The sequence below is a fragment of the Telmatherina bonti genome, assembly GCF_933228915.1.
Source record: "Telmatherina bonti genome assembly, chromosome: 13".
Taxonomy (NCBI): domain Eukaryota; kingdom Metazoa; phylum Chordata; class Actinopteri; order Atheriniformes; family Telmatherinidae; genus Telmatherina; species Telmatherina bonti.
The window spans coordinates 33,318,340-33,462,518 of record NC_136611.1 but is presented as its reverse complement, the minus strand read 5'-3'; the positions used below and the strand labels follow the sequence as shown (position 1 = coordinate 33,462,518).

General features: G+C 40.2%; 5 protein-coding genes across 6 annotated transcripts; 2 read left to right on the top strand and 3 right to left on the bottom strand.

Annotated features, from left to right (window-relative positions):
- The first annotated feature begins 37,139 nt into the window (after window positions 1-37,139).
- LOC306763766 (leukocyte surface antigen CD53) lies at window positions 37,140-47,511 on the top strand. The gene is made up of 8 exons (XM_079250663.1): window positions 37,140-37,232; window positions 37,904-37,988; window positions 40,671-40,859; window positions 45,261-45,335; window positions 45,415-45,516; window positions 45,591-45,695; window positions 45,775-45,858; window positions 47,221-47,511. The coding sequence occupies exons 2-8, from the start codon at window positions 37,926-37,928 to the stop codon at window positions 47,290-47,292; spliced, it is 690 nt and encodes a 229-aa protein (XP_079106789.1). The 5' UTR covers window positions 37,140-37,232; window positions 37,904-37,925; the 3' UTR covers window positions 47,293-47,511.
- A 361-nt stretch (window positions 47,512-47,872) lies between these two features.
- Window positions 47,873-64,504, bottom strand: araf (A-Raf proto-oncogene, serine/threonine kinase). The gene is made up of 15 exons (XM_079252125.1): window positions 64,306-64,504; window positions 62,414-62,517; window positions 59,582-59,684; window positions 59,308-59,462; window positions 57,189-57,287; window positions 56,958-57,102; window positions 56,852-56,876; window positions 56,639-56,769; window positions 56,320-56,522; window positions 55,987-56,163; window positions 55,589-55,635; window positions 55,011-55,129; window positions 54,160-54,291; window positions 52,673-52,807; window positions 47,873-52,573 (listed from the first exon to the last, which is right to left on the bottom strand). Exons 1-15 carry the CDS (start codon window positions 64,414-64,416, stop codon window positions 52,433-52,435), a joined length of 1,827 nt encoding a protein of 608 aa, XP_079108251.1. The 5' UTR covers window positions 64,417-64,504; the 3' UTR covers window positions 47,873-52,432.
- Window positions 64,505-68,626: 4,122 nt separating this feature from the next.
- Window positions 68,627-73,730, bottom strand: imp4 (IMP U3 small nucleolar ribonucleoprotein 4). The gene is made up of 9 exons (XM_079251124.1): window positions 73,671-73,730; window positions 72,868-72,976; window positions 72,707-72,790; window positions 72,518-72,627; window positions 71,420-71,552; window positions 71,062-71,216; window positions 70,894-70,988; window positions 70,001-70,074; window positions 68,627-68,971 (listed from the first exon to the last, which is right to left on the bottom strand). The coding sequence occupies exons 1-9, from the start codon at window positions 73,671-73,673 to the stop codon at window positions 68,859-68,861; spliced, it is 876 nt and encodes a 291-aa protein (XP_079107250.1). The 5' UTR covers window positions 73,674-73,730; the 3' UTR covers window positions 68,627-68,858.
- An 11,683-nt stretch (window positions 73,731-85,413) lies between these two features.
- On the bottom strand, window positions 85,414-111,070 carry rabl6b (RAB, member RAS oncogene family-like 6b). 2 transcript variants are annotated; one of them, XM_079250868.1, is made up of 17 exons: window positions 110,961-111,070; window positions 108,035-108,401; window positions 107,815-107,949; window positions 107,496-107,543; window positions 107,292-107,321; window positions 106,878-106,930; window positions 106,659-106,747; window positions 103,165-103,305; window positions 100,067-100,172; window positions 99,845-99,948; window positions 99,116-99,501; window positions 96,692-96,845; window positions 96,054-96,257; window positions 95,327-95,588; window positions 95,026-95,212; window positions 92,691-92,749; window positions 85,414-86,827 (listed from the first exon to the last, which is right to left on the bottom strand). In XM_079250868.1, the coding sequence occupies exons 2-17, from the start codon at window positions 108,162-108,164 to the stop codon at window positions 86,630-86,632; spliced, it is 2,286 nt and encodes a 761-aa protein (XP_079106994.1). In that variant the 5' UTR covers window positions 108,165-108,401; window positions 110,961-111,070; the 3' UTR covers window positions 85,414-86,629. The 2 variants fall into 2 exon arrangements, with proteins under 2 accessions (XP_079106994.1, XP_079106995.1); XM_079250869.1 differs by having other exon boundaries at window positions 108,035-108,284; window positions 110,961-111,017.
- A 6,978-nt stretch (window positions 111,071-118,048) lies between these two features.
- Window positions 118,049-140,278, top strand: traf2a (Tnf receptor-associated factor 2a). The gene is made up of 10 exons (XM_079251828.1): window positions 118,049-118,239; window positions 119,567-119,645; window positions 120,537-120,635; window positions 122,739-122,900; window positions 125,779-125,853; window positions 125,988-126,062; window positions 129,275-129,757; window positions 138,974-139,151; window positions 139,236-139,384; window positions 140,014-140,278. The coding sequence occupies exons 1-10, from the start codon at window positions 118,052-118,054 to the stop codon at window positions 140,230-140,232; spliced, it is 1,707 nt and encodes a 568-aa protein (XP_079107954.1). The 5' UTR covers window positions 118,049-118,051; the 3' UTR covers window positions 140,233-140,278.
- The last annotated feature ends 3,901 nt before the right edge of the window (window positions 140,279-144,179 follow it).

Sequence of the window (144,179 nt, the reverse complement as noted above, 5' to 3'; positions counted from 1 at the left end):
CCAATGGAGGTCTGGATTTTTACTTTAATTTATTTATTTAACAATTTGTTTATTTATTTATTCAGTTAGTTAGTTAGTTAGTTAGTGTTTTCTGCTATTGAATGGCTCTTGCCTATAAATATTTCTGCTAAAACTGGACTGTATTTCTGTGCCCGTAGTAAATTTACAGATAATACTTTTTCTTTTAATCTGAGCTTCATTCTTCATTATAGCAGCACTTTTAAACAAACATCTCAGGCTCCATTTGAAGCCTTTTGAACCGTCACAGAAAGCATCTTGCAGGAAGTTCAGGAAATACCCAGCAAGTATCAAAGAGCCTTGAATCATTTCCTCGCCTGAAGAGAAAAGCAGTGCATCAAAGACAGACGTGAAGTTCTGACCTCCTGGGCAAAACTTTACAACTATTTATATTTTTGCTTTTGCCAAGAACGCACACATTTATGACGCTGTTGTGCTTTTCAATATACTGCATGTTGTCTAATAATAATAATTATATCAGGACTTTCTTTATTTCACACTTTCTAAGCAAAGACTGCAAAGTGTTAAACACAGAAACAGATTCAATTCTGATCAAGTAAAACAACAAAATGAACCGAGTGAAATCTATAACAGTAATAGTGATATCAACAATAATAAAATGACAATTAAATGGTAAATTACTTTATTAATCAATGAAGCGAGGCAATCACTATAATCACAATTGTTTCCATGCCAGCCGCTCCAACAGAGTGACAAAGTACAACACAAGAAGGGTCAAAGTGTTCAGATCAGCAGGACGTTGACGATGAAATGTGGAGAGATTTTACCAAACGCCTCTGAGGAATGAAGGATTTAAGGAGATTTAAACGTAGCTTCACTTGTGTGTCTCTACAGGATTAAGTAAAGATGTGAGTAATAAAAGCCGTCACACAGATCCTGGTTTCCAGCTCAGAGACAGTTCTTTATCATTCCCTGCTGGCTCCAGGTTAGATGAGACCTTCATGATCTCATCATTAAAAAGAGCAAACCAAACCGTTGTCCAGGATTGTTTAGCATGAGAGCCACTGCAATTTTGTTTTAATTTGCAGATCTTTGTCTTCTTATCAGAGCTAAAGTAGAAGCAGAGTAGAAGTCCTGTTCCAGCTCCTCTTTCCATCCAGTCACTAAACCAGCTCAGCTCCACTGCAGGTAGATGACTCTGTTAGTGGAAACACCTGTTCTAAATGCACAGGTAGATCCAAAAACATGGCAGGACTTTTACTTTATGTTTACTTCTACTTCTTCTTCATGCACCTCTGCATATAATGACATGACTTTTCTACGAACAGATAAAATGATTCGACTATGGACACAGGTGTCATGTTTTTGCCACCCTGATCTCCTGGCGCTCATCATTGATTACTCGATCCACCTGCTGGCTTCCTAATTGCCTCTGCTACCTCATTCAGTTCACCTGGTTTCCTTTTCTCTCACTGCCTACTTAAGCTCCCTCCAATCCCTCCTTCTCTGCCAGATAATAATCAGACCTATGTCTAGTTTTGTTCCAGCGTTCTACGGATTGTTCCTCAGTTGCCGACCCTCTGCTTCATGCCCCTGGATTACCCTCCTTGCCTTGCCCTCGACGGATACCGCTACCTTTCGGATCTTCTGGTTACCGACCCTGCCTGTCTTTGGATCTCTGAGCCTTGTCTTTTCCTGGATGAGTATTTTGCCACCCTGTTTACCTCCCAGCTGTTGCCTGGTTTCTTCTGCAGACCACTCCCCTGGACTGATCTTCTGTTCATACTCCTCCACCAATAAACTGGTCATTTGTCCAGAACTCCCTGTGTGTGGCTGAATTACGGATCCTCAGGGTAACTCATTACAACAGTCTCCTTTTTAGGTTTAACCCAATTTGATGAAAGGTTAAAAGGTAGGCTCTTGAAACAAAGCAAAATGCTTGGATGGATGGCGTGATTATGATGTAATTTATACAGGACATCTTGTCTCGATGTCCTGTGGACGTTGAAATTGGGTTGATCAGGTGTTCAATACGTCAAGTGGACGTATTGAACGGACGTGCAGACCACGTCAGAAAAAGACATAATAAAAACCATTCTGCACCTCCAGAAGACCTGATTCTGATGTACAATTTTGACAGAAATTGCATGTCATATGAACGTCCGAATTGGAGGTCGGCAAGACATCATAAACAGATCTCCATATGAGACTTGATTTTGACGTCAAAGTTACGTTGAATAGATGTCATTTAAACGTTTCATTGCTCAGTGGGATGAAAAGCCCATTTTTTCTTAAGCATCCATGCTCCACCCACAGCTAACTAGATGTGAACTACGTACAATAACAAAAAAATAAATAAAAAAAACCCCTGTTAGATCACATTAATTTACAACATAATTTTAAAAAGGTCTGTCACCTACAGGTACACCACACAAGCTGTTTGTTGCACCGTTTGTAAACACAGCGTTTAAGTTCGACTGTAGCCGTGCGAACAGAGCTAATGGAGCTAACAGAGCTAACAACACCGGTGTAACTAACAGTTCAACATCGTTGGTACAGACTCTGGATTTCTGTCAATATAGGCACAACTTCACTAAACAGTTATTGCTTTATATAGTAGTGATATTAAAAAGATGTTTACTTACCTCTGTTTTGAGGGTGGCTGTGGATTTACTTACCACATGTTGGCTCACTTGGGATAAAATAGAAACCGCGGGATCTACGGCAACTTCCAAGGGACAAACTTCTTTGTTAATGAAGTGCTTTCTGATTAAGTTTGCTTTACTTTACAAAATGGAGTTGGGTTAACTAACATAGCTAAGTACACTCAACATTGCATATTTATACTTTGAAACAACACAATTGACTCAAGTTGATGTAAAAAACGTGTTGTTTTTGAGTAATTATATTATAATATATTTTATATCCAACAACAGTGACATTACTTTTTTTTTAGTGTACTTGGGAAGATGGGTATGTTGAGGATGGGAATTTGGCTTTTGATGCATTTTTGTTCACATTCACCAAGCTATCCCACCCAGCAAAATTTGGTTGAAAATACGTTAAGAAGACGGCACTCCAATACATTTAAACGTCTAAATATGGTTGAAAAGTAAAAGGTGAAAAGTCGTCATTTTCAAGTTGTTGAAATAACGTTCCCATCAAGACGTCCCTTTTCCGTCTAAATATGGTTAAAAAGTGATAGGTGAAAAGCCGTTATTTTCAGGTCGTTAAACAGATGCCCCCATAAAGACGTCCCTTTTCCGTTTAAATATGGTTGAAAAGTGATGGGTGAAAAGCCGTTATTTTCAGGTCGTTAAACAGATGCCCCCATAAAGACGTCCCTTTTCCGTTTAAATATGGTTGAAAAGTGATGGGTGAAAAGCCGTTATTTTCAGGTCGTTAAACAGATGTCCCCATAAAGACGTCCCTTTTCCATTTAAATATGGTTGAAAAGTGATGGGTGAAAAGTCGTTATTTTCAAGTCGTTGAAAAGAAGTCCCTTTTCCGTCTAAATATGGTTAAAAAGTGATAGGTGAAAAGCCGTCATTTTCAGGTCGTTAAAAAGATGTCCCCATAAAGACGTCCCTTTTCCGTTTAAATATGGTTGAAAAGTGATGGGTGAAAAGCCGTTATTTACAGGTTGTTGAAAAGACGTCCCTTTTCCGTCTAAATATGGTTAAAAAGTGATAGGTGAAAAGCCGTCATTTTCAGGCCATTAATAAGATGTCCCCATAAAGACGTCCCTTTTCCGTTTAAATATGGTTGAAAAGTGATGGGTGAAAAGCTGTCATTTACAGGTTGTTGAAAAGACGTCCCTTTTCCGTCTAAATATGGTTAAAGAGTGATAGGTGAAAAGCCGTCATTTTCAGGCCGTTAAAAAGATGTCCCCATAAAGACGTCCCTTTTCCGTTTAAATATGGTTGAAAAGTGATGGGTGAAAAGTCGTTATTTTCAGGTCGTTGAAAAAAAGTCCCTTTTCCGTCTAAATATGGTTAAAAAGTGATAGGTGAAAAGCCGTTATTTTCAGGTCGTTAAAAAGATGTCCCCATAAAGACGTCCCTTTTCCGTCTAAATATGGTTGAAAAGTGATAGGTGAAAAGCCGTTATTTTCAGGTCATTAAAAAGATGCCCCCATAAAGACGTCCCTTTTCCGTTTAAATATGGTTGAAAAGTGATGGGTGAAAAGCCGTCATTTACAGGTTGTTGAAAAGACGTCCCTTTTCCATCTAAATATGGTTAAAAAGTGATAGGTGAAAAGCCGTCATTTTCAGGCCATTAATAAGATGTCCCCATGAAGACGTCCCTTTTCCGTTTAAATATGGTTGAAAAGTGATGGGTGAAAAGCCGTTATTTTCAGGTCGTTAAACAGATGCCCCCATAAAGACGTCCCTTTTCCGTTTAAATATGGTTGAAAAGTGATGGGTGAAAAGCCGTCATTTTCAGGCCGTTAAAAAGATGTCCCCATAAAGACGTCCCTTTTCCGTTTAAATATGGTTGAAAAGTGATGGGTGAAAAGTCGTTATTTTCAGGTCGTTGAAAAGAAGTCCCTTTTCCGTCTAAATATGGTTAAAAAGTGATAGGTGAAAAGCCGTCATTTTCAGGTCGTTAAAAAGATGTCCCCATAAAGACGTCCCTTTTCCGTTTAAATATGGTTGAAAAGTGATGGGTGAAAAGCCGTTATTTTCAGGTCGTTAAACAGATGCCCCCATAAAGACGTCCCTTTTCCGTTTAAATATGGTTGAAAAGTGATGGGTGAAAAGCCGTCATTTTCAGGTCGTTAAAAAGATGTCCCCATAAAGACGTCCCTTTTCCGTTTAAATATGGTTGAAAAGTGATGGGTGAAAAGCCGTCATTTACAGGTTGTTGAAAAGACGTCCCTTTTCCGTCTAAATATGGTTAAAAAGTGATAGGTGAAAACCCGTCATTTTCAGGCCATTAATAAGATGTCCCCATAAAGACGTCCCTTTTCCGTTTAAATATGGTTGAAAAGTGATGGGTGAAAAGCTGTCATTTACAGGTTGTTGAAAAGACGTCCCTTTTCCGTCTAAATATGGTTAAAAAGTGATAGGTGAAAAGCTGTTATTTTCAGGCCGTTAAAAAGATGTCCCCATAAAGACGTCCCTTTTCCGTTTAAATATGGTTGAAAAGTGATGGGTGAAAAGTCGTTATTTTCAGGTCGTTGAAAAGACGTCCCTTTTCCGTTTAAATATGGTTGAAAAGTGATGGGTGAAAAGCCGTTATTTTCAGGTCGTTAAACAGATGCCCCCATAAAGACGTCCCTTTTCCGTTTAAATATGGTTGAAAAGTGATAGGTGAAAAGCCGTTATTTTCAGGCCGTTAAAAAGATGCCCCCATAAAGACGTCCCTTTTCCGTTTAAATATGGTTGAAAAGTGATGGGTGAAAAGTCGTTATTTTCAGGTCGTTGAAAAGAAGTCCCTTTTCCGTCTAAATATGGTTAAAAAGTGATAGGTGAAAAGCCGTCATTTTCAGGTCGTTAAAAAGATGTCCCCATAAAGACGTCCCTTTTCCGTTTAAATATGGTTGAAAAGTGATGGGTGAAAAGCCGTCATTTACAGGTTGTTGAAAAGACGTCCCTTTTCCGTCTAAATATGGTTAAAAAGTGATAGGTGAAAAGCCGTCATTTTCAGGCCATTAATAAGATGTCCCCATAAAGACGTCCCTTTTCCGTTTAAATATGGTTGAAAAGTGATGGGTAAAAAGCTGTCATTTACAGGTTGTTGAAAAGACGTCCCTTTTCCGTCTAAATATGGTTAAAAAGTGATAGGTGAAAAGCCGTCATTTTCAGGCCGTTAAAAAGATGTCCCCATAAAGACGTCCCTTTTCCGTTTAAATATGGTTGAAAAGTGATGGGTGAAAAGTTGTTATTTTCAGGTCGTTGAAAAGATGTCCCTTTTCCGTCTAAATATGGTTAAAAAGTGATAGGTGAAAAGCCGTTATTTTCAGGTCGTTAAAAAGATGTCCCCATAAAGACGTCCCTTTTCCGTCTAAATATGGTTGAAAAGTGATAGGTGAAAAGCCGTTATTTTCAGGTCATTAAAAAGATGCCCCCATAAAGACGTCCCTTTTCCGTTTAAATATGGTTGAAAAGTGATGGGTGAAAAGCCGTCATTTACAGGTTGTTGAAAAGACGTCCCTTTTCCGTCTAAATATGGTTAAAAAGTGATAGGTGAAAAGCCGTCATTTTCAGGCCATTAATAAGATGTCCCCATAAAGACGTCCCTTTTCCGTTTAAATATGGTTGAAAAGTGATGGGTGAAAAGCCGTCATTTTCAGGCCGTTAAAAAGATGTCCCCATAAAGACGTCCCTTTTCCGTTTAAATATGGTTGAAAAGTGATGGGTGAAAAGTCGTTATTTTCAGGTCGTTGAAAAGAAGTCCCTTTTCCGTCTAAATATGGTTAAAAAGTGATAGGTGAAAAGCCGTCATTTTCAGGTCGTTAAAAAGATGTCCCCATAAAGACGTCCCTTTTCCGTTTAAATATGGTTGAAAAGTGATGGGTGAAAAGCCGTCATTTACAGGTTGTTGAAAAGACGTCCCTTTTCCGTCTAAATATGGTTAAAAAGTGATAGGTGAAAAGCCGTCATTTTCAGGCCATTAATAAGATGTCCCCATAAAGACGTCCCTTTTCCGTTTAAATATGGTTGAAAAGTGATGGGTGAAAAGTCGTTATTTTCAGGTCGTTGAAAAGAAGTCCCTTTTCCGTCTAAATATGGTTAAAAAGTGATGGGTGAAAAGTCGTTATTTTCAGGTCGTTGAAAAGAAGTCCCTTTGCCGTCTAAATATGGTTAAAAAGTGATAGGTGAAAAGCCGTTATTTTCAGGTCGTTAAAAAGATGTCCCCATAAAGACGTCCCTTTTCCGTCTAAATATGGTTGAAAAGTGATAGGTGAAAAGCCGTTATTTTCAGGTCATTAAAAAGATGCCCCCATAAAGACGTCCCTTTTCCGTCTAAATATGGTTGAAAAGTGATAGGTGAAAAGCCGTTATTTTCAGGTCATTAAAAAGATGCCCCCATAAAGACGTCCCTTTTCCGTTTAAATATGGTTGAAAAGTGATGGGTGAAAAGCCGTCATTTACAGGTTGTTGAAAAGACGTCCCTTTTCCGTCTAAATATGGTTAAAAAGTCATAGGTGAAAAGCCGTCATTTTCAGGTCGTTAAAAAGATGTCCCCATAAAGACGTCCCTTTTCCGTTTAAATATGGTTGAAAAGTGATGGGTGAAAAGCTGTCATTTACAGGTTGTTGAAAAGACGTCCCTTTTCCGTCTAAATATGGTTAAAAAGTGATAGGTGAAAAGCCGTCATTTTCAGGCCGTTAAAAAGATGTCCCCATAAAGACGTCCCTTTTCCGTTTAAATATGGTTGAAAAGTGATGGGTGAAAAGTCGTTATTTTCAGGTCGTTGAAAAGAAGTCCCTTTTCCGTCTAAATATGGTTAAAAAGTGATAGGTGAAAAGCCGTTATTTTCAGGTCGTTAAAAAGATGTCCCCATAAAGACGTCCCTTTTCCGTCTAAATATGGTTGAAAAGTGATAGGTGAAAAGCCGTTATTTTCAGGTCATTAAAAAGATGCCCCCATAAAGACGTCCCTTTTCCGTTTAAATATGGTTGAAAAGTGATGGGTGAAAAGCCGTCATTTACAGGTTGTTGAAAAGACGTCCCTTTTCCGTCTAAATATGGTTAAAAAGTGATAGGTGAAAACCCGTCATTTTCAGGCCATTAATAAGATGTCCCCATAAAGACGTCCCTTTTCCGTTTAAATATGGTTGAAAAGTGATGGGTGAAAAGCTGTCATTTACAGGTTGTTGAAAAGACGTCCCTTTTCCGTCTAAATATGGTTAAAAAGTGATAGGTGAAAAGCCGTCATTTTCAGGCCGTTAAAAAGATGTCCCCATAAAGACGTCCCTTTTCCGTCTAAATATGGTTGAAAAGTGATAGGTGAAAAGCCGTTATTTTCAGGTCATTAAAAAGATGCCCCCATAAAGACGTCCCTTTTCCGTCTAAATATGGTTGAAAAGTGATAGGTGAAAAGCCGTTATTTTCAGGTCATTAAAAAGATTCCCCCATAAAGACGTCCCTTTTCCGTTTAAATATGGTTGAAAAGTGATGGGTGAAAAGCCGTCATTTACAGGTTGTTGAAAAGACGTCCCTTTTCCGTCTAAATATGGTTAAAAAGTCATAGGTGAAAAGCCGTCATTTTCAGGCCATTAAAAAGATGTCCCCATAAAGACGTCCCTTTTCCGTTTAAATATGGTTGAAAAGTGATGGGTGAAAAGCTGTCATTTACAGGTTGTTGAAAAGACGTCCCTTTTCCGTCTAAATATGGTTAAAAAGTGATAGGTGAAAAGCCGTTATTTTCAGGTCGTTAAAAAGATGTCCCCATAAAGACGTCCCTTTTGCATCTAAATATGGTTAAAAAGTGATAGGTTAAAAGCCGTCATTTACACGTCGTTGAAAAGACGTCCCTTTTCCGTCTAAATATGGTTAAAAGATGATAGGTGAAAAGCCGTCATTTACAGGTCGTTGAAAAGACGTCCCTTTTCCGTCTAAATATGGTTAAAAAGTGATAGGTGAAAAGCCGTCATTTTCAGGCCGTTAATAAGATGTCCCCATAAAGACGTCCCTTTTCCGTTTAAATATGGTTGAAAAGTGATGGGTGAAAAGCCGTCATTTACAGGTTGTTGTAAAGACGTCCCTTTTCCGTTTAAATATGGTTGAAAAGTGATGGGTGAAAAGCCGTCATTTTCAGGCCATTAAAAAGATGTCCCCATAAAGACGTCCCTTTTCCGTTTAAATATGGTTGAAAAGTGATGGGTGAAAAGTCGTTATTTTCAGGTCGTTGAAAAGAAGAGTTTGAGTTCAAGCACGCTCTCTGTTTGGTTTCCATGGTGACGAAAAACATGTTGTTTTAGAAAGTTTTTTCTACTTGGAAATCCTTGTGACGTCCCGGGGGATAAGGTTCGGTGATTGGTTACCTTCTACTGGTTAACAAGGGCATGTACAAATACATCAGGCGGGTGGAAAACGTGGGATAAAGTTATTTCCAACGATGGCTGGTGAGTTTACCAAAGAGAGACATCCTGCTGCATTCGTTGCTGTGGGTTGCTGTTTTCCACTTCGTTTTCAGGCTCTGATTCAGGTTCCAACATGTAGGGCTGTATGCTATGTGCTGACATTGTATTTTGTTTTTTTATAGAGTTCATATTAGCCTAATCCTTCTGTTTATGAGATGTTACAATGACGGCGAAAGCAGGTGCGATGCGCTGTAGTGCAGTGGTGGGAGGCGGGGCTTAATGCGGAAGAGTCTCAATCCACTCGTTTTGCCCGCAGGCTGATCTGACAGCCTACGGAGAGGGTCGGTCTGAAGTAAATAAAGCGATTTGTGACAATAACTCGAACAATCCCAGCCCTCTGGGCTCAGAAATAAAAATAAATTGGCCTCAAATGCACATAATAGTTCCACTTTAAAGTCTTATTAATCAACATAGTATTGATCCATATTTTTATATTAATAAGAATGTGTCAATTCTACCTATCTGGGATAACAAGCTGGACTTTGAGCACTGATAACATGAAAAATGAAAATAAAAGGGACCTTTGCGATGGGAGTTTTTTATTAGACCCTCCTGTATAGGTCCTTTTTAAAAATAAAATTGTGGCAACTTATTTTTGAGATTTAAGTTGGTGTGCTTGAGTTTGATTTCTTGAGTGACAAAAAGAGAGATATCGTTGTCTGGGTTTTCCAGCTGATCCACATAACTACTCAGACCCCATTTAACAATTAGTGGTAGATGGAAAAACATGGTGTCACACGTGTGGAATAGCAGATTTCCATCAGAAATTACTGTTTCATGAAATTATATCTTACCAGAAGATGTCTTGCTTCCGTATTTTCAAGTTCATCCTCCAACTTATCAACCTGCTCCATGTTCTCCATTCTTTGTACATGGTAAGTTGAAGTACTGGGTTCTGCACACCCAATGCCCTTTACATCCTCTGTAAGCTCCACAAGCTTCTTGAGGACACATTTCTGGAATTCTTCAATGGTATGAAGACATTTAATAAGAATATTAATTCTATTGTATGAAACTACCAGGCTCATGCACCAAAAATGCATTTAAAAAAATATAAATATAGCAGTAAAAAAGACGAATTAAATACTTACTGGTCATGGGCATTGGAAATATATCAACGTTGTTGTCAGTTGGAGCTCTTGACATTTCTAAAACAAACATTTTGCACTTAATATTCTAGCTGCAAATACTGCACGTTATGAGGCAGAAATGGACGATTTCAACCAACTGGACCACATTAAATTGTTTCATACCATGTCCAATAAATAAGGTTATGAGACCAGTTCATTTGGATTAGTTTAAAATATTGGCTAAAACACTAGGTGGTAATCATCACAACAGAAAGTCAGATTCATAATATTCAGTTAGATTACTAACTATTGTATGTTCATTCTCTAATGGGGAATGTGAGCTGGGTTTAGATGGTCGTGAGATCATTTTACATTTTATTTAAAACTACGACAAAACAGAAGACAAATCAAGTGATTTTCTAGTTTCCTTTAACCTGTGTGTGAATGTGGAGAAACGCCACTGTGATGCAGCACCGCAGTGAAAGTTGCCTGCAGGCTTACTGGACTCTGTCAGTCCAGAAAACAACAGAATCAGTTGTCCCGCAACGTCCTGACCAGCACTGGTCAGGGAGGGTCCTCGTTCTTGAGATGGCACAGGGGAGAGCTGTCTCAGTGTTGCCAATTTAGCAAATTTTTTACTCTATTTAGGGAGTTTTTAGACCCCACAATAAATCTAACGACTTTCTGGAATTACTAGAGACTGCTGAGATTTCTGGTGACCCACAAAAGGATATATGATCTGCTTTTTCTTCGTGAGCAGCGGGTTCTCCCCCTACCCCTCTTTCACAAGCGCTAACTCGCTCACTAACCAGTCCGGACTGACACACACCCACTCTTTTCTCTCTCGATCTCATTCACCTGACGTCACGTCATGTGCACACTCACTCATGTTCATAACACTGAGCTCCCTGGATCACACACAAGAGTGAGAAACATTTCACTATTATATTTACCATCAATGGCCATTTGCTGCAATAATATAACAACAGCTGCGGCCGACCGAGATGTAGGGGCTGTGCTAGAGCCAGTTAACTTGGCAATGCCCCATAATGAGAGACATTAAATGGCCCTCTTCTTTGAAAGATTCAAAATTTTAAATGGTAAAAACAACATGAATGTATTCATAATTAATCCAACATTTATTTCCTTTGTGAGTGACCATGGTACAAGTGAGATATTGCTCTCTGAGGTGTCCATTATCAGAACTTAATGGACTTTGCGTCGGACGGTTCATGCCTCTGCATTGTCCATTAATGGACACCTTAGGAGGGCATTGTCTCTTACTTAAAATTTGATTTACTTTCTGAACTGAATGGCATTAAATTTTGTGGTGGGGAAGTGATTTGAGTGATGAAATATTTTCAGTGTTGGGATAAACTTGCTGCTGGCGTCTCTGATGTCCACGTGGCATGTTGGCTGCTTGTGTAGATGAAAGGTGCTGCTATATTGATTTGCCCTAGTTATGAGTTTAGAACTGGTTAATCTTACCATGTCCTGATGTTGAGTGTCGTGGGGATGCATGTTTAGCACTTCCATGACTTGAGCGGTGATTTGAAGGTTTGAGACGCTCGCTTCTAGAGCTGGACTGCCCTGTATTACCAATATGGCACAAGAGGGACAGGAAAATGCTTTAATGATAGAGGACTCAAATAGGGAAAAGCCATGCATGAAATCAATTTCCCAGACATTTTCAAGGCCTGAAAATGACAATTTTCCAATTCCATGACTATTCCAAGTTTTTTGAATATGTAGGACTTTGTTTCTACCCACTTTCCAAAAATTAGGTTGCCAACAATGTTTTCAAAGTTGATTCTTACCATATCTTGAAGGTGAACGTCTAGGATTTGAGCCCACTGGTGAATGATAAATGGACCGCCCTCCATCACTTCCATGACTCGAGTGGTGATCAGGTGAATTGAAGCGCTCCCTCAAGCTCAACTGCCCTGTAACACATTGAAATGTATTTAACGAATAGCTACTTGAGATGCAACATTTTGTTTTTGAAGGGGGTCCATAAATGACATATGTGTAACAGGAAGACCAGAAAATGCTTTGATCAATTAAGCACTGAACTGTGAAGAAAGTGTTGTGCATTGAAGGAAATAATTTTTCTGTAATAATAATTAAAAACGTTCCCATGTGGTGCCTGCGATAGAGGGAATATTCCAGATGAACAATCACTTATCTATCAAGAGGGCCTTTGTCCAGCTTTTCTCCTTTTAAAATAAAAGTCTGACAGAACAGCTTTGGTGAGCTGTGTAGCTACCAATAAAGCCTTTTAGGGAAAAAAAACAAAAAACAAATGCACATTGTCTAATTCTTAGATTTTTGTGACTGTTGGAACTCTGTCATAATGCATTTTGTTTCTACCACAAAAACCATCATAAACATCCATTTTGAAAACTTGAAACTCACAGTAGTCAGTTATACACTAAAGTTGTCAACCCCCCCCAAAGAAATGTTTGCCAACAACATTTTCTAACAAGCTGCTGTCTTACCACTTCTGGGAAAGAAATTTCCTGGAGGTGAGCCCACTAGTGATGGAGAAGTGGAGCACCCTCCATCACTTCCACAACTTGAGTGGTGAAGTGATGGAGTTGGAGTGCTCCCTCCTAAAATTTGACTGCTCTGTAACACCAACATGGCATTTAATTTTACATGTGTCTACAAGCACGGTTGCAATCAACTTTGGGAGCTATGGTCACATTGTAACCATGCTGGCAGTCAGTATAACAGCAAGCACCACCACTGCTTTTAAAAATTCTATTCACTGATTAAATCAGTTTTAATGTAGGGAAACACTGGTACATTTACATGTTTGACAGAAGCCTAATGATTGCCCCTGGAACACATCCTACCATGTCCAATGTCATGTTCACTTTGAGAAAACGTCCTGCAGTCCTGCAGTCTCAGCTTTGTGCTGCTGAGACTGAAGCTGCAAACCTGGTAGAAATCCGCCCGGAGGACTCCGCAACCGTGGGACACGGGGACGTGCTTATTCACCTTAACACGTTGACTGAGTGGCTGTGGCAACTCTAATGGAGGATCCTGGAAGTCATTGCTGAAGTTAAAGGATCAGGCTTCTCCCTGAAACTCTGCAGGAGACCTCAGGCTCGGCTGAAGCTGCGCTCTCTTCATCATCATCACAAAGATAAAAGACAGCAAAAGCCGGTCAGGAAACCTGGAGAAGGAAGATCTACTATCTGCATTTCACGCATCATCAGCTCAGATTTTAACATTAACTTAGATAATGTACATGAACCGAGAGCTACAGACTTTTTCAAATTCAGTACAGCATAGGCCTCTTTCTGTTAATACCAACAAGAATAACAACTTAAAGTGCTACTACTATAGACAATGTCTTTACCAATATAGAAGATATAGTTATGAGTGGGATTCTGACTATCGACATTAGTGATCATCTCCCCATTTTCACAGTAATTAAGTAAAACTATAAAAACAGTGCGCAACAGCACTATAAAGACAAGAAGAAACAGATCATTCAAAGCTCTAGAAGCACTAAATGAAGATCTCAATAAACAGAAGTGGGAAATAGTGTATGTAAATGATGTTAACATGGCATATAATTCATTTATAGAAATTGTGACAAGACTTTACAATAAAAACTGCAAGATCATACATTATAAAGATAACAAGAAAGATCAGCCATGGATCACAAAAGGGATAAAAAAAAAAATGCATGTAAGAAGAAAGATAATCTATACAGACGTTTCTTAAAAACTAAAACAAAAGAGGCAGAGAATCGCTATAAGAAATATAAAAAATTATTATGAATCATAAGAACACAAAAAAAATAATATTACGGTGAAAAGTTAAAAGCGAACAAGAACAATACAAAGGCAACATAGGGAATAATAAATAGTGTAATTAAAAATAATTCAATTAAAAATGTTTACATTAATTATTTTGTTAAGGAGAATCTTGAAATATCAGATGAAAGAAGGATTACAAATGAGTTCAGTAAATATTTCGCAAGTGTTGGGCCTACGATTGCAAACAAAATTCCAAAAACAACAAGTCTAATAGAAAATACACTGTCAAACAATGTAAATAGCAATTTTTCTTGTTCATGTAGAGAAAGATGAAGTTAGGAAAGTTGTGGAAGGTTGTGGAAGCAAAAGATCAACAGACTGTGAGGGATTATATATGATGATTGTAAAGAGTATTATGGAATCAGTTTGTGAACCATTTACCTACATTTGTAATTTGTCTCTAGCAACAGGTATCTTTCCTGAAAAATTAAATTAAATAAAGTCATTCTGCAATTTTCAAAAAACTTTAGAAATATTTGCTAGTAGACTAAACAAATTCATACACAAGGAAAATATTTTAACCAACTGTCAGTATGGTTTTAGGTTAAACCTCTCAACAGCATTAACAGAATTATAATGAAATAATAATAAACTGAATAATAATGGAATTAAGCGAAAAAATAGCAAGAGAAATCGATAATAAAAATGTCTTTGTATGTATTTTTATTGATTTGCAAAAAGCATTTGATGTAATAAATCACCAACGGCTATTGTGAACTCAATAAATATGGAACAAGAGGGATCGCCCATAAATGGATCACCAGTTATTTAGAAAATAGAAAACATTATGTTCAAATTAATGATACAGAATCAGATTTGTGTAACATAAATTGGGGGGTACCTCAAGGTTCAATTTTGGGTCTGATTTTGTTTACATTATATATGAATGATTTTCCAAATGCATCAAAACTATTACAGAGTTTATGGTTTGCGGATGATACCACACTATTCTATTCAGGGCAAAACATGCAGGAAATAATGAAAGTCATAAATGAAGAACTCAAAAAAAGAAAGGTTTGGTTTGATCAAAATAAATTAGTTTTAAATGTAATTAAAACTAATTTTATTCTGTTCAATGACAAAAAGAAAAATATAGATATATCTATAATAATCGATGGGATGGAAATTCAAAGGGTGCAGGAAACAAAGTTTTTAGGAATTATTATTGATGAGGATCTCAGTTGGAAGCCACATATAAATTTTACAAAAGGAAAAATAGCTAAATCCATAGCAGTGTTACATAAAGATAAACCATTTCTAAATCATTCAGCATTACTCTCTTTATATAATACACTGATTATACCATATCTAACTTATTGCGCAGAAATTTGGGGGACAACCTGTAAAACGTAAACACAGACTCTGTTCATCCTACAAAAAAGGGCTTTGAGAGCTATTAACAATAGTATATATTGAGATCCATCAAACCCACTGTTTATAAAAAGTAATTTAATAAAATTCTATGATATAGTAAATTATAATATTCTTCAGGTATTGTATAAAGCAAACAGGAACATGTTGCCATTAAACATACAAGAAAGATTTGAAAAAAGAGAAAGTCGTTATGATTTGAAAGAAACTGACATATTTAAAAAACCCAGGTTCAGAACAAAAATAATGGAACGAACCGTTACCGTGAAAGGAATTAATTTATGGAATGAGCTTCAAAAAGAAGTTAAAGAATTAGGAACAATCAATATGTTTAAGAAAAGTATAAAAAGAACAATGTTAAAGACTTATGAAGAGTTAGAGGCATAATGTGAATTTGAGTAATTACGATGGTGTTACATTTTGAATATCTGTAAATGCTTTCAAAACTATTAAAAGAAAGGAATGTAATAGGTATTTAATGCAAATTTTGGGACAACTGGATGTTGCATGTGAATATTGTTAAATGAATGATCATGAAATTAAGGGGCAGATATCATAAGATTGGTCTTCTTTCTGCTCCTTTTCATTCAATCCACATTTAATTAGCTGTCTTATTTTATATTCATTTTTATGTTGTTTTGAATGACATAAATAAAAATGAAATGAAATGAGAATCCTCTGAAGATGAATTTGGCAGCAAACTATTCCAGGTCAACTTATCATTATCCATGGTGGATTCTGTTATCAAATATCAAATGCAGTGTTTGACATCTACATTTCACACCAATTAAAATCACCCAACACCCACCCAATGGTGGCCCACTTGCTACATGGGGCTCAGAGCCAATACCTCAGTGGTCCAGCCCATGACCCAACCAAAAAAGCAGAGAAAAACTTGCTCCACAAGACCACAAATAATCCAACAGAAACTGTGGCAGTCGCCCGGGTTACACGCAATTGCTTGCCTGTGAAGTAGCCTTAGGGGAATAGTTTAAAAGGTAAGCAGTTTTACTTTCCAAAATACAAATAAGGCTCTTTGTTTGGGTTTTTAAAGCATTCGTTAAGGTCATGTTAATGCTGGTAATAGTCATTTTGTTAATTTAGCTACAATTTGCACAATAGTTGAAGAGATAATTATATTTTTTTTACTCTTTTTTTTTTTGTGACTGGTAATTTCTCTCCTGTCCCCAGTTGTTTGGAGGATGGAATTTTCAGATGGAGTAAGAATGTGGAATAAATCTGTATGAAGAAGCCAGTGAAGCCTAACCACAATAATCTATACACTTTGTAGACAAAATATGACTATATATCACAATTACTGTCAATAGCAGTATATTTTGACACACTAAATTCATACCAGCAATATCATGCCCAATAGTTTTTGATACGCATTTCTGCTGGACACTGGTCTATTGTGGTAGCCCCCTTGAACTCACCTTTAGGAGTAGTTTAATCAAGAGCAGCAGGAGTTTTCTTTCTTCTGGATTTTACAAGGCTTAAGATATGCGTGCAAATCTGTATTATCTAGATATGAAATAGTCAAAATAGTGAGTACAAAACTGTTTGGAATATCTTCTGATAAAAATAATTATTTTGAAAAAAAGACAAAAAAGAAAACAGATTTCCACAAGATTCAAGCAATGTATAAGCACTCACTTGTCTTGTTTGCAGCTGCTGAGACTTCATCTTCTGACAGAAATCTTTCTGAAATTGTTATATAAATTAGCCTACTTTTTGCAAGTGAAACAATATATATATATATATAACATTTTAAACTGAGAAGACTTATACACTTACCATCAACAAAATTATTATATATATATATATATATACATATATATATATATATATATATATATATATATATATATATATGTATATGCAAGTACGAGTCTGCTTTCATTTCCCAAATGTCATACATCTAAATGATTTACCAAATGCCAAAACAACCTTTGACTCAGAATTGGCTGTTTTTCAGCCGTAGTTTATTTATGCTTCACAAAAAACTAAAATGACATACCTGATATTATCTTTATTTTCCACAAGTGGGAAAGTTTTCCATTCAGCCTCTGGGTCCATCTTCTTTTTGTGGGCCGAATCTTCTTTGTTTGGCCATCGCACAACATTTCTTTCTTCCTATATCCAGTTTTTTGGGATGACACCTTCAAACTCTCTATCACCCTCAAGCCAAACAGCCTTTGCATAATTTCATGCAAACAAAGGGAAGATGGCATATCTTCCATTGTGTGGTAGAGTAAAGTACCTGCATCTGCTCTATAAGATAATTTACTAAGTTGTTAAATTAACCTTGGAAGCTGGTTAAACTTTTGACTGATTTAGGTGTTTCGTCAATACTGTTTTTTTCTTACTGTGTTGAATCTCTTGCAGTTTTCTCAGTTAAGGTTGCAAATGGCTTATTATTTGCCTCAGAGAGCGGTTCTTCAAGTGTAAAAATTCTATTGATTTCTTGCCTTGGCGTGATCTGATTTTCTGGATTCTTTTGAAGAACATTTTCAATACTGTTAAATATTTTATTTAACAATACTGTTAAATAAAATATTCATGCTCAACTTGAGTCTCTTGTCTTTCTGAGTTGGAGTTGCAGAAGGCTGATTATTTTCCTCAGATAAGGGAGTTTGAAGTATGAAAGGGCGAACAAGTGCTTCAGCAGGGGTGATCCGTTTGTCTGGATCCACCTGTAATATCTCTTTGAGAAAACTGATTAATCCATCTGTGTCTTCAGGTTCTGTGGACTCGTCAGGCACTTTATGCAGTCTTGGCAGATCTTCCAGAATAAAGATGTTCTCGTAAATATTTGTCAAATTACTTGATCCTCTTGCAGGTCTTTCATATTCATCCGTTGTTTTCCATTTCCATTTTGAACCATCATCCGTCTTCACACGGTTAAAATAGGTTTCTGTTTTGAGTCCTTTATCCAGTATTTAAATCTTTGAAATGGCTCTCATGACCTGATAATTATTTTTGGCTCAAAACAGGTGGTCACCAAGATACAAGAACACCAGTGTGCATCCCAAAGACCACATGTCAATTGCTTCATTGACTGGAAGGCCCAAAAAAAATCTCATGGGCCTTGTAAGAACGTTTTTTTAAAGGTACAATTATAACACAAATCCCTTGACTTAGTGGTTAGTCCAAAATCAATTAGCTTCACTTTGAAAGGCTGCGATTTCTGGTTTACCAACAATACATTGTCTGGCTTAATATCATTATGTGACAAACCGATACTACTGAGTGCGTTTATGGCCTCCAGTAACTGCTTTGCAATTGTTCTGATTTCAGAAACACGCAGCGGCTTCCTCTTCCGTTGTATCATCAAGTCATATAAGCTAATGTCCAGCTTCTCAAAAACCAGGCAATTTATGTCCCTGTACTAAAAGCGCCTGTGGAATTTGATCAAATTGTTTTTGTCAGGATCTAATTTTTGGATATGGTGTAAGATCTGAGCTTCTCTTGATCCTAGTTTGTAAAACTTTTGCATTTGGCCACTTTTCCGAAAGACCCTTTTCCAATAAGCTTTTTAACAATATATGCTTTACTCCTATATTGCACAATATTACCCTTTTGTACCGCGATAGGAGAATCCATACTGAAACTGTTTCCCATTGTAAACTGTGACGTATCTCCAAAAAAATCCTGTAAGTTTGCTGGATACTAAAACTACTTGTCTTCTCTGAAGCTATTCTTTAGAACTGAAGGTGTTTCTAACGACACCTGCTATTAAAGTGTAGTGGGTCTGACGTTATATTCGATTGCCTTTGACTGACATAACAAAGGATCAAACGGGAGACTTATCTCTGACGATGACGTCAGATTCCATCCTCTTGCTTCGATCTCAAAGACCTTTTGAAAATAAATAATAGTAAATAATAAATCAATAACAACAATAATAATAATAATTGCTTTATTTATTTAACTACTTTACACAGTACCATGGCGCCTAGATTAGATAAATATGCGGAGAATGCTAAACAGTGTAAATATGTGCCAGAAAATGTCCTCAAGGTAAACTAAACATTTGATAGATATGTTAACTAAAGATGTATTATAATTATAATATGAAATGTGTTTGCTCACACATTTCATATTATATATGTATATATATATATATATATATATATATATATATATATATATATATATATATATATATATACATATATATATATACAATTCAATTAAGCTTTGGTTAATTGAATTGTGTATTGGCTTATTGTGTTGTGTTGGTGCTAACAGGGTTCTGATGTGGCTAATCGTGTTGTGTTGTGCTTTTGTATTGTTGTGACACTTCTGGGCCACTGTTGACCATGGTAATAGTGGATTAAACATTAGGTGAAAATAAAGCTCTTCCTGTCTCCATGAACCTATGGGTAAAAGTATTTGGGCCCTGCACCTAATAACTGGTTCTGCCACCAGCAGCAGCAATAACTGCAACCAAGAGTTTGTGATAAATGGCAACAATCTTCCTCATTGCTGTGAGAAGTTTGGCCGACTCATCTTCATGAGACTATTTTTTACCTCAGCCTCATTGGAGGGTGGTTTTTCTTCACAATGTCAACTGGATTCATGTCTGGACTTCGACTCGGCCGCTCCAAAATCTTTTTTTTTTTTTTTTTTTTTAAGCCATTCAGGTGGACTTGCTGGTTTGTTTAAGGTTGTCTTCCTGTTGCATGACCTTTTTCTTGCAGGGTCATGTAGGTTTGGCCAGGTGGGCCTTTTGGGGTTCTTCTCAGGTGAGTTTGGTAGTCTGTGCTTGTAGTTATTACTGTAATGTGTATTAACCCGCTACAGGGCACTCAATGAAATATCTTGAAATTAGAAATTTTAAACTAAAATTGTCCTTCTGGTATGCACCCAGACCTCCATTCTGTTGTTAAATTAACAACAGAAAATAGTTTCATGCTTAACATGAAAAAAAAACCGAAGTGATCAAAAATTGTCACTTGCCCCATAAGGGGGTTAAGTTGTGGGTTCAGGACATGTTGAGTTGTTTGAAACGTTTTGTGGCTCTATTTAATTTTTTCCGATGCAGCACATGAATAACCTGGAAAAGAATTTACCAATCCTTTTTAATAACGTCTTGCGGGTTTTCACCTCAACAAAACATTGTTGCTCTTTTTTACGTTTACTGGCTGCAGCTGTGTTGAACCTTTTCGAGGATCCCCTGTTTGTGGTGTTTTGGATGGGTGCTGCTGGTTTGTTTGCATTGTCAGCAGGAGTGGGTCCTGACATATGTTCAGAGGACTTTCTATCTTTCACTTGCTTGTTTCCAACAGTGGCTTTAGCATAAGTTATAAAAGGAACTCTAGTAGCGCTGACTGGTGCTGGTCTTTTGTCAGCACAGGATGTAACAATGGTTTCTTCTATCTTACTGGGTTGATTGTCTGTCATATTTTTCTGGCTTAAGGTCTCGAAAGCCTTCTTACAGGCCACAGAGAAGTTTTGCTGATTTTTCAGATGATTAAATGCTTCCATCAACTCGACCTGTCCTTGATTAAGAACCTGCATCTGCTCTATAAGATAGTTCCCTAAGTTGTTGTCAAATTCATCTTTAACTTGTTTGTTGCTGGGAGAGACTTCTGCAGAAGTTCCAGCAGTAACTCTGCTAGCTCTGGTCACATCGTCTGTGAACCTGGTTAAATTGTTGACTGATTTAGTTGTTTTGTCAGCTCTGGATGTAAAAATCATATCTTTTCCTATCTCACTGTGCTGAATGTCTGCTAAATTTATCTGTCTTAAGGTCTTAGAAGGCTGATTACTGGTACCAGAAAAGTGTTCCTTATTTTTCAGGTGATTAATTTCTTCAATCAATTCGACCTGTCCTTGTTTAATAACACTAAGCTGCTCGATAAGATAGTTTACAAGGCTGTCATGTTCACCTTTAACTTGTATGTTGCTGGAAGAGACTTCTGCAGAAGTTACAGCCGTAACTCTGCTAGTATTGTTCACCTTGCCTGTGAAGCTGGTTAAATTGTTGACTGATTCAGTTGTTTCGTCAGCTCCAGGTGCAACAACTTTCTCAGTTTGTTTCTTGCTGTGTTGTATTATGGTTGTATTTTTCTGAGTTAAGGTCGCAGAAGGCCCGTTATTTGCTCCAGCATGTGGTTTCTGAACTTCGAAAGTTTTATTGATGTTTTGCTTCTGCTTGATCTGTTCTTTTAGATCCTCATGAAGAAAGTTTACAATACTATTGAATTTGTCTGAGTCAACATGCTCATCTTTACCTTGAGTCTCTGACATGTCTTTCTGAGTTTGAGATGCAGAAGGCTGATTATTTTCCTCAGATGAGGGAGTTTGAAGTATGAAAGGGTGCTTGAGTGCTTCAGCAGGGGTGATCCGTTTGTCTGGATCCACTTGCAACATCTCTTTGAGAAAACTGATAAATCCATCTGTGTCTTCAGGTTCTGTGGGCTTTTTAGGCACTTTATGCAGTTTTGGCAGATCTTCCAGTGTCAAGATATGCTGGTAAATATGCGAAAAATGACAGGATCCTCCTGTATTTCCTTTATATTCACTCTTTTTTTTCCATTTCCATTCTAAACCGTCGTCCGTCTTCACATGGTTAAAATAGGTTTCTGTTTTGAATCCTTTATCCAGTATGTAATTAGGAATACCTATAATCTTTAAAATGGCTCTCATGACCTGATAGTTAGTATCTTCTGGAAACAGGCTGTTACCAAGATACAAAAATGCCAGTGTGCATCCCAAAGACCACATGTCAACTGCTTCATTGACTTTAAGGCCCAAAAAAATCTCAGGGGCCCTGTAACTGGGGTTTTGAAAGGTACCATAACAGCGCAAATGACTTGATTTAGTGGTTAGTCCAAAATCAACTAGCTTCACTTTAAAAGGTTGTGACTGTTGGTTTACCAGCAATATATTGTCTGCCTTGATATCCGCATGTGTCAAACCGATGCTATTGATTGCATTCAAAGCCTCCAGTAACTGCTTTGCAATTGTTCTGATTTCAGAAACATACAGCGGCATCCAGTTCCTTTCTATCATCAAGTCAAATAAACTAATGTCCAGCATCTCAAAAACCAGGCATTTATGGCCGTTGTAGTTGAAGCTCTCATAGAACTTCATTAAATTGTTTTGCTCAGGATCCAATATTTGGAGTTTGTTTAAGATCCTAACTTCTTTATTGCCTAGTTTGTAATAATCACTTTTCAAAAATTTGATTGCGACTTCCGTTTGTTTGTCCATGTCGATGCATTTGGCCACTTTCCCAAAACATCCTTCTCCAATAAACTCTTTAACGAGGTATGCTTTTTTCTTGCTTCGCAAAACATCATTTTCTTGTATCCCGAAAGGAACATCTTTAGTTAATTCGCTTTCTGTTGACATCTTCCCAAAAAAAAAAAAAAAATCCTCTTGCTGTATGCTAAACGTGTGCCTTTTTCAAAACTCTCCTGGTAACAGAAGGTGTATGCAGAGATATGTGAGTCTGAAATGAGTTTACCTTTGATTTACGTCACAAAGACAGCCAAACGACTCTTTGATGATGACGTCAGATTCTAGCTTCTTGCTTTGATCCTGACGACCCTTTCAGAATAAATTACACTTTACTTCACTTTAAAATAAAATATATTTCATAATAAAATAAAATGTATTCATAATAAAATAAAATATATTTAATAATAAAATAAAAGCCGGTTGTTACCGGAAGTGGCGCAACAGCTATCCCCAGTACAATGGCGCCTCTAGATTTGGATAAATATGCGGAGATTGCTAAACAGTGTAAATATCTGCCAGAAAATGACCTCAAGGTAAACGTGACATTTGACACACATTTTAGCTCTGGAGGCATTATTAGGTTATAATGGCAAGACTGTCTCTGTGCTGGTTTGTGTTGTAGCAGCGAAACATTAGCTTCTGCTAGCTAATGATGCTAACTTGCTTCAGATCGGAAGTCAAAATAATCAAGCAAATAGTTTATTTTAGTTTCCATAAAAACAGTCCTAACATGATATACGCAAAGATCTGTGAACGCAAGAATAAGACTGATCTGTTTGGCTGTGTTATTGTTCAATGATAATCTTAATAGTCATAAGAAAACTTGCAGGTAGCGTTAATAGTAAGTTAAAGATGCTAACTGTTTTGGTTTCATGTGTTTATTAATAAGCTATGAAACCTGAAGCTCACGAGGAGCACACCCAGCAGTTGCTTATAGTTTCATAACTTGTAATGCTACAACTTTATCTTAAGCTTTAAACAGCTGAGTTTATGGACATTTAATAAAACTACAAGACAGAAGGCCTGAATCTGCAGGAAAGTTAACAATTGTGAGGCTTTCTGCACATCAGGGTGTGTGTGTTTTTTTTTCCTCACAAGAAACTTTGTAAACTAGTAAAGACCTCTCAAGTTATATTCCTACTTTTATTTTATGTGTAAACGTTACTCAGACATGAATCTAGATGCCTACATACATTGCAAATGAATCAACAGTGTCTTGGCTATTTTGTGGTGTTTGTTGCTTGTTTAAATCGTCATTTGTTCTCCTGCAGTGATCAAAATGCCAAAGATTGCCTATTTTTTCCCCCCTGTTTTGGATCATAGTATTCACAATTTAGCTGGGATCAAGATTTATCTTTGATATATTGTAGAATCTGTTGGGAACTTCTGCATTTTTTGGCCAAGCACCCTCACCAGTTATTGTGGATTTACGCATATATACAGAAAATGGCCCTATCTTGAAACAATAAAGTATCTTTTAAAAAAATTCCTGGATCCAGATGGGGATCCTAATGACTTCTATAATTTAAAGCAATCTAAGTTAGACCAAGACCCATTCTAAGAAGAAACATGTAAACTTCTTCCCAGTAGTTTTTGCATTAAGTTGCTAATAGACAGATAAATGCTGGCAAAATTGTAAACAGAGGGAATCATTTAGACAGTGATGTAGTCACTGTTACTGTTACTTTGTTACTAATCAAAGTGCAGATCACTGTGGCTCTGGTGCTGTCCTTCTCTAGTATCTCTGTATTTGTCATATGAAAAGGTTAGCAAAGTGTAGAATCTGTGAATGTTAAAGCTTTGCTGTTCTCCATTTTAGAGATTTTACAGCTTTTTATAGCCTTGATCTTAAACTTTTCATTAGAGGCATTCCTGTACACTGGTCAGATGTGCTCCACCCTTGACATTAGATATAGGGTTATATAGTGAATATACACATTAGGATGTGTATGATATATTTAATTCTGTAGAAAAGTGTCTTCTACTGTTAAAATGGAATATTTTTAGTTTATTCATCCAAAACACTACTTGACTGAGTATTGTCCCAAAACAAGCTAAATTGATTTTTTTTTTCTTTTTATTCTGAAATAAAAATAAATTCATGTTATTATTATTTAAAAGTTTATTTCTTTCAGAAATCTGTCCTGAACCCTTCCTGTTTACGTCTTATTGACACTTGTTTGCTATACAGAGGTTGTGTGACTACGTATGCGATCTTCTGCTGGAGGAATCCAACGTTCAGCCTGTTTTTACTCCTGTAACGGTGTGTGGAGACATTCATGGACAGGTAAAATGTCTTAAATGTCCTCTTTTAATAGGATGGGTTTTACATTGTACAGTATTTTACCTGCTTCTGTGTTGTTTACTGTATTGTGTAAATTAAATATATTTTCCAGACTGAATTGTGATGTGTTTTGTCACAGTTCTATGATCTGTGTGAACTCTTCCGAACTGGCGGCCAGGTCCCCGACACAAATTACATCTTTATAGTTTGTTTTTTTCTGTCAGTTTGACTTGACTTTCCAGTGTCGTATTGTGACACAGCATCTTGAACAGGCCTCTGCTGTCTGCAGGGTGACTTTGTAGACCGAGGATATTACAGCCTGGAGACTTTCACTTATCTGCTGGTCCTGAAAGCCAAATGGCCTGACCGCATCACTCTCCTACGTGGAAACCATGAGAGCCAGCAGATCACCCAAGTTTACGGTTTTTACGGTGAGGTTTGGTCTGTTAAGATGAAGATTTGCAACTTCAGAAATCCTCATCTTATTTGTCTGTTTTCTTTTTTTTTTTCTTTTTTTTTTACAGATGAGTGTCAGACCAAGTATGTGAATGGGAATGCCTGGCATTATTGTACCAAACTGTTTGATATGTGAACAGTTGCACCTGTGAGTAAAATTTAAACACTATGCTCTTGATATGGTTTTATTTAAACTGTTGTTTCCTGATAAATAACCACTGCTGATGCAATGAAATAGAAGCATGCCTTGTTATTTATTGGTGGGCTTTCATGATGTTTTATTATCATCCAGATGTTTTAATTCAACGAAGCAGAACCTTATGTGGAATTGTGCAGATAGGAAATGTATTTCAGGTTGTCAAATTAATATTATTATTGATTAAAAGTGAAAACTGCAGAGAATTCAGTGTCTTTAGTTGGCCTTTTTTTTGAGTTGTGCAAACACTGAGTTACTTCTGAACAAAGCAGTGGTAGAGCTCCACATCTGTCCTGTCAGCTCTGGTGGGATCCTGGTTGTCTTCTGTGGGGTTCAGTGCTGTTTTTCAGGTACCACCAGAGGGTGCCATTGGGCCAGTACCTGGAGCCTGATTTCCACAGGTGTGCTTTTCTGTACACCTGCAGAGCATCTGTGATCATCACCTGGAGTATATCTGGAGCCAGCTGACAGTCTCTTGTTGCTTGAGTGTCCCTGTGAAAGCACTTGAACTGGATCCCCCTGAGCTCCCTGTAGATGTCACTGATAACCACGCTGTAATAACCTTCTATAGTCAGCTAGCCACGGCTGGCAGCCATCCAGCATCCCTCACAGAATTTCCCTCCCAGATCCTTCGTCATCACCCTGGCTATCTTCCAAACAAGTAGGAAATCCCATACATTCCAAGATCTCATAATCCAACCCCAGCTCTCATTTATATCTGTCTCTAGGATTTTTCCACATCGTATAAAGCTTAATTTTTTCCAATAAACCTTCTCATAGTTAAGTTCTTTTTATAGCTTCCATTTGCATGTGGGTCAAACACCTTGGCATCATGACATTAATAGGAATTTCCAGCAAGCTGCACATTTATTCCTTTTCCCAAGAAAATGGTGGTTGCATGTAACAAAACAGAAATGAATGAATGATGAAATGAATGCAACGTTTCAGAGCAAGCAGAGGGAAAATGTCGTGTTTGAATTATAAAGTGCATACAAACAATCTCACCAGGGCAAGATGGGAAAACAGTGTCTGAGATGTTTTAGCTTCACTTTGGCCCAGCTGGAGGATGTAATGGTGCAGCAGTAATCTTTAGCAGCTGTGCTACATGCTAATTTCAGATGTGCTGCATGCTAATGTTACTGTATTCAGTGGGATTTATATTACATTATTGTATGATAAAAACCATAAAAACAAAAACATGCGAGGGGAACTTTGCTGACAATAACATGTCCATCATGAAAGAGTGGGGATATTTCTTTTTTTCTGTTTTATTTCTACTGATGTCTCACTGACGTTATCAGATATCCATCTCTGTGTCTTGTAAATTTTTACATTAGAATTATCACTGATCATGCAGTGAATTAATGTGACATAAAATTGATTGTCAATCAATGAGAATTGATTAATTATTACTAATAAAGTGGAGTGCACCTGGAGCTTTATAGCAGAAAACAAGAGCCTGAACTGTTTCCACCTACTTGACCATGGCAAGTGATGCTGGTACAGAGCAGTAAATATAGTTTTATGTATTCATCCATCCATCCATCGCTGATCATTCAAATATAAATCAATAAAAATGACAATGACAAACCTTCTTATTATTTTAATACTAATGTTACTGAAGCATAACGGGCAATGCATCTCTCAAACTGAGGTTTGGCTACGCCATCTGCTATCGAGTAGTTTTGTCTTATGTAGGGTCCCGGATGGGAAGCACAAAAGTTTAAATTTCCCATCTGAATTTGTATTTTAGATCTGAATCTGAAAGGAGAGAACTGGAACTGAACTAGGAAAATGAATTAGAGAAAAAAATGTTTCAAATACAAAAGTTTCAATTTTGTTAAAATACACATTAAAAAAAAAACAAAGATTCAATATCAAATAGTCATTCAAATCAAATTTTTTGAAGGAAGTATTCAAACAGGCATGTTCAAGTACAAACTGAACAATTTATATTGAAATATAAAGAATTCAGATTTGCTCCCGAGTGGCACAAAGTTTATCCCATAGTGCTGTAATGTGAAATTTTGCTGCAAAGCAACGTGTCGGATGAAAGAAAAGGTGTGTCGTGTGGTTCCTCATACTTAAGATGCTGCAGGCTAACAAAACATAAGTCTTGGATAATCAGATCTGTTGTTTCCATGAAGTTAAAGCGCTGAACCTGCAGGGGAAGCTGCCTGTGGAGGAAAGTAAAACACTGAAGAGCTGTTCAGAGATAAAGCTTCTGTCCTCTTACAACGTGAAATAAAAAAATACCGATCTATACTATTTACATCCTCATTGTATCCTTGGATGTGTTCATGTCATTAATTGTATTGTACTGCATGTTAAACTGCTGAAATCATGTCCTTACTGTCAACATACATGGAGTGTGTTGCAGCCATCATCTGGGCTCTCACTGGCATCATCCTGGCATGTGACGTTGTTTCTCTGCAGGATGGTACTGATGCTGCGGTGAAGGACGTGCTTCACAGTTTGCTCAGTATCCTGGATGTAATCACTGTATGTCTGTGGTCCGTCTCTTCCTCTTCATGGTTTCTTTTCTTTTTAATTACCAGCTCCATGTAGCACCTTTCACAATCCACAGTGTCCTCCCTAAAACACACACACACACACACACACACACTGTATTCTCTGTATTTCAGGGTTACCCAGCTCCCACTTACACTCTATAAGCAACATGATGTCAGAAAATAACTTAGTGTTGTTTTTCTCCACATAGTTTTCTGTATCAGTGATTTTGGCTTTTCTGAGCTTCACTTCTGAAACAAATAAAATGAGAAGATGTTAAATGTACTTCAAGATTGCAGGCCAAACTCTTGCAATAGCATGTTGAACTTAGTCACACAGGCCATTCCAAGGGTCAAAATCAGAATATCACAATGTTTCCTGGTGCAGGTAGATCACTGCTTCAAGACTCTGCTGAAACCTACCAGTGAAAACATGATGTTTTCTGGCTTTGCTTCATCATTTAACCAGTATAGTGGTGCTGAAAGCCAGTGCATGCAGGCATAAAGTGGTTTTTTTTTCAGATACAATAATAATAATAATTGCACATTTAAAAGTCACCTCTACCTGAAAAGAGCTTAGCAGTTTTATTGCATACTGCAGTGCATACATACATACATGTATACGTACATACATACTGCAGTGCATGCATACATACATGTATACATACGTACATACACACTGCAGATCACACTGTGTTTTGCTCGCGTTTGCAGCTGCTGACTTTCACAGATCAGGGTGGGGTTCAGTTTCACACTGAAACCAGAGTTCAGTGATCACGGAAAACCTCTATCTTCTACACCACACCTCATGCTCGCTCTTCTGGTAGAGTCATGTGCACACACACATGTTTCTCCCTCTACGTATCGCATTGTAAGATTCTCCAGAGAGTAAATCTTTTTGACTCCTAGGCAGTAAGAAGTAAAACTGTATTAACCTCAGTGTTGCTTTGTTGTCTAATAAATTGAAGATGAAATTAATATTTTTCAGACTTAGGAGCTGAATTTGAGCCTTTTAGGAGGCTTTTGCTGCTCCAATCACATGACTTAAAAAGATTCACTCAGGGATTTTTCTGCGTCATCACCCAACTTTTCCTGTAATGGCCGCCTTTTTCTGTTCAGTTCAAACTTAAACAAACCGTTTTGGTTCACATCATCCTAAAACTTTCAGTATGTTGAGGTGAACTTTGTGTGAGGGACTTATTGATCATGTGGCAGCTAAACAGGGTGAACCTGTCCTGACTGGACTCTCTCTCTCTGCAAAGAGGGGAGATGTTGCCTTTGTACAAAATAGGTGAAACAGGAAGATGCCTGCACCTGCTAGACAAAAAGAACCACAGCAGCGTGACTTGTGATCATGTGACCTGTTAAGATGATACAGAAACTGTGCTGAGGAGACTGCTCCCTGAGCTTCACTTTAACTCATGTATTTCCTTGTAGGAGCTTTTATTTAACCAATAACTCAACCAGTTGGTTGTAATTAAAGAAACATGTTGAGTTCATGTCCCCTGGGACGTTACAGTGTTGCTGACTAATGACCTTCTTCAGCGCAGACAGTCCTTAAGGTGCTGGAAGGGGATTTTTCTCATATGTTTCTCAGAAACAACTCCTGGATAGGTGGCACAGTGGAGTAGTGGTTAGCACTGTGACCTCACAGCAAGAAAGGTTGTTGGTTTGAGCCTTGGCCGTGGAGAGGTTTAAACCTAGCCTTCAGTTTGCATGTTCTCCTCGTGTATGTGTGGGTTCCACCCGCTGTCCAAAGACATGATGCTAGGTTGTTCAGTTACTCTAGATTTTCCCCGAGCATGACTGGTTTTTTGTCTATGTGTTGGACTGGGAACCTGTCCAGGTGTACCTGCCTCTCACCTAGTGATTGCTGGGATAGGCTCCAGCTCCCTGTGACCATGAACTGGACTAAGTGGTTTGGAAATGGATGGATGTTCACTGGTTCACTGTTCACATATAAAAGCTGCTCCAATCACATGACTTAAAAAGATTCACTCAGGGATTTTTCTGCGTCATCACCCAACTTTTCCTGTAATGGCCGCCTTTTTCTGTTCAGTTCAAACTTAAACAAACCGTTTTGGTTCACATCATCCTAAAACTTTCAGTATGTTAGCTTCTTTAAAATAACAGGAGCTGGTTCAATTGAAGTTCCATGAACAGATCTAACCAACACCTCAGCAGGATAATAATCCCAGTAAGACAACTTGCTTACTGGGATTCTGTGAAAGACACCAACCTAGATAAGGATTTAGCCAGAGTCTCGTGGTCGTCCTGGCTCAACTCATCCTTGATCTGGTGTGATATATGTTACCATGGAGACTTATTCTGCACCAGACCAGGATAAGTTCCGGTTTCTATTTAATCTTATCCCTTGTCACAGTCAGCCATCCCCACAAACTGAAACGATATTCAGCTAGAGCATTCAGCTAGACCCGCTGACGTTTAAATCCTTGTGATTGTTAATTGCAATTGTTACAGCTACCCCCAATTTCTCATCAACCCATTTTCATTCAGCCTGGAGACCATTATCTGGCCTCCCCTTGACTGGGATTGGCTCCTCCTCGTCACCTGGTCTCATCAGCGTCTCTGAGTGGCTGACCTCTGCTCCAATGAGGATACGACACCTCTCCAATCCAGGATAAAAGAGCACCAAGTTCTTTATTCAGGGGCAGCTGTGTGGTGGCTACAGCTTGCCCCCTCTGAGACTGGTTTTTGGTGATTGGTTTTGAAGAGTCTTGTACGGCCTTGTCTGGAGTATTGTTGGTTTTTGTGTAGCCTTTGATCATTTCTGTTTGTTTTGACTGTTTAGTGACTTGGGTTAATGGTGCTTGATTGTGTTTGTGTTTAGAATTACTTCTGTTCTAGTATTTGGTTGTGCTGTACCACCTGGCCTTCCAATTGGGCCTATATTGATTCTTTTATTTTGCTGTGGGACAATAAAGTTTCACAATACTCAGTCTGGCACACATTTGTTTTATGTAGTGGCTCTTACCCCTGGACGGCTGGGTCGTAACAGCAATCATTTTAATCTTTAAACGATTGAACATTTTCCCATTAGCTACAGGTGTCAAATTGGTCCTCAAGAGCCGCTACCCTGTATGTTATTTTTGGTAGTTTATATTCATTCCACAGCAAAAAAGGAAAATGTTGCCACCAAAACAAAAGTCCATAGTCTCGTACTGGTTAGACCGTCTCCAGCTTTGTTTAGAGGATATGTTCTGCCTGGCGTTGTCTTCACGAGCTTCTGCAGTGTCACAGGAATTATTTTCATCCAGTTTCCTTCTTTTACCGACATCTTGTACTGATGACGGAGAGTCCAAGCACTGCGCAAAGCCTTCTCCTGCACATCCCAAAGACTCTTACAGGGGTTCAGGTCTGGACTCAGTCCGGGTATGTCTTCTGCTCCCTGAACCACTCTTTCCCAGTCAGAGCCCCGTGATTGCTGTCATCTGGGAACATGGCCACCCCATCAGGGAAGATGGAATAACCTGCTCATTCAGTGTATTCAGGTATCGGCTGACCTCATTCTTTATGAACCTAGACCTGAAGTCCTGAACCTAGACCTGAAGTCCTGAACCTAGACCTGAAGTCCTGAACCTAGGCCTGACGTCCTAAACCTACACCTGAACCTAGACCTGAAGTCTTAAACCCAGACCTAAAGTTATCAATCTAGGCCTGAAGTCCAAAACCTTAAGCTGAAGTCCTAAACCTTGACCTGAAGCTAGATTTGACATCCTTAACCTACACCTGAACCTAGACCTGACGTCATGAACCTAGCCCTGAAGTTATGAACCTAGACCTGAAGTTATAAACCTAGACCTGAAGTCTTAAACCTACACCTTAAGTTATGAACCTAGACCTGAAGTCCTGAACCTAGAACTAAACCTAGACCTGAACTCCTGAACCTGGACTTGAACATAGACCTGAAGTCTTGAACCTGACCTTATGTCCTGAACCTAGACATGAAGTCTTAAACCTAGACGTAAAGTTATGAACCTTGACCTGAACCTAGACCTGACGTCCTAAACATTACACCTGAACCTAGACCTGAAGTCTTAAACCTAGACCTGAAGTCCTAAATCTACACCTGAACCTAGACCGGAAGTTATGAACCTAGACCTGAAGTCCTAAACCTACACCTTAAGTTAGGAACCAAGACCTGAAGTCCTGAACCTAGAACTAAACCTATACCTGAACCTGGACCTGCAGTCCTGAACATGACCTTATGTCCTGAACCTAGACATGAAGTCCTAAACCTAGACGTAAAGTTTTGAACCTTGACCTGAACCTAGACCTGAAGTCTTAAACCTAGACCTGACGTCCTAAACCTACACCTGAACCTAGACCTGAAGTCTTAAACCTAGACCTGACGTCCTAAACCTACACCTGAACCTAGACCTGAAGTCTTAAACCTAGACCTGAAGTCCTACATCTGGACCTGAAGCTAGACCTGAAGTTATGAACCAAGACCTGAAGTTCCAAACATGGACCTGAAGCTAGACCTGAAGTCCTGAGCTGAGACATGAAGTTATAAACCTAGATCTGAATCTAGACCTGAAGTCCTGAATGTAGACCTGAACCTGATCTTCTGACCAACAGCAGCAACCCCAGATCACAGACCTCCCCTCTCAGGCTTGTACAGTAGACACTAAGCATGATGTCTGCCTCTCTTCTTACTGATGCTCCCTCTCACTCTGGAACAGGTATGTGGACTCACCAGACCACATGACCTTCTTCAAGCGCCAGAGTCCAGTCTTTATGCAAACTGAAGCCTTTTTTTCCCAGTCAGCCTCAGTGGTTTTCTTCTGACTGCTCAGCTGTTCAGTGCCTTGAGTTCCTTCACACGTTCACGTGGAAACGTTTTACTTTCACTTTTAAACACAATCCTAAGTTTTACTGCTGTTTTACTGTCATTTAAGTTCACCCAACATTTAAGTGATCTCCTATCATGATCTTTCAGAATAATTTTCTGACCACATTACTTCCTGGAAGACTATGGTTACCCGCTATCCTTCAATTTTTAACCCTTTAAAGTCCTGGTTTGGTAGAGGTAAATTAGCAGCGACTGATGAATTTCTTTTAAAAACCGTGGAAGTGAACCTGTCTGCGCATCTCTACCAACTGGTTTTGGTACATAAAACCAAAACTGTTTCACATTTCAACTATTTCACTGTTGTTACATTCTTAGGAAATTCTTATATAACATCTCAGCCATTAACTAAAAGCATTTATTCTGTATGTTATTGTCCAAAACAAACGGGAAAACACAGAGAAACATTTTTCTGGTCTTTTTGTTCCTTATGAAAGTTAACACATTGGACAGTTCTTTACCCAGTTTTAGGATCTGCTTCTCCTTAGATATTTTTTCTGCATAATGCCAATGATTTGGTCCTTCTTAGACAGACTAACATCATTTCCATGACCATGGGATGTCTTTCCCCATGCTTGTTTAGGAAATGACAAGCTGCTCATTACATCGTTGGGGTAAAATAACTTGTTGCAACTGGAGGACGATCGCCCATGCAGTAACCAACAGGAGGTGCCGACCTGTTGGCTTACTTAACCCAGTGTAACATGTATGATGTATGCAGTTTCTGAGATATTTAGCGTCACTTTATGGGAAGAAGTTTGCAGAAAATCCTTCTTTTCTGCCCCTTAATGGACATCAGAAAGCAGAAGATTACATTACAAAAAGTTTGACACATCACATGGTAATAAATGGTAAATATCACTAAAAATGTAGGTACTTTTTTTTACATTTGGTTAAATGAACAAATAAAAACCTCTTATTCAAAGAAGTGAACTTATCTGATCATTATTTCATGAGTTGAGTCTTTAATGGTTAAATCCAGGTAGCAACTTTGTTTGTGGCCAGGTAGGGAGTAAATATAGAAAATCATATTGTACACATGAATCTGATTAAGAAGACAAAATTAAAAAGTGCAAAAAGCAGAAAAATCTTAATATAAGTGTTGGAGAATCTGAATCAGTCTTTCATCACCAGAACATGTGAACAGAAACCACTACAGATCTGTTCTGGGCTCTGATGCACCAGGAGGTTTTTTTCTCCCCACAATCACCACAATGAAACTGGACAGGAATGGCTTACATGTTGTGAGACAACACACACACACCCTTCCCCACCAGGAAATTCTTTGCAGCTAATACTTCCTTTCCTGTTGATTTACTTCTTTAATATCTTTAGTTTGAGGAAGCAGCCTCTTTAAACGGGTATGAAATCCTTATTTCATTTGAAACTAAATGAGTCATTCTAATTATAACCCCGCCAAACCAGAGAAGACCAAAAACCACGTCCAGGTTTAAACAGCGAGGAGGGCAAGAGCAAGCAGCGAGAGCAAGCAGCGAGGAGGCACACAACTCAGAAAGTGGAAATGAAATGAAAGTGAACTGGAGTTTGATATGAGACAAAGTGGGCATTATTTTTAAAGGTGGTTTCATCATACATTATGTGGTGGAGCAGGACCTCACCCTTCCACCCTATATCTCCAAGGTGTGGTGTATTTATCAGTGGGCAGAGCAGGGTGCCTTCATGTCTAAGCAGGTGTTCCTCACTGGGTGTGTGTCTTCTCCAGACTGACAGTAGCCTGAGCTTCTGCCCAACCCCTCTGCATGTAAGTCCCACCATCTCTTTTCCTTGCCAACTGGGGGTCTCTGGGTGTTATACCTGCTGTTTCTCCACAGCGTAGCGGTCCGCTGGCTGTTTCAGCCGTGTTGACAGCAGAGTTGGGCAGCTTCAGGCAGGCAGACAGACAGACATGTGCTTTATAAAAAAATGCTCACTCAATAAATTAAAAAGGGAAAATAGCAATTACTAAACTCAATCAATAAATAAACGTATTTAAAAAGTGTTACTAAAAATAAAACCTACAATCAAAATCTGTCTGAGCATCCAGGGAAGCTCCTTGAATTCATTCAATTCAATTCGATTCAGTTCAATTCAATTCAATTCAATTCAAACTTTATTCATGAAGTGCTTTTCCAACATTAAAAATGTGACTCAAAGCACTTCCCAGTTTAAAATCATTCCCGCCCAGCCAACCTTCCAATCTCAATTACAGACAGAACAGAAACACACACACACACACACCAGGACGCAGCTGAATAAATAAAAAAGAAGAGAGTGTGGACTGCAAGTGGAAACCCCATCGGGAGAGCCATCTGCACCGGGGCGGCACAATTCACAGCAACTGCAGACACCTGGAGGAGGCGTTGCAGGAACACCAGCCCTACCAGTGCACCAACAGCATCGCACCCAGTCTGCCACCCCACCCCAGTTACAGACAGCCCCCACAAAGGAAACACTGGAGGAGCCCAAAGACCATGAATCAATTAAGAAAAAATTACTGTCTCTGAACACAATTTACCTTGAAAATGATAAAAGCAGGTTAAAAAAAAAGAGACCTCATGTTGAGAAGATCCAGTGAAGCTGCCTTCCTCTTTGGTCCAGATCCCATTTATATGGTTCAAGGCAACTACAATGATTCTGTCATATAACTTGTACTAATATCATAAAGAAAAGTACTTTTGCTTATTATCTTGTTGTTGTATTGTTAAAATATCAAGAAAAAACATCTGCATGCTTTCCATGTTGCATCAGGGCAGTGTTGGCTGGTAAGAACAGGGGTGTCAAGCTCATTTTAGTTCGGACGCTACATACAGCAGAATTTTATCACCAGTGGGCTGGACATGACATAGTAACCTATTAATGTTTCCCTTTATTTTAATGACAGTCATTCCAAATCAGGAAATTAATGTACAATGTTCTGTTTATCAACAACTTTCTGCAGTTTAGACATCAATATGCCTCAGTTTATTATTTACATTTTGTATTTTAAGTATCCATGTAACAGTGTGGAACCAGGACAGTAGAAGTATTTTCCATTACACGGTACTGTGTAATAAAATACTTTTACTGTCCTGGTTCCACACTGTTACACACTTAGTCACACCATGACGTCATCCCCCACACGGTCAGTTCGCACCACAACCTATTGCCTCTTAGAGCTTCTTCCGTGATGCCTTTTCTTCACAGGTTGCAGCTGCAGGGTGGTCCTACCTTTTACTTAATATTTCTGTTTTTCTTCCTTTTGTAGAACAGCTGACAAACTTTTAGGAAGTTGGAAGTATCAGAGAGAGATGTAGCTGCAACCTCCAGAGATCACCATGAATACATGTGAGTGTGGTGTTTGTTGCCTGGCAACAGCTGAGTTGACACACAACATCCGCCGTAGCTGAAGGTGAGATAAATAAAGAGGTTTTTCCACACCAACATTTCACACCAGCGAAGTCCCATGAGGGCCCTGCAGGTTTTCAATGTGTCCCTGCTTCACCTGACCCAAATGGATCCTGCCAAGTTCTGCACAGTGACTCGTTCATTTGAATCAGGTCGCGGTAGTTCAGGAAGACACTGAAAAGATGATGCTGACTGGAGTAACAACAAAACAATTGAACTCATTTTAAATTTTAAAAAAAAAGATTTAGTGCTTTAAACTCAGAATTGACCTTCGATGAAACAAAAACCATCAAGAAGATCTGATTTTACCTCTTCAGCCATATTTGCTGTGATATTCAGAGGTGTAACATATGCATACCCCCAAATCTACATCCCATAATATGTTACCAGTGTTCCCCTCCATACACCACTACTCCCCTTCCTCCATACTGCACAGCACTCACCGCACATGTAGGCCACAATTCACCTGCTCTGCATCTAACAAAGCCCTCCGCAGCTTTAATGGTAGAATTAAAATACAAAACCAGCCCAGTTTCCTTGTTTTTCTAGCATCATATGTAATATCCAAGCATTTTGTTTTGAGTAATAACAAAGGGGATCCCAAACTGATGAATACTTCCTGCTCACAGCCTGACAAAGAGCATGAGAGTATCTTTTAAAGTGAACATTGCGTCTAAATAAAAGTTTCCTGTCACAGACTCATGACTTCTCTGTTTGTCATTTGCTGCACTCGGCTGCACCGTATCAGTCACAGACTTTTCCATGTTGCTCACTGTTCGAAAAGAGGAAGTAAGAACGGCTGCTAAAAGCCCCATGAGCCATTTTGCTTGGTCTGAAGCACGATGAGAAGGGGAAGTGTGAACTGTACCAACCTCACGTAACACAAGCCCGAAAAACAAAGAACAGCGGATTCAAATTCTCCTGAAAAGGTAAGAACTCAACTTAAATTCTCCGCTTGTATTGGCTGGTTATTCATATTTATGAGAGATAAAGTGATGATGTTGTGAGGATTGTGTTTATTGGTGTTGTGATGTGATCATGTGTTAACTTGTAACCAAAAAAAAGCATTCTTTTTAAGTTTATATGGTCACTTATCTAATTAAAAATATGCAAAAAAAGAAATATTTAACTGAAATAAAACGCTTGAAAGTAGCTTAGAATACATACATAATCAACTTGAATGATAAATTATGAACAACTGTAAGAACAAGTCTTATGAGCCGTTTCAAACCAAAGAGTTAAAAAAGATGATTTTCACGCTGTCACGGTGGATTTTATGTCAAAACTTTTGCTGTATATTTTGGGGAAGTCGTGGTATTTCCAAATGATCTAAACCCCCTGTGATGTAATTATCACAACCCCAGCAAACAGTAATAATTCACAACATTTTTATAAAAAAGAAAACAAACAAAAAAGAAAGAAAGAAATCACAGGAAGTAAAAGAACGTCAGTATGCCACTGACCTCGATGACACACACACACGCACTAACATGCAACATAAATCATATAAATGATGAAAAAGAAACTCATCCGATTTTCATTTATTCAATCTGGTTGATTTAAGAGAAAATATTAACATGTTTATCTGTTTCCTGAACAGGTCGGGTCAGCAGCGTGACGCCATGGCTCAAGGTTGCCTCAAGTGTTTAAAGTACACAATGTGTGTCGCCAACTTCCTTTGTTTTGTACGTATGACTCGATCACACAGCATCACACAGAGTTACTCTGACGTATGTCACAATCATGAAGGAAGCCGGAATGATTAATTGGAATAAAATCATAGCACAGCAGTGCGTGAATAACGAAATCCCATTTCAGACAAAATGATGCTTAGATTGATTAAAATGTTCTGATCGTATTTTTTTTATTATTAACTGGAGTTAATGCAAACTATAATCAGGAATATCACATGTTGCCTTCATAAAACTCTGCATTCGGGGGCAGAAAAGTGTTTAGAAAGTGTTTTATTTCTTGTTACTCTGTCACACCTATAATAGACATAACAGTATATCTTTGCAATTACAAAGTCTCTTTCAGTACTGTTGGAGTCAGAGTAAAGTGAGATGTATAAATATAAGTATGTGTGCTGCTGGTGAAGTACAGAGGAAGATGGCACAGAGCACAAATGAAAAAAGTTCCAGGCTTGCCTACAAACACTGTCAGGATGAAGATGAGTAGCGCTTCGTAATGATGCAGATTAATTAAACTATAGTTTAATAAGTGCCAAGATAAAGAAGTAAATTAGCCAGATTGTTGTACAGACAGTCCTACAGGTTGTTGGCTAATTTCCTTCTTTATTATTGCACTTATTGAACTGTGATTTAATCGATCTGCATCATTACAAAGCGTTACTCATCTTCATCCTGACAGATTTTGTACAGACTGGTCTCCATAATGCCTCCTGTTGCACCATCATTCCTACTGGCCTTCAACTGCAGGTACCCCTTTGGTTTTATTTTCACCTAAAGTTTACATAAATCAAATCAAATGAAAGATACTTTATTCATTCCCGAGGGGAAATTCAAGGTTCAACACAGCTCCTCCAAGAATTGACAGACAGACATTTGACATTTATGACAGATAAACAGGTATGAAGTGAGCTTCGGCCGCTTTACAACAGATAAGAACAGAGGTATAATAGGATCATAGGGGGTCGAGGGGGAAAAAAAAACATGTTGTACCTCCAGACTGTGCCTCTAGATGGCGCAGTCTGGGGAGACAAAAAACACCTCTTGCACCGGCCCAAAGTCGCTGGGAAGTGGAATCCAGATATGATCGTTGTTTGGGTTCCAGGCGAGGGAAACGTTTTGCCCTCGGCCTTGAGTCCATAGCAGGTCTCACAGGCAGCTCCAAACAGCCATAGGGGGGGTCAATTTCCACCGTTCCTGGCAGACATCCTCTCCATGTTGGAATCTATTCTGCGGACCAGCTCTGGGACCGAGGCTAGACTTCCAGTTTAGGCCAGGCTGGCATGCTGCTTACGGTCGAGTCCGGTCTGTGCTCTGCTAGCTCGGCCCATACCGTTGCAGAATTCTGGGAGCCTGCCAGTTGTTGCCAGAATCTCACGGGTCTTCAGGTAGATCAGATCCATAATGTGGAAAGTTTCCAGAAACAAGAAACAAGACATGTACAGAGAGTCTCTGAGACAGACAGGACAAAGTTGCGGGTCAGAGGAACACAGAAGCAAAGAAGAAGCGTCCGCCATCGCTGAGAGCAGATAGAGGAATTTACAGATGAAGATGGAGAAAAATAAACCTGACTTCTCCTTTTTATACTTGTCTTAACTGTTTTTTTATTGGCTAATTGTGTTCTTATACTTTTGTCTGAAGCACTTTGGTCAGCTGTGTTGTTTTTAAAATATCATATAAAGAAGTGGCGTTGGAGCATCTTCTACAATAGACACCTATTTAAAAGCTGAGTGATAGTTTATGCATCGGTGAGGAATGGTGTATTAATAATTAAGAGAATTCAGTGAACATTAATAAGTCATATAAAACACTGTCAAACCACTAAACACTAAATACATTTATAATTCTGTGTAAACAATCACTATAATCAACAAGTTTGCCTCCGTAGTAAACAGAAAAAAGATTGGACACTTTTTATAGATTAATATTAAAATAGTACTATTTTATAAATATTCTTATTGAATAGATAAAAAAAAAGATTAAAGAAGAATCATCTGTAAAATGTCCTATGAAAAAACTTATGAAAACGTTATGCGTCAGAAATAAACAACTAGTTTGTATTGAATTTTATTGAATTTATTATTTTATTAAATTAAGTAAATTTCAATTTTAGATTTCTTTATTAAAGTGGGTTTAAATAACTAACTTAACCCTTTGAATGCTTTCTCTATCACTAGTTAGTAATTTTTTCAGTCACAATAATGGCTTTATTTAAAAAAAAAGAAAAAAAAAGGCCATTTTTACCACTTGCTGTGGAAATAAAACAGGTTTCAGTAACTGAGGAGGTAGAGCTGGTTGTCCACCAGCCTAAAGGTTGATGGTTCGAGTCCCCTATGATGCACAAGCTAGTGCTCTCTGAGGATAAATGCAGGGATTGCGTCAGGAACGTTGATGTAAAAGCAGCAGCAGCTGACTTGCTGTGGCAGTCCCTTGTGAAAGGGTCAAAACTGGAGGAGGAGGTTTGAGCATAAATAAAAGTAAATGTTTGTCATTACATCACTGTATCAAGTACTGACCATTTACCTTCTGTTATTTTACCTATTTGTTAAAAATGACTGTTTCCAAAGTCCAAATGCAAAGAAACATTTTTTTCTCCTGCTTGTTTTCTTGCTGTGAACTTTGTGAGCGGCGTTGTGTGTGGTCACCTCTGTAAGGTGTGTGCGTCATGTCTCCTGACAGATGTGTGGAGTGGCGGTTCTGGGCTTTGGCGTGTACATGATGATGAACTTCAACTTGATGTCTCTCACGCCCAGACTGTCTAACATAAACATCCCCAAAATGCTGCTGATCAGTGGCATCATCATCACCTGTGTGGCCTTCCTTGGCTTCCTGGGAGCGCTCAAAGAGAACCGGTGCCTCCTCCTGACGGTATCACATCTAAACACACTCACAGCAACTTTGCATGGTTCCGCATGCCTACACATCACCAGTTAATTCCAGTTTTTCATGTCTGCTTGTCAACCTGAAACAACATGCTTAAACCTGAAAATAATGATAATACAGAGGAAAAAAAAGTAGTTTTACAGCTTTATATTACAATTTTTCTCTGGGTAATTTGTGACTTTTACCACCTCTTCGTTTCTTGCTTACCTGTTGTGCAGTATTGAACTCTATCACTGAGAAAAATATAAATGTTCGTCTTGGTTTTTCTTGTGTTATTTTCACCCCCACAATGACATCACTTCTTAATAAAAAAACAGAGCAACTTTCAGCAGTGAGCCACATCTTGTCAACATGTCCACTGTGACAAAGGTTTATCAATAGATCACTGGTTAAACTGTAGCTTAGTCATGTTACCTTATGTAGTTACATGGAAGTAATTACACCGGAAAGAGAAGTTAATGGCTGAGTAGTCTCGTCCTGTGTCCTGCAGGATGATCCAATTCCACCCACATCCGAGCTGCTCATCTCTGTGGAAAGCATGTCCACTAAACAACCTCTAACCAGATGTGGGTGTGGGTGTATGATCCAGCTAGACATGCTCATGATGTGTCATCGCACTAGACAAAGTAGAGCTTGTGGCACTGCAGTGAGAAGTCCCTGTGAGCAGAACAAATATGATAAAACTGCTGCTTTTCTCACAGAAAATGAACTTATGTCAGCAGTTTGAGTTGGTTTTTACACAGGTGAAAATATTCTTCTCATCATGCTGCCTTCAGGGTTTTTATACAGCGCTCTGGACTGGCGACAAGTCCAAGTCAGATTCAGGTTCAGTCCCGTTTGGAACGACTTTACAGGAGCATTCATCAAACTTAAAACACACTGTACCAAAGATTCAAGGATGCAAGGCCGGATTATCCAATAGGCATTATGGGCATGGTCCCAGGGGCCCACGTAGGACATACACCAGCAGTTTGGACATGAAACTAAATGTACAGAAAAGCCAGATAGTTACACTTCAGTGTCTAGTGTATTACAATGTCATGGTGTGGAACGGGACCTCTGGAACACTCTGGGTCCAGGAGCCTGTGCACTTTTAATCCGGCCCTGCAAAGATGAATTAATAAAAATTTGTTAACTTGGTAAATATTACTGTTAACTAACAGAAAAACATACCACCAATTTAACTAAAATGCAATTTTAAGCCCAATCCAGCCATGTTTTCGAGCCATTACTCATTAAAGAAAGGTAACATGTCTGCAGTTTGAGGTTTTCCAAAGTAAAAATTTTAGTTAATAGGATTTTATCAAGTGGGGATAAGAGATCATCAAATAAATTCATGCATTTTACGTTAACCTTTGTTTTAAGAAAAGACTGACACATTTATGACATTTGCTCCCAAGACTAAAGGAAAAAGAGAAATTCCTCATAATTTTGTAAAAATCTAAATTTACATTTTAAATGTTAGTTCACAGATATAGAAATATGAAATATGTCCACGTGTTGATTATAATAAATCACTATAAAATATGCACAAATATTTTAGATTCTGATGCACTGGAATATAAAATATATAAAATAAATTTTCTTTCCTGTTCGAAGCTGAAAGGGTTTTATAGATGCTGCTTGTATCAGGTGATGTCGGGAAAACTGGGCAACTTTTGATAAATCAATTTGAAAATTGGAAAAAACACTGTGACGCTGAATTGTGTTTTGTGGTGGACTTTCCCACAATGCTTTGGGGTTGCCTTGGCATGCTCTCTACAAAAAGACACTTGTTAATCCCCAGAACACTTACAGGTTCACAGTCCAGACAATTCTAACCTGAACCTAAACAATGTGACTGACCAGACATTCACATCAGGCACATCTTCAGCTACCTTACAAGCAAAGCCTTGAATAAAGGCATCCCCTGTAAAATCATTTAAACTTGATGATTTTTGACTGACTTGTAGTAAGTCATGTTCTACACAATGTAAAGCCCCCAAAATATTTTATAAGTTCTACTTGTTTTGACAGATTCCATCAAATAAAAACAAAGAAGTGAGCCTGATGAGAAGTCAGATTACCAGACATAAAAATTTATCTTCTGTCCCTAGTATTGTAAAGACAAACATAATGTAAATGTGGTCTTGAGTTTAAAAAAATAAAAAATAAACATACATTTGCAGTTTGGTTTTGCAGGGGTGTCAAACTGCAGTCCTTGAGGGCCGGTCTCCAGCAGGTTTTTGTGTTTTACCTCCACCAACACACCTGATTCAAATCAAATGGATCCAGCAGCTTCTTGTCAACCTATTTATTAATTTCAGTCAGGTGCGTTGGAGCATGGAGACAACAGAAACCTGCAGGAAACCAGCCCTGGAGGACTGGAGTTTAACACCTGTGGTTTAAAGTAATGTAATATTGCAACCATGGTTAATTGTGTCATTTTAGCTGATGTCAGCTCCTTTTGTTGGTCTTATACCCGTTACACCTCATCTTGTTTTGAGTTTAGCCATGAAATAAATAGCGTAATCCCATTTATTGATGAGTTGCTCATTATGAAAACAATAAAAACCGTCTACTAAGTCGTTATAACAACATTGTGTGCATTCATACCATACCATTCTTTTTATATACATGCATACCATACCATTCTTTTTATATAGTCTGTGATTCATACTTTCTATTTTCTTAAGAAAAAAAACTTGTAAAACTGTTTTGCAATTGTTTCTTTTTCCAATAATATGAGCAATAGTCTTGTGAGCACACCATTTTGACTACGTTAGCTTGAGTAAGCTAACATTAGCGTGTCTGTGTGTGAATTAATGTTACAACAGAAACAGCTGTATCATCTCATCCTGGTCTGCTTAAGGCAGACATACGAAGATAAAATTTCTGATTTCAGACTTTTAGTTGTTTCAAGTTCTTAATTTTCAGCATTAAAATAGTGTCACACTTCCTGTTATGACAACCATTTCACATTTTGTCTTCAGAAAGCATATCCGATATCTACAGCATCTGCCACTGAAGATTTTATGGCACAATTTTATCTTATGACAACTTCTTAAAAAAATGTTTTATTTTTTATTCATTTTTGGCTGTTTGTGGTAAATAAGATAAAGTTAGCTTAACATGGACAAGCTAATGCTAACTCAAACTTAGCACAAAAGTCAGAAAATTAGTGTTAGGTTGATTATTCACTTGTAACAATGATTCTTGGCAATAAACTATATAAAGACTTTTTATTTCCTTTTTAAATTAAGTGACATTTTTAAGGAAAGTAGCTTTAACATGTGGGAAGAGCAGCAGAGTTGGGTATGTAGGATTCACCAATGCACAACTTGGCCAACAGCTAATTTTTGGTTAGTGTCATTTACGTCAATAGCAATTAATTTAACAAATGGCGGGGTCAGTATCATGAGGAAGATCCAGATACACATCCACAACAGTCTTGTACATCCTCTTCATGATGGTCACCAGTCACACAAGGCTGTGGGATGGCAGCCTTTCTTCAGGCAGAAGCCTGCCAGTGTGACCATGTTGGTCCTGCTAATTCCATGTGTTCAGTGGGGTCGGAGTCAGGATTGGTGGCAGATCATCCATCATCTCCACTCCCAGATTCTGGAGGTAGTCTCTGGTAAGCCAGCTCTGTAAACATAAGCAGTCATCTTGGAGGATGGAGTCTAGTCTCAGGCTGTGGAAATATGGGATTGCCACTGGTTGCAAAATATCCATTTCCATATCTATCAGCATTTGTTTTTCCAGTGGGGAAGCTGCTATCCCACACCATCACACCACCTCTACCAAAAGCTGGGACCCTGTCAGTGCAGAAATCAGCAAAATATTCCCCACATCTTCTCCACACCTTAACCCAACCATCCAACTTCTGTAGACATAATCAGGACTCATCACATGAAAATTATATTCCTTCACCGGTTCAGGTTGCACGATGCCAAGACCAGCGCAAAATAAGCCTGACGGTGGAGAGCCGTCATGGCAACAAAGAATCAGCTGCTAAAGATTTTCATAGGTGAAACCAATATACCCAACTCTGATGCTCTTCAATCTCACAAATATGCCTCCATTTAGAAAGGGAAATGAACCAATGATGAGATTTCCTGGCAAGAAATAATCAAAGAAAAGAAAAAATAATCCACCAAACACTTAGTTTGTGCCTTTTCCTGCTTTAGTTGTATAATATAGAAGTGTAATGACAAAAACTGAAAACACCAAAGCAAAAACATGGTCAAGTGCTGTCAAGTCGCCAAAATATGTCAATTCTGTTGGGTCGTTGTCATCTGACTGCTCGCTTTCAGACCCTTTTTACTTCTGTCAAGACATTGTCTGAAAAAAGGTTCAGTACTCGTTTATGGCTCAGATTTTCTAAGTGGTATGTTCTGCCGACAGTTTTTCCTGATGCTCTTCCTCCTGATGCTGGTGGAGCTGACTGCAGCATGCCTGCTGCTTGTGTTCGAGGAGAAGGTAAAGTCGACCTATACTCTGCATTTCCTTGATTAATACAGACAACATGCTAATCTACTAATCTCACCCCATTCTTCAGATTGGGGAAGCTGTGAAAGAAGACCTCAAAAAGGGGCTGGACGAAGCAAAAAAGCAGAAGGGAAACTCATCCATGAGTGACTGGGATATGGTCCAGAACACGGTAAGAGCTGAAATATTTAACGTAAAAGTTAAAAATGTGATCAAATCCTACTTATTTATTTCCTTTTTTTCCAGTTTTATTGCTGTGGAATCTATAATTCCTCAGACTGGGATAGTAAAGTGCCCAAATCTTGCTGCCAGACTGAATGTGAAACGGCACATCCACATTACAAGACGCAGGTAGGCCACGTTCTCAGGCTGAAGCACGTCTCACTGCAGAGATGGGAGGCCTTACTTCATGTGTATGCTGTATTTACAGGGTTGTTTGGAAAAGCTGAATAACTGGTTTGAGAAAAATTTCCTGATCACTGGGATTAGTGTGATTATTCTCTGCATAATCGAGGTAAGCTGCTGGAGAAGTTTCTGAAAAATGAAGCTTTAAAGGAGACAATGTACTGCAAATGCAATGTACCTTCTTATTTCTATGCTAACATAATGGAGGAGCACTGTGTCACGGTGGTTGATATGACTCGTTTGCAAGAGTCAGTGCAGTTATTACACCGAAAAAAACCCATTTTAGAGCAAATGTTTCAGGTTTTAGACCTACATCCTCATACTGGCATGAAGAGGTTCCCATTGCCAGCTAACCATCTCAGATGAAGCAGGCAAAACTATCAAAGAACAAGCATACTGGGACGTTTGGCCACAGCAAACACTCCCCATGTTACAGGCCGAAATAAGATTTTACACACGTCGTCCATTTTAACGTGCCTGTTATCACATTATTTCACATTAATATTGGTTTCAGAAAGAGCCAATGTTCTTGTTCTGTTCCTCAGAACTTTACTGCAGTTTCCACATCAGCTGCTCGTCTGCGTGTTCCTATTTTTTAAGCCTCAAACCAACTATTTTGACCACCGACAGCTTTTCATATGAAACCAGATGCTGCTGAACCGTGTTGAACCTGACTCACACAAACTATTTATTCTTTTAATTTGCTAAATTAGAACTAAAGCCCTGAAGCATTGTAGAATAAAATAATTCTTATCTTACTGCATTAAAGAAGACTTGCAGTTATTGATAAAGATCTTGGAAAATAACGCTTATAATATCAATAATAGTTTTCTGTGGAATCTCACTTCTTCGTCCCCCTGCTGGTCACTTGATAGAATGCAGGTTTGAGGAACTTGCAGCACATCCATCGATCGATCAATAACTTGTCCTGTTTTAAGTGAAATCTTGGTCTGATGATGTGAACAGCATGATGAAAAGGGCAGTTTAGATACAAGTTGTCATGGAAGCAGAAGGTTCATTCATGTTGTCTGATAAAAACACTGACAAGTTTAAAGGTTTAAGAGTTTTTTTTAGGTGAACTGTTTCATCATATAAAAGATGAAAATCACTTTTTTTTTGTGAGTAGTGCATGTTTAAAAATGACAAAAAGGCATTTTTCAGGTAAAATAGACAGTTGTCCAGCAACGGAGGCTGATCACACTTTCAAAGCCAGATTCAATGTTTCACATCTACCAAGAAAACAGTTGAGTCAACGAGATCCACAGGCCTGGAAACTGTTATGTCCACAATGTTTCATCCCAATAAAAACAATCTGGAGCAAATGTTTAAAAGTCCTTTAGTATAAATGCAGAGCTGTGTGTAGGTCAAGTCCTTTTTTTTCCTGCAGGGAGCAGTCTTCAGTAGCTGGAGAACCACCCACACATCCTCCATAAAAAGAGCATTTAAATGACCTTTTCTAATTTTCTTGCAGGTCCTGGGGATGTGTTTCGCCATGACGCTCTTCTGCCACATTAGCAGATCTGGATTGGGATACAAAATATAGCTCAGGTTCATGCTGTCCTTACTGGAGACAACGAGGACGGAAGACACGCGCCTTATGAAGACGCTTAAATATGAAGACTTTCATTTTTATTATTTGTGTTTCAGTAAGCGATTTAATTTTTCTGCTCTGTAAATGTTTCCTGCAAAGATAATCTGACACCTTCCAGCCTGTCAGAACTCCAGTCAGGCTGGTTTGTATATTAACTGCTTAGTGCCAAGCATCTCTACATTAGAGTTAATGTAGTTTAACATTAATTCATGTATTTCAGATTTTATTTTCATTGTCTGTACAATAAATCTCACAGTGCATTGAAAACAGATCTAAAAATACTCAAATAAAACATGTTTGAAGTATAAAATCTAGAGTATTTTGTCGTCAGAGCTGAATTTCCTGTCACTTACTCAATCTGTGGCAGTCTTTAGACAACCACTTCCTCTTTAGACCCCTTTGCAAAAGAAAAACCTCATTGTTTAAAACATCGAGTGCTTCACAACCGGCTCGTCAGTGTTGATACAAACACCACACCAAACAAAGTAACACAGAAGAATTTATTTATGTCAAGAATAAATCCTGCATCAATATCTTAAGACCAAAAAAAAAAAAAAAAGCTAAAAAAATACTAAGATTTCCTTTAAACTTTTAAAATTATTTGTTCTTTTTGAAACCATCACAAAAAATAGCAACAAGTACAATTTTGTAATTAAAAAAAATGTAACTGTACACAGCAGAATATACCATTTATTGCAAACTGAACACCCCCTGCCACCGCAGAAACTATTGACAAAAGTATTGCAATTCACCTACAGATATGAAACAAAAAATAAACTACTCTCTCTTCCTCTTATTCTGTGAAACAACCAGCTGTATAAAGTTTGGTCCCGCCCCCCATGTAAGTCTCCAGACCCCGGACGGCGTCGTGCATGCGCTGTGAAGCCGTCCGGGTCCGTGTGAACAGGGATTTCCTGCAGCTGTGGCGCTTCCCTCGTCCTTTGGGAGACATCACGCTACTGCAAAGCTGATCCCAAAATCAATCATTACTCTCTTCTGAGCAGGGAAATGAAAAAGCACGCTGCGACAGATTCACAACAAACCTGCTCTGGCATCGTAAAGCAAAAACTTTGTTTCCTTTGTAAAGATCCTGCTGCTGGAAAGCAGCTAGTTTACAGAGAGGTCTCATTCAGCCGCCTCAGGCTGTACAAGCGCTGCAGAAACGCTTCAACACGACTGAACAGGCTCGAGTCTTAACAACCGTCTACCACATAAATTATCTTTACAGTTTCTAAGAGTTGCTTTCAGCATGTGCTTCTGTAGTGAATCCCTATGAACGACGTGTGGCGATAAGGTTCCATAGCTAGTTTGTGCTCAGGATGTTTATAAGAAATATCATTACAAATGCTCCTGCAGCAGACAGTATCAGTACATAAGTCTGGTTTGTGGGGGGCGCAGACAGTACCGTGCCATAAGGGACATTCTTCCAAGAGCGCGTGCCCGGCGATGACTTGAAAGCTTTAAGGAACGGAACATTTTCCGTAGGGCTGAGCGATAACGCCATCTGAAATCAGACTATAACTGAATTTATATCGATCTGGGTTTATCCATCTACAGAGCTCATTTCATTCTGAGCTGCTTTCTAACCACAAAGAAAACCCCAAAAAAACGACCTGCAAGCGGACTGGGGAGGGAAACCGAGCAGAAACATAGGAGAGGAAAAGCAGCTCAATAAGGCCCACTATGTCAGTACTAAATTTCCCAACTTGGGATTAATGAAGTACTTCTATCTGTCTATCTAAAATTCACTGGTTTGGATCCATTAAAAATGATGGAAACATTAATACGATGTGCCAACTCTGTGGAAACGGGTGAAACTAAAAACTATAACAGTGTTTAATCATCTGAAAAGGTGTTATCCCAGTAAGAAGCAACCCCATATGATAAGCATCCAAACCAAAGACAAGAGTAATCTTATATTATTATAAAACTTCTGAGATTCATTCAACTGTAGAGATCAAGATCAATCATCACAAAGACAACATGGTGATGATGTTCTTGCCGTATCGCCCAGCCCTTGCTCCACGTAAACACCTAATCCACCGAAAACAGACCAGATCATCCGCAGAATCAATAAATAAGAAAAAAGACAGTTTCCCCCAACCCTGGTTCACCCACACCCCCACCGGTAAGACCAGTGCCCCGCCCAAACCCACATCCATGACTAGACCTGGAATGAGTACGAAGAGTTAGGGTACCCAGCCCCTAGACTTACAACTTTAAAACATCAAGGTTACACAGGCATAAAGATCTACGCTGCCCCACGTTCAATCACACAGCCAGAGCAGCAAACACCAGCTGACACATCACACACACACACACACACACACAGCGGCTTCCAGGCGAGCGCCGTACTAAACACCTTTAAGACTCGTTACGATCATAAATCTAATACGTCCACGATGATCAGCAGCCAACTGAGCTGAAAAGCTGCTGTGGAAACATCTCTAAACGGTCTGAGACCCCCGAAGGAAGCGGAGACTTGTAGCCGTGCATCAGCCCACATGGCGCGTCGACACAGAGTCTGGCTGGACACAACCGGGCAGCAGATCAGGCTGAATGGCTTCTAAACCGTGTAGTCTGCGTTTGTGCTGTGGTTCTGCAGAGGGTGCACGCTGACTCACTAAATGAACCAATAACAGCGTAGGAGGACACTTAGCCGTGCCAACGAGCTAACCGAGGCACCAGACGGACATAAAACCTGCTGCTCATCACCGGGAGGACTACAGGATGGTACACGGACCACCGAGTCTGAAAAGAGACGTTAAGATTGCACTTGTAGCTACCAATGAGCCCTGACAGGAGCTTTAAGACCCCGCTGTCGACACTGACAGCTGGAGGAGAAGCCAAACGGTCTGCAGATCACTTCATCACAGCTACACGACACAAAGACGGCTTTTTAAATAAAAATCTGAATTTCTTTTGCTATCTGTCTACAGATCCCAAAATGTTCTGATAGGAGTGCCTAAAAGCCAACTGTGGCCCCACAAGTGGTCAATACCTGACTATGCCCTTAAGGATAAGGCACAGATAGTCATCCAGAAGTCTGAGGAGCACAGCCGTGCTTCTGGTAACACTGGTAACCAACAAGCTAATGAGACAGCAGCGGTCTCCATCACCGTTCCCCCATCGCTCAGCTGGAGTCTGCAGTTGCAGGAGGCCGCTAGTTTTAACCACTTGCATGCACTTTTACCAGCAGCAGGCTGCATATGAAGCAGTTAAACAGAAACCAGTGACCAGGTGACGCTGCAAGTCCTGCACCACACCGTCTGACCAGCATTCGGTCTGGTCATCGTGACAGCAACACGCGTTTGCCTCTGCTCCAGAATCATCACGCCTTTCTTTCCTTTGCCTCTGTTTCTGTGTGCAGAACAGAGAGGAGCTCTGCCTTCAAGCAGAAATCACTTTAAGACATCATTTGCTTGATAAGAAAGGCAGATTCCACCACCAGCTGCTTCATCAGAGGTGTACCAAACCTTTAATTACACGTACAAACCCGCTGATTAATCCAGCCAATCAGCAGCAGCGGCGGCAGCGGTAGTTTATGGATGAATGCATGGACACGTGTGAGTGAAATGTCGATCGAGGGCTAATATACTGCAGACTTTGAGATTTAACGATGAAACCTTTAAGACTAAGAGGTGCTTAGGAAGCCCGAGCAGAAATCTACGAGCCGGCATTCGGACCATGCCTTCCTGAGCACCATCAGGTCTTTGCTGGGAATGAAAGACTATTTTAAAAAGAGGGAAAAGCAACATGGCTTCTTGCTTTCCTTAGAAGGAGACAATAAAATTCCTGCAGAAATTCTGGTGTTTTTGTTTCATAAATGAGCCTGAAGAGAGTCTTTCCCCCCCGATCATTTCAGCCCTTTAAACTACCATATCACCATCTTGGTTAAAGTTCCACTGGGTCTTCAGTGACGCACCATCATGGATAAACTCTCACACGTTGGCTAGACGACACCATGATTCTTGTTTATACAGTGAAAATACGGGTCCCGTCATTTGGAGCAAATTAAACAAAGCAACGTCAAAAAGGGTTCAAGCTTCACTGTTTTGGGAAACAACATTTTACCTTCTGTTCAAATCAGCAAATCTTTGGGATTTTGTTAAATTACTTGATTAAGTAAGACTATATAAGAGGACTGACATCATCATGTCCTCCAAATAGCAGAAGGGTAGGGCTAACATTTCAAAGGGAGTTTTGGGTGATGAGACCAGTTTCTGAGTCAAACACTAAAAAACTGCAGCAGTATCGGTTCAATTCACCATCGTTGAAAATTTGGTTCCTAAATTTATTTGGAGTGACCAAAGATGAGCCGGCGTCTGGCCGGATGACATCCATCTTTAGAAGGAAAGTTCCTTTCATTTGCTCTGAAATGACTTGAAGGTAATTATCTATAAACTAAACCCGTCTGCATTGCCCAGTGTGTCCAGTTACCCATTTCTGGCTCGCTGCTTCTTAAAGTCCAAGCGTCCATGACGCTTTGTTACTGGGGTGTGAAAAGTTTGCAAAAGTAGGAAATACTGAATTAAACTGGAGCTTTCAATGAGAGAACTGCAATAATAAACATGATTCTGTTTGCTTTCATATCTTTAGCATCACGTCGCAGGTTTAACAATGAAAGGCAGGTGGTCTGAACCCGCCGCCTTTAGCTTTACAGCTGTTCAGGCTGCAGCCGTCTGACTTCGCCAGCGACGCTGAGCAACAATATCTGCAGTCAAAAATGTGCAAAATGAGTAGTTTTTGTATTTTCTTTCAAACAGCTGATAAAGCAACCAGTGGACAAAAGTTTACAAGACAAGCCAACCCGTTTGTCGGATCTTCTAAGTCGACCTGCTCGCAGATATTTAAACGTACTACTGAACATCGTTAACACTTCGTCCCCGTTGGGCGGGTCCGTGGGGAAAGGAAAGGTTTCGCCGTTTGTCTAAGCCGAGTGTTACCATTACTTTTACAGTGACTGAGTTCTGCAGCGAGCGCCGGGGTCTGTGGAGGTGGAGAGTGAGTTGGGAGCCAGCTGTGGCCTGTCAGGCACAGGAATGCTGCAGTTTGGACATGTGACCGCCTCTCAGCCGCTGCTGCAGGAGGCTCACAGGGGCATCAGCCTGGTGGTGTGGAACAGAAGGGGGTTCAGGTCCTCAGCATGGACGGCCCGATGGAGTGACGGCTCAGAGCGACTTCGCTCAATTTTTGGCAGCAGGTCTTGGACCTGCTCAATGGCTACCAGGATCTGATGGACGACAACAGAAAGAAGGACAATTGTTTATGCAGTATTATGCTGAATTATGACGTTGTTGCTTCCTATCATATGGCACAGTGCTAACTTTACCTGTGGAAACAGGGGCCTCTCATCGCGTTTGAACTTCAGGCAGTCAATGATGAGCCTTTTCATTGACTTGGGTGAGGTACTGTACAGTTTTGTAAGGTCTGGTGACAAATAACCGCGTCCAACCATGAAGATTATCTGCAAAGGGAAACACAAGGCGGTCACAGACGTTGCTATGCCCACAGAGATAAAAACTACCGCTTTAGCTTTAGCGCTTGCTCATCAGAGCAAGTCTTAAGATCAACGTATCAGGTTGGGTTGTTTTGGTTTTTTTTTAAAACTAAGTTTCAGTTTGATATTTAAAGACCTGCTTTGTCCCCATTTTAACATCTTTTCATGTAAAAGTATAAAATTAATAATACCTGACTAAGTGTGTGTGTGTACTGACTGAACACGACTACACAAACATGAGACAGGGGTTTTACCCACATGCCCAGCTGCAGTATTCCCCTACAGTTATACTGGAAAGTTCCTGATGTTCAGGTTCCATCCTGTTCATTAATTCTGAATGAAAGTTACACGTATGACAGTGAGAAGTCAGAACTAATAAAATTGTATAGATAAAAAGTATTCAACTAACCCATTAGTTATTACACATTAGACACTAGCGCTGGGTTGATAAGTTTTTCTCTTAATTAGATTTTTAACGATTTTTTTGGCACCAATTCAATTTAAATTGGGATTCTCAGTATTGCTTATTTTTAGTTGCTTTTTAAACAACAGATCAGTGAAAAAGTTGCATGATGATCAAGTTTACAAACTACATCTCGAGCCAATTCCCCAAATTAAAAACATCAGCTTTGTGTCAGTTTTTAATATTTATTCATCAGTAATATGTCTCAACCAGCTGTTTGGCACTACGTTTGAATGGATCCAGACAGACAAGTTACTTGATCTCAGAATGAACATGAAGACTTTCAGTAGGATGGTGAAATAGCAGGTTTTAATCCATCCATTTGTTAAGTGGCAGCACGATCATTTAATGATTTGGAGTTTTTAAATTCATGACAGGTGTAGGAAGTTGACCCCAACACAAAATAAACACCGTCTGAGTTGGAAACAGGCAGCAACACATCTAAACCTGAACCTCAAGTTGTTCAGCAGCAAACCATGTTTTTAAACAGGGTTTTTCCATCATAACTCTTCTTTTCTTGTGAGTTTATGACAGTAAAGACATTTCAGTGCGTTTTAGACGTGTCTTTGAAGAGCTTACTGGTGAGAAACCTCCTGTCTGAGTCACTGCCGTCAGTCTATGAACAGTGAGGATCACATTAATGTTCATGTAATTTAATTTAATCAAACCTTTGGGTTTGAAGTCGTTCCTAAGTTACTAAAGTCCAACTGCGTCTGTATTGAACCAAAATCATCATCTCCCAACAACTACAACACAGCAGGGCTGTTTACAGACCTCCAAGGCATCTTCTTCCTTTTCAGTGCTTTTATAAAACATTTAGCTGAGTCAGAGAAAGTTAAAGGTAATGGCATCAAACCTGGTCTCTGTTGTTGATATTGGAGTAAGGCAGGGTTCCTGACATCAGCTCAAAGAGCACCACTCCATAACCGTACACATCAGACTGGAACGTGTACGGGTTGCTTTCCTGCATTCGGATCACCTCCGGAGCCTTCAGGGAAAAAAGGAGAAAACAAAAGGAGGTGGTTTATCAAACACTGTGCCTGAAAGCTGAATTGTGCATGCCACCATTGTTTTCAGATACCTGCAGAATGGATATGAATTATTACAAAAGTCTGTGTTCAGTAAGGTGCAAAAGACAGATCATCAAATCCTAAATGCCCCAAAGCAAATGCACGGTCCTGATAGTGGAAATATTTAACTAAACTAGTAAAGTCACACTGACAGACACACTAAATTAACGTTTAAACAGAGCCGTAATCATTTAAACTATGCTTGAGGTGTGTTGGATTGGCTGCAGTCAGCAGGTCATGCTGCAACAGGAGCAGCGCTAGGAGGGCGTACATATACACAAACTCCATTTTACCTTCTGTTTTCTTCATAATCCATTTCATGTTCTTATTTTTACAAGCAGGAAACCTCCAGCAGTTAAAAGTAAACCCTGTGCAAAGAGCATAAAACTGCAGTTCATTTTATGTTCTGTTTGTGTAATTTTATGGGTTTTTTTTTTTTGTTTGCTTTTATGCATTTTATTAGGATTTTATCTGCTAATAGTGGCATACTTGTTAAAGCTAAAAGGCTAAAACTCTGAAAGACGCATATCTATTTTGGAGAATTCAAACTGCTGCTATTTTGTTTGAACGTCACACACGTGCCAGGCCTGTTACTGTCAGGGTGGGTTTGTCTAAAACAGGCTAATGAAAAGCTTACCATCCAGAGAATGGATCCACTGGGTTGTTCTACTTGTTGAGAGCCAGTCCATCGAGATTTTACTGTGGCCAAGCCAAAATCACCAATCTTTACAGTCCAGCCCTCGTGAAGAAAAATATCTGTCAGGAGAGCTCAAGAAAACGATACAACACACATCTGGCGTGCATGAACACGTATCAGTTACCAGGAAACCCTAGCAGGAAATTATATGCCGTTTCAGGGACAGAGAGGAAACTTAATAATAAAGACACAAAACCTGAATGCAAGTGTGAACAAGTTAATCTCATATTCACTCATTTCCACAAAGAACTGGGTGATGTGTCTCACCGTCAGACTCAAAATAAAGAACATTACTGGCTACAAACCGAGTTTTCCTGCAAACTCTGGTCTGTTACAAGCCAAGAGACAACTCTTGCTTGAGGTTAGGGCTTTAATAGCTGCAGAACATGCTGTGGTTGTTGGTTATTTCTGCGCCTCTACGTGCTCAGAAACCAAACTTTATGCCCCCCAACCCCCACATACAATCCACCTTCTATAACCGGCAGCTAAAACCTCAGCGTGGCCAAGAAAAAGGATACTGTTTGATTTCAGGTCTCGATGAATTATGTTCTTCGCATGAAGATAGCTGCAGGAGAAAAACAAAAAGCATAAAAATATAAATGAACTGGGTTCATTTTGACAAACTTGGGGAAGTTTTCTGTTCTGGCTGCTCATATTCTGCCAGTTGTGATGCTGGATGAAGCTCCGCCAAATTATCTTCTCATCAGAGACCCTCATGCTGGCTGAAAGCATGTCATTACATTCACAAGGTGAGCTTTAAATAAAAACAGATGCAGCTTTAGAGAAAATGCACCTCAGAGAGGAAGTTACAGAAGGGTCTGCCCTTCCTCAGTACCTCAAGTGGAAAATGACAGTTTAACAAAGTAATGCGGGGTAAGTTGAAACGGTGAGATGGAAATCTCGCAGCAGGTCTTACTCCATGCCCTGAGCCGTCTGTCTGGCCACATCAATGCGACGCATGGTGTCAAACTTGGTTTCCGTGACATGCAGATGGCGGTACAAGCTGCTGCCTTCACACCACTGCGTGATGATGGCAAAGTTGGGCTTAGTCATGAAGCCCATAAACAGCAGGATGTTGACGTGGCGGGTTTTTCTGCAAACAACAAAAGTGAAATTGTTGGAGATTCAGTAAGACTTAAACTCGGACTGATCCGTGATTGTTAGATCGAAGTGACAATGTGTTGGTGTTTTACGGAGTAGCAGAACAATGAAATGCCGGCAGTGAGGAAGGTGGAAACACGATGCTCACCGTAAGACCTGCATTTCATTTTTGAAGGCCTGCAGCTGCTCAGGCGTTGGATGTGTGACTTTAAGGAGCTTGATTGCCACGTCTCCGTGCCACTTGCCCTTGAAGACGGTCCCAAAAGAGCCAGTTCCTATTCTCTTTTGGATGGTAACTTCTTTAGAGTGGACTTCCCAGTAGTAACTGGAGTCTCGGTAGCCTCCTCGGTGCTGAAACAACATGCCAGTTTTACTTGTAACCCATTTGTTCACCAGTTCACATTAACCCACCGAGATTCCAGTCTTCCTGAAGACGACCACTGATCTGAACACATTAAACTACACACCACTTTTTTTTTGTCATCGGATGAGGAGGGTTTGCGTTCCTTGTGTTCAGAGGGAGACTTTGGAGGCCTCCTTCCAGGAGAGCCCAGAGAGGAGGGCGGACTGGTGGAGGGTTTAGGTGAAGGCTCGGGGCCTGTGAAGATGAGACGCGTCAAATACGACAGAATAAAATCATATCACATCAGAATATCATGAAACAGAAGGAGGGGCCGTACCTATTGTGTTGATTTTAATTACGTCCTAAAAAGAAGATCAACAGTTAACTTTAGAAATCTGTCCACAGATTAGAACCTGCTTAACTTGGCTTCATTCAACACTGACCTCGATGGCGTTGACACTCTGAGGGTCCACTGTGCTGACCATGTGAACATTGGGAGTGGAGGTGGAGCGATGCCTCTGTAGAGACTGGCCATCTCCCCCTGAGATGGGGAAGTGAAAGGTCGAGGGCGGGGACAGGAGGCTCATTCTGGGAGATTAAATGAAACAGTCATGTTTTAATTTAAGCAGCTCTGCTTTTCATGTGAATGTGATGCGCTCGGTGTGGGAGCTTACCCAGCAGGCTCCGGTGTTAAGGCTAGGTTGCTATGCGACGGGGAATTGTCTGACAACAGTATCTGTGGGTATTCATCTGCACAGGAATTGGAATCACACCTGAAAAAAACCCCACATTAATTCATGTCTACATACACATATGGATCTTCACGTGTGTACATATCGCATATCGATAATCTGGAATCAATGCTTTGATGTCTCATATTGTTTTGGATTATAAAATATCATGAAACCACCGTGCAAGTAGAAACAAATTAATTAACTTCTGAACTTTCTGGACAATAAAATGTCGTTGACGTGTCTGCTGCGAACATGTTGATGGAACATGATGCGATTGTTGGTCTGTGACGATGATTTAATATTTTACAGGTTCAATCAGTTTCTTCAACACTTCGGATTTTATAGTTTGAGAGATTTTATTTTATATTTCTACACCAGTGATGTTATTTTAAAAAAAAAAAAAAAAAAATCTCATTTTTCTTTAATTTACTCACCAATAGTTCACAGTCACTTCATAAGCCTTTCTTTCTAGTGTTTAGTTAATGGTCTTTGATGCACTTGCAGGAAATATACTGGACAAAAATATAGTTTTTTAGGGATCCAAAAGCAACACGATCGATGTTGATACTAACAAAAACAGCAGCAGGTCCAGATCCGTACGGGGCGATTTGGTTCGGTAAAGCCTGATCTCTGTTACCTGCCCTAGTCTTACCTGATAGGTGGTGTTTTGACCAACAGATCAGTAGCATGGCGTCATAGTGGCACAACACTTTCGTGTAATAAAATGACAGAGAAACAATAGAGGATGTTGAACATCCAGCAGTTTGTGTTCTTTCTACCACCCATGTGGCTTTACACTACAAACACTACACCGTCTATGTGACAGAGAAGATCCTGCTTTCGTCTTATCGCAGACTTACACAGCAGACAGAAGATGTGTCCCAATTCAGGGTCTGAACGCTTTAAAGTGCAGGTTCGTCGGCTGCACACGACATACTGGCGCACAAAGTGCCGTCCCAATTCAAAGGCTTCTTTGAATCCTCCCTTTCAGTCCGCACTTTGTTTCCCTCCAGATTAACTTAAAACGGAGGCGACAAGTGATCATTGACTGTATACAAAAAGATGGACGGAGCCTCCGTAACGTCACCCGTAGGTTTCTGAAGAGCTGAATTGAAGGTCGGTGGGCGGTTCCTACCATCACCATCTTGGCAGAGGCATGCGCGTCGTCTCGCCCGGAAAATACAAATATGGGCAAAAAGGTGGAGCTGAGAGGGGGGCTGTGAGCGGCATGGTGGATAATTGACATCGAGCGAACTCCGAGCTTTCTGTAGCTAAAAGCTGACCGAGCTAACCAGCTAACGGAGGTAAGCGGGCCAAAGCTAAGTTACGTTGTTAACCGGCTAAAAACTGCGGTTGTTCTACGTTCTTCTTACTTTAAACGCGAGATTGGTACCTATCAGTCAAAAGGACACGCCCCTAAATATGCCAAACTTTGAGATCAAATTACTTTTAAACGGGCAAGTTAGAAAAAATTCACTCCCCCCACAGTAATCATGAAGGTAAACCTGACCTGTTAAAACTAAAATGGATTTTTGAACCAGGCTGTAAACATGTTTATTTCTGCTTTGAAGTTGGTCTTTTTAACATGGGAGTCTATGAGGATTTGCTCTGTTTGGAGTCCCTAGTGGATGAAGAGGGAACTGCAGTTTCATGCACTTCCACATAGGCTTCACTTTTAACTGCCGGAGGCGCCGTCCATCTTTCATATACGGTCTTGCACGCCTGGTAGAAAATAAAAGGCAACAGAATGCCAACGAGGATGTTTTTTTCTTTTTTTTTTTTAAATGTGTACACACACACACACACACACACACACACACACACACACACACACACACACACACACACACACACACACACACACACACACATAATGAGTGTCATCTAATTTAATTTGTTCTGAAATAATCTACAACATCACTTTTCTAAATTCTTCTTTAAAAAAAGATCAAATATATAAAAAAATTAATGGTTGAGGCACCATATTACTAAAGTAAACTTGCAACATAATAAACTGAACATCATCTCTGTCAGACCTTCAGTGGGACCTCCTACTCACCGTTTGCTCGCTGTATCCATGTCAAGACACACAGTAGGAACCTTACTACTGCAATGCTGGTGAAATTTGTAGCCACATGTCTGACATCTGAAGCCATTAAAAAGGAATTTATGGCAAAAATCACAGTAAGCCAGCTTGAAAAAAGTCTTCCGTACCTGCAAAGATAAAAAAAAAAAAAAAAAAAAATGCTGTTTAACACTGTTAGTGTTAAAGAGAGTTCTGATCAAAAGGTGTCAAGAAGACAAATATCTGCATGAGCCTGCAGGCTGCTTACAAAGTTGTGCATGGTGAGAGGAATATCATCCAGGATCTCGACTAAAAGCTCCTCTCCGACAAGAGGAGTGATGTCCGTGTCCCAGTCCGTCAGTCTCTTACGACTGGAGACAGTAAAGACATGAAGAAAGAAAAACTCAGATGACAGTTTGCACACATAACTGCTTAAAAAGCAATCCAGATGTGTTGGAATGATTAACTCTTTGGCTGCCAGGCATTATTTTCATATACATGTACAGAAACCACAAAAGATGTCTTTGTCTTTGAGTAAAAACCTGCAGACTTTTGTCTCAATAAAATGGTTCAACTTTGCATTACAGGTGATCATCTATGAATACAGCTTTAATCCGTATTTTAGCAACCATAAGGCGCACTTACAAGTCTTTTATTTACTCTAAAATAGACAGGGCGCCTATAATGCGGTGCGCCTTATGTGTGTACAGACTTCCAAAATCTATAAATGTTGTGTGACTGATGAGCGCTTCGCTTGACTGACTAAGAGCGTTTCCTGCCGACACGCTGCTTATATAGATAAAAGCCGGACGTAAGAGGGCAGCATGAGAACGTTAAAGGGGGAAGTGTGGGCGTAAAAGAAGACATTAAAGGTATGTCGCCAGTAGGTATATAGTGCCTGTATGTGCATTATGCAAAACATTGGTGTGGCTAATGACCCCTTATGAAAATAGCACCTGCGAAGAGACACGCTTATGAAGCACAGTTCAAACTGCAAGCTATCAGCTACGCAGACCAACATGGGAATCGAACAGCCGTGAAAGGATTCAAGATCAGCTGCTGTGGAGGACCAAGTGTGGCAAATGAACTAGGAGCTTGCTACCATTCCAGGAGATTTGACGAAGGAACTCCAACCGCTGGACATTGGTATATACAGGGCGTTCAAATTAACGTTGCGAACTCAGTTTTGAGGCAGCGCCAGGCGAGTTACGCCACAATTTGTGAATGGATTGCGGATGCTTGGGCTAACGTGTCTGCTTGCACTGTTCGAGCTTTCGCAAAAGCTGGCATCATTTATGAGGAGCGGCACGGCAACGAGACTGACAATGACGAGAACCGGGAACCTGGCGTGTTCGATGGACAACTAGCCCAGCAGCTCATTTCGGATACAGACATAGACTGTATATAAAAAGATGGGCGGAGCCTCCGTGACGTCACCCGTAGGTTTCTGAAGAGCTGAGTTGAAGCTCGGTGGGCGGTTCCTACCATCGCCATCTTGGCAGCGTCATGTGTGTCGTCTCGCCCGGAAAATATAAATATGGGTAAAGAGGTGGAGCTGAGAGGGGGGCTGTGAGCGTCATGGTAGATGATTGATATTGAGCGAACTCTGAACTTTCAGCAGTGAATAGCTAACCAGCTAACACAGTAAGCGGGCTAAAGCTAAGTCACGTTGTTAACCGGCTAAAACGTTGTTCTGCGTTCTTCTGACTTGAAGCGGGAGATTGGTACCTGTCAATCAAAAGGACACGCCACTAAATATGCCGAACTTTGAGATTAAATTACTTTTAAACGGGCGAGTTAGTAAAAATTCACTCCCCCCACAGTTATCATGAAGGTAAACCTGACCTATTAAACCTAAAATGGATTTTTGAACCAGGCTGTAAACATGTTTACAGCAGAAACAAACATGTTTACAGCAGAAACAAACATGTTTGTTTCTGCTGTGAAGTTGGTCGTTTTAACATGAGAGTCTATGGAGATTCACTCTGTTTTCCATCCCCTAGTGGATGAATGGGGAACTGCAGTTTTATGCACTTCTGCATCGGCTTCACTTTGAGCCGCCGGAGGTTGACGCTTGGATACAGAAGACGAGGACTTTGAGGGATTTGTGAATGAGGATTAATCAAAAAACAACATGAAAACATGGCTGAATTCGTCAATAAAGGACAACTGAACTCAGTTTTTCTTCTGCTGCCTTTTTTAAAACACATGCAAGCATGTTTTCAGCTATGTTTTTATCATGCCTGCGCCCGTAAAATCTGGTGCACCTTATGTGTGTGTTAAATACAGAAAGAGCAACCATAACTGAGACTGCGCCTTTTAATACAGTGCGCCTTATGGTCGTGAAAATACGGTATAATACGGTGAGTGTATGCTGGGAATTAAACCCAATGTTTACTGATAGTTTAAAGCAATTTAACAACAAACTATTAGGTTTAAAGATATAAGTTACACGTGTGTGTCTGGAGTCTGATGGTTAAAGTTGTAACGTCAGACACCTCTGTTTGCCTTTAATTATTTAAAACCAGTTAGAAATCAGCAAATCTTAATAAAGAGGGAAAAATTTTCACTGGTTTGACTCAGAGTTATTGGTTTTTTTTTTTGTTTATATACATCTTTAAACTATACTTAAAACTTTGGAATCTTGTACTCAAAAGAAAAAAAAAAAGACATGCTGGGATTTGACTGTAGTTTGATTTATTAGCTAAAATTTTACCATTATTGAACAAAAAAAAAAATCTAATAAAAGCTTTGAAACAAAGACGTTACTTGTTCAACTTTGTTAAAACTGCTGAGGGGAAATAAATAAAACAGGACATGATTTTGTAATCCTTAAACATGTCACTTCTGTGTCATCAACACTTCATATCTCATGTAATAAACTACAAAAAGTTTTTTTGTTTTGACTAAAGAAAAAGAAACTAATAACAGTACAAATAAATAATTCATACTAAATAAAAGTGTGGTTTTATGAGTGCGTGTACACAGACATGTAACGATATTCTCTGTGGCCTCTGGGTCTATGTGGACAATGAGGAATGCAATCTATAATCCCATTGTGATGTGGGAGGAAAAACAGAAGACAACAGTGAGATTTTACCCTCCGAGGAGGCGAAATACAGCACAGCAGTCTTGGCTCAGGCCTCTCATTTTGAGTGCCTTATCTAGGACCTTGTACACCGTCTGTCCTTGGGGGACATTTACCTGCCAACAGAAACCCATTATTAAACATGATATAATAAAATAAAATAATCACATTATGTTGATGTTGACAGATTATCCAGTCCTCAAACTGAGTGGCACTTCAGTCCAGTATACTGATCCTCTTTAACCCAAATAATAATGCTGCATTCCTGCTCTGACCACAACAAAGCTCTTATAGATGACAGCGTGGGACGTCTGTCAGCTACAGCCGCTGCTGTCTTGGCAACATTACAACACGCGTTTTCACAATTATGTGTGCATTACTTGTTGAAAATACAGAACACATTTGGTGCACGCAGTAGTCAGAAAACAAACTCAAGCCTCCTTTGCAATCTTTCAAAATTACAAGTACCTAAAAATCTCCAGGTTCTGCAGCTTGGCTTTGGGTCAAGTATGTATTTTCTGACATAAGATGCATCAAATCTCTGAGGGGAAAATGTTCACTGGTGATTCTGGCCTTCAGTCAAAGCCCACACCAAACAAGCTCAAAAACTGACATGACCATGATGTGACTCACAAGTCCCGCCCTTTTCTGTCTCTTCCAGGTAACTTTCGCACCGACTAGAGGTGCTGCTGAAGTCATTATCTTGATGAAGGACAAAGTTTAGACCTACAACACAAATTCCTGAAGGTAAAGCATGACACAGCAGGATGGTTCTAGATAATCTTTGCCCGAAGCAAAACCTCCCTGATCTACTCTTACGTTTCACAGTGTCGGCACGGTTGAGCCAAGCATCACCTGGCCATTTAAACCCACCACCTCCCAGTATACATGCAGTAGGACTGGAAAAAGTAAGCCACTCTCTGCTTTTAACTTTCTCTGCTGGAGCTTATTGTACAAAAACAGTAAAGCCAAATTCTGGACACGGTGATTTTTCCCACATGACACTGTGGTTGCAAGTATCTGGACTTTATTAGAGCAGAGTGACAGTCAAGTTCACACAACTGGGAACTGACACGAAGTCTTAAAAACTGCTTTCTGGTGACAATTTCTAAAACTTTGACAAAATCCAACACTAAAATCACACATAAAAGATTTATATGTAACTTTGAAGCCGGTTCGGGGTTCCTTGGCCCATCTGGGTTTATTTGAACACTACCAAAAGGGTTCATGGTAGTCTTAGAAGTACTACCTCCCCACGAGGCCATTTGTGGGGCTGAAAATTTCTCCTTTTCTGTTTGGTTCCTTCTGCCAAAAGAAAAGTCAAAGAGCAGAAACCTCCTTGAATCATATGTCAAATTTAGACAATTCCTTTTCTAAATATCAAAAATGAGTGTTTAAGTCTGACTCACCAACACTAAATGCCAATAAAACCCTGGAAATGTTCAGGTGTTTGTAGTTTTGGAGGGTAGTGTGTGGACGTGTTGTTGAATCGTGCAGGTGTTCTCCAAAGCTTGGGGAAAATGCGTACATACCGTCCACAAAGTGATTGTGACAATTTAGCATGATGACAAAGTGACAGGACAATCTCACAACATTTCTGCAGAGTGTGGAAACACGACACTGATGTCTGATATGAACTACGAGTCAAATAAACAGAGTATGTCCAGCAGGCACCATCTGTGACATCTGATGCCAACTGTTCACTGGTTTACTCACTGAAATGTTGTAAAAGATGTCAAATTCTCCGTGAGTCATTGCACTTACAACAAACGGTGCCCACAAACACTTTTTAACTAAACTGCCACTCTTTTCAACATTCAGTTTATTCATGCTTGTTATTTAATTTGAAGTCTTGTTTTTTTTTACATAGTTTATCACAATAAGTAAAGAACCAATCCTCTCACCACTGTCCTCTGTTTATTGGGGAGGTAGACTCGGATGGTACCCCCACCTCGGGGTACATCCTCTGGACTAATCTCCCCTGAGGAGGAGTACGAGGAGGAGGTGGAGGACATGATGAGAGACAAGAGGAGCTGTAGGGGGACACAGCACTTAGACAATGAAACCTCAGGAGAGCTTCATGCACTGTGGGTCCGCAGAAGCCCTTTAATTAGAACCTGAAACAACACAAACATATTGTAGTTTAGAGACAATATACTTCCCGTGTACTACAAAATTAACCTACCAATGGTTATATCGAAGGAAAGAATCATCAACAGTAGCATAGCCTGCTCCATGTGACATAAAACATTAAATTAAAAACCCAGCAGCTACAGTAATGCAACACAAAGAAATAAAACTCATTCAAAAACAAACATCTATAGTTGTGTAACATTTATAAATGACTGACAAATGCAATAAAGAGAACAGCTGTATGGTAAATTATCCCCAAAAGAACGGCATCAATTGCCGAATTACATACATATGTATCTAAGAAAGCAACACACATGGACAAAAAGTAGGGGGACACACTTTATTTCATAACACTATCCATGTTTATTCTCATCATACTGACAAACCACCGCCAGTCTCACATCTTTAAAAACTTTCCATTTCTTTATCTTAATCGTGCTCAAACATGAATAAAGCACACGTTTAACTACTTTACCAAACAGAGGGGAGACACATTTAACCCATGTATGTAGAGCCTTTGTAGAGTCAGTCCGTCCAGGGTGCAACCCAGCAAACTTGCATGATGCTAATGTTAGCCGACATTAGCTCGTTCACTTAGCAGAGGATCTCCCTGCCATGTAACATGACATGTAGAGTTTAGGATCTACTATGCAACATGACATGTAGAGTTTAGGATCTGTCTGCTATGTAACATGACATGTAGAGTTTAGGATCTGCTATGTAACATGACATGTAGAGTTTAGGATCTGCTATGCAACATGACATGTAGAGTTTAGGATCTGCTATGCAACATGACATGTAGAGTTTAGGATCTACTATGAAACATGACATGTAGAGTTTAGGTTCTGCTATGCAACATGACATGTAGAGTTTAGGATCTGCTATGCAACATGACATGTAGAGTTTAGGATCTGCTATGCAACATGACATGTAGAGTTTAGGATCTGTCTGCTATGTAACATGACATGTAGAGTTTAGGATCTGTCTGCTATGTAACATGACATGTAGAGTTTAGGATCTACTATGCAACATGACATGTAGAGTTTAGGATCTGTCTGCTATGTAACATGACATGTAGAGTTTAGGATCTGTCTGCTATGTAACATGACATGTAGATTTTAGGATCTACTATGCAACATGACATGTAGAGTTTAGGATCTGTCTGCTATGTAACATGACATGTAGATTTTAGGATCTACTATGCAACATGACATGTAGAGTTTAGGATCTACTATGCAACATGACATGTAGAGTTTAGGATCTGTCTGCTATGTAACATGACATGTAGAGTTTAGGATCTGCTATGTAACATGACATGTAGAGTTTAGGATCTGCTATGTAACATGACATGTAGAGTTTAGGATCTGCTATGTAACATGACATGTAGAGTTTAGATCTACCTTATTAACTTGCAGAGTTTCAGTTTTTATCTTAACATGTATAGTTTCAGGATTTACCTCATTAACATGTATAGTTTCAGGATTTACCTCATTAACATGTATAGTTCCGGGATTTACCTCATTAACATGTGTAGTTTCAGGATTTACCTTAATAACACGTATAGTTTCAGGATTTACCTAATTAACACGTATAGTTTCAGGATTTACCTAATTAACACGTATAGTTTCAGGATTTACCTAATTAACACGTATAGTTTCGGGAGGCCATGTTTCTCCTTCGCGGCGCCACTTTGCCGACTTTAGCCAACTAGCCAACAACTTTAAAAAAGGCTTTTAAAGTGTGTAAATAACAAGTCATATAATGCAGATAATGCAAACACAACGCTTTTAATGCAAAGCTCCTGTCACTTTGACTTGCAGGCCAGCTGACAAGGTGCTGGTTGGAGTTAGAGAGATTATCTCGCTCCCTCCGTGACGAGCTTTACTTCACGGTGAAATGCTCTGATGCTAACCGGCTAATGCTAACCAACCTGGGGGCGGATTAGGGGGGTTGTTGCCTACTTTACCCAGTTTACAACAACAAGAACAATGTATCGCTTACTAATCGTCACAATGACACCGACGCATCCTCACTTCTTCAGGTTTTAAAAGCAGTCTGGGTGTAAAGCTAAACTCTTACCTGTAGCAGCCATCTTGCAAGTCGGATCTGTCAAGAACTTGAGAGGAAAGCGGAAAGGCTCCATAATGCTTGGCGTTGATTGGCTAATTTTGCAGCGGCGCACGTTGATTGGACGGACAACAGCTGCTACGTAAGCGGTGCGAGCATAGACATAACAAATGCATAGACTCGATCTCCAATAAATCACACCTGATTTCCGTCTGTGTTTTGAAAATGTCTTGCTTGGTATCACAGATTTTTAAAAAGAAAGATTCCCCTGCCATATTTCTTGTCAACCTGATCCTGTTTCTCGCAAAGCTCCACATTCACAAAAGTAAAGTAATGGAGAGAAAACCACTTTTTAATTTCTTTATAACAGAAGTAAAAATACAATCTCAGAATCAAACAACAGAAAGGCAAAAAAAAAACAAAACAAACAAAAAAAAAAACAACCAAAGGATATTTGTAACAAATGTAATTTAATTTTGTATCTCGCATTTACCCCTTTTTTATTTATTCATTTATTATTAGCAACTCTCTCTTCTCATTAGTGTCCTATGTCCCTTTTTGCTTTTTGTACAATTGTCTTTTGGTGTCTCTCTTTTTTTTCTTTTTGAAGACTGTTGTAAATTCTGCATAAGAATTGAAGTTAAAAGAAATAAATAAATAAAAATATTCATAGACTTCTGGCAAAAATCCATAAAAATGTTGAACATATCTGTTCCTTCTGTCAACAAGCAGATGAAATTATATGTAATCTTTTTTGGGAGTGTTCCTATTGTCAAGTCTTCTGGAATGATGTTAATCTGTACCTCAGTAGGAAGCTGGAGGATCAAGTTAGGATGAAGCCTGATTATGTTTTATTTTGGTGTTTTAGTTGTCACCTTCCACACAAAATAAGATTTGTAATTAACCTCCTCACTGTACTTGCTAAATTTCACATAAATTGTTGTAAATTTCCAACAACTCCTGAAAAGTTTATGAAAATCCGTCCATAACTTTTTAAATTATCTTGAACACAAACACGCAAACAAATAAAGCCAGTAACAACATAACCTTGGCGGAGGTAATCATGCTACCATGTAAAACTATCTTTGTCAAACATAAATAGCATCAATATATTTTCCATGAACACCTCATTGGAGTAAAATGTATAATTTGCATTTAGTAGATTATTAACTGTGTTAACATTATTAATAAACCAATTATGTATAAAAGTGTTTTGTGTGTTATATAGACCTGTTGTTCCACAGAAAACAGTCATGTGGGGAAACTACGTTTAATCTGCAGCAAAACTGGAAAGCGGAGACCCATCCAATATGGCGACGACGCTCAACGAGGCATCTATGTAAAAATGTCTATGTGCACTTGTCATGTAAATAAATTACTTTAATACTTCAGTATACAGTTGTGCTCATATGTATTCATCCCCTTTCATTAAAGAAAAGGCTGAATTTACAACAGTCACTCAAATAACTGGAGACTTAAAAAATGACTAAAAATTTGCAAAATAATAATTTAGTGATATAAGACTCTTGTTTTTTCATTTAATTGAGTTGAAGAAAGAAAAAAAACAAACAAAAACAAATTGGTCCTGGACAAATTAGAGACTTTTCTGTTGAACAGTGGGACAAAATACCTGTCAACAGGTGCAGAAGTCTGACTGAGAGGAACAGAAAACACCTGACTGGAGCGGAAACATTAAAGGATTGTTCAACTAAATATTGGTTTACGAGTGATGTAATATTTAATAAATTTTGTTATTTGCTTTTTAAATAAATGTTTCTATTGAACCAGAATTAGAAAATAATGTAATGATTTTCATAAAATTTCTATTTATTGTTTTAGTCAATTTTAGCTTATTTTACAGGCAGCTGTTTTTTTCCTGCTTTAATGAAAGTGTATGAATAAATATTAGCACAACTGTAGCTTATGGAAACAATTACATACCAACAACAGCATGTTATATAAATAACAGCTTTTATTTATTAAAAAAAAAAAAAAAAAAAAAAATTATCTTTTATTGTTGCACTATTAGCTAAACAACGGTCCCCAACACAATTAAAGAAACGAGTTTATTACAAAACGGATATATACAACAGAATATTGATTTCTGTCACTCAACATGGAGTTAAATTCTCCACTCATTGGAAAAATGTACATAACTTGCGATCATAAATCTTCAAATGTTTGTCAGATCCTTCAAACATTGAATAAACTCCACAGTACAACACAAACGATTGATTTGTTATGCTTCATCTTCTTCCTATTGAACGCTGAGGAACCTCCTTTTCTTTGCTGTGTGAGTGTATGCATGGTGACGCCATTCAACATCTGCAGTGCTCTCATTCTCCAAGGTGCCGAGTTTGATCATGTACACTAAACAGAAGAAAAGCACATTGAAAGTTGTTACGCATCAACAAGTGGAAGAGACACAGAACAGAACTGTAACACATGGAAAATGCAACAAAATGAGTTTTAGTGGCATTTTCTAACCAAACTGTCAAGCTCTGCACAAGTCCGAGTTGTGTCTCGCAGCAGGAAACTTTCTAAAACCTGCAGGAATGAGGATCCCTGATAAAGTATTTGTGAACGAGGAAATAACAGGAAAAAAACAACTTGAAGCTTTAATGTAAATAATTTATCACTAAATTTTCATAAAACATATTTCACCGGATTTAATAATGAGATGCAATCTAATTAGATATATTAAGATTTATTAATTGGATATAGATATTATTAAAGTTAACAGATAAATTAAGTTCTTAGGTGTTTTTATTGAAGGAAGTCCCATTAACGGTAGAAAATTGCAAATAGTTCAAACAACTGTGATGCTACAGAGCGTTAAGGATTCTGTGTAAAATAAAGCATGACATTTATTCTATAATTCTGTGATTGTTCAACATTGGACTTGTTGCGTTGAAACATTAACTTTTAAACTCTCAATCTGTCGCTGGCGACGTAAAACGCCCCTTTCATCCCAGTCATGGTCATTAAAGGTTTAATAATCCAGATTTTATTTTTTTAAACAAGAGCAGAGACAGATCTATCAAGTCCATAAGAAGCATAGCTATAAAAAGAAAGTCAGCTATCTATTTGTTTACACTGTTCTGCAGGTGATGTATAAAACTCAGAGGAAAACTTTTCCAGTCAATCTGAGACACACTGAATAAAATACAAACCTATTATAATTTAAAAGGGTTTGAGGTGTTTAAAAACAGATTCAGAAGCTGAGTGTTGGAGCAAAGTGTTTCTGTGTATCGTCTCTTTACGGGACAATCTGGATCAAGAAGCTAAAGATGAAAAGTACTGTTTTTTTTTTAAATGAATCACTGAACTGGAAGTGTGCCTGATTGTTAGGATCAGTTTGGCTGGAAAACAAAGATAAATAGAAACATCCATACTTACATTTCATTTCAAACCTGGGTCCTACTTCTGTCAACTCGATGTTCTTGTGGTCCGTTTTCTTGTAGGTGTGGTGTCTTTTCAAAAGAAGAAAAGACTGAAGTGAGTATTTATTTGCAACAAAAATAACTTTATACTACAAATTACACTACAAATGTACTTTTGCACCAAGCCAGGGGTGCCCAAAGTCGGTCCTCAAGGGACACGGTCTTGTAGGTTTTCCATGTATCCCTGCTCCAACACACCTGACTTCCATTAAATGAAATGAAAAATACTTTATTAATCCCCAAAGTAGTCGATAATAATAAATGGAATAAACACTAATAATACTGTAAATAAATACCGTATAAATAATAGGGGTGGGAAAATCAAATTTAAAAAAAAAAAAAAAATCTGGATTTTTTGCTTTACAATTTTAAAATCAATTTATTTGTTAAAAAAAAATCAATTTTTTAAAATAAATAAAAATAATCCATTATAAAAAAATTTTGTCCTTTATATTGATCTTTTTACTTGTCTTCTTGGCAGCAGAATGATGGTCTGGTGACTGTTGTTTTTTCCCTCATTGAAATCAAGAAAAATGAAAAGGTTTAATTCATTTATTTTGTTTTTAATCTACAAAAATCAGCAGTATCGAAGAATTGTGAAAATCGCAATTTAAATCGAATCGGCACCCAAAAAAATCGGAATCGAATCGGGACAAAAGGATATCGTCACAGCCATAATAAATAAATACTGTAAATAAATAAATACTGTAATAATAAATGGATCCAACAGCCAATGAAGTTCTGTACAATGACTGATTAGTTTGAGTCAGGTGTGTTGGAGCAGGGCTACATGGAAAACCTGCAGGTTTGAGGCCCTGGAGGACCAGAGCCGGACATCCTGACACCAACCTGAAAGAGATGAAGTCCTCTTGGTTGGCAAATGTGATGACACGCCTACTGTCTTCCTTCGGCACTGGAAAAAGATACTTGAGGATATTCGACACCTGTGTGAGCAGAATTAATCAGCTGTACGTTTAAACAAGAGGTGAAAGAGAATATGAGCAGCGCACGGCTCACCCTCTTGCCGAGCCGTGAGGAGAAGTTGTGAAAAATGAGGTGAGGGTAGGCCTCAGACATGGTGCCTATGTCCGGAACGTCGTGCCTCATTACCACATTGTAAAGCGTGAAGTAAGCCGTGGGTCCAAACGGCAAGTGGCACACCACCAGCCCGTCTGAAAACACACACGATAGAGAAAAACCAGTCAGATCTTTCAGCACCGCAGGTTACAGCGGCTCACAGGAGCAGTCTTCGAGGCTAGATGGTGAAAATAAACCCGTTATCATATGAATTATATGTTAAAGGTCTGCTCAGTCAAGCCTACAAACACCTAACAAGGTAAATATGAACATATAAAATGTGTGTAAGCCAGCATACCCGGCTGTCCTCTGGTTTCATGCAGAATGACGAGGTCCGTTACGTTGTTGGCTTTACAGGCTCGCACCAGCGCAGCGATCTCATGGTTCCCTCTGTTCATGCGCTGAGCTCCAGGAAACATCAGCTTCACCTCCTGGAAGACGATGTGTTCATGCATCGCATCACTCTCTGCTGCATTTTCAACATTTCCAGTTTGTATTTCTTGCAGTAATAAATAATCTAGAGGCAAAGTATTGCACCTTTCATGTACAATACAATTCACTCTTCTTCAAATATCTCTGAAGCCTTTCAATAAAATGTTTTTAATTCCTGCTTTCATTTCATAAAAAGAACTATGTGATATTACTCTCTTTTTTTCCTTTAAGAAAAATCACATTTATTTGTCTAATATTCAACACTTATTTCTTCAAGCAGCTCTTATTTATTAGGAGGTTTAACACTGACAACAGTCCCTATAATCCACAGCGTGTCACTAAATGCAGCATTAGTTTTGGAGAAATGTCACTGAAAAGTTTAATTAGATACTTTTTAGTTTGGGCACATAAAACTAAAAAAAATATAGGAAATATTTAACCCCTTGCTGCCTGAATTTATTTACAACAATGTAAATAAAAAACACAGAAAAAAGACTGGCATGAATCATTGAGAATTAGACACAAAATAAATTGACAATAAACACTTGGTTTTATTGTAGCCTCCATCTTTAAAAAAATGCCAAATTGGATTAACTACCAGTATATACTGATACTTAAAAAAAAAAAACAAGCAATAAAAAAACATGAACAAAAATTAATTAAAGAAAATTAGATTAGAAGAAATAAAATGAAAAAAAAGACCAGAATTAATTAGTTGCAAAATTGTGACAATAAGCAACAACTTGTTCACATTCATCAGTTACCATACATGTCAAACCACAAGACTTTTATCTCAGGACTTTAAAATGTGGATGAGGAGAAGGAAGAGCTGCCAGCAGCTCAAGATTCACAACTGCATTCAGTGACAACAAAACAACGAGCCGCAGGTGATGTGAGAACCATCACACAGCTTGCTTACATCATTTTCTCTCCTCCTCTACCCTGAACCCCTAACCGGACACACCTTGGCAAACATTTTGAGTCTGGAGCTCGGGTCTCTGGACGTAGTGACCATAACTTTAGGATCTTCCACTCCAGCCCACTTGTACTCATCATCCACGTGAGAGCTGACACCTAGACGAGTGGAAAGATTCAGCTGCGAGAGATAAATCATAACAAGACACTGTTGACAGGGGGAGTAGCCATCACTTACCTTCTGCCCCTTCATCATCATACTCCAGTAGTTTCTGCAGCTGCAGGGCATCTTTGCGCACCTCAGTTGGTAGGAGACGATTTTCTGCAGCCATGAACATCAGAGTGTGTTAGAGCAGGATTTTTAGGACCATTTACAGTGTCGGTCTGTTATCATCTCACCCTCGAGTGCACCCTTCAGCTTTTGTTTCTTTTCCTCTATTGTTCTGAGCCTGTCCTCTTGTGCCTTCCTGTACAGGTACTCCCGTCTGAGTCTCACCTCTCGACGAAGCTACAACATCACAAACAATGTCTTTAATCGTAAAAGAAATGAAAATATTAACACCTCACATCACTGCTTTCCTTGTGAATAACAAAGTCCATATGTAATTTTAGCATGAATGGTTTTATTTAAATAGTTTTTTTTTAAAAAATCTCTAATCATGTAAATTCACAAGTAGTTGTCACACAGGTGACGGCTACCAAGGTTTTTATCTTTAAGAGTCTGAATCCACACAGATAGGCCTTTATTTTACAGAACTGAATGAATTTGTCCATCATAAACAACTGTTCTGAAATCTTTGGCAAAGTGATCCTGACATTCTGCATTAGAGCTTTCATGGTTGATCAAATCATTGATCATCCCAGTGATAAAGACAGGAGATGTACAGTAAACACCAGGCTTCATTTCATTACTCCCCCATCTTTGTTCTGACCTGCAAACATGAATCCAACTCAGAAAACTAGACACTTTTCTAAAACACTACATGTTAACCACAGTTTAAATATGTCTTTATGAGTTTAAACATTGATATAAAACATTAGTAAATTGGTTAGTCAGAGGTGTTTTAGCTCACAAGCAGGAAAAGAAGTCGGTAGACAAATTCCTGGTGAAAACTTTGTAGTTTTCAAATGAAAACTTTCATATCAAAATGCTGAAACACTTGACGTTAAAAAAAAAAATAATACCATGATTTTTAACTTACCATTTTGCTGCTAGTTAACACGCAGGAGCTCACATGGGCACAGAGAAGCTAGCATACAAGGTCTTTCCTCATTGGCTAGTGAAACCGCCAATAAGAGAGCTCGATACTGAACAAGGAACCACGTGACCACATGACACGCAGCCATTCACTGAATAAAAATTAAATGAAAAATACTTTTATTAATCCCCAAAGGGAAATTCAATTCAAAAGGAAATTCAATGAAAAAAATTTATATATTATAAAGTTAATTTCAGCAGGAAAATAATCTATAAACACAATTAAAATCCCATAACTCATTAATCTGGAACCACAGGTGTGTTTTTTAATTAATTAATCTAATAAAGCCGTTTAATTATTAATTAGTCAGTTAGTTTATTTTGTTTTGTTTGTATCAGTCACAATCAGTTTGTCCATTTCCAAAAAACAATCAAGTAAAACAAAAACAAAACAGGCAGAAGCAAAGCTTGTATGCCTAATAATGTACACTTACATGTAGAGTTACCTTAAATTATACAAGTAACAAAAGCAGATGGATTACATACACAATGTGTGACTTTTATAAAGAAAAAGGAAATATATATTTATATAAGGAAATCAGTCTTACATTTGATGGAGAGAGAGAGTTATACTTAATTATGACGCATTCTCCACCAAATTTTGTGATGTATCAGAAATTTTTTGTATAATAATTAAAGCAATTTCTCAAGTATCAATAAACATGGTGAAAGATGCATTATATTATGTGGCATTAAACAGTCCTTCTGTCATGGGCTCAGTTTTACAGACAAAACATTGCACCTATAATAGCATACCAGAATAAAAATAAAAAAAAACAAATAAATGAAGTAAAAGAAATAACTCTTATATAATTCTCTAAAATTATTAGGCAAAAACTTTAAGCCACTCCTTGCCAGGTTTATGAATAAGTTAATGTTCCATAAAGCTTAAAAATGGTCAAATCTAAGCTAGCCATTTATAATTAGCTTTGTATTGTTTTTTACAAGACCTCTTGGTTTATATTTTTGCACTTTATGTTTTTTCTTTTTCTGTTTCTTTTTCTTGTTGTTATTACTATTCTACTTTACATTCTACTCTACTGGAGCCATTTTCTGTTTGATATTATCTCAAGCTCAGTCTGTAAAGGTTAACTTTATAGCTTTTGAAATGGCTTCATGTAGCTAATATATGTTATAAAATAAGGTGGAAAAAATAAAGAAATAAACAGGGTAGACAAGTAAGAAAGTTGAATAAATAACACATAGACAGACAGAGAGAAAAGGCAAGTTTATTTGAACAGCACATTTCATGTTCAAGACAATATCAACGTGCTTCACATAAAACATTAAAAGCATTACAGCGGGATCCAGGAGGCACTAAAACCAATATCTAAAAGAAAGTGAAAAAAAATAAAAAAAATAAAAAAAAGATAAAGTTACTAAAATGAAGTGGAAAGGAAAGTGGGACTAGGATAGACAGACAGTGGAAAGATAGATAGATAGACAGACAGACAGACAGATAGACAGACAGACAGACAGACAGATAGATAGATAGATAGATAGATAGATAGATATGTAGATAGATAGATAGATAGATAGATAGATAGATAGATAGATAGATAGATAGATAGATAGATAGAGATGTAATTTCTATGCCTATGTTTACCACTAGATGTCAGTAATTCTCACACAGAGTACTTGTATGCATGCACATTAAACCAGAAAAAGGAGAAAAAAGAAAAGAAGGGAAGATGGAAAGTTACAGCTGAGCAACAATATTGCTGTTTATAATATTCTGGACAAATCACAGAGGTGTATAAAGTAGAAGCAGAAAGTAGAAGTCCTGTCCAGCTGCTCTTACCAACCACTAAACCAGGTGAAATTAATCAGCTCAGCTCCGCTGCAGGTAGATGAGCCTGTTAGTGAAAACAACTGTTCTAAATGTACATGTAGATCCAAAAAAAAAACATGGCAGGACTTCTACTTTATTTGTACTTCTACTTCTACTTTATACACCTCTGCAAATTAAGCAAAGCAAAAAACAAACAAACAAACAAACAAAAAAAAAACTGTAGAAAGTAAAAATGCATGAGAGCTGACATGACTTATTTTGGATACTTATTTCTTGTATTTGCAATATAGATGTTAATTCTTGAATAAATAAAGAAAGAGAGATCAATAAAGTCCATTTCAATAAGGCAGAGGAGTTGTACAAGCCTTTACTGGATCAGGCAATATTGCGAGAAGAGGGATAACATCAGTGCGTGTGTGTGTGTGTGTGTGGTTGTGAGGTGTTGTGGTAAGGGGGTGGGACATTTCCTGAAGTTTCGCTACTTTTATAAACTTCTCTTCCTCTTCACATTTCTTGGTTATGGACCGTAACCAGAATATGGATTTTCTAATCTTCACATTACTTTCAGCTGTAGGTAAGTGTGCTCATGTTGCTGTGAAAGAAAACTTTATTTCAGATCAGAGGATATAAGATGAGATCAGCAGTGTGCTTTTAAACTGTTTCTGCAGGTTAGCAGTGGGACTAATGTAAATGTTAAAGCAAAGACCTTTAACATGATATCAGACAAGCAAACTGGGGCTTTTGTCTTTTTCTTTTATTTAAAATGTAGACATATTGTCTCTAAACTGTCCTGACTGTAATATCTCCTGTTGGTGACTGTGTGCAGGTGTGTGTGAAGCAGTGTTGTGGCAGAGGTTGTCATGTCCTCATGAGCTGAAACACAAGGGCCTGCAGAGGGTTTGGTGCCAGAAGACGTCTGCCGAGTGCTGCACCGGCTTCACCTTCAGCCAGGACGCTCACATGCTGGATGGAGGCAGACTTAGGGTGACCCAGGACTCCCAGTCCTTTACAGTGGAGGTGATGGAGCCTCACCAAGGAGGGGTGTACTGGTGTGGTGTGCTGAGCAGAAATTACACCATCATCAAATTAGCGGAAGGCTACTTCTACAGCTGTGAGTCAAAGGAAATATCAAAGTGATCATTGATGAGATAAATATGTGCTGGAAGCATGTTTAAGTATTTTTGTTGTATATATATATATATATATATATATATATATATATATATATATATATATATATATATATATATATATATATATATATATAATTTTTGGAAGAATAAGCTGGCTGTCCTCAACTAACCCAGCAAAAGTGTACTCCCAGTGGCAGGGTAAGCCATTGGGAGTACAGTGGCAGCACCCTCTCTGAACAAGGTCCAGTTGCCATCACGGTGGCTCACGGTGAATCTTAGGTATGAAGAACTGGTCAGCATCTGGCCCTGATATGATCCATGCCTACTGGCTAAAGAGACTGACTTCACTCTATGAATGCCTGGCAGCACAAATTAACCAACTCCTGAGGGATGGGACTCACCCTGAATGGCTGACCAAGGGACGAACAGTCCTGATACCGAAAGACCCACTCAAGAACCCCCTCAAGGGATCAGTGCCATCCAACTACCAGCCAGTAACCTGCCTCTCCATGACATGGAAGCTCCTGTCAGGCATCATAGCGGCTAAGGAAAGTGGGCACATGGATCAATACATGGCGGAGACAGAGAAAGGCATTGGCAGAGGAGCCGGAGGAGCCAAACACCAGCTGCTGGTTGACAGAACAGTCGCCCAATACTGCAAAACCAAACAGACAAACCTGTGCACCGCCTGGATTGACTACTGGAAAGCCTATGACTCAATGCCACACATAGATCCTGGAATGTCTGAAGCTGTACAAGATCAATGGCAGCATAAGGACCTTTGTTGCAAACTCAATGAGGCTGTGGCAGACCACCTTGGAGGCCAATTTCAAGCCAATTGCACAAGGCTCCATCAAATGTGGCATATATCAAAGAGATGCCCTATCCCTGCTGCTGTTCTGTATGGGCCTGAACTCCCTCAGCCAACTAATTAACAAGACTGGAATGGAATGGGGCCACCATCAGCCACCTTCGGTACATGGATGACATCAAGCTATACGCTAAGAGTGAGCGGGACATCGACTCACTGATCCATCGACTCTTGAGCCAGAATTTGTCAGGTTCCTAAGTTTCCTTTAGAGTATTATTCAATCAGATACAAGAGGAGAATGAAATCTTCCCAAGCCGCATCCCGAAGCTGCTCCGTTGGACTGAGATCTGGTGACTGTGGAGGCCGTTGGAGGACAGTGAACTCATCGTCATGGTGGAGATGATGTGAGCTTTGTGACATGGTGCATCATCCTGCTGGAAGTTTCCATCAGAAGATGCTACACTGTGCTCAGAAAGGGATGGACATGGTCAGGATGGATCTATGTTTTCATGATGTTTCCAGCAGATTCAGATCGTACCATGTGAATGTGGAGCTGAAAGGGAGACCAACAATGTTTTTCCACATTTTTGACCAGTCTGGGTCCCTGAACAAACACCAAACTGCTTACTGGGTCAAACATGCCAGCCCACTGCTCTCTTGATAATAGATATGTGTAAAATGCAAACTTTTTCCCATTTGGGATTAATAATGAAAAAAGAAACAAAAAACAAAAGAACTATTGTCCAGTTCTGGTGAGTCTGTGTGAACCCTGATTCCTGTTCTCAGCTGCCCGCTGTGGTTTTCTGCTGCCATGGCAAATCCAAAACCCATTTCTATATTGTATATATGTGTATATAGACTACTGCTTCCAGTCAGCAGAGCAGTGGTGCTTTATTAAAATCCAACATCAGTGTCTTTGCTTGTCCCACAGCGTTTGGGGAGATCATCTGGAATTTAGCTCGCTGGATTCTGCTCGGTCTGGTGCCCCTAGTGACCCTTTTCACCTACGTGTGTTGGTCAAGTAAGTTGTTTTTATTTACCACCTCACTTCAATGCTTCCTTTTAGACAATCAGGCGTGAAATATGGGTCATGCTGCTCTACACAGGACGTAAAAACTGAAAGTATGAAGTTCAGGGTCATGACCATCATATAACAGGAAGAATCCAAAGATTCTTTTAGTTTTTTTTGTGTTTCAGTTGATTATGGGTAACTGGGTTAATATGAACACAGCTTTTACCTTGAATGTCTTCAGTGTAAAGGTAATTTTAGAGAAACTCCTTTCACTCACAGCTGGTCCATCAAAATGCAACATCTGCATTTGTGATGTTAATTGTCTTTTTTTCTCTGGATTTTTAAATAAATGATAATTTATTTATAACATTTATCATCATTATAAATGGCGGCCATTACCTGAGAGCAGCCTCTAGACGTCAGACATTCATAATAATTCAGCTTTGGGAACTCCTGCAGCTTCCTACCACCTTGAACAGGGATTTCCCTTATGATTAAAATTTTTACATGACAATTTTTTATCACAATCAGATCAAGCTGTTCTTCATGATAGGGAGTTAAAGACAGGTTTTGTTTTTTTTTAATGATTTGAGGCAACTTAGCCCTCTGATGAATGAATTATTAAAAAACAATGCCACATTTTTTCATATGCAATTTTTTCTTCTAAAGACATAAATAGATGTGCTTTTCTTTTTATATTTTTTGACTTTTTATTTAGTTTATTTATTTGGTCTTTTCTGTAGAAATATTTGTAAAATAATATATTGTATATTGTAAAAGACTACGAGTACTAGTTTCTTGGCCAGTTTATCACTGACGTAAATCATGAGGTGTGCCGTGAGCTCCAGGGTTCAGTAAGCAGACTAGATCTGGGACGATACGATTTTCTCACAATTCGATTTTTAAAGATTGTTTGGATGCCGATTTGATTGAAATTAAGATTAATAAGTATGGCTGATTTTTAGTTGCTATTTAAACAGCAGACCATGTGAAAAAGTTGCATGATGACCAAGTTTACAGACTTTACCACAAGCCAGATTTCCCCAAATAAAGAAATCCACTCAGAGTCCGTTTTTAAGATTTTTTCAGCTGTAATATGTCTAAATCAGCTTTTTGAACTTTTACTCTTGTTGCAAAAGCTTGAACTGCACATTAAAGTGCTGGTTTGAGTGTCTGTTGGCTGTTAGCTCTGCATTTACCTCAGGATGGGATCTTGATAGATAGGCAGTAACGTTAGTCGTGTTATTGCAGTATGCGACATGTTCATTACAGAGTTTACAGACAACTTTCCACATGTCCTTTTCCTTTCAATGGATCTGAAATGTGTCCACGCGTTTGACCTAAACTGTGAAGATTGAGGATTTATCTCTGCATTTTTGCAGTTTGTAAACAGAAGACAATTCTCCATTTTCTGTTTACGTTAACGTCATGTTGCAAGACAGTAGAAGAGAAACATGTCGCCCCCTGCTGGTCAAAAGCTGTAACTTCTTTTCCATCTGGCATAAAAACATGTAAACATTTGAAAATGGAAAAAAAAGGCGTTTTTTTTTTAAAGCCAAAAAAAATCTATATAAAAATCATAAAACAAAAAATCTGATTTTTATTATGGGAAAATCTTTTCCCCCATCCCTATGGCAGACAGTCGCAAATTGCACCAGACACACAAACCAGCATTTAAATGTATAGGCAGGTAAGTACCTACTTAGTCTAACACAGTGGTGTCCAGCTCCAGTCCTTGAGGGTCACAATCCTGCAGGTTTTCCATGTATCCCTACTCCAACACACCTGACTCTAATCATTCATTGTGCAGAACTTCCTTGGCTGCTGGATCCACCTCTGTCTAACACAATTAAGATCATAAGAGACCATTAAAAAACCTGCAAAGCTAGCTAAGTTATTCAGTAGCAGCCCAACGACTATTTAACTTTATTTCATCCAAACCAATCACATATGTCGACGTTTTTCCTTCAAAGAAAGTTGAAAATTGTTTAAGCCTCTCTAACAGGATCATCCCTCTGGTGAGAACGTCAAGATACTTTGTGAGCGAAGCATCAATTCACTAATTCTCTGTGAACATCCGCAGACCATTGGCATAGTGCGGCATATGATTATATATGGGTGAACGGACTGTGCATGCACAAACACGTCGTTAGGAGGATATGAGAAGAAAAGGCAGAGCAGGACTGTGCCTACGGCTTTGACCGTACAGCGCAGGGGGAGTTGTGCAGCTTCTCTACCTGGCCAGGAGGAGGCGCTGTTGAGTAATTTTTATTTAACTGTGAAAAGCACAAAATCAATATGTATTACAGGCTGGAGGAAATTATCATCTGAATGATTATATTAAAGATAATAATTATAAAAGTGTGAAAAATACATAAAATAATGATTAAAATGGAATAATTCTATTTATTTATTTCTGCCGTGACTGTACACCACAGGAAAATTTTATACTATATTAGTTTATTCTACAGTGAGTAGCAGTGTGTACGGGGACTCTCCTTTTGTCCACTAAAGGAGCAAAATTGCAAATATACCATCCTCACTTATGAATATACAAGAAAACAGTCTTTAAATAGGTGTCCAGTGGAGTGGATATGATGATTCAAAGGCTTAAAATGTTCATCTCTTGATGCGTTTGTCTGGATGATGATGAGAAATGAAGGCCTAGTCCCATCGAATGTCTCCTGTAACTGATGTTATTTTGATGTTTTTTATGCTGTGAAGACCAAGAAGTTGCTTCACATGAGAAAAAAAAACTAAACCCCACATTTCCAGAACAGTTTAAAGTTTTTTCAAATGCAATCAAAGTTTTAATCTGTAATTTGTTACTTGATTTAAACTTCTATTTGACAGAAAAGTCATCCATTTTATCAATATAGATGCATCCCCATGGCAACAGAGGCTGAATTTTGCAGCTTGTTCCCATTAAAACCTGGATCTTTTTCTTTTATCCTTTTATCCCACAATGGCAGGTGAACTGGTGCCCAGAGGAGTCACTGAAGTTCATGCTGGGCTGATATTTGGCTTCTTCTTTGTGTAACAATGTGAGGTTACACTGGATGCAGCAGCAGATTGTATTTAGTCAAAATAGTTTTTAAGATTCGCAGAAGTCCATGTGATTACATCACAATGACACGTTCATTTCCCCCGCAGTGCTGCCTGAAGGCTCAGAGGTCTGTTGTCTGAGATTTCCTAAATCTTTCACCTTTGTTTTGCTCCATGGGTGTTAAAAGACCAAAGTTCTTTCCAATCTTAGATTACATTTCTTTTACCAAGGACTAAATTAGCAGCGTTGCTCGACATCACATACTTAAAAACACAAAGACTTTTAAAACTTTGATGGAGCCTCTTTTTATACCTAATCCTGGCACCCTTGTCTGTCTCCATTCAGTCTGAAGACCATAAAATCTTCTAGCTCATGTTATTGATATAATATACAACATTACATTGTTTTGTAACTCACTGTAGAATTCAGATCAGTACTTTTCACTTTCACATGTCAGAAAACCTTCCAGTCATTTCAGAAATGTTGTAAGATTCATTTCCATCACCAGGACTGAACTAAAACATTTTTATTGTGTTTCCACAGAAAAAAGAACATTTTGCATTGAGGTAAGACATTTTTCTTTCTCGCTACATGAGAAATGTTTATTCTCAGCAAAATTCTGTCATGCTTTGCTTTTTTGATCGTATTCCAAAAAGTTGGGATTCTGTGTAAAAGGCAAATGAAAATAGAGTGCAATGATTTGTGATATCCGACGCTGAAACTGAGACATTTTGTGGAAAATTTGAGCTCATTTGGAACCTGATGGAAGTAGCACATCTGTAAAAAGTTGTTCCAGGTGATATTTGCCATCATGTAGCATCTCCTCTCCTCTTTTTTTTTTTTTTTTTTTTTTTGTTCTTGTCCTGTCCAGCATCCTGACAGCAGAATGATGGTCAGGCTGCCGTGTTGTGCTGAACACATTTACGCTTCCATGACGCTCCGCTTGGTTCTGTCTTCTTTATTTTATTATTTATTTCATAAGTCTGTTGTTTCAGCTTATAACTGCTGGACCGGACTGGAAAAAGAGATAATACAGAGAAAGGATGAGGGAAAGAGATGGTGGAAAATAGACAAATGATGGAGAGAAAGAGAAAGCAAAGAAGAAAAAAAACTGAACAAAAAGTAGAAAACAAGACACAGCAGCTGTCACCTCTTCTCTACAGAAGAACATCTTTAAATAGTTTGAGAATCAAGTATCTAAAGTTTAAAAGAAAGCACAACAGACCTCCTGAGTAGAAACCATAAGTAAGCAGCTGCACAGGCATCTCCTCTTCTTCTAACATCTGGAAACATCTGGGAAGTGAGGCGAGCAGCTGCTGGAGTTTTAGGAGAGGAACGTCTCGTTCTGGTCCTGATGCAGGATTCCAGCTGCTTCCATGATGCTCCAGATGTTTTGTACTGGTGGAACTGGACTGCAGCAGACCAGTTCTCCTGTTCCACCATCAGGATGTGGTCCAGCATGGTGGAAGGTCTTCCCTGAAAGAGACGTTGTCTGGATGGGAGCAGATGTTTCAGCATTGATGGAGCTTCCCAGATGTGGAAGCTGGTTACGCAATCGGCACTAATGCAACCCCATCCCATCAGAGATGCAGGCTGATAACAAGCTGGATGCTCCCTCTCCTCTTTAGTCCATGGTTTCTAAAAAGGATTTATTATGATTATGATCCATCTGTCCACAGAACAGGTTTCCACTTTGCCTCAGACCATTTTAAATGAGCTCTGGTCCAGAGCAGACGGCGGTGGTTCTGGATCCTGTTCTCATATGATGGAGCTTTCACCTGCATTTGTAGATTTCACAGTGAACTGTGTTTCTGGACGTCTTCCTGAGCCCATGTGGAGATTTCCAATAGATCTTCATATCTGTTTAAACACAGGGGTTTAAACAGAAATGGCAACCATGAGCATCACATTTTAACTTTCAGCCTTGTCCCCTGCTTACAGAGATTCCTCCTGATTCTCAGTTTTTTATGACAGTGTAGACTGAAGATAGTGGGAACCTCAAAATCTTTACAATTTTATTTTGAGAAACATTTTTCTGAAATTGTTCCTTGATTTTCAGATGCAGTTTGTCTCAGATTGGTAGACTTAATGTCTTAGAGGAGTGGTGAGCTCCTGTCCTCGAGGGCCGCAGTCCTACACGTCAGGAGTTGAGCTGCTGCAGATCAGTAGGTAACTAGCAGACTAGTGCAGTGGGATGTCAAGCTCTGTAGCAGTCTGCTAATTAGATCTGATGTGAGTCAGCTGTGTTGCAGCAGGAAAACTCCCAACACTTGCAGGACTGCGGCGCTCGAGGACCGGAGTCGCCCACCCTGTCTTAGAGATTCTGCCGACTCATGTCACTGACCCGCTGCAAGTTAACCCAACTACTTATAAAATGCTCTTACAATTTGTTCCAGTTACTTTTTCTTGCCCGTTTTAATTTTACTCAGAGCAAAACGTCTCAGCTTCAGCATCCGACATGCTGCTTATGTTCGGTTGGGATGAAACTAGAAACCATTGTGTTCTGTTCTTATTCACATTTTCACTGCATCCCAACTCTTTATCGTAAGTTAACTTATTTGTTATTATCTCATGTGTTTGTTCAGAAAGCAGAGGAGACGTACGATGACGTCGCTGCGAGCGAACTTCAGACTGATCTGCAGAGTAACGATGCAGCATCCTCCATGGAGACGGAGTTATGAGAAGCTTCTGCACCACGGCTGCAGATCATGACGTTTGAAGAAAGAAGAGGAAAAAAAAAAAAGACTTTTCTCTCTTTTTATGAAGAAATAAGTTTGCATTTATTGGACAAACTGAGGCAAACTCACACATAGTGTAAAGATGAAACATGTCATGGGTGAAAAATATATGAAGCACTTTATTCCAAAATGTTTTACATCCATTTGGGGAAAAATCCCTGAAATCAAAATGTCTAAAGTGCACATCGTTCTGAGGAATGTTCTTACATCTGACGTGACCGTCCTTTATTCAAACATTTCAGTGGCATTGTTTCCACAGGCTGTAGGTCATTTTGGAACAGAGCTCTTCAGATGCATATGCATATATATATATATATATATATATATATATATATATGTATATATATATGTATATGTATGCATTTATTTTGATATACTTTTTACATTCTTTTCTTTCTGTACATTTAAGTCTCATGCTTTGCTTGAAACTGTAACCAGCATTTATCCTTAAACAAGACAAAATAATAATAAAAAAAAAAAAGCACACAGTATTTAGGATTAATGCTGCATAGTTTCAACTTTGGAATATCAAACATTTCTTTGTAAACCAACGTAAGGAAACCGTCTACTTGTAGGAGATGGAAAACTATAAATGTTTGTGACATTGTGTTTAAAAATACACTTCCCTTGGATGCTTCACCTGCTCGATGTGAGTTATGGAAGATGCATCTCACGTCTATCATAAGCAGGCAAGTCGGGTCTTTTTATGTAACACGAAGAGTTCAGCAGTTCATGTCGCTGTGTGCGTTTCCTTAAAAAGCTGCATAAATAAACGTCCGGACTGTGTAGATTACAGGAGAAAATCTCAGAAATGCGAACAGATCCCGCCCACAAGAAACTGTTTTCAGTTTGAGCAGCGAGACACAAATCACACAAGAAAACCCTGAAGTTGAGCAACAAAACAAACACAAGCAATAATAAATAACACGAGGCTAAATCGAGGAGAAAATCCTGGAAATGTTGCACTTAACATGGTCCTTTAAAAGGAGTGCTGCTCAATGAGAATCAAACCAAAGCAGAAGACGAATGTACTGTTTTCACTGCAACCTTCCAGCAGGATGCTGCAGGACATCCAATAGAAAGGCCTGGAGCACTTTCTCAGCCCTACTGCTAGCAGACAGTTTACAGTAAGAACACTTCAAATGCGGGAGGGGGGTGGGGGGGGACAGTTGCACATCATTCCCTTGTATTGACCTTCGTTAAGGCAGCCAGCAGCACAAAGACTGATTCCAGCAGCTGATGTGGTCGGGCTGATCCAAGCTGAAGTCCACAGACCCGTCAGACATTTCCACGGCATGGTTTCGCTTTGTTGTGGCTGCACCGTGTTACTGGGACTGTTTATGCAGCGACGTGGAAACGAATGATCAGATAGAATAATCACCCAACTCTGCTGCAACGCACACCGACAACCCCCCCCTCTTCTATCACAAGTTGCAGCCTTTCTGCAGACCTGTGCACACGGATTGCATGTTGTGTGCATTACCAATTAAAACACGAGCGTGTCCATAAACCACAGGCGTGGATTTAAGTTACACGCCTTGCATGTAAGCTGCTGCAGCAGACGTGATCCGAGCTGTCTGAAGGAGATGGAAATGGAAGCAGGGAAGAGCCGTGCCAAGTGGAACCGTACGTAATGGAAAACCTCCCTGTACAATACAAGCTGCTCGCTTTCGCTCTTAATTTAACACGACGACTTGTTTCCAGCAGCAGAAATCTTCCAAACAGCTTCTGTTATGTGGAAAACTGGTTAAATATCATCTGACCACAACCAGCAGAGGAAACGCAGAAACTCTGCAGGTTGTCTGAGATGTGGATGAGAAGCGGTTAGGTGCATGACGGAGAGAAGCTTAGTGTGAACCGTGTCATCCTGAAGAGAAATAAGAAGCCATTCATAAACCAGCTGAACCAAAACCGCTCGTTTCATAATTAGACACGAGACGAAATCTGTCAGTACGGAAGAAACGATGAGAACACCGTGGAGTTGAGGAGTCAGCATGCTCGCAACTACGACACCAACCGCACAAACATTCAGACTAAGTTGTAACCGTATTTACAGCAGCTGATTCAGAGTGTATAAACCAAAGAAAATCTTAAATAAACAATATTTAATCGTGTTAAAGTACAAAGAGCTGATCTGTGACACACCGATCTGTGTGGCTCCTCCAGCCTCGTCTTAGTGATGGGAAAGCAGGGAACAGCCCGGGAGCAGAGTCTGGGTGCTGTCGGAAGTCTTGCTGATAGTGTATGGCTTGGAAACACTGCGCTATGCACACACACACACGCGCACGCACGCACACACACACACAGGTCAAGAAACCAGGGCGTCTTTACCAGCCATGCTTCCTTCTGCGTCCTCATTTCACCAGAGCTTTTATAGTTCTTCATAATCGCCGTCCTCTCTTTTAACTGATCCTGCTCCTCCGCCCAGGAAGTCCTCCAGTTCGTCCACTTCGGTTTTCTTGGACCGAGATTTCTTCTTCTTCTTGTCTTTTTCCTCCCCTGCAGTGCTGGAGCCTTCGTCTTTTTCCTTTTTCTTGTGTTTATGTTTCTTCTTGTTCTTTTCGTCCTCCTGCAAGCAAAGAATTTGAGTTACTGATGCTAAATAAATGTACTTCCATTATAAACTCATTCATGTTCAACTGGTTTCTCATGCACGGTACGTCCTGATCTCTAACTAAACCCAACCTGGAACAGGTTTCTCATGCACGGTACGTCCTGATCTCTAACTAAACCCAACCTGGAACAGTTTTCTCATGCACGGTACATCCTGATCTCTAACTAAACCCAACCTGGAACAGTTTTCTCATGCACGGTACGTCCTGATCTCTAACTAAACCCAACCTGGAACAGTTTTCTCATGCACGGTACGTCCTGATCTCTAACTAAACCCAACCTGGAACAGGTTTCTCATGCACGGTACGTCCTGATCTCTAACCAAACCCAACCTGGAACAGTTTTCTCATGTACGGTACATCCTGATCTCTAACTAAACCCAACCTGGAACAGTTTTCTCATGCACGGTACGTCCTGATCTCTAACTAAACCCAACCTGGAACAGTTTTCTCATGCACGGTACATCCTGATCTCTAACTAAACCCAACCTGGAACAGTTTTCTCATGCACGGTACATGCTGATCTCTAACCAAACCCAACCTGGAACAGTTTTCTCATGCACGGTACGTCCTGATCTCTAACCAAACCCAACCTGGAACTGGTTTCTCATGCACGGTACGTCCTGATCTCTAACCAAACCCAACCTGGAACTGGTTTCTCATGCACGGTACATGCTGATCTCTAACTAAACCCAACCTGGAACAGTTTTCTCATGCACGGTACGTCCTGATCTCTAACCAAACCCAACCTGGAACAGTTTTCTCATGCACGGTACGTCCTGATCTCTAACCAAACCCAACCTGGAACAGTTTTCTCAAGCACGGTACGTCCTGATCTCTAACCAAACCCAACCTGGAACAGTTTTCTCATGCACGGTACATCCTGATCTCTAACCAAACCCAACCTGGAACAGTTTTCTCATGCACGGTACGTCCTGATCTCTAACTAAACCCAACCTGGAACAGTTTTCTCATGCACGGTACATCCTGATCTCTAACCAAACCCAACCTGGAACAGTTTTCTCATGCACGGTACATCCTGATCTCTAACTAAACCCAACCTGGAACAGTTTTCTCATGCACGGTACATCCTGATCTCTAACCAAACCCAACCTGGAACAGTTTTCTCAAGCACGGTACGTCCTGATCTCTAACCAAACCCAACCTGGAACAGTTTTCTCATGCACGGTACATCCTGATCTCTAACTAAACCCAACCTGGAACAGTTTTCTCATGCACGGTACGTCCTGATCTCTAACTAAACCCAACCTGGAACAGTTTTCTCATGCACGGTACATCCTGATCTCTAACCAAACCCAACCTGGAACAGTTTTCTCATGCACGGTACATCCTGATCTCTAACTAAACCCAACCTGGAACAGTTTTCTCATGCACGGTACATCCTGATCTCTAACAAAACCCAACCTGGAACAGTTTTCTCATGCACGGTACATGCTGATCTCTAACCAAACCCAACCTGGAACAGTTTTCTCATGCACGGTACGTCCTGATCTCTAACCAAACCCAACCTGGAACTGGTTTCTCATGCACGGTACGTCCTGATCTCTAACCAAACCCAACCTGGAACTGGTTTCTCATGCACGGTACATGCTGATCTCTAACTAAACCCAACCTGGAACAGGTTTCTCATGCACGGTACGTCCTGATCTCTAACTAAACCCAACCTGGAACAGGTTTCTCATGCACGGTACGTCCTGATCTCTAACAAAACCCAACCTGGAACAGGTTTCTCATGCACGGTACATCCTGATCTCTAACCAAACCCAACCTGGAACAGGTTTCTCATGCACGGTACATCCTGATCTCTAACTAAACCCAACCTGGAACAGGTTTCTCATGCACGGTACGTCCTGATCTCTAACTAAACCCAACCTGGAACAGGTTTCTCATGCACGGTACGTCCTGATCTCTAACTAAACCCAACCTGGAACAGGTTTCTCATGCACGGTACGTCCTGATCTCTAACAAAACCCAACCTGGAACAGGTTTCTCATGCACGGTACATCCTGATCTCTAACTAAACCCAACCTGGAACAGGTTTCTCATGCACGGTACATCCTGATCTCTAACTAAACCCAACCTGGAACAGGTTTCTCATGCACGGTACATGCTGATCTCTAACTAAACCCAACCTGGAACAGTTTTCTCATGCACGGTACATCCTGATCTCTAACTAAACCCAACCTGGAACAGGTTTCTCATGCACGGTACGTCCTGATCTCTAACTAAACCCAACCTGGAACAGGTTTCTCATGCACGGTACGTCCTGATCTCTAACCAAACCCAACCTGGAACTGGTTTCTCATGCACGGTACGTCCTGATCTCTAACCAAACCCAACCTGGAACTGGTTTCTCATGCACGGTACATGCTGATCTCTAACTAAACCCAACCTGGAACAGTTTTCTCATGCACGGTACGTCCTGATCTCTAACCAAACCCAACCTGGAACAGTTTTCTCAAGCACGGTACGTCCTGATCTCTAACCAAACCCAACCTGGAACAGTTTTCTCATGCACGGTACATCCTGATCTCTAACTAAACCCAACCTGGAACAGTTTTCTCATGCACGGTACGTCCTGATCTCTAACTAAACCCAACCTGGAACAGTTTTCTCATGCACGGTACATCATGATCTCTAACCAAACCCAACCTGGAACAGTTTTCTCATGCACGGTACGTCCTGATCTCTAACCAAACCCAACCTGGAACAGTTTTCTCATGCACGGTACATCCTGATCTCTAACTAAACCCAACCTGGAACAGTTTTCTCATGCACGGTACATGCTGATCTCTAACTAAACCCAACCTGGAACAGTTTTCTCATGCACGGTACGTCTTGATCTCTAACTAAACCCAACCTGGAACAGGTTTCTCATGCACGGTACATGCTGATCTCTAACTAAACCCAACCTGGAACAGTTTTCTCATGCACGGTACGTCCTGATCTCTAACTAAACCCAACCTGGAACAGGTTTCTCATGCACGGTACGTCCTGATCTCTAACTAAACCCAACCTGGAACAGGTTTCTCATGCACGGTACGTCCTGATCTCTAACCAAACCCAACCTGGAACTGGTTTCTCATGCACGGTACGTCCTCATCTCTAACCAAACCCAACCTGGAACTGGTTTCTCATGCACGGTACATGCTGATCTCTAACTAAACCCAACCTGGAACAGTTTTCTCATGCACCGTATGTCCTGATCTCTAACCAAACCCAACCTGGAACAGTTTTCTCAAGCACGGTACGTCCTGATCTCTAACCAAACCCAACCTGGAACAGTTTTCTCATGCACGGTACATCCTGATCTCTAACTAAACCCAACCTGGAACAGTTTTCTCATGCACGGTATGTCCTGATCTCTAACTAAACCCAACCTGGAACAGTTTTCTCATGCACGGTACATCCTGATCTCTAACTAAACCCAACCTGGAACAGTTTTCTCATGCACGGTACATCCTGATCTCTAACCAAACCCAACCTGGAACAGTTTTCTCATGCACGGTACATCCTGATCTCTAACTAAACCCAACCTGGAACAGTTTTGTCATGCACGGTACATCCTGATGTCTAACTAAACCCAACCTGGAACAGTTTTCTCATGCACGGTACATCCTGATCTCTAACCAAACCCAACCTGGAACAGTTTTCTCATGCACGGTACATCCTGATCTCTAACTAAACCCAACCTGGAACAGTTTTCTCATGCACGGTACGTCCTCATCTCTAACCAAACCCAACCTGGAACAGTTTTCTCATGCACGGTACGTCCTGATCTCTAACCAAACCCAACCTGGAACAGTTTTCTCATGCACGGTACGTCCTGATCTCTAACCAAACCCAACCTGGAACAGTTTTCTCATGCACGGTACATCCTGATCTCTAACCAAACCCAACCTGGAACTGGTTTGTCATGCACGGTACGTCCTGATCTCTAACCAAACCCAACCTGGAACAGTTTTCTCATGCACGGTACATCCTGATCTCTAACTAAACCCAACCTGGAACAGTTTTCTCATGCACGGTACATCCTGATCTCTAACTAAACCCAACCTGGAACAGTTTTCTCATGCACGGTACGTCCTCATCTCTAACCAAACCCAACCTGGAACAGTTTTCTCATGCACGGTACGTCCTGATCTCTAACCAAACCCAACCTGGAACAGTTTTCTCATGCACGGTACGTCCTGATCTCTAACCAAACCCAACCTGGAACAGTTTTCTCATGCACGGTACATCCTGGTCTCTAACCAAACCCAACCTGGAACAGTTTTCTCATGCACGGTACGTCCTGATCTCTAACAAAACCCAACCTGGAACAGTTTTCTCATGCACGGTACGTCCTGATCTCCAACCAAACCCAACCTGGAACAGTTTTCTCATGCACGGTACGTCCTGATCTCTAACCAAACCCAACCTGGAACAGTTTTCTCATGCACGGTACGTCCTGATCTCTAACCAAACCCAACCTGGAACAGTTTTCTCATGCACGGTACGTCCTGATCTCTAATTAAACCCAACCTGGAACAGTTTTCTCATGCACGGTACGTCCTGATCTCTAACTAAACCCAACCTGGAACAGTTTTCTCATGCACGGTACGTCCTGATCTCTAACCAAACCCAACCTGGAACAGTTTTCTCATGCACGGTACGTCCTGATCTCTAACCAAACCCAACCTGGAACAGTTTTCTCATGCACGGTACGTCCTGATCTCTAACAAAACCCAACCTGGAACAGTTTTCTCATGCACGGTACATCCTGGTCTCTAACCAAACCCAACCTGGAACAGTTTTCTCATGCACGGTACGTCCTGATCTCTAACCAAACCCAACCTGGAACAGTTTTCTCATGCACGGTACATCCTGATCTCTAACCAAACCCAACCTGGAACAGTTTTCTCATGCACGGTACGTCCTGATCTCTAACAAAACCCAACCTGGAACAGTTTTCTCATGCACGGTACATCCTGATCTCTAACCAAACCCAACCTGGAACAGTTTTCTCATGCACGGTACGTCCTGATCTCTAACCAAACCCAACCTGGAACAGTTTTCTCATGCACGGTACGTCCTGATCTCTAACCAAACCCAACCTGGAACAGTTTTCTCATGCACGGTACGTCCTGATCTCTAATTAAACCCAACCTGGAACAGTTTTCTCATGCACGGTACGTCCTGATCTCTAACCAAACCCAACCTGGAACAGTTTTCTCATGCACGGTACGTCCTGATCTCTAACAAAACCCAACCTGGAACAGTTTTCTCATGCACGGTACATCCTGGTCTCTAACCAAACCCAACCTGGAACAGTTTTCTCATGCACGGTACGTCCTGATCTCTAACTAAACCCAACCTGGAACAGTTTTCTCATGCACGGTACGTCCTGATCTCTAACCAAACCCAACCTGGAACAGTTTTCTCATGCACGGTACATCCTGATCTCTAACCAAACCCAACCTGGAACAGTTTTCTCATGCACGGTACATCCTGATCTCTAACCAAACCCAACCTGGAACTGGTTTCTCATGCACGCTGTACGGATTATTGATATAAACGTTGAACATCTTATTTGGTAAGCCCAGAGGCTGATGGGTTAACACCTACAGTACGGACGTAGTTTGAACGGCTCCCCCAGTTTGTCAGGCTGCTTGACATGTTGCCATTCAGTTCATTTACATTTCCCCCACAGGGACATTTTATGTCCAAATGCACCATTCTGACAGCTGGAAATACTTCATGTTCATGTCAGAAGATGTTTGTTTTACCACTTGTACGTGTTAGAAACAGGTGCTTTACCTCTTTGCCCTTCTTCTTTTTCTTCTTCTTCTCTTTGGAGGAGTGTTTGCTTTCCTTCTCTGAAAGAGGACAAGACACCTGCATCAGTGCTGTGATTTAGTCAGCAGAAGACAGATGAAACCCTTTCTAAGAGTTAAGCTTTAGAGTTATTACCCAGAAATAAGTCATATTACCAAACAATCCTCAAATCTGACTTATTTTGTCTGCATCCTCCTCATCATCTTCACATTCTGCATCAGGTTCAGGGTTAAACGTGGCTGTTTCCATGTTTGGCCATGCTTTGGCCAAATGCTCTGGTTCTCAACAGGAGGCTTCAGCCAGGAGAGGCATCCCTCTAAATGACACATCATGTCGTTTTGATTGATGCAGAGCTAATCCACAGATTTAGATTGAAAGGAGGGAGAGTGATCATGCTATGTTCACTTCAGGACAAAACGCTGCTGGCATCTCCTCATATGCCTGCAGAGTCAGCAGAGTTTAAGGCTTTTAGGAGGTGCTGACGAACACCTCATACATCATAATTCCTCTGAATTACTCAGTTTTGACTCATCAGGCTTGATTTTATACATGCTGAGTCGTCTGCAGTTGTTAACAGCCAGCCTGACCTTTACAGAATCATACTGGGAAAATTATCAAACCTTTTATACATCATGGCTTCACTCAGCTGAGCAGTCACAGATCAGGAAAAAGGTAAAGCTCTTAAAAGTCCAGATGAAGGGAATAAATATGAATGTTTACATTAATGAAACAATAAATACTGGATCTAAGTTAGGGTGTGATGAGGAATGACAACAGCTTGTTCAGCTGGGATGGGCATGAAGATGTCTGACAACGACATCAGCTGCTTCCTGAATGTTTCCATCTTCCTGGACGAGCAACAAAACTCTGATATTCATCTGTTATAATTATATTATAATCTTTTAATCAGCGATTATTTTATCTTTATAGCTGATTTATCCTATTATCTTCATAAGGAAAGTAATTAATGTATCTATCCGGGTCGGCAGCGGCTCAAGTCGTCCTCACAAATGACTTCATCCTCTGGTGTCAGGGTAGCTGGTGGCGGCTGGAGAGGCCGCTGGCTCTGATTGGCTACCATGTTTCTCACCTAATCCGTTATTATTATTGATCATCTTTGCGTCTGATCTTCAGGATGTTGATGTATTATCAGACGTGCTCTCTGTCTGCTGGTAAACGTGTTCATCTGCGCGTAAACACACATGTATGTGTGTGTTTGCATCGGCTCAGGACTCCCGACATGCACAGAGAGCTGGGGGACAGCTTTGTGAGGAAACGTCGCTGGTAATGATAAAGAGAAGGGAACCTGCTTTGCTGTGTGACAGAAAACACACGTGAGCACACTGAGATGCTGGGAATCCTGATTAGAAACAGCAGTTTTAGTCCCGTACATGCAGGACTCTGCTGTAAGTGCATAAAGAAGAGCCAACGCTGACGGCTGGCGTGCTCTGACTGCAGAAATGACTCAAAGTGCAGCAGAAGCATCTTCCTTAACATGCAGTGATTCTTTAGTTTGGATTTGACTTGAAGTGTGAGGAAGGACACTGGATTGTTCTCTGTTTGCATGTGGGGGGGGGGAGACTACAAGCAGGAACTTGCAATTGTAATTCTTGGGTTGTTTAAGATAGAAACCTTCCTTTGTTTTTCTGGTTAAAGATACAGAAAAAAGAGAAGATGAATGTTGTTGTTCACACTGACAGGAGGGGGGGGGGGGGGGGGGGGGGGGTGAAGGCTGCTGCCACGTCAGCCTGTTAAAGAACAGATAATAACACAGACTTCTCTGCTTTTATCTGGAACATTTATGCTTCATGAACATAAAAACGGAGTTTCTTTAGAAAACAGTCCAGCTTGGCGACAGGGTGGGACGAGAACCGAATGCTGAGATGATATGAAGACATAATGAGCACGTGGTTATATTTTATATATATTCAGGCTGTATAGATGTTTATTTCTGCTGTGAAGTTGGTCTTTTTAACATGGGAGTCTATGAGGATTCGGTTTGTTTTGCAGCCCCTAGTGGATGAAGGGGGAACTGCAGTTTTTGGCACTTCGGCATAGGCTTCACTTTTAACCGCTGGAGGTTGCTGCTTGGATTGAAGCAGGTTTTCTCCTGTTTCACACACAGTAGGTCATATTATTTCCTTTATCAGACCTGCAGCTTCTGTTCTACCAACATTTATTTAGCTAATGGTATTCGTATTCTAAACTTTTAACCACTTTATTTCATGTAAAAATGCTTTAGAAATAATCCAGAAACAAGCTTTATATGGTAACTCAGCTCTCGTTTGGATACTTCTGGAGAAAACTCCAGACTTGCCTTCTTGGTCTTCGCTGCTGTCTTTAGCTGCAGGAGGCTCCTCTTGGATTCCCAGGCCAAACAGGTCCGTATCGTCCTTGTGTTTGAAGGAGATCACAGTGGGCTTCAGTGGTTCTGGCACCTTGGCTAAATGCATGTCATCGTCGGAGAGGTCGGACAGAAGCTCATCTCTGACTGGGAACGAATCCTGCGTTGAATCAAACAGTCCGACGGAATTTAATCAAACGTATTTAGGAATCAAATTAGTGTTTTTTTGTAAAAGGTTGTGGATTAAATGTCTCAGGAATCTGTTCTACTTCACCTTTGTGATTTTTGGAGTGTCAGATGCTTCAGACTCGAAGTCGGGGTCATCCATGACAAAGGAGAGCATCTGCTGGGCAACGGGAGCTTCGGGATCCGTGTCCGAGTCGTCGGCTTTGGGAGTGTTTCCCTTCCTTTTGCCTTGGTGTCGAGCTGGCGGCTCCGCGGCGGGGGTCAGAGTCAGGGAGATGGGGGCGGCGGTCTGGCCTCTGGGCTCAGGAGCTTTGGAGGTCTCCTTTGGCTTCGTGAGGTGAGTCGCGGGTCTGAAACAGGAAATGCAGTTTCTTACAGCAGGATGTTTGTCGAGCTGAAATGAGAAAAACTTCTGCCTGATCTTATCTGCAGGATTTTTTCCCAGCAGTGAACATTTAGTTATCTTCATCTCACAGACAGGAGCTTCGTCTTCGTCACAGAAACTTTACTTACTTATCAGGAGGCTAACGGTGGGACATATTTACCAGAAACAGAACACCCATCTTTATGTGTTTATTTGCAGAAAATACACAATTTGCAACTTTTTCCTCATCAGAGACAGAAGTGGGTTAGTGTGCTGCTTTTCTGAGCTGGGTGAGCGTTAAAGGAGAAGACTTCATTTGTCCTGAAAACATCTTTCTGGAGCTCAGCTTAACGCAGTGGCGAGGAGCGCCGTGCTGCCGGCGGTTTTATGGCTCCACGTTCAGGACCGCGGGCTGTTTTTCTTGTTCTTATAAATAAATAAACAAACTCACGGTTTGGGCTGGGGTTCGCTGTCCAGGTCTTGGTTCTGTGTGATTTTGGGAGCCACGTGATCTCCCTCCTCCTCGTCGCTGGTCAGAGTTATATCCTTACTGGGCGGCAGCTTTTTAACTGGAGGGAGGCTGGGCTCCGTGTCGTCGGGATCAAGCTCGTCTTGGAAACCAGACACCATGGGGTTTCCTCTGTCCTCGCCGTCACTGAGACGGGAAGAGAAAAGGACACAACAGCTGTTTAGCTGCTTGCACGCGGCCTTCTTGTTCCGTCGCTGCTGTTCTGGTTCCTCATGCAAACCAAACAAGTGGACAGTCGGCATGCTTCATCTGTAAAACCAGCCGGGTGGTGACAGAGATGTGCTGCTAATCAGGCTCGGTTACCTCCATGGTGCACGCTGGCCCACATCATCATCAGTGTGAAAACACAACTAAGTGAGGGTCAACTCTGATTTACATTCACAACTTTCAGAATAAACACATAAATGTGATAAAAAAAAAAATCTTTTTTTTTATCGAATCAAGTAAAGATCAAACCAAATTACAGCAAAAGCATGAGATCATGTAGAATTTGTACAATTTAAATGAATATTGTCACAAATATAAGCAGACCAGCTTAGAAAGATGTAAAAACTCCTCACCTGTCGCTGTCCAGAGCCGGAGCTGCTGCGCTTTGGGGCGCCTTGCCTTTTGAAGGCAGGCTGTCCTCCAGGAAACTCTTGTCCAGCCGCTCATCTGGCACAAAGTCATCCACACTCTGCACCTGAGCAGGACACGCCGGCGCTGGGGGCTCCTCTGAGGAAAACATCCAGACAAACTGATCAGCAACGATCAATAGAGGGACCTTAATTCTAATCTGCAGCAGCACCGACAGGCTCCCACTGCTGCCAGTTCGCTCGCTTCATGACACAAAAAGCTGCAAAGAAAGAGAGAAATCACATGACATTCCACCACCAGGCAGTCCTTTGATCCTTTCAACATTTCTCAGCTGCTAAGTCTGAAATCTTGTGACCGCTTCTGGTCCTTCAGGATGTACGCTCCCCCGTCCTGCAGTGGACTTCTATCTAACAACATGACAATGTTTCCTTATCTGGTGCACATATACCTGGCCATTCGTCCTCTTCTAACTGTTATAGGGGATAACAGGGCATGGGTGTGGGTGGGTGTAAGGGGACTGTGGATGTGTGTGTTTTATCTATTTGATGTAAAGCACTTTGTATTCTTTTTTTTAAGCACAAGAAGTGCTTTAGAAATAAAGTTTGATTTGATTTAAATACTCTTCCACCATGTTGTCTTTTATTCCAGCAGGCGGCGAGACAACAAGTAAAAAGGAAAAGTTCTGCAGAAGTTCTGCAGCATTTTTAAATTAGAAATCCAGACGATTATTCAGACAGTATTAAATACACCTCACGTCTACAGGGACAAAAAGATGCACAGATGAAAAAACGGATACACGGACCAGATTTCCAGATCTGTGAAAAAATATTCACCACCTTTTTATTCTGCAAATTTGTCCAATTTAAATGTTTCAGATCATCACATAAAGTTTAACACTAGACAGACATGTTGTTGCCATAGCGACTCAGCACATGGTTTACGCCGGACGCCCTTCCTGACCTTTACCCGGGTTTGGGACCAGGGAACAATCCTCCTATAGAGGCTGCAGCAGCAGCGTGGGGGACGGGACTCGAACCGCCGACCATCAGGTCACAAGACAAGCTGTTCTACCACCTGATCCGTGTCAGACCTGATCCCTGCCAGACCTGTCGATAGAAGATGTCTGAGAAGGTGAAGCAGGTTGTGGGATCTAGAAAAGAAAGACATCCTGCTGTTCTCTAAAGAAACTGAAGAACAAGTGAGAAACAAAGTGACTGATCAGTCTGGAAAGGTTTCTAAGCTGTCTTTAGGTCTTTAGAACTTCAGGAAATCCTTTTTGTTTTCATCCTAACCATAGACTGTATATAAAAGATGGGCAGAGCCTCCATGACGTCTCCCGTAGGTTTCTGAAGAGCTGAATTGAAGCTCGGTGGGCGGTTCCTACCGTCGCCATCTTGGCAGCGTCATGCTAACATGGAAGTCTACAGAATGTACAGACTACTATCAGGACAAGGAACCACTTCACCCAGAGTAAAATTAAAATGTCTCAGAGCAACATTACCTACCCCTGCTTACTGTGATGATCTGACACATTTAAGTTTTACAAATTTGAATAAAAATAGTAAGAAATCAGGAAGGGAGTAAATATGTTTTCACAGCACTGAAAACCATTAACTCATATTAATTTTCAAAGAGCTGCACACTCCTGCGACAATCTGAACGACACTAAATGCTGAGTGGAGACTGACAGGAAATCATGTTTGCTCCCAGTTTTAGATGTAAAACAGTTTTCTAACAGAGAAACATGAAGGTGGAGACAACTGGTCTGATCATGTCATGGCTGGAGTTTCCTTTCAACCCCGTCGTACATCACAAATTATCTTTACAGCTAAATCTGATGGACTGTAGCAGGAAATCAGGCTGATATGGCAGATTAAACAGTTGTTACACCGGGTGTCCATGAACTACTTGTCTGTGGGTTTTACACTTTGCTACATTCACATTTATCTGATGGCATTCGTTTATCTTCATCTTTTTCTTAAAAACCAGAAGGTTTACTAGAAAACAACTTTTATTTCTGTCTCAAAGGAAACTAAAACAAGAAAAGTGGAAAAAACATTTGAGAGAAAAGACTTTTAATTGGCTTAACTTTGGCTTCATGTTTATTTCTTTTTATCCTAAATATGTTCCTGCTTGAGAGCTAAACAATAAACACGTCGTTTCAGGTAAGAATGAATTAAAACTTAGAGATTTTGTTGGAATATTCAGAAGAATAAAGACCAAAAGATGTTTGGAGACAAAAAGCAGCTTTATGTTGAACATGTGAGAATATTTTGTGCTAAATTAAAGATGTTGCAGGTTTTTGTTCTAACTTTGACAATGCGACCATACTGGGTGTTGAAACCCAGTCAGACTGGGAGGTAGGACGTGCACCAACAGCGCGCCCACAGCGGCGGACCAACACTCACCTGGAGCAGAAGCCGGGGCGTCAGAGGCGGGAGACGAGCCAAACCAGCGGGACATGAAACTGCGTTTCTGAGGGGCGGAGCCTCCGGGTGCAACTGGGGACTGCTGGTGCTCTGGCGACTGGGCTGATGGTTTCATCTCAGCTGTGGGTGAGGCCGCCCCACCAGCCACCGCTGGGGGAGGTGGAGGGGACGAGGCGGTCACAGACGGTGACTGTGGAAGCATCTGGGGGGGGATTGGAGGCTGAGGAGTGCTGGGGCTGGAGCTGCCTGTGGAAGCCCCACTGGGAGGAACGATGGGGGACTGGGAGCCGGAAGAGGGGCTCTGACCATTAGCTGGACCAGGAGAACCGTAGCCCTTACTGCGAGATTCCAAGTTCTCCAGGAAACTGTAGGAATTACAACAGGACTGGTGTGAATCAGAGGATAAAATCTGCCAGATCATCTCGGCCAGCTTGGCATCGAGCTGCAGCGCTGTGGCTCCTTTTACTTCCAGAAACAATAATTGAGGAGTTTTGGTAAAATAAGAAAGAAAAGTGCATTTAGATGATGCATATTTCACTGCATGGGCAGGACAGAACCTCAGAGGGGGCGCGAGTCAAACAGCTGCTGCACACGGTGTGTGTGTGTGTGTGTGTGTGTGTGTATGTGTGTGTGTAGCAGGTCTGCTCAGGCCCCTCTAGTGGTTCTGTGCTGCACTACACATTCAGACAGGAAGCAAAAGGACGTTACATCTCATAGTTCTGATCTTCAGTCTCCTGCTGGACGCAGAGCTCCTCCAGCGTGGCGTCCATGTCCAGCTGGTTGGTCTCCAGCTGCCTCAGGAGGGTCTCTCTCTGCACACAGACACACATCCAGATGAAGCACACACACCACCCACCGCTCTGGGGAATGTGCAGGGATGACTTAGGAAAAGCAGGAGAAGCGGGCGGAGTGGATTTAGAAGCAGCTCACCTGCAGCTGAAGGAAGGGGATGTTAAAAAACCGGTGCAGATACTTCAGGCCGAAGCCGTTCTTCATAGACGATTCAGCATAGTGGATGTAGGACGATCCCATCGGCCTGGAAACATGTTCCATTTAGAGGAATGGGTTTATTTCAGATGAAAGTCTGAATCTGAACAACACGTGTCCTGCCTGGCTGCCATGTTGCTACATTTACAGACACATGAACTGCAGATGAAAGGAAATCATGCTTTCCGTCTCTTCTCTCTCTTCACTACATCCTCCACAAGAAGGTTTTTCTTCCTGAAAATGACGGCATTTTGTTCTCGCAGACGTGACTGAAGACAGGTCTCGACACATCGGGCTGGCAGAAGTTTTTTCTTGTGGGGAAGTATCGTGTGATTGGCTGAACATCTCAGGTGGGCGTGGTTAAGACAGAAAAGCATCAGGCGGACAGTTGCTGCTTTTATCTTTTGCTGTTGCTGGTTTGATGAAACAGCTAATCAGAAAGTACGAATATTTTTAGAACCAGTAGCATCAAAACACACGGATGCAAAACACACCCCACCACAGACAGAGTATCTGGTTAAATAGGAAATAACAAGGCTTATTGCACGTGGAGGCAGACATCGCCACCCGCAGTGATCCCTCTGCTTCTCGTGGAGTAAGAGCTGACCAGACGAAGCTGACCAGTTCTCCGTCTCATGGAGGATGGAACTAGATTTACGCTCAGCTGTTTCCCCAAAACATTACTGGCTGATTTTATAAGGAAATGTTTTAATGGAATTCTGTGATCTAAAAAGTTGCTGAACTAAAAACTGCAAATTAAAAGTCACTTGAAATAAAGCTTTAAGAAGGGGCAGCGGACTCTAAAACGGACAGGTTTGGCCCTCTCGCCCTACTGTAGCAGCACTCTGACTGCGTTTTAATGTAGAAGCCGAGAGACTGAAAACACTCCCACATTGTGTAAGTCGGTAGTGTGTGGTAGGGATGCACAGATACCAATACTGATATCAGGATCGGCTCAGTACCGTGTGTGTACTCGTACTTGGTATTAATAAAAATGTACAGAAACCAGAACCGATGCCACACTAGTCAAGCCAGCGCCGATGTGTGTGATGACATGCTTTGGACGTGTTTTAAAAGAAATAAATGCCTTGATTGTGACATTTTTTGTTCCACTAAAAGTGAGATCTTTGTTTCAAAACCACACATTTTTAGTTGTATTTAGGTAAAATGTTCCAAATCAGAATAAAACTTGTTGAAATAATTAGATCTGTAATGTTATTATATTTGTATTAGTGAGGTAACTTCGGAAAGGATGAGTCATTTATTCCAACCTGATGAAATCTGACACAGTTATAACAGCAGTAATAACAACAATAATGTTCACATAAACAGGTTTGGCGTCGGCAAATATCGGTGTCGGCAGATATTAAAGTTTCAGATATTTGTATCGGATCGGAACTCCCAAAAAGTGGATCGGTGCATCCCTAACGTGCAGGGATGAAAGTAAGTCGGTGAGGTCCAGTACTGCGTAAAGATTCAGTGGTGGTATGCAGTATAAGGCAGACTGGAGAGTGGCTCATTCAGAAGCAGTCATGACCACACTCTGGGTCACAAAAGAGATTTACTTCTTAACAACCTTGTTAAAAAAAGAATCTGAACTCATTCTGAATAGTTTCTGAACTGTTCATGCTGGACGAAGCATTTTTCTTTGCAGGCTTTGCAACTTTCCAGTGCATGAAATGAAAGGAAGATCTACCCAGCGGAGATGCAAGACATTCAATCTTTCTTTTTATAGAGCAAAACAGTCGTACCGATTCATTTTTTCTGTCTGTTTTGCATCAAATTCGTGACGTTCAGCAGAAGATTTTCTTCACTTTTTATTTCATATTGTGGGTATTTTGTATTGTGAGTGTGTAAAGAGCGGGAGGAGAAACTGGACTGGGATGGGAAGGTTCTGTTAGAGTCGGATGTCCAGGAGGAGTGTCGACGCCTCAACTACAACCAGGAACAGTTTATCTGTTCTGGATATCCAGCTTTTCTGAAATCGTGCTCCATCTTCTCTCATTGTTTTTGTTTCAAATTGCTTCATTATTGCTTTTTATATTTCTGTTTTTATACAATATATTTATTAGAGGTGGGAAAGTCAAATCGAAAAATCGAAAATTGGGATTTTTTTTGCTTCACAATTTTAAAATCATTTTTTTTGTTTAAAAAAAATCCTTTTTTTTTGTTTGAAAAAAATCTTTTTTTGTTTGCATCCATTTTTTCGTTTTTTTTTCCCCAAATAAAATGAATGTACTATAAAAATTTTTGTCATTTTTATTGAACTTTTAACTAGTCTTCTTGGGCGTTATAGCAGCAGAATGATGGTCTGGCTACTGGGTTGTTTTTTTCCTCATTGAAATCAAGAAAAATGACGAGCAAAAAAAATGTTTTTTTTAAACATTTTTTTTGTTTTTAATCTACAAAAATCAACAATATCAAAGAATTATGAGAATTGCACTTTAAATTAAATCGGCACCCAAAAAATCAGAATCGAATTGAGACATAAGCATATCGTCACAGCCCTAATATTTATTATTTTTCCTTCTCTTCTGCTGTTTAACATTTTATCTTGAAACACAAAGGTTTCCTCTGAATAACTTTTACCTAATCGCATAATAAATGAAGATAGTTTTAGAGATTCCCCTGAAGAAGGGCCATCCAACGAAGCCCACACTGGAGGTGTGAAGCTTGTTTTTTCTCAAAGGAATTCCACTTCATTTTGTTAACTTTTTGTTCTCACACACTCTTTTAAACATTAAGATCCTATAAAATGACAAACACTCGCCAGGTTTAAAAAGCTCCACCTGTCCTGAGTAAAACCAGGACATATGAAGCTCCATCTGGCCTGTTTTTACTTCTCAAAGCGTTAACTACCGTGCTTTTCACAGAGCGGATCAGAAAATGTCAGAACATTCACCAGATAATGAGAAAGTATTACGTCAGGCTTCATTTCTTCTCAGTGTTGAACAATAATGGACTGATGGTTAAAAACAAGAAGCTCACTGAGGGAATGAGGATTCGTAACATATAAACATGTCAGAAACACGGGTTTCTACCTGTTGAGTCCAGAGATCAGGTCTCTTATGTCGTCAGGTAGGATGACGCGGTGTTCGCCCATGTCCCTGTGGTTCCCCAGGACACACACCGGCACGTGGGTGGGGACTTTGGGCAGCTCCCTCAGGATGTAGTTAAACGTCCTGCAAGTGACAAACATCACAATGCATCGCTGGTTTATGCTGAGTAGAGAAAATGTTGCTGAGAAAGAAAGGAAAGGGAAGTTTAAAGCAAACAGAGGGCCGCTCAGCCCTTCACACAAACGGGTTGGTTCATTCACCTGGTCTGGTAAAACCAGCATGTTTGAGACCGCATGGAAACACCTTCGTTACACATTCAGCGTCCCGTGTTAGCAGAGGCTGAACAGCGGTGGTGAAGTCACCGACATGCCTCAGACGCCGCGTTGGAAGCAGTAAGGGAGCGACCGGTGGTGAGTGTGACGTGTCTCAGCACACACAGACACACCTGCTCTGTGGAAAGGGCTAAACAGCAGCAGGGTCGTGGGACAGAAGCCACGTAGCAACCGCGGCGTGCACCAACGCACAGCTCTGTGGTTCCTTCAGCTGACGATGTTGATCCTACTTTTTTTATTTGAACTAAAACTGTTGTAAAAGCTGCTTTTCAGAATTTCCCGTCTTTCACACGGACTGAGGCGTGTTTAGATACTCGGGATGTAAGGAAGAGGAGGGGAAATAAAGCTGTGAGCAAACGTAATCCTGACCAGAACCCAGTCAGCAGTTCTGCAGAGGAGGGCTGGCGCTGCGAAACATCCCACCACACACAGCCATGTTGGAGCAGCAGTGAGACTTTACCAGGTTTATTTACTAACAGCAGATGGTTTTCTCTCTGTGTGTGTCTGTTTTCTCTCTCTGGTTCTGAAGGCTTCATCCTCCCGCAGGGGGAACATGACTCCAGTGTGTATAGGTGTATGTAAATGTGTATATATAGGCGGGTGTGTATGTGTGCTTATGTACATGCAGATCTATGTAGGTTGTTGTCTTTCTCATTCTGTCTTTTTCTCTCTACGACGTGTTTTTCTGTTTTCTCTTCTCCTCTGTTCTCTTTCTGTCCCTCTTCTGTCCTCTCCGGTCCAGCAGTACAAACTTTGTAATACAAACATTTATGTAAAATAAATAGAAAAATAAAATGAGAATCCAGAATATCAAGGGAAGCGTTATAGATACAATGCTTCCTTTAGCAAAGTGAACTTTCCCAGCAGAACAGCATCCAGAAAATCCTTCTGCCTGCTTAAATGTTGGACAAGACAAAAAAAAAAGAAAGAAAAAGGAAAAACATGGATGAAACTAAACTTCCTCTGCATAAATAAGGATAAAACTGACCTGCTGGCTGGATGCAGCAGTGCTGGAGGCTCTTTGGACTCTTTTAGCCCTTTTATTAAAAATCCTGGGCTTTTCTTTGATTTTAATTTTAGATTTGAGAAGCAGGTCGGTGCAGTAGTCCAGTTTTATCACTTTAGACTTGTTAGTAGAGTTAAGCCTTATATTCCTCATGATGTCCTGGAAAGAGTCATTCATGCTTTTATTTCTCCAGACTGGTCTACTGCAACTCACTCTATACTGGGATCAACCAGTCTCTCCTCCGGCGCCTCCAGCTGGTCCAGAACTCAGCTGGCCGCCTGTTAACGGGGAAAAGATGGTGGGAGCACATCACCCCCATGCTGCGATCTCTTCGCTGGCTGCCTGTCTCTTCTAGAACAGTTTTTAAAGTTTTACTTTTGGCTTTTAGATGTTTAAATGGTCTGACACCGCTGTACCTCTCTGAGCTTCTGCAGCATCATCGTCCCGTTAGAGCTCTGAGATCAGAAGACCAGATGCTTCTAGTAGTCCCGAGGACTTGACTTGTGGAGACCGAGCCTTTTCTGCAGTAGTCTCCCTCTCTCAGTGAGGTCTGCTGGGACTTTAAGTGGTTTTAAATCTCTTTTGAAAACTCATCTTTTTATGTTTAACTCCGGAGACCACCAGGTCTTTTCTGTCTTATTTTAGCTTTTTAACTATTTTGTAGTTTTTACTTTCGTGCTTTTAATGTTGATTTATTTTGTTTTACCTGTACAGCACTTTGGTTACTTTGAGGTATGTGAAAGTGCTCTACAAATAAAGTTTTGATTGATTGATTGGAGAACTAATACTAGTAATGTACAGCAGATGATACATTAGCGCCATTAGCCATGCTAACAGAAGCAAAATGTCTGAAACAGACCGACAACTTAGATGGGACCCTGAAGAAGTTTACTGATTATGATGTGCTCCCTTATGAACAAAATAAATCACGTCGACGTGCGCAGACTTTCTGCAAACAGCAGCAGAAGAAGATGTTTACTATGTAAACAAACATGGGCGTGTGGGAGTTTACTGATTCAGTTTCTGCCTCCTAAACAGTTACATTCCTTTCATACGTCGACGTATTCGTGTCACATGTCAACCTGCGACTTTCTGCTCCCACCACGTCTTCTACTCGTCGTAGTCCAGTGCTTTGCCCGGTTATGGCGCCGTACGGCTCATCTAACGGACACACGCACTCATTTCCATCGTGAACAACAATCAGCATGACGCGGCTGTTTCGGACATGAAAGTTCCATCAAACTGAGTGATCGGACCAGAACTTTAGAGGCTTGCATGAAACCTTTTACTCTGATCAGACTTTTTGGGTCTGATTACATGTAAACGTAGCTGCAGACTGATGTGTCGTCTGGACAGCTGGCCAGGCTTCAGACGTTCACATGACAAACACACCTGCACATTAAACCCACCTTTCTAATCTGCCGAGTGAAACATCATCATTTTGCTTTAATGTTTCATTTTTGGTTGTATTTTATGTTTTATTTATTTTAGCCACCATGTTTATTTTTTTAATCTTTATAATCTGTGTTCAGCTTCATCCTTTGTACTCCGATCAGATCATTTCTGTGTTCGTGTTGGTGCATTTGTCTGTGTCTAAGAGGTCAAATCGGACCATTTTCCTCTTTTTTTTCTTTTTCTATTATTTATAAAAACTTTTAGAGACAAAAATGAACGAAAAGTGCAACATAAAGGTCTGATTGAATGACTGATTGGTTAGCAAATGTTGCCAACATGGCAGGAAACAGTACATTTTAGCTGTCAGCATGATTGTCTTTTTACACATGGAATTCAAACTTTTCCATTAAATGCTTTTTTCTAGAAATAATATCCACATTTTAGGTCAAACATTATCATGGAAACAGGAAAAAAAACATAAAAACATACCACAACAGGTGACAGAAATACCTATTTAAATACCTTGTAATTCATCCCATCCCAAGCGGATTTGTGGAAACGTCAGCGTGTTCCCGCTGGACGCTCCACATAGGAAAACTTCCAGGTCTAATCAGGACTCTGCCTTTCAGCAGCTCTCTGTTCCAGCCTCATGCAGAAACACTGAAACCTTATCTGTCCATGCATATTGCAGCATTCGAGCTCACTAATGTGAGAGTTGTGCAGCAACTCTGACAGACTCTTACCACTGCTTGGTTATGTCAAACATCATGATGACTCCATTGCAGTTCTTGTACACATCCAGGAACTCTGCGTCCAGGGCCACCTCATCTGACTGCAACAACATGGAGGGTTTTTTATTAATAAAGACAACACCACGCAGAACATTTCTTCATGTCTGCACAATAACATCACTCCTCCACACACTTGTGAGCCTAAACATGTGACAACCATGTGATAATCACCTCCTGCGGCTCATTTTCCAGCTTTAAATTTTCCCCCCGTCGCTTTCCTTTGCCTGAAAGAACAATGAATTTTTTTTTTAAAAAATCACAATTTTTCAAGTTAATACAAGAAAAAATAACAATAAAATCCCAATCTATGACTAATTTACAGCTTAATGTTAAATTTAGGATGAGTAAAGCAAGCGCAGCGGTTCCACTTTTCTGCAGGCTACTTTAAAAGACGCACTGCTGGCATTACGGCACAGCTAACACGGTGCAGAAGCTCTGGTTGGAGCTAAACACAGCAGCAAAATGAGCCAAACTCTCAGATGAAGCCACACAGCAAACCTGAAAACAGCCAAACTAAAGTGGAGGGAGGGGGGGCAAACCCACGGCACACAGGCGAAGAAATCTAATCTCTACAGCAGCGCTCACCTACACCTTCAGGAAGAGGGTATTTTTGGCCTGAGACGAGTGCGAGAGAGACAACATCAACACCGAGGACAAAGACAGACAAGCAAACTGAACAAGCGTCTCTGATGTGTTGAAGAATTGCAGCAGGAAGACAAGAAAAACATCTCGTAGTGATGCGCGTGTCAGCAGAAAACGTCCCTGACTGGCATGGAGGTCAACACTCACCTTTGTCCACAACGTCCCACACCTCCACCTTCACCACATCATCAGTAGCTGAGACAAGCACAGAGATTGGAAGGATTATCATCACGTAGCACACAGGAAATGGATGCAAATGTTCAGGCTGGAAAGTGACTAATGGCAGCAGCTAGCTGCGCTAACACACATACACCCACTCTAAACCAGTCAGCTGTAACTACGGCTTCATGTTTTACCTTGATACGGAGCCACTGAAACGGATCAGCAGGCACAAACGGCACAAGTCAAATACTCATCAGAGCAGAAATGAGGACGATGAAATCAGAGACGAGACGAGACGACTTACTTTTGTAATTCCAGTGAATACTGGTGACTTGGATCTCCTGAGTGGGGATGTACTCCTCCACAAACTTCTTCCCCTGCAGTCGATGCCATAGCGTGCTCTTCCCAGTGTTCCTGTCTCCTCGGATCACTATTTTCACTTGAGAGAGAAAGACATGAAGGTTGTCATGGAACTGGAGGTTTGTGTTGCCATGCGAGACGAGCGGATGGGACGTTTTTCTTACTGTTGTACTGAACCCCTTTGGCGAAGCGCCTTTGCAAGCTTTGGTTCATGGATTGCAGGCCGGCGGGAATGTTTTTGTCCCTGAGCTGCCCCGGCTCGGACCCAACCAACTTCTTCAGGGCCGAAAACATTTTGAGGCTTCAGAACAAGCAGGTGTGTGAAAGAGCGGGACGCCACCGGACGACAAGTCGTGCAACAACAGAAGGGAAAGCGTAACAGTGTCCTAAAGGCCGGTCAGGTCAGCGTCCATGCTGGGGAGCAAATATCAGGTCACACGGCTGAAAATCAACTCTTTACTTCAGATTTGGTCAGATGTTCTTCTGTGCCGGTCAGGGCTGGAGATAACTACCATGTTGTCATGAGCATAGCTGCAAAACAAACAAATAATTAGTTAGCATGTCATTTTAAGACACAGATTTTAGTTCACAGGAAGCTGCAGTTTATCCCAGCAATGACTGGGTGAGAGGCAGCGACAGCCTGGGCAGGTCGCCAGGCCATCGCAGGGGGAAATTTTTGTATAAGGCAAAAATTTTACAAAAATGTGAATTTTCTGCCCAATATTTCTTTAAATGGTTAATTGTGATAAAGAAAAACATATTATTAATCTGCACATTAGCACAGTATGAGGTCGTAAAGTGATGGTCGAACGTGTTTTAGAGCTACATTTTCAATTTTCTGGCTTAGTATACAATTTTTTTTTTTTTTTTGCTTAAAAAAAAAACAAAACAAAACAAGAAAACAACAACAACAAAAACATGAGTGTGTACTATAAAGTGGGATTAATGGTTTAGTGAGTTGTGTTGAGCAGAAAGCCAGTTTTATTTTTGTTACCTTGCTAGATTAGCATGGTAATTTAAGGTCAGCTGTTCACGGTGAGATTAGGAAAAGAGGGCTAAACACACTGTCAACATGCTCCACAATTCTGAAAACTGTGCACAAATTATTTTTAGCACCACCACACACACTAATCCTCTTCTGTAAGGAAATACCACAAGCACATGAAATGAATGACATGCAGTACTAATGCAAAACACTGCATGTCACACAAGAAGCGGTTAGACAGGGTTAAGATGGGACAGTAACACGGTTAACATGTTTGCTTTGCTAAAGAACTGGTGACAATAGACAACACATCAAGCTGGTGCTGTCTAGGATGGATAGCAACTTGAGGCATCAACTGAAATGGCACTTTAAATTTTGTTGTATTTGTTGCAGTGACAATAAAGTTTATTCTACTTTATCTATTCTCATACAACCTGAAGACTGAAGCATCTAGATTCACACCGATTCTTATGTTTATCTAAATTTCTACCTCATGAAGATAAAACATGTCCATAAATGTAGAACAAACTCCCAGTAACGTCTTTTAAAAAGAATGAAAATACTTTCCTGTTTCGCATCTGGCTGACTCAAACAATCTGAAAGACTTTATTAAACAGGTTGTGTGTAAAGCATCTGAAATCACGACATTAATTCATATAAACCTGCTCAACCTTTTTGCAACACAGTGCCCCTTGTAAAATATTTTTTTTAGCCCCTAACCACTGCAAAGTACTTTTAGTTAAGAAAACCCATGAAATACAGCACTTTTCCATTTGTATTTGGTTTATTAAACTTTTGTGTGCATTGTCAAGGCGACAGTGATTGACGGATATGATTTGAGGTTAAATTCAAGTCAGAATGTGGGATTTTAGGAGGAATAAAATGGTGTAAATCTAAATGTAAATTCAGTTTATAAATGTAAACTTACATTTATTGAAATATACTAAATATTTATATAATATTATTATATCTATATTATTTTATTTAAGGATGTTTTAAAGAAAACATAAAAGATGTTTCCAAAAAATTCCAAGTACCCCCTGGAAGGCCTTGAAGTGCCCCCATTTCAGAAACGGTGGTATAGATCAGTGTTTTTCAACCACTGTGCCATGGCACACAGGGATAATCAGCTGTGCCCTGAGAAATGATCCAATTTCACCTGATTGGTCTAAAAAGCAGCTCTGTGTTCATCCATAAAAGGCCCGAGTGAAAAAATAATAAAAATCCCTTTTTCTTGTGTTTATCTTATTTCTATTCAAGACACTTTGACAAGATGACTTTGTATTAATAACATGAGCTTTAAAAAACAAAACATTTTGGTTTGTGGGAGGCCTTGTTAGTTTTCAGTAAAAAAAAAAAGTGTGCCTCAAAATAGGTTGAAAAACACTGGTATAGAAGAGCCTTTCAGGAAAAGTCACACAATGCTGTTAACTTCACATCTGGCTAGTCTGCACACAGCTGGCTTTCTGCACGTGTAAAAGGAGCAGATATGGTCAGCTGACTGTCCACGGAGCCTCCACTGACCATGAGTTAGCATATTGCCAATTCACTGTGAGGAAAAACTAGTTTCATATAGACAGATGAGATGAGGTCAGGAAGCGCCACATTGTCCAGAAAAGCATAATTTTCACTACCAAACAATCAAGCTCAGTTGTTTGTCTTCAGCTAACGTTTCCAGACCACATTTGGTGCATATTCAGCATAAAAAATAAATCAACTAATGCAAAGCCTTGATAAGCAGCAACGTGACAAAAACAATTTCTTTTATTTCTATTCTCTCTGTGCCGTCGTCCTGTTAGCATTAGCTGCACACACAGCTCACTTTACCGAGGCTCCCTGAAGCTTATAAGTGTATAAAAACAACCTAAATTTATCTATGTGGTTTGTGAAGGTCAATACAGCCTTTAAAAAATGATGAGACAGCCAGTGTTTCTACCTGATGTTACCTCAGCTGAAAGGTAATGTTATCCCCAGGCTCAGTTCATGCTAGCTGGTATTAGCTTAGCGATGCTAACTCAGATCTCTTTCCATTTTTTTTTTTTAATTTTTTTTATTACCACAGCGAGGCTACGTGAGATTCTGTGGGATCGGCTGCAAATACTCACAGTTATTTCATAAAATGACATGATGAGTCCTAACATCATTTCCTCAGAACATCTGTCAGACACCCATCCCCACAGCGATGTAGCAGCAACATTCCTGCGCCGACCTGACGTCAAGCGGAACGAAGTCACGTTCAACTTCCGGTAAAAACTTTCAAAAGAAAGGTTGGTCAACTTAAAAAAAAAAGTGAAGAAATAAAGGTTTGTTTTAGTAAAATCGTATTGTAACCATTTCTTTGTAAATAAATTCCATACCTTTTCGAAGCTTGATTATCTTAATGTTTAATGGGGTCTATTTGGATGAAAAATGCATTTGTGAGATAAGCAGCAAGCTGTGTGGTGGCATGGTGGTTAGCACTGTGGCCTCACAGCAAGAAGGTCGCTGGATTGATCCTTGGCTGGGGCGAGATTTGGTCAATGGTCTGTCTGTGTGGAGTTTGCATGTTCTCCCTGTGTATGCGTGGGTTCTCTCCAGGTACTCCAGCTTCCTCCCACCATCCAAAGACATGCATGTTAGGTTAGGTTGAGTGGTTGTTTGTGTGGCCCTGCAATAGACTGGCAACCTGTCCAGGTTGTACCCTGCCTTTCACCCTGGGACTGCTGGGATAGGCTCCAACTTCCCCACAACCCTGAATTGGATTAAGCAGTTGGGAAAATGAATGAATGAGATAAGCAACAGAGTTGAATATGTGGGTTGTGCCCATGAAAGATGTGCCAAATCTTCTCTTTTGGTGTCTTTTATTGGATTGTATGGTTAAAGTATTAAGAACAACGGCATACTGTCAAATCAACAAGTTCTTTATTTAACAAAAAGTGGCCTCAGCAGTGTGTAAACCATACGAAACCACCACAGGCCAGACTGTGAGGATAAGGGATTGTCATTGGTTGGAGAAACCAGAAATGCTATCTTGCGACATCAGCTATTAGTCCATACTTGCAGCAACCAGCATAGGGTTCTCTGCATGCATCTTTGCACTTTGACCTCAAGATCCAACTTTTTTATGCAGAGTTTATACACATCACTGATGATAACATTGCTCCACTTGTCCAGTTTCCAGTGCACAGGGGGGTGACACCAGCCCTATTTGGAGATAGTAAACTAGGGCTACTGGTACTAGGGGTGTTTTGCAGAGCACCAGCTTGAAATTGGCAAAGGCCCTATGTATAGATAAATCCCCTAAACCCAAACACTGTAAAAAAAAAAAAAAAAAAAAAAAAAAAAAACTATTGTTACTGCACATTCATGTGGTTATTACACAAATACATTTGCAGTCTTCTGCCTACCTAAACCAATGGTATATTGACACAGACAATAAAAATCACCCCTTATTTTATTTTACATTATGACACATACACATACACAACACATAGTGTGCATACATATGTCATTATTACATGACAATGTCAAACAGAAAAGGAAAATACTGACTTTTTAAGCTGAATTTACAGGAGAAGTTTGACTTTTTCTTGCCAAAAAACAGAGAAAAACTTTATAGTGCATAGAAATTAAATTACACTTTGGACGCCAATGGAATGAAGCCAATGCCGGAGTGATCCGATCGTTTCCTTAGAATTGTTAAAAATCAGAAATGTAAATGGCAAAAAACACTTGAGACTACAAAGTCAGGCTGTTTCTTGGTCATAACAGTTGATGCACTGATGTTGCAGGTAATAAAGATGTGGTTATATCAACCTTTTAAAAATTCCAAGAAGACTGAAAATGGTTAAACCAAAGTTACTGAAAACCAGAGATATTTAATAATTTGTTTTGGTAACTTAAGTTTTTATCTATTGTCGTATGACTTAGTCAGTTTTCTTCAGTTGTTTGAAGCATCATCAGACTTTAATGCCTGTTGTGTTGCATTTTTATAGTGATTATAGAGAGAAAACCAAAGACAGCAGTGGTAGTTGTTACATGTCTTGATGTCTAAACCTATAAACCCTATAAAAAGGGTGAAAGACTGAAAGGGAGACTGACAGGCTTGAGTTATCAGGGACAATCCTTACAGTTTAGAAGACAAGAAGAAGAATGATAAAGGCTAGATCTTGTAATGAATCCAATCTGTGACCTTTTCTTTAGACCGCTTCTTTGTTTTTGTCTGTTTATTATTAAGGAATTTCATTTTTGATTAATTATATGTGTTTGTAAATGGTTTGATCCAGATGTTCCAAGCTGTCCCCATCTGGATCTTTGTAGCTTTTCTGTAGCTTCAACCAGATTTTCAGTGTGATCTACAAGTGATGGAAAGGAGGTTATTAATTTTTCCATTTAAAGTGATTTTATTTCAGGCTTGTTTGTAGGGGTGGGAATATCGAATAAAAAATCAAATATGTGGATTTTTTGCATCACAATTTTAAAATCAATTTTTTTGTTTTATAAAATCTTTTTTTTCGAATAAAAAAAAACAATCCATTATTATATTTTTTGTCATTTTCATTGTTTTTATTGATTTTTTTTACATGTCTTCTTGGGCATTATAGCAGCAGAATGATGGTCTGGCTACTGGGTTGTTTTTTCCTGATTGAAATTAAGAAAATTTACAAACCAAAAAAAAAGTTTATTACATTTTATTTGTTTTAAACATAGAAAAATCAACAATATTGAAAAATTGTGAGAATTGCAATTTAAATCAAATCGGCATCGGAATCGAATCGAATCAAATTGGGACAAAAGCATATAGTCACAGCCCTACTTATCTGTATGGCGCCATTCTGGTTCTTTACATACAAATAAATGAATGCTAATTCATACCAATCAATACATACATAACCGCAGCCTAGTGAAGTAAACTTGCATCCTGAGCATACAAGGGTTGGCAGGTGACAGTGGAATGAAAATAAAACTCCCTTTAAACAGGAAGGGAAAATCTGCCGCAGAAACTGGCTCAGGGAGGACATTTAACTGGTTTGGGGAGAGGACAGGAAAGACAGACCAACAGTAAGCCTTATGCTAAAACGCTAAAATGCTAAAATGTAATTATTTTCATTTATCTTAAAATTTGATGAAATAATGAGACTTTTCTTGTCAAAACTGTAGAGAAAATAGATTTACTCTTTCCAATTCCCACCTAAAATTCTTTTTAGATCTTTGTTGACATGCTGGGAAGGAGTTAACCTGGTAAATAATCTTACTACACGCTTGCTATGAAGAACCATCTTCATGCCTGCCAGCCATCGTTCCATCTGTGGACGTGTTTGGACTGACATGTCCATGTGAACTTTTCCTCTGAGATGTGAGTTTGTTCTATGAAAACAAAGAAAAATGTGAAAAACAAATAATTCAGGTGAAATTATCCTACTTGGTATCTTCAGTCTTTTATAACAGAATAAACATGGACTAATGTTTTTGACTCAATCATTTAAACATGTAAATTTACTTCACCGTATGGATCTCTGTTTTTTACACATCTTATGAGTTATGTAAAACGTTCAGGATTACTTGTGTTGTTGTGCATTAAGTCGGCCTATAAAACAACTATTACACTCCAGTTTATGTTGAGCTGCTTCAGCTGGGTGCAGCGGTCCCAAATAAGATGATTTGTAGTGGCAGTGTGAGAGAAAAGAATACATCGTATTGCACAGTAAAGTATTCCTGCTGACAGTGATGATTGATCATGAATAGAAATAGATGCTATCATGTCATTTTGTTTGGATATAAACACGTTTGCTGGTGTTTTCCTCCCGTTTTGGGTCTGTGTGTGTTTCTGTGTGGTGTGGCAACTGTTGACCTGACTGTACATTTCCTCCACCTGTGTCTCATCAGCTTCTAGCAGGGGTGTCCAAAGTCGGTCCTCGAGGGCCGCTGTCCTGCAGGTTTCCCATGTATTCCTGTTCCAACACAACACTAAATGGATCAAACAGCCAATGACGTGCACAACTGATTAAGCTCTATTACTAATTCATTTGAATCAGGTGTGTCTGAGCAGGGATACATAGAAAACCTGCAGGATTTCTATGTATCCGGTCCTCGAGGACCGGAGCTGGACACCTCTGTTCTAAAGAGTCAGCGTCTGCCTCTTATGTCCACCTCAGGCTCGCTAAAGTGTCTCAAAGATAAAACTTCTCTGCACAAACTTGTGCTTCCTGCTGCAAAGCTTTACCCTGGAGGGAACGTGCACAAGGCCTCAACCAACAAGCAACTCCTTGTTAGTATTTCTCAGGAGCGCTTCAAGCATCCTGCTGTTGTACATATAAAAGGAAATTGTTGTCAGGGCCTTTTCTAGGCATCAAGCTGCTGTTTGGGGGTCATTGTCTGCAGTTTTTAAGACAAAATTTAAATAATATTCTGTGGTGCCAAAGAAGAAAGATTAAACGTCAGCAATCAGCTTCAGTAGCTACGTTAAAAACCAATGACAAAGCCAGAGACCTGGGAGTCGTCCTGGACTCAGACCATAGTCCAGGGGTAGGTCCTCAAGTGCCACAGTCCTGCAAAGGTTAGGAGTTTCTCTGCTGCAACACACCTGACACACATCAGACCTAATTAGTAAACTTGTGCAGATCTTGACATCAGACTCTGCACAAGTCTGCTAATTAGCCATTGATTTGAATCAGCTGTGTTGCAGCAGGGAAGCTCCTAATATTTGCAGGACTGTGGCTTTTGAGGACCGGAGTTGCCAACCCCTGCCATAGACTGTATATAAAAATGTGGACGTAGCCTCGTAGGTTTCTGAAGAGCTGAATTGAAGCTCGGTGGGCGGTTCCTACCATCGCCATCTTGGTAGAGGCATGCGTGTCGTCTTGTCCTGAAAATACAAATATGGGCAAAGGGGCGGAGCTGAGAGGGGGGCTGTGAGCGTCATGGTGGATGATTGACATCGAGCGAACTCCGAGCTGCCTGTAGCTAAGATTTAACCGAGCTAACCCGGCGCTAACAGGAGCTAGCAGGAGCTAACCAGCTAATGGATGTCAGCAGGCTAACGCAAAGTCATTCTGTTAACCGGCTAAAAACCGTGGTTGTTCTATGTTCTTCATACTTGAAGCGGGAGATCGGGTACCTGTCAATCAAAAGGACACGCCCCTAAATATGTGGAATTTTGAGATTAAATTACTTTTAAACGGGCGAGTTAGAAAAAAAATTCCCCCCCCCCCACAGTTGTCATGAAGGTAAACCTGACCTGTTAAACCGAAAATGGATTTTATACCAGGCTGTAAACATGTTTATTTCTGCTGTGAACATGTTTATTTCTGTTGTGAACATGTTTATTTCTGCTGTAAACATGTTTATTTCTGTTGTGAACATGTTTATTTCTGCTGTAAACATGTTTATTTCTGCTGTGAAGTTGATCTTTTTAACATGGGAGTCTATGGGGATGCTCTGTTTTGCAGCCCCTAGTGGATAAAGGGGGAACTGTAGTTTTATGCACTTCTGCATCGGCTTCACTTTTAGTCACCAGAGGCGCCGTCCATCTTTCATATACGGTCTATGACTCAGACCTGAACTTCAGCATATATGGGGTTAGAGGTGTGGCCCTCAGCTGGCTTATTGGTTATCTGAATGACGGAGAACAATATGTTTGGAGTTCCTCAGTTTTGGGACTTATTTATTTTGTTCATTAATAATGTATGTGAAGTATCTAGTTTGTTGAAGATTATTCTGTTTGCAGATGATACTAATCTTTTTTGTTGTGGTCACAATTTGGAGGAGCTTTTAGAAACTGTTGGATATGAACTGAATAAACTGAAGAGTTGGTTTGAATGCAAATAAATTAACACTAAATTTAAATAAAACTAAATATATAATATTTGGGAATAGACTAATTAACACCAATAAGAAAATTGTGATATATGAAATAGAACTTGAAAGAGTCAGAAATAAAATTTCTAAGTGTAATGATAGATGAAAGACTAAATTGGAAGAAACACATAAATTATATCAATTCAAAACAAATGATAAAAGATGAGATAATTAAAAGTTATGAGGCAAATATGGAATGAAAGTAATGTATATTGAATAATATGATTTATTGTGTGTATTACCACTATTTATTGTTTAAGTTTATGTTATTGTGATATAATGTCTAATACTTTTCAGAGATCCTGTATAATGTTAGGGTATTATTTATGAGAGGTGTTTGGATCAGATAAGTGTTCAACTTCTTTCAAGACACTTTTTGACCTTAAGAAGATAGATAGATAGATAGATAGATAGATAGGACTTTATTCTTCCCTAAAAGGGAAATTTAAATTGTAAGGTGACTCAATAAAAACACCCACTCTTCCACCTCTCACAAGTGCGTATTAAAAATAAATAATTGATCAGACAGACAAAGGTTAAAATCACATTAAAATCACAAAAAACAACAACATAAGCCACCCTCTCAAAATGTGCCACTCTCCATATAGATGCATGTACATGTGGGGGTACAATTCAGGAATAAAAGATCTCCTGAAATGCTCTGTTCTACAGCTTGTTTTGTTTGTTGTAATGACTATTTGTTCTGTTTTAAAGCTTGTTTTTTTTAGTTCGAAATAAATTTACAAAAAAAACCCAAAACAAAACAAAACAAAAAAACAAAACAACAACAACAAAAAAACCTGTTAAATCTCAATCTTAACCCTATAATTCTTATGCAAAGCACTTTTACTCCCTCTGTTTTTATTTAATCAGTCTTTTTCTTTTAAACATTTGATTTTAATGCTCTCTGCACCTTGCTGTAATGCTTTCATGTTTTCATGTAAAGCACTTTGAATTGCCTTGTACATGAAATGTGCTTTACAATAAAACTCTGCCTGACTACAACAGATACATGACACCCAAACTGTTTGCAGCTCAGTTTGAGAAGCGTTCCTCTATGAATACACACATCCTTTATTGTGAAGAACACACCGCTGCTTCAGTGGTCCATCCATGTCCTCCATCCCACCGCAGCCTCCTGATGCTGCTCGCGCTGACTCTCCGCCGCCGGGCTCGCGCCTCAGCATCCTCAGCTGAAACGTCTGCTCCTTAGATGTCCTTATTGTGTGCTCGTCACATAAGCAGGTATACACGCTTTTAATAAATCTGTGAAAGAGCAATGAAAGGCGGGTATTTGGAAGATCACACCCGGCGGTGTTTAGTGATCTTGAACACACCCCGCTCCCGTTAGAGGGGAATAATGGCTGCACAGGAGCCGTCTCCACCATCTTCCCTGGAAGGCAACAAGCCGGGCTTCCCTAAGAAAATCTTGGCCAACAACCTGGAAGACAAGCATTTGTGCAACTCGTGTGAGAAGATCCTGCGGAGGCCTCTGCAAGCCCAATGCGGCCACCGCTTCTGTTCCTTCTGCTTCAACAACACAGTGAGGTGAGTCGAGTCTGGATGCTAGTCTGTTAGCAGCTGGCCCAGATGCTCCTCAACACTCTCCATTCAGATATTTCATATTTTAACACTGCCATGCATTGTGTCAATCCATGCACGGATAAAAACAAGTTATGCTTAATAAACTAGTCTGAAAAGCTTGACACGGAGGCGATTCTTCAACATGATCTCCTATAAAACAAAGCCTGGACTGAAGTGATGGGCTGCACACGTTGATTTCTGAAAGGATTATCCACTCGGATTAAAAGCCCAACACACTAGAGGATCTGATAGCTAATTCCCATAAACTATCCCATTTGGTAAACAATGAAATAAGCTTAAATTGGGTAGTTTTTATTTGGGGTTTGAGGTGACCTTTTCCCCACAGTAAGATGAGTTTGCTCTGTCTCTTTATTGTTATTATTATTATTTTTCTTGTATTAACAGAGCAGCACAACTACTATATAAATAAATATGATTTCTTCTCCATTAAAGTGTATTTATGTTAAGTTTTGTGAGTTAGAATCTCAGCCTTTCTGTCTCATATGACGGAACAGTGTCTGTGGTGAGATCATCGCCTACTTTCTCTCCTTATACTGCGCATGTGCGAGATGAAGCCACGCCCTTTGTTTTTATTTTATTGCCTCTTATTTGATTTATTAGCATCATTTTGTATTTTCTTGTTTAAATTGCTGACAGCTTTGTTCTGTAATTGTTTAAAAAGTGACAACCCAGTCAGACTGAGGCAACACACAGTTTTGAGAAAAATGTCTGAATCATTCGCAAACTGAAGTTTGTTGGGTCAGGATTTCACCCACAGAATATAAATATATTAAAACCAGCCAGTTACTGAAGCTCCAGTCTTGTGTAGAAGACATTACAACTCTAGATGTTGTCTTTCCAGTGACGTATCAGATGATAATACTGTGGCTGCCAGTCATTTTCCACCCAGACTCATCTCTAATCCACATATCAAGGAGTGAAGCTCTCAGTGTGGACTGGTCCCCAGTATCAGCCGCATTGAGCCTCATATTAATCATTGGAGTTGGTTGATGTAAAATAGGGTTGATGGGTGGGGTATCTGTTTGAGTGTGTGAGATGTAATGAATGATTAGGTGTGTGTTTTAATGTGGTTGTTGTGGGAAGCACTTTGCGCTCCTCTCTGGTATGAAAATATTAGATTTTGGATCTCGGTATGAAGTGATGTTACTGACACCTTGAGTTTGTGAATTTAGGTCACAGTGATGATGACGATGTCACCGTTATTATGTTTAGTATGAGAAGTGAAATTAAGAACAAATTTTTATTTATGTGTCTTGTTTTTTTCTCTAAGTTCTGGACCACAGAACTGCAGTGCATGCATTAAAGAAGACTTGTTTGAAGAACCTACCTCCATTCTCAAGCAAGGTGGTGTAAGTACACGTTTACCTGTTGTTGCTTTGTAAGCAACATCCCTTTAACATCGTTTAAGAACTTTGACACAGCTTAGCTTTGTTTGAGGTCAAAAAGATGAATGATTTGTGGCTCAAGACAAGATGTGACAAATCAGATCTGTTTGTTGCCACCGCAGTCAGCTTCAGTTCTGACACACATCTGCACCTGAACCACAGCTGTATGCGATGAAATGTGAAGGAAAAAAAACCATTTTCTGGTGATACCATGATCCATTAGTTTCTGAGTTAGCGTTGCTCGCTGTCTTCCTCCATCTGAAGCTGCATGAACGGTCGAGTTTAAATTTCTGCACTTTGGATAACGACTTAAAATGAAAAGATTAAAGCTAAGATGCTAAATGCTGGGAATACCTGACAAATCAGGAGAGTTCAGCGAAACAAGCCATCTTCCAAGGCTCCTGGTAAAGTCTTACCTTACTGTCATTTGTAAATTGATTCCTTGGAACTCTGTATTCCTTCTTGTTCTTGCCTGGAAAATGGAAAGACATCAACTAAAGGAGCCTCAAAGGGCATAAGGGCTGTAATCAGGTGTTTTTTTTCACTTATATATGAAGAAAAGCAGAGATGTTGTGTCTGTAAAATCCTACAAACAATCCTAAGCGTGTGCATTGCAACCTAGCAGACTGTGTTTGTGTTTATAAATCCTGCAGTAGAGAAACATTTTACTGTTGGCTAATCCTTGACAGCACGTGATCTTATGTGCAGGAGAAATTAGAGCCAGAGGAGAAAAGTGAGCTCAGAGCACGCAGATCATCAGTAAACTGATGCAGAGTGTTTGTAACATTAGCTGTTAGACTGAAACCGCACACACAAAGTGAAGCACACTGACAACAAGCTTGTTTTCCCTCCCAGGCATTCCCAGACAATGCAGCTCGCAGAGAGGTGGAGGCCTTGGCTGCAGTCTGTCCGAACGAAGGCTGCACATGGACTGGAACTGTCAAAGAGTTTGAGGTACATGTGCAAGTTTATTCCTCAGCCGTCATGCATCAAGGACGGCAGCCCATTGACCCCAATGATATTAGATTAAACAGGAGATGGATGATCAATCTATGAATTTAGCTCTGGAAGCATCAGCATGATAAACAAACACAAAGTAAATCTACATCATGACAAGTTCGCAAAGAACAAGTCTCTGGGAGGAGACCCCGGGGAAGACCCAGGACACGCTGGAGGGATTATATCTCTCTGCTGGCCTGGGAACGCCTCGGGATCCCCCCCGCAGAGTTGGCAAATGTGGCTGGGGAGAGGGAAGTCTGGGCTTCCCTGCTTAGGCTGCTGCCCCCGCGACCCGACACCGGATGAGCAGCACGAAGACAAGACGAAGTTTTAGTTCTTAAAATGTCATGAAAACAACTTTTATTCACTGCATACAATAAAAATAAGTGTTCTGACTCCTCAGCTTGTTTCACAACCCTTACATACTGTTAGAATGTTATATAAATAATAAGACAAAATTTTGATATTTACATCTATTGACATAACTAAGTAGCTTTTCCTACTTTATTATTTAGCTTAAACATGAATAAAAATGCGATTGAATTTGACCTGAAATAGTTACTAGGCTGTGACTACCATCCCAGAGTAATACTGATGTGAAAAAAAACTACAACTATCTGCTGATACCGAAATGAAAAAAAAACCTAGTAGTATCTGCCGATACTGATATGTTTAAAGTGGAACTATTATGTGCATTTCAGGCTAATTAATTTTTATTTCTAAGCCCAGAAGGGCTGGGATTGATGGAGTTATTGTCACAAATGGCTTTATTTACTTCAGACCGACCCTCTCCGTAGGCTGTCAGATCAGCCTGCGGGCAAAACGAGTGGATTGAGACTCTTCCGCATTAAGCCCCGCCTCCCGCCACTGCACTACATCGGGAGCGCGCACCGCACCTGCTTTCACCGTCATTGTAACATCTCATAAACAGAAGGATTAGGCTAATATGAACTCAATAAAAAACAAAATACAATGTCAACACATAGCATACAGCCCTACATGTTGGAACCTGAATCAGAGCCTGAAAACGAAGTGGAAAACAGCAACCCACAGCAACGAATGCAGCAGGATGTCTCTCTTTGGTAAACTCACCAGCCATCGTTGGAAATAACTTTATCCCACGTTTTCCACCCGCCTGATGTATTTCTACATGTCCTTGTTAACCAGTAGAAGGTAACCAATCACCGAACCTTATCCCCCGGGACGTCACAAGGATTTCCAAGTAGAAAAAACTCTCTAAAATGACGCGTTTTTCGTTGCCATGGAAACCAAAGGGACAGAGTGCTGGAACTCAAACTCAAACTCAAACATGCGTTTAGGTGATAAAAAACAGTGTCGTTCACATGTCTGATGAGGATTCAACACTGTAACATTGTAGAAAGCTCAGAAAACTCCAAATACCATCATAGCACCCCTTTAAAAAAACAATGCTAATATCTGCCGATACCGATATAAATAAAAAAACAACTAATATCTGCTGAGACCAATTTAAAAAAAAAACAACCTACTAATATCTGCAGATACTGTTATAAATAAAAACCTACTGATATCTGCCTATACCAATATGGAAAAAAAAACTGCTAATATCTGCTGACACCAATATAAAAAAAGAAAACTACTATCGGCTGATACCGTCATTAAAACTGATAGATCCTGCACGCCTGTTGGTATGCAGTGAATTACAGTTAAATACAAAGTACTACATAAAGAATATTGCAATGCTGTAGTTTTTTCCCAGTATGATGCCAAGTATCTGTGAAGGTGTTACCTCTACTTTTTATGTTAATATATATTTAATTATTTATGTATTTCTTTATTTAATATTTACTTGTATTTATTCGTTTTATTTTTGATTATTGTCAAATGACAGCAGAACTCCACTTCAGCCTGCAGCCATGATGGTCCCTGCTTGTTGGTGTTGATGGGAAAGGTTGATGTTAATTTTCAGACAGTTGCAAGTTTTGATGTTGTTGTTGACAACAGCTCGAGATGTTTGTGAGTTAATTGTTCAGTTATGAGAAATTTAAACACAAAGTGTTTCATGTTGGCGACGGGCAGGCCAGCCATGAGGGGGACTGTGACTTCATGATCATCATGTGTCCTTCGTGCAAAGAGCTGATGAGAGCCAACGAACAGGAGCGCCACAACGAGAGGGAGTGTCCAGAGAGGACGCTCAACTGCAAATACTGCAAGGAGCCCTTCCTCTTAAAGAATATCAAGGTCAGGTTCCTCACATGATCATCCAACTCATGCCATGTTTCATGTGTTTATTAAGGCTGTAGCAAGATCATTCTTCTGATCAACAAGCCAGTCAGCGACTGACAGGAAGCAGTCATATTGTCGACATTCCCCCGCATCAACACGTCTCTGGCCTGTCACACGGCAACATCAGCATCATTCAGACTCCTGATTTCACAAGGATCTCTGATGATTTTCAGACATTTCTTTTTGGGAAAAATGGCAACAGGTGTCTGGTGTGTTGCAGCAGTGAAACTGACCACTTGCAGGACTGCGGACCTGCCTTACAGCTAGAGTAAGACTGAGATGTAGACAGGTCTCTGGAAGAGACAGCTGCTTAATTTTAGATGTTTAACCATTTACGACAGACAAGATGTATGAACTCACTGGCCACATCACCAGCTCCAGCTTGCAGATATCAGGTAGACCCCTTTTCCTTCAGAACTGCCTTACGGTTGTTCTCTGAGGAAACATTCCTCAGAGATAAAGCAACACTAAGCTGCTGCAGATTTGTCAGCTGCACATCCCTGATGGGAATCACCAAAGACACCAGGGCTCCCCTCGCACCCACAAACATACCAGGGTTCCTCAAACTCTCTTGCAGCCTGTGGACTGGGGAAACCAGGTGTCCCTCAAAACCGAGTGTCCTAGATACCCAGGATTCCTTGAACCTTCTTGTTCTTTTAACCGCGGAGTCCGGGCGCTCCAAACACCCAGGGTTTTCTCTAAAAACCGTCCTGCAACCTGTCGACTGCGGAACCTACTGCCACCAAAACATCCAAGATATAATAAAAACAGCACTCCCGCCAAAGATCTGTGTTTCTTCTCTGGTTGGATCTCGTCACTCTCCAGTGGATCGGTGGTTTCCTGGCCTCTGTTTGATCAGGGATCTTTGTTTGTAAGAGGTTCTGGCCTTCCCCGTGCCCAGTTTATGGTCCCATACTTTTTACGGAGAGACGTTAAGATCTGAAGGAACAAGATGTTGGATAAAAAATATCTACCCCTTTTAAAAATAAGAACAACAGACCAACGTAATCTTGGTAGAGTAAATTATCTTGCAAGGAGTTCACTTTCAGCACAAATACAAAGAGATGTGAAGCGAATGTGAGCTAAGAGCAGACTGAAGAACAGGTGCTTGCAAGGAGTGTTAAAACTGTATCTTCTGAGCAAGTCATGTTCAGCTTCACAATGAGAAACATCCACTTGGTAACAGGATGTTCACAGAACACAATATGAAGACATAGCATACTTAAAAAGGCAAGAAGAAAAACGGTTATAATGATGATCTCTATTTTTCTCTAACACTCCCGTTCGACCCATAGACTGTATATAGAGATGGGCGGAGCCTCTGTGACGTCACCCATAGGTTTCTGAAGAGCTGAATTGAAGCTCGGTGGGCGGTTCCTACTGTCGCCATGTTGGCAGTGTCATGCGTGTCGTCTCGCCTGGAAAATACAAATATGGGCAAAGATGTGGAGCTGAGAGGGGGGCTGGGAGCGTCATGGTGGATGATTGACATCGAGTGAACTCCGAGCTTTCTGTAGCTAAGAGCTAACCGAGCTAACCTGGAGCTAACAGGAGCCAACCAGCTAACTGAGGTAAGTGGGCTAAAGCTAAGTCACATTGTTAACCGGCTAAAAACTGCGGTTGTTCTGCGTTCTTCTTACTTGAAGCGGGAGATTGTACCTGTCAATCAAAAAGAAACGCCTCTAAATTTGCCAAACTTCGAGATTAAATTACTTTTAAACGGGCGAGTTAGAAAAAAATTCACTCCCCCCACAGTTGTCATAAAGGTAAACCTGACCTATTAAACCTAAAATGGATTTTTGAACCAGGCTGTAAACATGCTTATTTTTGCTGTAAACATGTTTATTTTTGTTGTGAAGTTGACCTTTTTAACATGGGAGTCTATGGGGGTTCGCTTTGTTTTGCAGACCCTAGCGGATGAAGGGGAAACTGCAGTTTTAATGCACTTCCACACAGGCTTCACTTTTAACCGCCGGAGGTTGCCACTTGGTTCCACCACATCACCATGAGAATCTCCCGTTCCACCACACCATGATGAGAATCTCTTGTTCCACGTTTGACGTGAGCAATGTCAGCTCATTCAGAAGATTTGATCAACTATCTGTCTGCACAAACAACTTTCAAGAAATTGCAACCAAAACATGTCCAGCTCAGTCCAGTTCAGTTAGGCTGTCACTGGGTTTGGAGTCTTTCCTGAAAGGCATCACATGATTTAACCTCCTTATGGTCCAAGCTTGAGCAGAAAGAACATACACCACAGAAACAATCAGAGTGAGTGATCGCGGTCATTTATTCCTGTTGGTCAGATTGTGCTGACATAAAAAGATGTACATGTTCAGCAGCAACACTCAGGTAGACTGCACTGGTTAAACCATATCATCTTTCCATCATCTCCAACCAGTCTGCCCATTCTCCTCTGACCTGGGTCATCAACAAGACATTCTGGTCCAGCTGGATATTTTCTCTTCTTCAGATCAACTCTGTAAACCCCAGATATAGAGAGAAAATCCCTGTAAATACTCAGACCAACAACATGCCTCGTTTAAAGTCACCCAAATCTTCTTTCTTCCTCATTCGGATGCTCAGTTTGAACTTCAGCAAGTCGTCTTCATCATATCTACATGACTAAATGCACTGAATTCTGCCACGTTGTTGGCTGATTAGATATTTGTGTTAACAGGTATTCCAACAGGGTACTCAATAAAGTGGCTTCTGAGTGTATATACATCATATCTTCATTAGAATGAAATGAATTCAGATTTTCATGTACAATTTATCCCATTCAGGAGAACTAAATGAGCATTTTTATGTCATTTTAAACATTTTCTTTCAGGCTCATGATGAGATCTGTCCAAAGTACCCAATGATCTGCGAGGGCTGTGCAAAGAAAAAGATCCCCAGAGAAAAGGTATCTTTGATATTTAAGTTATTTGTCATAATTCTGTAAGATTGATGTCATTCACCATTTAGCTTGGGATCAAATTCTACAACATATTCTCTACATCATTGGCTTCTTTCATTTTTTTTTGTTTTGTTTTGCAGTATGTGGACCATATTAAGTTCTGCAGTAAATTTAAAACACCATGCAGATTTCATGTTGTTGGCTGCGATACGTCTGTAAGTAGATATTTTTGTGATTCATTGTTGTTTATGTGTGACTACTGCCACATCTGCCTGATCACATAATAACCCTGCAAAAGTAAAGACACTCCCCTCAGGCTTAATGTTATATGTCATTTTTTTCTGTATTATTAGAAAACAAGTTCATTTTTGCCACATTTAGACGAGCTGCTGAGTTGTAACGTTGTTAGTTTTGTTTGCAACATCTTAGTAAAAATAATCTTGCATCATTGAGCATTAAGTCTGTTTTAATGTGTTCAAAATGTCGACATCAAGTATTTCCCTCAGTACAAGTCACATACATTGCTGTCCTATAGCAGATTAAATAAGTGTTCTCATTTGTACATTACTGAGGCATTTTGCCATCCTTGTGTACGGTTGCCATGGTTACAAGTTCTGCCCTAGTTTGTAGTGAGTGATGGAAAAGACTTTGTGCCCGTGTCCCTGTGCTCTGTTTCAATTCAGTGGATGAACTTTCCTTGTTTAATCCATCTCAGAGTCTACTGCAGAAACCAGCTCCTCATCATGATACTGCTGCTACCGTGCCTCATGCTTGGGCCAGTCTGTATCACAGCCTTTAGCTTCCATCTATCAGTACTTGGTTTCTTCTCTGGTTTTATGATCATTTGCTTTAGGAAGAGCTTTTAGTTCCTTCCAATAAGCTCTTTTGAAAAATATGTAACAGAGACGTGAAAGTAAAACACAAAGCAGCTGTGATGACATGTAGGACATGACATGAATAATAAAGTTAAAAAACGAGGATTAGACAAAGTTTATTGAGCTGTTTGAATTTGCAGCATCTTTCCTCCATCATGTTCTGATGCAGGCTGAATCACATGGACTAGCTTACTTTGCTGAGAATGACCACAAATTAGCCTGAAACAAGCAACACCTGGAACAAAGTGGAACTTTTAACGGTGCTGTTGGATGAAACCGGATTAGGATTTATTGCTTCTGAATGTCTGTGGAACCAGTCTACCTGCTGCTCCCAAGCAGCCTCAGCTGTGTCAATATTTTAGTGATTTCAGCGGTTGCATCATCAGGTTACTCTGCAGAAATGTGATAATGCTATGCAGCCTGGAACTGGAGAACGATTACACATCCCAGTATGGTACGCACTCGCGCTATGCATCGGTGCTTCACCAAGACACAAAGAATCTAATACGCCTTTTGTTTCTTTGTTGTAACAAGACTTCTTCACAACAAATCCTACAATGCGGGACTGCCTGTTTATTTCCGTTTTAAATGGAGCCACAGTCGTGCAGAGTTGTACGTGTAGGTTGCACCCACAGGCAACTCTGCTGATGCCAGACAACCTCTTCCTGACTCCCTTTTTAACGTTCTGCTGCCTCGGATGCTGATTGGCTACTGATTAGCAGCCGTGTGTGGATGGATTTTGCTGCTGTTGGTGTCTGCGTTTGACTGATCTGGATAAGAGTAGAATTTATATAGTTTAAAAGAAAAAGGCACACTGAGATTCCTGGGAATGCCCCTGAATCATGCAGACAGAAAACAAATAGTTTTTAATATTCATTATAAATAACAACAATAAAACAACACTAATGACATAAAAAAAGCTGGTTTTTAACATTTCCATATGACATTTCCTGTATATTCTGGACTATAAGACTGCAGGGCTTGCTGCTTATATCGGATGTTTTTGTGTTCACATTTCTGATCAAAAGTGAACCTCATGCGCACCATAAGCATCCCGGATGCGCAGAAGACACGGCGACGTGCAGTGAGCGTGCGTGTGACGTCTTTGTGTTTGCAGAAGTAAATATGAATGGCAGCAGAGCATTTGTTACTTTAAAAGTTTTGTCCAACCGTAACCACAACATTGTGAATGGGTTCGTTTTCAGGAGACGTTTAAACGTGTAAACATGTTTACAGCCTGGTTCAAAAATTCATTTTAGGTTTAATAGGTCAGGTTTACCTTCATGACAACTGTGGGGGGAGTGAATTTTTTTCTAACTCGCCCGTTTAAAAGTTATTTAATCTCGAAGTTCGGCATATTTAGGGGCGTGTCCTTTTGAATGACAGGTACCCGATCTCCCGCTTCAAGTCAGAAGAACGTAGAACAACCGCGGTTTTTAGCCGGGTAACAACGTGACTTAGCTTTAGCCCGCTTACCTCTGTTAGCTGGTTAGCTCCTGTTATCTCCGGGTTAGCTTGGTTAGCTTTTAGCTACAGAAAACTGGGAGTTCGCTCGATGTCAATCATCCACCATGACGCTCACAGCACCCCTCTCAGCTCCACCTCTTTGCCCATATTTCTATTTTCCGGGTGAAACGACACGCATGACACTGCCAAGATGGCGACGGTAGGAACCGCCCACCGAGCTTCAATTCAGCTCTTCAGAAACCTACGGGTGATGTCACGGAGGCTCCGCCCATCTTTTTATATATAGTCTATGGTCGTCTCATCCGGAATTATTTTGGCATTATAGTTCAGAGGAAGGGTTGGGTTGTTTGCTTGTGAGAGCAACGTGGGTATGTGTTTTTTAAGTGTGAAATAGTTTTTTATTTTTACGTTGTTAAGCACTTTGATATGATTTTGTATGAATAGTTTTATACAAATAAAGTTTGATTTGATTTGAATGATCAATAAGCATCTTGAGACATGTTAGCATTGCTGCTCATCCTGTCTCTGCATCCTGAAGACGCAGCCAAATCCGTCTCACCACTGCTGGACAGGAAAATCCCAAAGTTTGGAAGCTTCTCTGATCCTGCAGTCCATATAGATAGTCTGGACCTGATTAAAGACTTGCAGATCTTAAAACCGGCTCATCTCTCCGCTGTTTAATAAACCCCAGACTGTGAGAGATGGTCATGTTTTGACTCATCGCTGAACAGTTTCATCAAAATATGAGGATTAAAACTAGAAATACCAGATTTTATTCCCTTTTTAAAGCCCATAAGGCTGCTATCTTAACTAAAATACTTGTTTGGAAGCATCAGATTTAACTTAACTCATAAAACATCTGCACTTTATCACATCTGATTAATCTCCATTCTATAAAATCTAATCTTTACACAACTCTGTCTCAGTGAAGGCTGTTCATACTCATATTTATGTCATTTAAATGGTACGTGTATAATATGATGCATGCTTCAACAATTTCCTTCCTCTGTTACCAACATTTTTAGGGATAATTTAGGGTGAAAACTGTTTTTGTCTCTACGTGTTTTTGTTTGTTTCTCCTCGAGGTGGAGAAAGAGAAGATCCACGACCACGAGCGGCAGTGTTCGTACGAGCACCTCAACCTGCTTCTGCATTTCATCATGGGCATCAAGGTGAGTCTGGAGAGCCTGCAGCCCCAGAGCCTGGAGGTGGCCAGCCAGAAGCTGCAGGAGCTCCACCAGTCCCTGAGGGAACTGGAGTTGAAAATGAGCCAGCTGGGTGGGGGTGGCGCCGCTCCCGTGCAGGGTGCGTGTGCTCCGGCTCTGACCACCTCCTTCACCCCGCTGCCCAGCGCCGTGGGCGCTGCGCTGGAGCTGCAGCTGCAGAGCGAGAAGACCAAGGTGGCCGAGCTGAGCTGGCGCTGCCAGGAGCTGGAGCTCAAAGTGAACACGTTTGAAAACATCGTCTGCGTCCTGAACCGGGAGATGGAGCGCTCCTGCGCCACCATGGAGGCGTACAACCGCCAGCATCGACTGGACCAGGACAAAATAGAGATCCTAAACAACAAGGTGACAAATTGCTTTTAAACGTTTCCGTGCTCCTCATCACTCACTGAAACATACAAGCTTCCACCTACCTGTGTGAAAAATGTCAGGCGGAGGCTTTAAAGAGGTCTTTCACAGTCCTTTATATTATCACTGATCTGATTGCAGCAGGCTTCCATGTTTTTACACCTACATATTTCACCTCTCTCTCTGCATCCAGCCGTAAAAATCCCTGCCTGCAGGTAGATATGTTCCACGGTTAGTACGGCTCGTTCTGATCGGCAGGATCACACATGTGGACTCTGATGCTGACCACAGTGGTGAACTCTGGTTCAGTGTGGAAACGGAGGGCTGCTGTCCTGCTACAGTCTAAAAGCCCTGATAAGGTGGACTGGTCAGAAACACACGAACACCGGTTCTCCTTGTCTCCTGCAGGTCCTAACTTTCAGGGAAACGTGTTACATGGATCACATACACACAGGTGTTACCTTCAGTACAGCTGTGTTATGTCAGTAACAAAATGTTATACAGTGAGTAAAGAACAAAGTGAAAGAACTGGAACTCAGCTTGTTTCCAGAATGATTAGGTCTCTAACCCATGTGTCACTACAGGAACAGGCTTTTTAATATAACAGAATAGGAATTAAAACACAGAACAGAAAAGATATGTGCATTAAAACAACCTCATATGTCTTACTCCTCCTGCAACTCAATGCACAGAAGAACAAAGTTGGCTTTAAGTTAATTACTGTCAACTCAGCACATTGTTTATCACTGCCTCACAACTTACTTTATCACCTCACATCCGGCTACAAGATGAACCCTCAACAGGTTTAACATCTGTTCAACCCACATGTTATCATTATGAGAGGATTCATACCTGATAAGGGGGTCAGAAACACCCAGACACCAGCTTTCCTTGGCATCCTGCATGCATTAACTGAGGCGAGGAAGATGTGTGCCCACGCTGCCCCTGCTGGAGCTCTCTGGTTACTGTTTTAACTTCTACTTGTATTAATAATGAAATAAATTCTGCTTCACTCCGAGTGAATTAATAAAACCTTTCGGGGTGTCTGTAATTCCCCGGACTGAATAAATGGCGGGACGGCCCCTCCTATCTCCCAGTTAGATAGGAAAGGGATTTTAGACCCCGAATGGTTTCGAATAATGACAGATTACTATTCATGATCTCTGGTTAGAGATGAGCAAACACTCAAAGATCTTTCTGACTCGACGTTTGATGTTTATAGAATGTGTGTACCTGTTTGACTTTGACAAATATGAGAAACTCATCTGTATTATATCTCAGAGTAGTACAACATCCGCAGACCGTTTCTGCTCGAGGCAGAGGAAAATAAATGAAGCTACAACATTCAATCTGATAAATTACTTACACGTGTGAAGATCTGGATCCGAGGGGAGGTCACTCTGGGTTCGAACCCCCGGCTAAAAGCCTCCTCCCGGTGTTATCATTCTTACTTTATCACCGAGTGGAGACTATTCCCAATGCAGACCACAAAGGTTGCCTTTTCTAGACTCGTATTTCAGTCTTTAGAATTTATTTGATTTTTTTTTTTGTCCAAGTAAAAAATAAATGATACAATTAAAGTGTTTCCAAAACAAAGATTATATTTGACAAAATGGAGAGAAAAAAGGTTCAAATGAAAATTAGGAATAAAATTTGCCTCCCTACATTGAGACTAGTTCAAAACAATGCAATGATAAAATGAAAATAATGATTTAAATAACTTAATGTACTTCAAACAAAATGTAAATCAGATCAAAATCCAAAGAACTTAAATCTGTATTTTAGAAATAATGATATCTGAAAATAGGAAAAGTGTGAATAAAAGGGAATGCCTGTCAGTTATTCATCTTTTCGGAGATATATGTTATTTCAAGCACTTATCAAAGACAAGAAAATAAAACTGAGTCTTCTTCAGACTCGTCTGACCTGACCATTGAGAGGATTTACTCTTCCAGCATGGCAGAGGGGAGAGAGAGGGAGAACAGAGCGCGAGCAGCCAGGAAGACCTCTGGTTTTATACAAAGCTCCCAGAATACAGAGAGGAACATCCTTATTAGGTAAAGTCATATAGTCTTAGCTTCTGATTTGTTGTTTTACATCTCATGACAAAAGTTCAATTTTTGTTCACTTATGCATAAATTATACTTTTATCAAACACCTTACCATTTTATAACGACGTTTCCTGCCAGATGTTGTGGTTTTCTGTTGTTCCACACATCAGGGGTGTAGAGCATTGTGGTTTTTGCGCCTTTCAGGTTCGGGACAGGTTCATGATATATGACCCGTTGTTTGACCGGTTCCCTTGTGTTCCAAGAAGTCTCTCCTATCTCCATCTTCAGATATGTCTCGGAAGCGTCCTGCAGACATTTTTTACACAGTTAAAAAGAAAAGCACCCAGAGAGTGCAAACCTCCGCCAAGGCCTTTAAAAAGTTCCTGGATCCAAACGGTGATCCGGATCACCACCGAAATTAAATCACTTCTTCTTTTTCACATTTCCAACAAGTCCTGAAAATTTCATGAAAATCCGTCCATAACTTTTTGAGTTATGTTGCACAGAGACAGACAGACATACAGACAGATAAAAGCCGGCAATAACATCCTCCTTGGCGAAGGTAATTATGTTTCATGGCACAAGATAAGTGTAACACAATGTTGACTAACTTGGATTATAATGTCAAATGATAATATAGTAAAATAGTAATAAATGATTAAAATGATAAGCATATAAAAGAGCTATATAGAAAATAATAAAATTTAAATTTTAATACGTGACCTTTAAATAATATGAACCCATTTAAACTTGTAACAAATCAAACTCTTAATGAATCACTTAAAATGTGACCTGATATGGTAACTCTACCTCTGAAGTCTTAACTAATTAATTCCTTTACTGCACACCTGAATCAGATTAGTGGGGCCACACTTTACGTCAAGCTGAGGAGAGACATTTCATGTGTATCAGGTGAGTTGGAGCAGGGAAACATCCAAAACCTCCAGGACACTGAACCTCAGGGATGTTAGCTGGATCGCCGCTGACAGTGTAAAGGCAAACGGAGCTTCCATTGGACCAAAGAGAGGAAGTTACGTAGAGGAACGCTCGTCCACATTGGGATTCTAACCGAATGTAAAATCAGAAACATTAAGATTGCAGACAGCAGGTGTTGCTCTTCTCTTTACTCACCGTGGGACGTTGTGCAGCTGGTTTGGTGAAACGCAGTGTGGAAAGAAACCAAAGGGAGGTTTCATATTAGTCTCCTGGTGTGAATGCATGTCCACCTCCTGCACTCCTCCTGTGCTCCTCCCTAATGTTTGCTCCTGGCTGCTTCCTGCATGACCTCGGCTTGTTGCAAATAGAAAGCCAAACATTGCCCAACTCTTTCAGCATCTCTGATCATTTTACTTCACAGAGGACACGTCTCCTCTCACCCAGGGTCCCTAATCATGCATTTTTTGCTCTTCTTCTTTAATGTTAAAGTGGCGCTATGATGGTATTTGGAGTTTTCTGAGCTTTCTACAGTGTTACAGTGTTGAATCAATTCAATTCAATTCAACTTTATTTATATAGCGTCAAATCACGGCAATGCCATCTCAAGACGCTTTACAGACAGAGGGGAAAACATAATGAAGGCCAATTCATAACAGCCTATATAAGGAAACCAACAGATTGAGTTGAGTCCAACTCAATCTCCCATCCTGAGCAAGCACACTGGCAACAGTGGGAAGGAAAAAACTCCCTTTTAACAGGAAGGAAACCTCCGGCAGAACCCGGCTCAGGACAGGCAGCCATCTGCCTCTGCTGTGTGGGGGGAAGAGGACAGAAAGACAACAGACAACAGGAACTGCTACTCCCGGCCAGGGAGACCTGCTGAGACAGGAGACATACATGTTAATGATGCAACACTGTTATGGGGGGGTAAAAGAAAGAGATAAAGAGAAAAAGAAAGAAGCTCAGTGTATCAGGAAATGTCCCTCAGAAGTCTAAACCTATAGCAGCATAACTAAGGGATGCTAACCATCCCTAGCTATAGGACTTATCAAAAAGATAAGTCTTCAGCCTAGTCTTAAAGGTGGGGAGGGTGTCTGCTTCCCTAACACTAACTGGGAGCTTATTCCATAAGAGAGGGGCCTGATAACCAAAGGCTCTGCCTCCTGCTCGGCTCTTTGAGACTCTAGGAACCACAAGTAAGCCTGCAGTCTGCGAACGAAGTGCTCTGCTTGGTATATAAGGAACTATGAGGTCTTTGATATATAGTGGTGCCTGGTTGTGGAGGGCTTTATATGTAAGGAGAAGGATTTTAAATTCTATTCTAGATCCAACAGGCAGCCAATGAAGAGAGGCTAAAACTGGAGAAATATGATCTCTCATGCTGGTTCTGGTCAGGACTCTGGCTGCAGAATTCTGGATCAGCTGAAGGCTTTTCAGGGCATATTTAGGACAGCCCAGTAATGGAGAGTTACAGTAATCTTGTCTCGAAGTAACAAAAGCTTGAACCAGTTTTTCTGCATCACTCTGAGACAGAATGTCCCTAATTTTGGCTATATTACGTAAATGAAAGAAGACTGTTTTAGTAACCTGCTTAATATGTGGACCAAAGGACAGGTCAGGGTCAAATATTACTCCAAGGTTTCTCACTGTAGCACTGGAAGCTAAAGTAATGCCATCCAGGTTCATTACAAAACCGGAAAATTTAGCTCTGAGTTTTTCAGATCCAACGAGAATTACTTCAGTCTTATCTGAGTTTAAGAGGAGAAAATTTCTAGACATCCAAGTCTTTATGTCTATGAGACAATTTTGTAGCCTATTGGGCTGATTTGTTTAATCTGGTTTAAAGGATAAGTATGAAACCTCTCACTTGTGTGAAGCTGGAGGCGGAGTTTAGCCCAGGTGTGGAATCAAACCTCTACCAACGGGTGGATCAATGGCTTTACCAACCTCTATACCAGGGGTGTCCAGCTCCGGTCCTCGAGGGCCCCAATCCTGCAGGTTTTCCATGCATTCCTGCTCCAACACACCTGACTCAAATGAATCAGTCATTGTGCAGAACTTCATAGGCTGTTGGATCCATTCAGTGTAAGCTAGGTGTGTTGGAGCAGGGATACGTGGAAAACCTGCAGGACAGCGGCCCTCGAGGACTGAATTCAGACACTCCTATATTCTTGGCTAGTATTTACTCTGAATTGCTGCATGAATGTGAGTGATTGGGTGAATATGGCAGAGAGTGTAGAAGTAGAGTCCATTTAGCATGTTAGCAACCTTTACTATACACACAACTCCTCTGGTTAACTATTAACTATGCTTGTCGTTTTTCTTCTTTACTACCACTTTGAAGTCAGTCTAACAACTTTGTATTTGAAACGCTAGTAGACCACTTATTCTTTCTTTTACTTTTAATAAGAACAATATGACAAAATATGAGCAGGATGACACGGTCAAAAAACTACGTTGCTTCTAACGTCTCTGGCTTCAATCTGACTAATTAGCAGCTTCCCAGTGACGTCTGGTAAACTAAGAAATGTAAAATCTAAACGTTCAGAGCTCAAAATCCTTTTAAATATCTTTATCTTTCCTTTAAATTAAATTATAAAATGTAAAATAATGAATTTGACTCCAACAATGCTGATAGACACTAAAAGGTTCAATAACATTAAAACCTTTAGAATCTCTCTGCCATAAAGCTCTATAAATTCCAGATGAAGCGTGTCCTCATCATGGTGGTAAACTAAGTACAGTTTCATGAGCTTGGTACGTTTCAGGAACTGCCTGGTTTCTAACATGTCCGACTGCGCTCCATGACAGACGAGCCACTTCGTTAAACTGTTGACACTGAGAGGACAGCAGTGTTATTATTGATTTGTGAAAATGAGTTTAATTGGCAGGAGAAAGATTTAGTGGCATCTTGAATAGCCTGGAATCCCACTTCTGTCAGCATTTTGCTCTGACCGGATCAAACATTGTTCTGACCCGGGTTTGCTAGCTTTAGTGTGTTTTAAATGACTGTTATGTGTGCAGGTGTGTGACTTGAAGCTGCCATCAAGTCCTTTTAAACAGCACCACGGGAACAGGTAGCGATCGGAACTGATCTGAGTTATCTGTGCTGGTTTAGGCTAATCAGCTTAGCCCAGTTACCACTGGTTATCTGGACTGGAGTTTAAGGAGATGACACAGAAAGAGGATGATTTGCTGGGACCTGTTTGAATGAGTTCAGGAGAAGATTTACAGTCACGCTGCTGAAGGAGTTTTTGAGTTTTGAGTTGAAGCTGAACAGATTAATCTGCAAGCTGGAGCTATTTGAGTGTGAGAACCGAGTTTTGAGAGGAAGCAGTTTGTTGTTAGAAAGCACACACTCAGACTGGAAACGTTTGCTCTAAATGTAACATGGTGAAATATTCTCATTAAGCCTCCTTAAGCGTTAGGGAGACGAGTGAAGGTTGCTTCTTTATGATCATGGGGATGCACTGATACCGATATCAGTATCAGTATACCAAGCGTGTGTGTTCGTAATTGGTATTAATAAAGGTGTACAGATACCACAACCGATGTCACACTAGTGAAGCTAGCGCCGATGTGTTTGATGACGTGCTTTAAAAGAAATAATTGCCTTGATTGTGACATTTTTTGTTCCACTAGAAGTGAGATCTTTGCTTCAAAACCACACATTTCTAGTTGTATTTAGGTAAAATGTGACAAATCAGAATAAAACCTGTTGAACTTGTTAGATCTGTAATGTTATTATATGTGTATTGGTGAGGTAACTTCAGAAAGGATGGGTCATTCATTACAACCTAATGAAATGTTACACAGTTATAACAGCAGTAATAACCATAGTCACAATAATGTTCACATAAACAGATTTGATATCGGCAAATATCGGTATCGGCAGATATTCGAGTTTCAGATATCTGTATCGGATCAGAACTCCCAAAAAATGGATCGGTGCATCACTAATATTCACAACCTTTTCTGATGGTGGTTTATTTGGCTGTTTCAAGTTCTGTAATGGTGTCTGTGTCACAGTTTCTGCTGCTGTCCAGGTTAAATCATCATGAATCATCATGAGTACAAGCATGTTGTACATTTACACTGCTGCTCCAACGTCTCGGATCGCCTGGAAATTTCTTTTTGTCAAGAAAAAAAAACACATTTTCATACAAAACACAAACCGTCTCCACGAAGAGTTGACTCCATTTAAAAACCAGTTAAAACCAGTCAAATGGTCGGTGCTCTGCACCAGTCTCCTGCTTTGCTGTGTTGCGGAGCAGAGAATAGTTGTGCTGATGGAGCAGTTTTTAGTTTAGCATCAGTGGTTCGTTTACAGAGTTACTCGCAGTCCAGCAGGTTTAAGGATCTAACAGGCAATCACGTCCTGCACGCCGACTGATGTGTTGGAGCAGGAAAACATGAAAAACCTGCAGGATTGCGCCTCGTAGGACCAGGCGGAGTAACTCTGGTTTATGTGCTTAAAATGACCAAAAGGAAATCTGTTTTTCTGGAGACCCGTCAGTCTGTTTGAAAGGGAAAAGTTTAGCTTTTCCTGTCAGAGAGCAGCGCAGACTGGCTCCAACAACAATATGTAGACCAGGAGGGCTCAAGTCCGGTCCTCAAGATCTGCTGTCCTGCATCCCTTCTCCAACGCGCTTGAATCAGATGATAGCAGACCCTGATGACATGCAGATGTGCAGGAGAAGGGAAGGGACCGGACTTGCACACCCCCGAGGTCGACAAGTATCTGGGAGTGGGAGGTTTAAGACAAAGATGCCTCCAGTACCAATCAAAAAGCAGGTTTACATCAGTGTTTCCCAGTCCAGGTCCTCAGGACCCCCTGCCACATTCCTCCTTCATCGTTACCAAGACCTTTATTCCATTCAGGTGGATTAAAGTGGTTCCCTGTAGAATATGCAGGGCAGGGGGTCCTGAGGACCTGGACTGGGAGACACTGGTTTTCATTAGGAGGGAAGAGACTTCAGGATGGCAGGGTTGCCAGGAAATAAGCCTCGTTTCAGGGAAAGCAAAGACTTAGACAGGCTGAAGAGCAAATCGGATCCTGCAGGACTGGAAGGAGGTTTTGTGGAAAGTTTGAGGTTTTTGTTTAAAAAATACAAAAAAAAAACAAAACAAAGAAAATATGCAACAACAGAGGTTTGTGCCACTGGTGAAGAATGTGATGGTCTGTATGGAGTTGGATTTCTGTTTTTATTTAATGCAAGAAAATATACAATCTGGGAGGGAAAAAGTTCTTGTCAGGAAAAAAATAGATAATTCTTTTCACACTGATAGCAAAAAAAATAATATTTGATAGTAAAAAGATTTTGAGATGAAGTATTTTTTTTAATAGAATATATAAATAAATAATTTGACATTTTAAAAAATATATATTGTAAAAAAAAAAAAAAGTTTTTTTTTTCTTTCAGTGTGACCAACAGCAGTATGAACCCGCTTATGGCACATGTTTCACATTGACAGCAAAACTTTGAAACGAAAGCAGGGAGAGCAGAAATTATATTTAAAGTAAAAGTTTTCACTCTGACGGGAAAAACACAATTGAGAGTGAAAAAAAAAGTTTTTTGTCATTTTTTTCATTTTTTTAAAAAATGCCAAATTATTGTTTAATATGTTCTATGACAAAATATTTTATCTCAAATTTTTTTTTTATTGTTTTTTGCTATCAATGTGAAAATAATGATAATTTTTTTTCCCTTAAAAAACCTTTTCCCTCCCAGATTACATATTTTCTGGCACTAAATAAAAACACAGATCTAACTCTGGGTACTTTAGAGGAGATGGAACTGGAAACGATGCAGCATGGAAGCGACAGTGAGGACAGAAAGCTGGAGCAAGATATTCACACGATGCAAAGAGCAAATAATCCGGCAGGACACTGACGGTGATGTGTCCCGTTGACACGGGAGCATCCTGTCTGGGTGGCATGGAGGAAGACTCTCACCACTCTGTCCTTTTCTTTAATTCATTTTTTCTTAAGATGGAAAAGTTGAAGAACACATGAATAATTTCCACTAAAATCCTTATTTTTCGCTCTGATAATGTGTTTAATGCTCTGTTCATGTGCTGTTTTTCATTTAATGCATGTTTCCAAGTGATCCCAGCGTTGCAGTGGAAGCGTATCGACTTGCCTTTGCAAACCACACCCAGCAGTTTTAGTGGTAGACTGTTTGGATTTTGTGTGAACGCAGTTTGTTGTGTTGCTCTGCTGCAGGTTCGCCAGCTGGAGAGGACGGTGAGCCTCAGAGACCTGTCCATCGTGGAGATGGAGGGGAAAATGAGGGAAATGTCTGCAGCAACCTATGATGGCATCTTCATCTGGAAAATCTCCGACTTCACCAAGAAGAGGCAGGATGCTGTGGCGGGCCGCGCTCCTGCTATGTTCTCCCCCGGTATGTCTTTCACGCCACCGTTTCCACCATGCCACTGTTGCAACAGACAGTTATGACATTTTCTTCTTGAATCGTGTTTTCCAGCATTTTATACGAGTAAATATGGATACAAAATGTGTCTGCGGATCTACCTGAATGGCGACGGGACGGGCCGCGGTACCCACCTGTCTCTGTTTTTTGTGGTGATGAGAGGACACAGCGACGCCCTCCTCAAGTGGCCTTTTAATCAGAAGGTAAACTGTAATCATCAGATTAGAAACAGGAAACACTCAGATAGATTGTAGCTTTTTGAGTTGGAAACTAAAACAGAAAAAGATCCTCACAGGAAAGAATCCTTTAGAAAATTCCAGGATCCAGATGGCGATATGTGTGTATATGTATATATATGTATATGTATATGTATATATATAATATAAAATGTGTGTATGTATGTATATATACATATATATATATATATATATATATATATATATATATATATATATATATATATATATATAAAAATAAGTAATAAATAAGTATGTAATGAATTGGACCAAAAAAAAGACTAATTTTGGTTAATTTTTTGGCCAAATAAAATACATTTTAAAACAGGTTCAATAGTTCAAACAAATGACCCGGTCATAGAGGTGAAGTTAGTTGTCAGACAAAAGGGTCTTTGTTCTGGTGATAAACGTGACTTTTAACGTCTCAGCTGCCTCAGAGGGCTGGTGAGTCACTGGGAGAGCCTGATATCTTCCCAGGTGCTACGGGATGGTAACACTGGGAACCACTGACCCAGAACAGCCGGCACGTCGTGGTGTTGGTGGAAGCAGGATAGTTCAGTTTATGACTGTCTCCAGTTTCTTCCATCTGCGTACAGGTTACCCTCATGCTGCTCGACCAGAACAACAGGGAGCACATAATCGATGCCTTCCGGCCCGACATCTCGTCCTCGTCCTTCCAGCGACCCGTCAGCGACATGAACATCGCCAGCGGCTGTCCGCTCTTCTGTCCGCTCTCCAAGCTGGACTCTAAAAACTCCTACATACGTGACGACACCATCTTCATCAAGGCCATCGTAGACCTCACTGGGCTGTAGACGAAACGCGAGGATGGGAATCCAAATCTGCCTTCTGTTGCTACGAACCGGCCGGACCAGTCAGCCTTCGTACTGTCTCATCAGAAACCCACTCTTCTCTCTGACCTCGCTTTGTTTTCTTTGGGTTTTTGGATAACTTGAACTTTTGACCATCAGCTGGTAGGTTTCAATCCAACTAAGCATCTACCAAAAAGAACCCACGTAGCGACATTTTGCAGACAGCGGTTTGCCAAAAGGTCTCCAAAACGTAACGCCTGTGAAATAACTTGACAACTACGACACTGCCTCTAGTCTGCGGCACACATGTTGCGGCTTTTTGTACCATTGATGAGGCTCATCATCTTCAGTTGTGCAGAAAAGTGACAGAAAATTGAGCTTATGTGGTTCCGCAGGTAAACTCAGTAGAAACAAAGCTTCATTTATTCCTTTTTGGTCCACTTTAAAGGGACGGTTTCTTCATCTTGGCAAGTGGTGCAGAGGAAAAAAAGCATGCTACATCACCTGTTAGCTGTTGCTACGTGCTGCCTAACATCTGACATCTGACAGTGGTTTTTTCCTTTAGTTTCTCATGACGACTGGTTTCCAGTAACAGCGTATCGCTCAGTTTTGCACACAGTTTGAGGTGCTTTGAATCGCTTACGGTTTTTTAACATCTCTGCTGTCTCGTGTTGGTTGGTAATCATTGTGCTGGACATTGCTTGAATTCCATGAATTCTGAGTGTTTCTGTGTGTGTGTGTCGTTAGCTTCGTGTTGGATCTGCGGAGGCTTCGCTGTAGCTTGCATCCGCTTCTCAGCCGCTTGCCCGGGAAATCTTCACGGCGACGCTAGTCCATGATATGTGCCCAAATGGATGTTTGACATATTTTATTAAAAATAAACATATTTTTGCACACAAGTTTGAAAAAATCATGTAAAGATTATTTTAAAAGTAAACTGGGTTTGGTTTTCATCTGAATTTTATCTCGGCGGTCGGTGGTGCACGGGTCGAGTCATGCTGTGAGACACTTGGTGCAAAAATGACTGATTATCAGTGTGAGGATTTCTGACCTGTGAGATCCGTTTATTCACCATTTTTAAGGCCAATGTCTCAGAAAAGGCTAATTTCTGCTTCTACAGGAGATATTTGCTTCTAATACGCTCTAGATTTTTATTTAGAAAACCACAAAAATCCCAAATGTTCCTATATTTATAAATATGTGGTTTCTTTTTGGTACAGAAATTAGTGCTTTTAATCAGCTACTGCAAGATACAGTGACATCTAGTGGCATAAGTAGCAAATTGCAAAGAATTAATTCCAGTTGTGCAGTAAAGTTATTAATAATATCTAATTGATTTCTTCCATTAAACTGTCATAAATGTTGCACACTGGAAATGAAATGATGAGGCAACATTACTATAATAAACTAAAATTATTCAATTAAGATTGGAAAATGAACTAAAAAGTGAACTAAAATTTCACTCCCTCACAACATTAATATGTTGTGAAAATTGGTTTTAATACGGACATAATGCTCCATCGTGTTGGCATCGACCGGGTCTGGATGGACTTTTGGGAGACGTATGATATCTAAGTGCAGAGAGAATACAAAGGATCATAAAACAGTGTAGATGGATGCAAGAGTCTGTAAAGAGATGCTAATGTAGAGAGCAAAGCTGTGATTAGGCATGAAAAGATGCAAACTCTTTAAATGGGATGTAAAATGAGAATAAATGAACTGAAAACATAAAATAACCACAGATATGTAAAACTGGTCTGAAATAACTGCAGGTTGAGATTAAAAGTGAAAAACATCAGCGCTGTTGAATGCGGATGAGATAAGATTTTTTATTGGAAAATTTTACTTCCTACCATATTGACAATCATTAAACCCACTTTGGCAGATTTTCACACTGAGACTTCCTCTACTATAATTCAGCTCCCGTCTTTCCTCCTGTCTCTTCTCAGAGCTCTCTTCAGCCTGTAAAAGTCAGGCCAAGCTTAACTCTCGTCTTACCTCCTGCTTTATCATTTTCACTCTTTCTTTTCCTCTCTTCCTCCAATAACATCCTCTTGGCTTTTTCTGATAAATCAGCAATAACGTGCAACAGCTAGTGTTGATATCCGGTCGCTAGCATCTGACGCGGTGCTGAACGTAGCTCTAATCTGTTGCTCCAAGCTGCAAATAGAAGCAAAATGTGAGCGTTGGGATGCTGCTGGACAACAACATGATGTGAGTAATAAGTCTGCGCGCCATCAAACGAGTTTATTTCAGTAGGAACCAGATGTAGTGTTGCTTTGGATGAGAAGCATCAATAGGAAATCTGAACGAACACACAGTTATGTCTCCAACACGCGTGGAGCTGCTTTTTGCTTTTCATCCACGTTCAGACAGCAGGTGACAGATGAAGGTCTCCGCATTGAAGCGAACTGTTGATGTTGCTCTTATCATATTCTTTTGGTATTTTTTAACTTTGAACTGACCTGCTTTGCTTTTACAGAAAAAGAAGTGCCTGGATCTCTTTTTTTAAATTTTTTTATTTAAAGTTTTCTTTTTGTTTCTTGAGTCCATTGATTGTAACCTGTGTGTCGACATGAAAGTATTTTTTTTATTGTTTGATAGGATGTTTGGTGTTATTCCATCTGAAGGACATTATGTGACTAAGAATGTTTTTATCTGCACACAGGAAACTAGTGAATGTTAAAAGTGATATTTTATGTAAACTGAAGTCAGAACCTGATTGGCTGCCAGGTTTTTTTTGCATCGTCATCCAAACATCCAGCATGGTTTTAAACCTCTAAACAGACACTGACCCCTCTGTGTGCATGACATGCGTCAGTAGGAACGTATACATACTTTATATCAGCCGCTGGTTCTTATCATACATCAGTATTTTATGTTTTATTTTCACATAGTGTGCAACGTGTGAGCTCTGCAAGACAGTTAAGCATGTCTGATCAATACGCAGATTGTTTCTAATGATTGGAAAAGTTCTGTGTTGAGGAAGTTTGGAAACATGTTGGTTTGTTTGGCTGATGCACCTACAGTCTGACCTCAGTCTCAGCTGCAGCTCTTTGCATCCTGGTTGCTATGGAAACTGTTTCGTTTTGTCGCGCACACACACTAAGACTGCATTCTGCTTGTGTGGCTGCAGCCAACATAAACAAGCTGCTATGTTTGTTCACGCCTAAAGTGTGTGCTGGCTTGAGCCTCGCAGTTCATTTCTTCTACTCCTTGTAAAAGCTGAAGTGGGACTTCAGAACAATTTACAGCTAAAGGGCTTCGCATTTCATTCCCATCCACTGAAATGTCACACGCAGGCTTGCATACATATCCGTCTTGTTTTTCTTCCAGCTTATATCTCGGACTGAGCAGCTGACTGGAATGGAAGCGGGGAGAGATATTACATTTGAGCTGGCGGGAGTTAATGCTGCATCAGCGACGCGGACTTGTAGGAAATGCCACACTGCCTCACTGTTATTGCAACAGAACCATTTGTTGATGCCGTGTGTCGATTGCAAGCATCACTTCCAAAATGTCAAACTTGAAACAGGTGTTTTTGTTTGTTTCCATGTGTGTTTCTGTGTTTCTGTCTGTCTGAAGCCCGTGTTGAGATTAAGATGAAGAGCTTTCATCTGTAGCACTCACATCCGTCTTACTTGTTGTTTTCTGCTGCATTCCGTGGATAGTCGAGTCATGTGTTATTAAACTCTTTGTACAAAAGGAAACTTGTTCCATATTTGTATTTTGGTTTATTAAAGGTTTTAAGATGCCCTCTATGCAAGGGAGTGTGGTGTCTCATGTTTGGGGTGTTTCTTCCTCTGGGTCCTCCCTGCCTTTCGCCACATGGGGGCGCCCAGCACCTGCACACAGACCAGCAGCATACCAGCAAGACCAGTACAGCGGCAGCAGTAAAGGAAAAAACTGCTAACAGTAAAGAGACAGGCAACGTGTTTCGGCAACGATGA

What these genes read in the sequence shown, in the direction of transcription:
- araf (XM_079252125.1), bottom strand. Translation starts at nt 64,416, where the DNA reads ATGTCCTCCACCTCCTCCTCGTACTCCTCCTCAGGGGAGATTAGTCCA. An exon ending in CTCTCACCATGCACAACTTT is followed by an intron (nt 59,463 to 59,581) that starts GTAAGCAGCCTG and finishes TTATCTTTGCAG; the next exon opens with GTACGGAAGACTTTTTTCAA. An exon ending in AGAGTGTCAACGCCATCGAG is followed by an intron (nt 56,877 to 56,957) that starts GTCAGTGTTGAA and finishes TCTTCTTTTTAG; the next exon opens with GACGTAATTAAAATCAACAC.
- rabl6b (XM_079250868.1), bottom strand. Translation starts at nt 108,164, where the DNA reads ATGTTTTCGGCCCTGAAGAAGTTGGTTGGGTCCGAGCCGGGGCAGCTC. An exon ending in GTGGGACGTTGTGGACAAAG is followed by an intron (nt 107,322 to 107,495) that starts GTGAGTGTTGAC and finishes CACTCGTCTCAG; the next exon opens with GCCAAAAATACCCTCTTCCT. An exon ending in AAAAGAAGAAGGGCAAAGAG is followed by an intron (nt 86,828 to 92,690) that starts GTAAAGCACCTG and finishes CTTTGCTTGCAG; the next exon opens with GAGGACGAAAAGAACAAGAA.
- traf2a (XM_079251828.1), top strand. Translation starts at nt 118,052, where the DNA reads ATGGCTGCACAGGAGCCGTCTCCACCATCTTCCCTGGAAGGCAACAAG. An exon ending in CCATTCTCAAGCAAGGTGGT is followed by an intron (nt 119,646 to 120,536) that starts GTAAGTACACGT and finishes TTTCCCTCCCAG; the next exon opens with GCATTCCCAGACAATGCAGC. An exon ending in GAACTGTCAAAGAGTTTGAG is followed by an intron (nt 120,636 to 122,738) that starts GTACATGTGCAA and finishes GGCGACGGGCAG; the next exon opens with GCCAGCCATGAGGGGGACTG.
- imp4 (XM_079251124.1), bottom strand. An exon ending in GCTGAAGGGTGCACTCGAGG is followed by an intron (nt 72,791 to 72,867) that starts GTGAGATGATAA and finishes TCATGGCTGCAG; the next exon opens with AAAATCGTCTCCTACCAACT. An exon ending in GAGGACTTCATCTCTTTCAG is followed by an intron (nt 70,075 to 70,893) that starts GTTGGTGTCAGG and finishes TCTTTTGAAAAG; the next exon opens with ACACCACACCTACAAGAAAA.
- LOC306763766 (XM_079250663.1), top strand. Translation starts at nt 37,926, where the DNA reads ATGGCTCAAGGTTGCCTCAAGTGTTTAAAGTACACAATGTGTGTCGCC. An exon ending in GGGATATGGTCCAGAACACG is followed by an intron (nt 45,517 to 45,590) that starts GTAAGAGCTGAA and finishes CTTTTTTTCCAG; the next exon opens with TTTTATTGCTGTGGAATCTA. An exon ending in TTATTCTCTGCATAATCGAG is followed by an intron (nt 45,859 to 47,220) that starts GTAAGCTGCTGG and finishes ATTTTCTTGCAG; the next exon opens with GTCCTGGGGATGTGTTTCGC.